We start from the raw sequence: 114,318 nt of genomic DNA on the forward strand, positions 1-114,318 counted from the left end.
GAGGTGAAAAACCTGAACTGGTAAGAGAACAGAGGTCCCTAAAAGTGTACGAGAGGAGCCTGGGAGAGATGTAAACTGAACTTTTCCACGCTCCCTTTGAGACACTCGGCTACAACATATACTGTATACTGTATATATTTGGATATTAAATATTAATTTAAATACATTATTTAGCTTATTATAAAATGATAATATGTTTTAATTATTATTTGGCTTGTTCTCTAGAAGTTCACAGAACTGGGATTTGATACAAGGACACAGCTGTGTGAAATACTTTGCTTGGAGAAACATCAATACACCCAGACACTCCCTATAAAGAACACATATTATATTCATCCAGTTTGCTGAAGTCATCATTTTTTCATGTTTGTTACTTTCTCTAATACAATGCCCTGAAACAAATGAACATTTTCTCAACCATAAAATAATTTAAAATATTTATGATTAATTGAATACTATCCTATGGTGAAAGTATATATACTGTGTACATGTGTGTATATGTGTTGGCAGAATTTATGATTTTTGGGCAATTTTTCAGAGAATATGAAAGATAACACAAAAACCTTTCTTTCACTCATGGCTAGTGTTTGGCTGATATTATCAATCAACTGTGTTTACTCTTTTTAAATCATATACACAAAAGAAACTACTCAAATGACCCTGATCAAAAGTTTACATACCCCAGTTCTTAATACCGTGTATCTCCCCCTTTAACATCAATGGCAGCTTGAAGTCTTTTGTCGTATTGGTTGATGAGACTCTTTATCTTCTCAGATTGTAAAGATGCCCATTCCTCTTGGCAAAAAGCCTCCAGTTCCTGTAAATTCTTGGGCTGTCTTGCATGAACTGAACATCTGAGATCTCCCCAGAGTGGCTAAATGATATGGAGGTCAGGAGACTGAGATGGCCACTCCAGAACCTTCACTTTATTCTGCTGTAGCCAATGACAGGTCAACTTGGCTTTGTTTTTCGCATCATTATCATGTTGGAATGTCCAAGTAGGTCCCATGTGCAGCTTCCTGGCTACTGAATGAAAATGTTCCTCCAGTAGTTTTTGATAACATATTGCATTCATCTTGACCACATTTCCTGTGCCTTTGTAGTTTACACATCCCCAAAACATCCGCGATCCACCTCCGTGTTTGACAGTAGGAATGGTGTACCTTTCATCATGGGCCTTGTTGACTCAAATGTAGCGTTTATGGTTGTGGCCAAAAAGCTAAATTTTGGTCTCATCACTCCAAATGACTTTGTGCCAGAAGGCTTGTCTCTGTGCTGTTTAGCATATTGTAAGCGGGATACATTGTGACATTTGCATAGTAATGTTTTTTTTCTGGTGAGAGTCCCGTATTTCAACTAAAGTTAATTGGGGGTTTTCTTTGCATCCCAGACAATTTTCTTGAAATTTTAGTGGGTCTACCTGAAAAACCCCTAATTATCGACTTGATTAGAGTTTGAACACTGCTGATTGGCATTCTTAATTCCTTGGATATCGTTTTATATCCCTTTCCTGTTTTATACAGTTCAACTACCCTTTCCCGCAGATCCTTTGACAATTCTTTTGCTTTCCCCATGACTCAGAATCCAGAAACATCAGTGCAGCACTGGATGAAAGATGAAAGGGTCTGTCAGGAGTCCAGAAACTCATTGACCTTTTATACACACACACTAATTACAAGCAAACAGATCACAGGTGAGGATGGTTACCTTTAATAGGCGTTCAAACTTCTTTGTGTCAACTTGTGTGCATGTTATCAGGCTAAAATCACCAGGGTATGTAAACTTTTGATCAGGTTTATTTGGTTAGTTTCTGTTGTCATTGTGATTTAAAAAGAGTAAACACAATTGATTGATAATAAATGGCTTCAACCAAACCCTAACCATGAGTGAAAGAAATTTTTTGTTTTATCATTAATTTTCTCTGAAAAATTAGCAAGAAATCATAAATTCTGCCAGGGTATGTAAACTTATGAGCATAACTGTATATGTGTGTGTGTATATATATATATATATATATATATATATATATATATATATATATAAAATGGTAAATACATTTTAAAGTTATTTCATTTGCAAAACTCTCTCAAATGATCTCCAAACTGATTATGTAACATACACAGTGCATACTGTACTTTACCTTTCATACAGGTCAATGAATTATAGAAGTGAAGAGTTAATTTGTCCACTGGCAAAATATCACTTTTGGAGTTTATTGACAATTAACTGTGTAAGTTCTTAATTTTTGTAACTCCCCTGCTCCCCTCCTAGACTTATACCCACCTGTTTCGTCAGGGTTGCACAGCCTACTATAGCACTCTTCTCTGCCAGGCCCGTGAATGCATACTGCAACCTCCTTTTAACCCTTTCATGCATGAATTATGAAAGCTACAGTCAGAATTTTATTTTTACTCCGTGTTTTTATTACTTTTTGGGTGTTAAAACACAAAATTTTACTTAATTTTCTTTGAACATTAATTTTCCAAGGAGTTTTTTTACATATCCACTTGAGTAGATTGCATGTGTTTGAGTTTTTAACTGAAGACTTGACTTGGTGTTTGCGGTACTATCCTATAGCCTTTCTATCATGCGCTGCATTAGAGCCAGGGGCGGACTGACCATTGAGTCACTCGGGCACTGCCCGAGGACCCCATGCCACTAGGGGCCCCATCAGGGTTGCCAGGCTCAGTAAAACCAGGGACAGTATGTAAAAATCTGTGTTTTTTTTTTATCTGTCCCTGATATGTCCGAAACTGACATGCTTTTAATGTGAAGATCCCAAGATTTTAGCTGCCCTGCCTCTGCACTGCCTCCTGGCGTGGTGGCCATCTGTAAGCCAGAGGGGCCCCATAATCTTCTATTGCCCGGGGGCCCCATGAGTTGTCAGTCTGCCCCTGATTAGAGCTTTACAAATATAGAGACATTAAGGCTGGGTTCACACTAGTCCAGTGCAAAATTCAGCTCTGGTTTCCCATTGAAGATAAAAATTATTCGTTCAGCGGTTCCTCTCCGTTGTTTTTGCGGGTCAGCTGACCAGGGAGAGGGGGGAGGTAGAGGGATAGAATTCCTGTTCAGAACGGAACACATCTGCGAATCAGATGCGTTCCGATTGAAGATTATGTGCCTGCAATTTGCAAAGCACTGCCTAGAAAACGCAAATGAATTGTGTGCAATGCAGAGTGCGCATGCAACACACCTACAGTATGTGAACAACATGTTTTCAAATGTTCTGCGAAATGAATGCAGTGTAAGCTGCATCCACTTTGCAATAGTGTGAACACAGCCTAAAGTTGTAGTAAAGTCTCCTGGAAAAAAATAAAAAAAGTTCCCTCTGCAGATAATGTACTAGTATGGTGATAGAGTGAAACTTTGGTTTGAGAGTTTTTTTTATAAATTTTGACTTGATATACAAGCCATGTCTTGATATACAAGTGTAGCGCCCCCCTTACTTTCAGTGCGGGCGCTACGCTAAAGTTAGTGGGGAATGGGAGGGTTAGTTTTACTCCCATTCGTGATTTATGGAAATTCAGGTTGCTGCCAACTTCAGAATCGGTCCTGTAGGTCAGTTTGCGCTCCAGGAGTGCGTTATCACCCCAGTTGGCGCTAGAGTGGTTCTGACAGACCCATCTTCTCTCAGCAGCCAATCAAAGAAGTTCTTCCCTCGTTGGGCATGCTGGGAGGGGGATATATCTGGGGCAGCCGCTTTTGGCAGGTTGTTCTATGCGGGGCCCGAGTTCCAGGTGCGGTACCCACCTTCAGGGTACGCGCATCCATGGGCCCCGCCACCATGGCCTGCTTCGCTGAGGTTGTGCACCATGCAGAGCCTCATCCTGACATTGAGAGGGGCCTCAGCGACTTGCTGGGTCCCAACCTTATGTTGAGAGGATCCTAAGCCGGGAGCTGTGCGATGGGGGATCGGCTCGGGGGAACCTAGAACTAGAGGTTGTCCAGGAGGCCTAGACGAACCATCAGGGATCCGGTCACCACACCATATGACAGGTATGCTCAAACTGTCAGTGGGTGACACTGATTGAACTGACTGGGAGGATTTGCTCAAATTGATCTCACAAATCCCAAGTTGTCCAGCCTGTGGCAGAGGCACCGAGTCAGGCCTGTGGCAGAGGTCTGTTCCTCCCAGTGATGCGCAAGTGACGCTCCGGCTGCCAGGCCAGAGATAACCACCTGTCCGGGGGCACTTTTACCCATCCTGATTGGGGCGGCGACGAATTGAGCTATATCATTGCTGAGAGCAGGCTTGCTCTCTCTTCATATCCAAGGCCTGATACTAAAGTTTCTCGAAGCTCATCAGCCTTTCTCTGTCGTGTGCTGTGTTGATTTTGGCCGTGTTGGGCCTTGGAATAAAGCATTAAAAACTGAATTGATGTCTGGACACTTGCTCTTTATTCACACTCACAGAAGTCACCCCTAGACCAAGTCAAGAAGGTAACTCAGTAAGCCAATCCCAAACTAATCAGCGGCTCCTTCGGGGGTAGCGCTACACAAGTAGCGTCATGTCACAACTGAGTAAAAAGGAGGAGAGAGGTGCCTCTAAGTGTAGTAATATGGTTACATTTAATGAAGGTACATCACTTAGCAACATACTGTATTGCTACACTTAGAGCAGGGGTGGCAAACACAAGACCCGCGGGCCGAATGCGGCCCGCCAAGCCTTGTCATGTGGCCCGCCAGCCTCCACCTCTTGTTCTCACAGCAGCGCAGTGTAAGGCCGATTTTCTCCTGTCCATAAACTTCTATGGGACAGGAGAAGCTGTGTGTAAATGTAGGGGTGTCTGGCTGCATCTGTGTTGGCTCACTGTGGTTATTATACTGTCCCAGTGCACAGTTCCCCCCTACACATATGGGAGAGTCTGCTCTGCCTTCCCCCTCCCCTCTTCCTATGTGAAGTCCGTGCAGACTGCAGTGAATGAAGGAGCCGTGGGGCTGGGAAATTATGAACAGAGAAGCCGGCAGATAGAAGGTACACAGGACATCTCTGAGTGATAAGCCTCCAGGGACCATCCAAGTGTGAGCTCAGTGACTCTTATCTCCCTTCCCCTCGTTTTTAAACTTTTTTCTCCAGCAGCAGTAGTTGTTATAACTGCAGCCAAAGAGTTCAGAATTGTGTCATCAGCCTGTGGTAGTGCTCTGTCCCTTGTGCTTTTAGGTGGGTTCACACTGGTTTGCTGTGTTTTGGCCCATTGCTGGTGTATCTGCAGTTTTCCTGCATTTTACCCACAGTCCTATTGATTTTTATTAGGCTGTGTGTTTTTTCTGCATTTTCTGAAAGCGCACTAAAATTCCTACATGCTTCATCTTTGGCGCACTATCAGAAAATGCAACAAAAACCTGCAACCTGATATATATCAATCTCTGAATCCCTGCCCTCTGTACATAGCGCACTCCTGAATTCCTGCACTGTGTACATAGCGCACCTCTGAATCCCTGCACTGTGTACATAGCACACCCCTGACTCCCTGCACTGTGTACATAGCGCACCCCTGAATCCCTGCACTGTGTACCTAGCACACCCCTGAATATCTACACTGTGTACGTAGTGCACCCCTGAATCCCTGCACTGTGTACATAGCGCACCCCTGAATCCCTGCGCTGTGTACATAGCGCACCCCTGAATCCCTGCACTGTGTACATAGCACACCCCTGAATCCCTGCACTGTGTACATAGCGCACCCCTGAATCCCTGCACTGTGTACGTAGCGCACCCCTGAATCCATGCACTGTGTATGTTGCGCACCCCTGAATCTCTGCACTGTGTAAGTAGCGCACCCCTGAATCCCTACACTGTGTACATACCGCACCCCTGAATTCCTGCACTGTGTACGTAGCACGCCCCTGAATTCCTGCACTCTGTATATAGCATAATCCTGACATAATCCTGAACTCTGCACTGTGTATGTAGTGCGACCCATATACAAATGGCCCTTTGAGGGCAACCACACTGCTGATGCGGCCCTTGACGAAATTTAGTTTGACACCCTTGACTGAGGAACCTCTCTTCTCTTTTATACTCTGTAGCTCCTGTTGGATTTTTCTTCTAATCCCCTTGTGGAGGCTGCCATTTATAAATGGACATTTTATGGTTACACAACCTGGTCACATTGCTATAATCTTTTTATATGGACTATAAACTGAAGAACCTATGAATAAATAGACGTGGAACAAATCATTTGAGTTTCCATTATTTCCTATCGGGAAATTTGCTTTGATATACAAGTGCTTTGGATTACAAGTATGTTTCTGGAACTAATTATGCTCGCAATCCAAGGTTTTACTGTAGTATGAACTGTAGCTGAAAGATAACCAGGGATGCTCAGCCTTTCTGACCTTCCAACAGACATCTTGTTTTTGAGATTTTTTTTGCACTTACAATGGCTGACCAGTGGGTGGCAGAATATGGGATGACTCACTAGTGTCCCCAAAAAGGGTAATATGAAACCATACAATCAGAACACATGCACATACAATAAACAACAGATTTTTAACTATTGTAGCTGTCCACTGACCACAATGCATTAATCTATATACAGTACATTATACCATACCGAAACATAACCAGAAATAAGTGTGTTTGATTAAAATAGGAAAACGTATGGACAGCACTAGACTTTATCTGTAAGCCTAAAGCAGTAACTAAATTGCTGAATAATTGGAAGCTCTGAAAGTTTGGACATTTTCAGACATGTCTTTAGTGACACATCACCTGTACTTGAAAATGATGACAGATGTTTCCTTTTAGTTTGAAGATGTGATGTCTCAGTATACTAAAGCATTCATAGATACAGTATGTAAGAGGATCATGTGTGTCATTCATACATACCCAGTTGACATACCATAGCAACAGTGTTGTTCCTGAAAAACTCTTGATGAATCATTTACTTACAACATAGATCAAAATTGCCATTTATTTATATAAAAATTAAGACGTGTAAAATTTATGAATTGCCCAATTTTGTCTAAACCTCTAGTTATAGCTTCAAAGTATTGTTATTTATGTAAAGAGTAAAGCGTGTGCTTGGTGTAAAGCTGGAGACAGGAAGGGCTAAACTGTTAATTAATATATATTTAGTAAAATGGGAATAGGTTGCTAACGTTTCTCTGACCTTTGAGAAACTAGGTGCTTGCAATGACAACTATGGATGGCACCATGTACATTATCCCACAAAAGTGAGTACACCCCTTAAATTTTTGTAAATATTTTAATATATATTTTCATGTGACAACACTGAAGAAATTACACTTTGCTACAATGTAAAGTAGTTATTGTACAGCTTGTATAACAGTGTAAATTTGCTGTCACCTCAACATAACTCAATACACAGCCATTAATGTCTAAACCTCTGGCAACAAAAGTGAGTACACCCCTAAGTGAAAATGTCCAAATTGGACCCAAAGTGTCAATATTTTGTGTGGCTACCATTATTTCCCAGCACTGCCTTAACCCTCTTGGGCATCGAGTTCACCAGAGCTTCATGGGTTGCCACTGGAGTCCTCTTCCACTCCTCCATGGTAACATCACGGAGCTGGTGGATGTTAGAGACCTTGCACTCTTCCACCTTCCATTTGAGGATGCCACACAGATGATCAATAGGGTTTAGATCTGGAGACATGCTTGGCAAGTCCATCACCTTTACCCTAAGCTTCTTTAGCAAGGCAGGGGTCATCTTGGTGGTGTGTTTGGGTCATTATCATGTTGGAATTCTGCCCTGCGGCCAAGTCTACAAAGTGAGGGAATAATGCTCTGCTTCAGTATGTCACAGTACATGTTGGCATTCATGGTCCCCTCAATGAATTGTAGCTCCCCAGCACCGGCAGCACTCATGAAGCCCCAGACCATGACACTCCCACCACCATGCTTGACTGTAGGCAAGACCCACTTATCTGTACTCACCTGGTTGCCATGACACACGCTTGACACCATCTGAACAAAATAAGTTCATCTTGGTCTCATCAGACCACAGGACATGGTTCCAGTAACCCATGTCCTTAGTCTGCTTGTCTTCAGCAAACTGTTTGCGGGCTTTCTTGTGCATCATCTTTAGAAGAGGCTTCCTTCTGGGACGACAGTCATGCAGACCAATTTAATGCAGTGTGCGGTGTAGGTCTGAGAACTGACAGGCTGACCCCCACCCCTTCAACCTCTTCAGCAATGCTGGCAGCACTCATGCGTTTTTTTCCAAAAGACAACCTCTGGATATGATGCTGAGCACCAGCATCTTTGGTCAACCATGGCGAGGCCTGTTCTGAGCGGAACCTGTCCTGTTAAACCACTAAATGCACAAATCACCAGCACTCTAGTAGTGTTCTTTTCAACACTTTTTTTGTGCAAAAAATAGTCACTTACTGTATATTGTATATATATTGTATATATTGTAACAATATAATAGATATTCTTTTAATGCTTCAGGGCCTCCCATTATCCTTTCCTCAAGGCGATAGAGTAATATATTATGTAACTCTATTACTAGTGGGAAGGGAACCTTTAAGATTTTAATGTATTAGCATAATGTCTTGTGTGATCATTTTTTTTTTAAAGTTCATAGGATTTAGCTATTGTTCAATATATTCAAAATGAAAAAAAGTTTTGGTGGCATTGAGTGGGCAGCTGTGTGGTCTGGAATTGTAATTTCCACATTGACAGATGAGGTATTTCTACCCGATAATGCAAATTTCTAGAAATGTCAGATCCCATCTCACATTAGGTGATCAGTAGATAGCTCCCTTTTTTATTAGAAGAAATTGAACATCAAAGACTTAGTTGCTTCACCATGCAATTATAATTACATACTGTTTTCTCTTAACAGCTAAATGTTTAAATCAAAATGTTTAGTCAAATTTGGAAACTGTGAATTATCCTAATTAACCTGTTTACTGAAAGAACCCTCAGCTCGTATATGACATATGAAACAGTATCACACTAACTAAGCCATCCTTCCTACTTATTGTCATCATCAATTAAGTTCCCAAATCAAGATCTGCTACTGTAGAATATGCCAACCCAGTCCTCTTCTAAATTCATCATACTGTTATGCTTGTATGTCTACTATTTACATTAGATGTTTTAGTTCAGCTCCAGTGCTTTCAAAAAGGTTTTATACCCCTTGAAATTTTCCACATTTTGTCACATTGCAACCAAATCATGTGATAGACCAACAGAAAGTGGCACATAATTGTAATGTGTAAAGAAAATGATAAATGGTTTTCAGCATTTTTTACTAACAAAATCAGAAATGTGTGGTGTGCATTTGTATTCAGTCCCCTTTACTCTGATACCCCTAACTAAAATCTAGTGGAACCAATTGCCTTTAAAAGTCACCTAATTAGTAAATAGAGTCCACCTGTGTGTAATTAAATCTTAGTAAAATGCAGCTGTTCTGTGAAGCCCTCAGAGGTTTGTTAGAGAACCTTAGTGAACAAACAGCACCATGAAGGCCAAGGAACACACCAGACAGGTCGGGGATAAAGATGTGGAGAAGTTTAAAGCAAGGTTAGGTAATACAAAATATCCCAAGCTTTGAACATCTCATGGAGCACTGTTCAATCCATAATCTGAAACTGGAAAGAGTATGGCACAACTGCAAACCTACCAAGACATGGCTGTCCACCTAAACAGACAGGCCGGGCAAGGAGAGCATTAATCAGAGAAGCAGCCAAAAGGTCCATGGTAAGTCTGGAGGTAATCCACAGCTCAGGTGGGAGAATCTGTCCACAGGACAACTATTAGTTGTGCACTCCACAAATATGGCCCTGGAAGAGTGGTAAGAAGAAAGCCATTGTTGAAAGAAAGTCACAAGAAGCCCCATTTGCAGTTTGCGAGAAGCCATGTGGGGCACACAGCAAACATGTGTAAGAAGGTACTCTGGTCAGATGAGACAAAAATTTAACTTTTTGTCCGAAAAGAAAAACACTATGTGTGGCTGAAAACTAACACTGCACATCACTATGAACACACCATCTGCACCGTGAAACATGGTGGTGGCAGCATTATGTTGTGGGAATGCTTTTCTTCAGCAGGGACAGGGAAGCTGGTCAGAGTTGATGGGAAGATGGATAGAGCCAAACACATGGCAACCTTAGAAGAAAACCTGTAAGAATCTGCAAAAGACTTGAGACTGGGGCAGATGTTCACTTTCCAGCAGGACAACGACCCTAGACATACAGCCAGAGCTACAATGGAATGGTTTAGATCAAAGCATATTCGTGTGTTAGAATGGCCCAGTCAAAGGGCAGACCTAAATCCAAATAAGAATCTGTGGCAAGACTTGAATATTGCTGTTCACAGAAGCTCTCCATCCAATCTGACAGAGCTTGAACTATTTTGCAACGAAGAACGGGCTAAGATTTCACTCTCTAGATGTGCAACTCTGGTAGAGACATACCCAAAAAGACTTGCAGCTGTAGTTACAGAGAAAGGTGGTTTAAATGCATGCCACACTTTCAGATATTTATTTGTAAAAAAATTGAAAACCATTTATCATTTTCCTTCCACTTCACAATTATGTGCCACTCTGTGTTGGTCTATCACATTAAATCTTAATAAAATACATTTACGTTTTTGGTTGTAACATGACAAAATATCAAGGGGTATGAATACTTTTTCAAGGCATTGTATTTATACTTTCATCATTGGGGTACCATTTGTCATCCAGTGCCTGGAAATTATTGTCCTAGCAGCCAGGAGGAAAAATTGGAGTAGTAATTTTTGCTGAAACAGTACCTGGTATAATCGATAAAACTTTAATCTTAGATAAGATCTGCATTATATTGCACATTATGTGATTATAGTATGCATTAAAGAAGATCAGTTTCCAGAATCTTAGCAAACCAAACATGCAACATAGTGCCTATTCCTTTCTTAAATATGCCGCACTGGTTGGAGACTGATGGGTATATTTTGTGTATTTATATAGGAGTATATGTACTACCTAAATATTACCCTAAAATCCCTCCTCCTTTTGCTCCCTCCATAGAATGCATTAAGGTGAAAAACATTAAGGCCCCATACACACGATAGAATTTATCCGCGGATACGGTCCAGCGGACCGTTTCCGCGGATAAATCCTCTCGAGGATTTCAGCAGATTTCTCTGCGATGGAGTGTACTCACCATCGCATTGAAATCCGCGCCAAAATCCTCTGGCGATGACGTGTCGCGCCGTCGCCGCGATTATGACGCGGCGACGTGCGCGACGCTGTCATATAAGGAATTCCACGCATGCGTCGAATCATTATCATCCCTTCAGACGGATGGATCCGGTGAGTCTGTACAGACCAGCGGATCCATCCGTTGGGATGGACTCCAGCAGATGGATATGTTGTGCATGTCAGCAAATATTCGATCTGCTGGAATTCCTCCCAGGGGAGATATATCCGCGGAAAAAGATCCGCTGGCGTGTACACACCATAGGATCTATCCGCTGAAACCCATTTGCTGGGATTTATCTGCGGATGGATTCTATGGTGTGTACGGGGCCTAAGGCTTTAGAAACCATTTTAATAGGTGTATAGGCAAACTGGTAGGCTAAGATCAGGCAAAGCAGGCTTTTTTCAATTTGACAAAATATCTGTAGGTTGTTTACTAATCTGCAATTTCCATATCCAACATCCATATAAGGAAGGCAGAGTAATTATTTCCCCCTGATATCCATGAGGCTTTCAACAGCATTGAATGGCCTTACCTTCTGACAGTCCTTCATAAATTTAGCTTTGACCCAAACATTTTTAATTGGGTAGAGATTTTAGTGCCCCACAAGCAAGAATTACAGTTAAAACTTCCATCTCAGATTTCCATCTCAGGCAATTTTTCATGGCACCAGACAGGGTTTTCCCTTCTCGCCCTTTTTCGCTCTTGCTTTGGAACTGCTGGATATTATACTGGGATCTTCCTCTATAATTAATAGCTTCCAGATAAATTAATTACAAGAACATGTTTTTTTTGTAATGCTGATGATTTATCTGGAGGACCCTAATTAATCTCTAATATATTTCATTTATTGGCTCTTCTGAGAGAGTCTGGGGGATTCTTAGGTTTTAAGAGCAATTGGGATAAGTCTTTATTGTTCCCATTGGACCATTGGAATTGCTGCCAAATGTTTACGCTTCCTCTCAACTTAAATTGATGCACAAATTTAAATAGTGTGGCATAGCGGTATATATAATTCAATTCAGCAAAACATACCTAACAATTTTATCCTGCATTTGGACACTGTTCTCACCAAGACCAAACAATGGATGACTCTCCCACTGGACCTTATGGGTCAGGTGAATCTGTTAAAAATACATTTCCTCCCTAAATTCTTATATATTCCAGCCAGCTAAGCCTGCGCCATTCCCCAGAAGTATTTTCAACAAAAACACTCTAATGCCACGTACACACAATCGGAATTTCCGACAACAAATGTTCGATATGAGCTTTTGGTCGGATATTCCGACCGTGTGTAGGCTCCATCATGGAATTTCTGACAACAAATGTTTGAGAGCTTGTTCTCAATTTTTCCGACAACAAAAGTTCTGGTTGGAAATTCCGATCGTGTGTATCCAATTCTGATGCACAAAAATCCTATGCATGCTCGGAATTAATTTGACGCATGCTCAGAATCATTGAACTTCATTTTTCTCGGCATGTTGTAGTGTTCTTGGCGATAGGAATTTCCGACAACATTTGTGTGACCGTGTGTATGCAAGAGAAGTTTGAGCGGACATCTGTCGGAAAAAAATCCATGGATTTGTTGTCGGAATGTCCGATCTTGTGTACGCTGCATTATTGATAAGAAAAAAACTGCGCCAACAAAATTTAATAGCAACCAAAGGCTAGATAAAAAATACAAACGTAAATATGCAGATGTAAATATGCAGTTGTAAATATAGATTTAAACCACATAAATAAATTAAAATGAATGTATTGCATAATGTCCCAAAAAGTGCTGAATACATTTCCTTGGTATTCGTAATCAAAACAAACAACACCCCAGTGAGCTTGACATCCGTGAAGACCACCACCACATGGAAAGCCGCTTACTGCATTAACAGGTAAAACCAGCAGTGAAAAATGTAGTTTCCGTCCACGGGTAAACACTGGGTTAACTGGAGCCTCTACAGTGTATCCTCCAATCGTGAGAACGCTACACCAGCTTACTGAGGAGGAACAGGAAGTGAGAAATTCAGACAAAGAAAAAAAATACTTAGAAGGGAAATCGAAGGAAAAGGTAAGTGAACCAACATTGCACTAGCTTAACGGAACCTATTTAGAAAATAAAAAACAAACCTTTACAACCCCTTTAACTAGTAAATATGATTTCTTTCAGTCAAATGAGCTATGAAATATACATATACGTGCAATCAGGTTATTAAAATTAGGATTGAATTGTACATTGTTTGGCCTTGTTTACTTTGTAAATAATTGTCTTTACTTGGTACAGACCAGGGAATATCACAAATAAACTAACCTATTTTTAATACAATGCATGATTAAATCAAACAATGGATGAGCACTGATGGGAACTGTGGGTGTGTGAATATTTTATAGATGTGACTAAGTGCTACTGTGTTTCATTTAGTATGATACTTTTTTGAAAAAAGGACAATAAAGCATGTTTTATATGGACAATAATGCGACTTTGGGGGCCCATTTTAAATTTGTATAAACTAAATAGATTAAAGGAGTCAATGAGAAGTGGATCGGATCCTGTATTTCACAAGACTAACAAGAGGCAGTAGGTTTCATGCATGAGCATGTTCCAGCGCTACAGCTTAATCAAGCCACTACCCTGCTACGCTCTGCAAATGCTGCCAATACTTATCATTTTTCTTGGGTAGGAATAGGTCTGACTCATACCTGCCTTCATACATGTTAGAGGGTGTGTTTCCTATGCTCAGGCACAATTACAGCTTATTTCAGCACTTAAGGGCAGCTGAATTCTAACAAAGCGTGTTCTGTTCTGCATCTCGGGACTACTAAACTATCAGGTAAGCAATGCAAATATTCAAAAGTTTAAACATGTATTTTTAAAATGTCCTTTAAAATTAAGAGCTAATATGTATTTACCATAAAGAATAGTAGAGCGTGTTGTCTTTTGCAGCCAGTCTCATATTGACATTGATATAGCCCTGAGTCTTAGATTAAATTTCTGTGTCCAGGTTCTCTTCTCTATCATTTTTCAAATTGCCAAGAACGCCTAACAATAATGTGAGCATGTTTTGCCTTATATGGAGTAAAGTATGAATATATGAATACTTGGATGTGTAAATGCATTTCCAGTATGTGAGATTCAGTACCTTTTCTGAAAATTACATATGAATGGAAGAATAAATGAATGCAAGTCATTCATTGGATGTGTAAATGCATTTCCAGTATGTGAGGTTCAGTACCTTTTCTGAAAATTACATATAGAAGAATAAATGAATGCAAGTCACAACAGGGTTATATTTATGTATATTTATAACTGATACCATGGGGGGACGTTTAATGTTTCTTTATCCTGTTATGATCATGTAAGTGTATTTATATCATATTTATATATATTTATAACTGATACCATGGGGGGACGTTTAATGTTTCTTCATCCTGTTATGATCCTCTAAGTGTACAGATGTTCAGTAAACCTTTTTTGTCTATACACTGAGGGCCAGATCCACAAGCGAATTACGCCGGCGTATCTATGGATGCGCCGCGTAATTTCAAAGTTCCCCCGTCGTATCTTTGTTTTGTATGCATAAAACAATATACGACTGAATGAGGGATCGATCCGACAGGCGTACGTCTTAGTACGCCGTCGGATCGTAGGTGCATGTTTACGCTGGCCGATAGGTGGCGTTCCCGTCTAATTCCGCGTTGAGTATGCAAATTAGCTAGATACGGCGATCCACGAACGTACGTCCGGCCGGCACATTTTTTACGTCTTTTCCGTAAGGCTTTTTTCGACGTATAGTTACCCCTGCTATATGAGGCGTATCCTATGTTAAGTATGGCCATCGTTCCCGCGTCGAATTTTGAAAATGTTACGTCGTTTGCGCAAGTCGTTCGCGAATAGGGCTTTGCGTAGAATGACGTCACCGTCGTAAGCATTGGCTTGTTCCCGTTTAATTTCGAGCATGCGCACTGGGATACCCCCACGGACGGCGTATGCGCAGTTGAAAAAAAACGTCATTTACGTCGGGTCAAGATGTATTTACATAAAACACGCCCCCATCACATACATTTGAATTGCACGCCCTTACGCCTGCCTAAGTTACGCTACGCTGCCGTAACGTACGGCGGAAATTCTTTCAGGATACAAAAAAACCTGTAAGTTATGGCGGCGTAGCGTATCAGAGATACGCTACGCCGGACGGAGGAATGCGCCGCGCTACGTGGATCTGCCCCTTAATTTTGTTCTAAAATGTGGCATCGTAAAATATTATACTGTATATACCTTAATAAACCTACTTATACATGTGCAATACAGGTTTAAAGTGATATTAATCCCAAAATCCAAAGTGTATTCTAATGCAGTTGACCAATCATTAGATGTGGTGGCTGTATTCATTTTCTTTTTCCAGGCTTTTTCCCCCTTTATTTTCATCTGATGATCTTGCCAGTAACACACCTGTGGGCGGTGCCTACTAGCCCTATGCGTGGGTGGTATCTTTCCTGCGCGTGTGTGCTCATCAATGCCCCGGACCAGGCGTGAAAAGTCAACATTATCTAGGTAGCCAGGCTTATTGGCAAATTGGCAAATTTTTCGAGAGTTTTTCGAGAGTTCCTCTGTAAAATGTGTTGTCCCATGTTACTACAAACCTTTCCTGATGTATGTTGCATTTAGGAGGGACATCGCTGAGCCTATGCCCTCTCCACCAGTCCAGCATTCTCTGCCACCTCACTCCCAGTGACAGAATGGGGTTCCATCAAGCACAAGCGTGGACCACATGGGTTCTCTAATTAACTCCTTCCCCTCTCCCATACCATGCGGCTAGATTTAAAAGGTCTCTGTACCACAGGTTTGGTCCCAGATACTTTGGGGGAACTGACTGCTAAGGAGGGAGCCAGAGCATTGACTTCCTTGCTATTGGAGGACCTATCACCCTCGCTGGGTACCATGCTTCATGATCCACTGCTATACATTTCCCACCAGTCCTTGGCTACCCATGGCAACTGCTCTCCAACTAAAACCTTTCATAGAGGCCTTGCTTTATACCCCATATGTGCTTTACAGGCCCTATTCTTCTGATTTGCCAAGTACCATCATGCACCCCTTCAGAGTAACTTCAGACCAAGCGCAAGATTCCGGTTCATGAACTTTACTTAAAACGTTTAGATACATTACAGCGGTTAATTGCAACTCAATCTATTTCCTAACTAACTATTTTGTGGCTGCCCAAGCACACCAGAAAAAGCGAGAGTCCAAAACTGTCCAATGCTGGTAAATCCCATAAGGTGGCAGATGAAGGTTAAGTTCCTCTCAATGAAATGGACCTTCCGGCCCAATGAAGTCCTGTTTTCCAAAATGCCCTGAGCCCAGCCTTATCCCTATATATATATATATATATATATATATATATATATATATATATATCAACCAGGAAAGAAGGCAGGACCCAAAAAGCCTGGAAGACTGTTAACAAACACTTAACTCTTCCCTGGCCTGAGCAGCCTAAGCTTACTTGCTGTAACAGTATATTCCTTTTGTAGGTACCTGCCTACACATCTCATGAATTAGAGTTCACCCACTCTGGATGAAGGAGAACAGGGACACCAACATTGTCCATCTCGGGGAATGGCAGTGTTGTTGCACTAAGCAGATTTAAATACACTAGCAAACTGAAGCTGAACTCCAGCAACACTTTATAAGCAGTTACAGCAGCAATTTTGTTCCTTTTGGGATAAAGGTTTTACATAAATGAATAAAAGATGACCATTGTAAGCATCCTTGTCAGTGTTAAATAGTTTGTTTCTGGAACCCTGGTATGTTATGTCCTCTTATCTTGTGCCCTACTCTATTATTTTCATTAGCCCTATAAGATATTTAGAGGACTAGCAGAAAATTAAACCCTATCCAGACTCCCTTAACTCCTAATAATTTCAAATTCATTCCAGACCTAACTCAATGGTAATTTAACTGGTAGGAAAATAAAGGCTTGTTGCAAATAGGGGATCTCCTAAATGAATGGTAGTGACCTTTACACCTTGGAACACTATTGATCCGAATTGCACCTTCTTCCAACTGACTTTTTCCGATACTACCAGATCACATCCTCTCTTAAGACTAAACTCAAACGTACTGCCTAACCCATAACTCTTATGCCTTGTAAACACAATCTGAATTTCCGATGGAAAATGTCAGACAGACTTTTTCCATCGGATATTCCGATCGTGTGTAGCCCCATCTGAGTTTTTTCATCGGATATTCCGAGGAGTTCTGTCGGATTTTAGATATAGAACATGTTCTATTTTTCTCCAATGGAATTCTGATGTGATTTGGCCAAGCAAAAGCCTGATCGTGTGAACGCGGCATAACAGTGTTGGAACTTTCATGCAAAATAGGAATTTCAGCAAAATGCCTTATTACATAAGCTACCATACATGCAGCATTGAAAGCGTGAAAATAATATAATACTAGATTTATTGGACTGGCAGGACATAGCAAAGAACCTACCTAAAAATTCTATCAACACAACCTCAGTAGAATCTAACTACAAACACTTACTTAGGTGGTAATTTCTTCTGGGACCTGTGTGTCTCCCAGAAGACAGTGTGGGGGACGGAGATGGGGCAAATCTTTTGCCGGAAGTGGGAGCAAATACCTGTATTATACAGGTACATGCTCCCCCTAAAAGGCACCAAATGTGACCCCGAAGGGGGGAGGAATCCAGACAGTGGAAGTTCCATTTTTGGGTGGAACTCCGCTTTAACAAATATATCCGAAGGAAAATAGATGTTTTACCATGATCATCTTACAAAATGAAAGGTGTCTAACATTTGTAGGAGGTGGTTAGTAATTGTATCATGTATATTTCTTTCAGTGCAGGTTGTTTTTAAAGTGTACCGTAACCACTTGTCGACCACGTACTGTACACATACATGATTCTGCTCTTCCGGGTAGGCCGATGACATGACACTTGTGCTGTGATTAGTCACAGCACAAGCTGATCAGCGGTAGCCGGCCAATGGCTGTCTGCTGGCAGCCACTATTCGACAATGAGAAAAACAGAACAGAGCTCTGCCTATATACAAATAAGGCAGAGCTCTGTCCTGTCAGCAGAAATGTGCTGGATTTTCTTTCCCTGCAAAACAGGGAAAGAAAATCCAGCACATCCCTTAGTAAAGGCACCACATAGCTAACACAAAAACTCTGGTGGTTAGGCACACATTGAACCCTTTGTTCGCCCTAGATGTTTATCTCCTTCCCAGCCAATGTCATTAGTACAGTTACAGTGCATATTTTAGTGTCAGTTAATGTCAGATTTTCCGCCACAATAACGCAGTTCTGCTATAAGCCGCTGATCTCCGCCATTACTAGTATGAAAAAAAATAAAGAATATGCCATAGTTTGTAGACGCTATAACTTTTGAGAAAACCAATCAATATACTTATTGGGATTTTTTTTTTTACCAAAAATATGTAGCGGAATACATATTGGCCTAAATTTATGAAGAAATTAGATTTTTTTAAATTTTCTATGGGATATGTTCTATAGCAGAACGTACAAATATATATATACCACCAAAAGAAAGCTGTATTTGTGGGGAAAAAAATACATACATTTAATTTAGGTACAGTGTTGTATGACTGCAGAATTGTCTGTTAAAATAACGCAGTGCCGTATTTTTTTTTTTTTCCGTTTTGGATGGAGTGATGAGGGGTTAGACCCTTTTTCAGGTTAAGGGTTTAACTATCAAGATTCCTCCATTTTTATAAGAATCCAGTAGGGCACTGGCTTGTTTTGATATGTGAATCTTTAAATGTTCTGCCTTGGCAGTTTCCTCCTAGCACACTCAGGGCCAGATTCAGGTAGGGGTGCGCATTGTTACGGCGGCGCAGTGTATCATATTTAAGCGCCACCTATCGGCCAGCGGAAAAATTGCACCCTAAGATACGACGGCGCAGGCCGTCGTATCTTAGCTAGGTTTAAGTGTATCTCAGTTTGAGCATACACTTAAACTTACGACGGGCTTAGATTCCGAGTTACGTTGGCGTATCTACTGATACGCCGGCGTAAATCTTTGCGAATCCGGCCCTCAGTTTTCTTTGTTGCTCCTGGGGAAGGTCACTATCACCAGGACTAAAATGCAGGGAAAATCCAATTTTTTTTTAGGTCATTTAATTTGTGTTTCCTATTATAACTACAGGCCACAAGGTAAAGGGAAATCTATCCAATTGGACATACATTGCAATAATAAAACCTGCCCCTACTCCATTCCTAATAAAAATAAGTGTTGGCCTTAGATAAACTTAAAAAACAAACCTCTACTTGCAATAATGGAACAGATAGGTCTCAGCAACTTGCTGTTATGCCCAGTATACACGATTGGAATTTCCATCGGGATAAACTCTGACTGATCTTTCTGACGGAATTCCGTTCAAGCTGTGTTGCATACACACGGTCATACCAAATTCCGACCGTCCAAAAACGCGTTGACGTACAACACTACGACGAGCTGAGAAAAATTAAGTTCAATGCTTCCAAGCATGCGTCGACTTGATTCTGAGCATGCATGTTTTTTTTTCATCAGAAAAAAAGAGAACATGTTCTATTTCTAAGTCCGTTGGAATTTCCGATGGAAAAAATCCAATGGAGCCCACACACGGTCAGAATATCCGATGAAAAAATTCCTTCTGACTTTTTTCATCGGAAATTCCGATCGTGTGTACAAGACATTAGTGTTCATTGCTGGCTGCTGATTTTGCCAGCAACTCAATGCCTCAAAAGTCCTATATGTAGCTAAAAAAAAAAAATCTGCCCAGGGCTAAAGGGGCAAAGAGAGACTCTGTTCAGTCTTTCATATTTCTATACTTGTCATTGTCTGGAGCTATCTCCAATGTCTGCTCTGTGCACCAAATTCTGCTGCTCTCTTTCTTGCCTAAGGCAAGCAAGATAATGAGGCGTCAACTAAAAATGGGTGGAGGACTAATGATGCTTAGATTACAGTTTATTGAGTCAGCATGGCAGATGGATAAAGCTTTTGGCAGTTAGCACAGCATAGCTTAGCATTCAAGTGGAAGTCAAGTCACTTGACTTTACGTGGGAAGATCTGGGGGGTAAACATATCCAATTGACCCTCGTACAGTAAATCCAACCTATATGAGGGCTTTTTACAGTAATTGCCAAAGCAATTTGAAAGCTGTAATGACCATTTTGCAGTTTCAAAACTGTTATGCCGCGTGCACACGACTGTTATTCATGTCATGGAAAAAAACAAAGTTTTTCTCAACGTGATTCCTCTCAAGCCTGCCTTGCATACACACGATTGTGATAAAAAATGCTCGAGCAAAGCGCGGTGAAGTACAACACGTACAACGGCACTATAAAGGGAAGGTTCCATTCGAATGGCGCCACCCTTTGGGCTGATTATGCAAATTTCCCTTCTCATAACTTGCTTCTGAGCATGCATGTTTTTTTCCCCGTCGTTAAAGCCTACACACAACCGTTTTTCACGATGAGAAAAACGACGACGTGAAAAACGACAAGAAATAATTCAGGTTCTAAATTTGTAATGCCCATTTTTCTCGTCGAGAAAAATGCTCTGGAGCCTACACACACGCGTTTTTAACCACTTCCAGCCCAAGGACGTCATATGACGTCCTGGACTTTCAGTGGGGATATCTGAAAGATGCCTGCAGCCACAGGCATCATTCAGATATCCATCTCTTCAGCCGGCGAATCCCTGCAACATAAGAATGATCATAGCGGCAGTTCCACCGCTTGATCGTTCTTATAGGCGGTGGGAGGGGACGCCCCCCCTCCCGCCGCCATCCGGTGCTTCTCCGGGCTCTCCTTTGCCATCGGAACCAGTCATCTCTATGATCGTCGGAGGCCCGGGCGCGATGTTATGACGTCACGCCTGGGTCCTGGAATGTAAACACAGCCGCAATTGTGGCTGAAAGCATTAGATCAGTGAATTTTTTTCAAGATCTAATGCTTTCCAGCCTGAAGGAGAGATGTGGGGTCTTATTGACCCTGCATCTCTCCATAAAGAGTACCTGTCACGAACGATTCCTATTACAAGGGATGTTTACATTACTTGCAATAGGAATTAAAAGTGATCAAAAAAAAAAATGTCAAAAAAAGTGTAAAAATAAAAGAAATTGAGTAAAATAAAAAATAAAATAATAAAACATTTTTTTTAAACGCCCCTATCCCCGGTAGCTCGCGCTCAGAAGCGAACACACATGTAAGTCCCATCCACATATGTAAACGCCGCTCAAACCACACATGTGAGGTATCGCCGCGTGCGTTAGAGCGCCAGCAACAATTCTAGCACTAGACCTCCTCTGTAACTCTAAATTTGGAACTTGTAAAAAAAAAATAAGCGACACCTATGGAGATTTTTAAGTACTGACGTTTGGCACTATTCCATGAGTGTGCGCAATTTTAAAGCATGACATGTTAGGTATCTATTTACTCGGCGTAACTTCATCTTTCACATTATACAAAAAAATTGGGCTAACTTTACTGTTTTGTTATTTTTTAATTCACAAAACCGTATTTTTCCCCCAAAAAAAGGCATTTGAAAAATTATTGCGCAAATACTGTGCGAGATAAAAAGTTGCAATGGCCGGCTTTTTATTCCCTAGGGTGTCTGCTAAAAAAACATATATAGTGTTGGGGGTTCTGAGTAATTTTCTAACAAAAAAAATATGATTTATGCATGTAGGAGAGAAGTACCAAAATAGGCCCGGTATGGAAGTGGTTAATGACCGATTAAAAAAAATGCCATTTTTCTCATCATGAAAAACGGTCGTGTGTACGCGGCATTAGTTCTGCAAATACCTTATTAACATAGTGAATATACCAGTTATGATCAAAAATTTAGTTATGTAACGGGCAGTTTATTTTCCAGAGCTTTTGCACATCGTTAACAATGACTGCAGAACAGTAAACTTTTAACCGATGCTTTCGAAAACAGTGATTTGAACGAGGTCAAAAAGTTCCGCTCCACAAATATTATTATATTGGCTGTCAAATTCTTCTACATTCATAGTGTGCTTTGAACAAGTGTTTTTTCCCCCTTCATTTAGGAGGGCTCTTTCACACGGAGCGGACCGTTTCTGGGTCCGCTCCGTGTGTCCGCCAAAGCTCAGCGGGGATCCTCCTTCATCCCCGCTGAGCTGTCGGCGGATAGGGCGGTCCTCGCACACAGTGCAGAGACTGCCCTGTCTCTGCTCCGCTCTCCCCTATGGGGGATCGGATGCAGACGGACCGTCTGTCTGTCTGCATCCGATCCGTTCCGCCGGACGGAAGAAAAGTAGAGTTTTCTTCCGTCCGCAAAACCGGATCCCGACGGACGCGGATGGTCGCGGACGTTAGCGGATGCTCCATCCGCTAACGGACGCGATCCCATAGGGATGTATTACAAGTCCGTGAACGGACTTTTAATACACGGACGAGCGGAGCGGACGTGTGAAAGAGCCCTAACTGACATAAAAACATTCCAGCCTTTAAACCAGTGTATGAAAGCAGTTAAAAAAAAACAGTGCTGGAATACAGAGGTGCTGGGATTGTTCTTGCCCAGAAAAATGCTGCCATATATGAAAGATAAGCCAAAAAGTGGGCCAAACCCTAAAGGGCATGGCTTTCCCTTGGTCATGTAACAGCAGACTGAATCATTACTGTTACATTACCGATGGCGGCCTCTTGTTGTTCTTTCAAAATCTGCAGTAAGGATTCATTATAATGTTACAGGAGAATGTGAATCACTTCTATGTAGTGCTACCCCCTCAGGAGCCGCTGGTTAGATTTGGGATGGCATAATTCTGTTACCGCTGTGATGTGTCTAGGGATGATGATGAAGGAGAGGATGGTGATGAGAGCGAATGACGGAATGTCCAGACAGCAGGGTGACGTTTTCTGTGCTTTATTACTGGTCCAACATGACCAACAGTCAACTCAAGGTAGATAGAATAGATTGGTGAAAGGAGAGAACTCACAGATTCAGGCCTTTAGATAATCGAAGCAGTCCTGCTTCAGGATAATAGCTTTTGCTTCGTCGTTACTCCAGCTGGAGTGGGTGTAGTGCCCCTGGACAGGTCCCTCTCACAGGCCTAACAGCCAGGATGTCACTTAGAAGCTCTGGGAAGGAACAAGTCTCTGCCACCGACTTGGCTCTAGTAAGATTTAGATTAGTAGTGAGACCTCTGCCACAGGCCCAATACTCATGAACATGGACGATAGAGCGAATCCTCCAAGTAAACACAATTTTGCCTGAATCTTCCTCAGGTAGACTTGTTAGCTTGGGGTCACCGACTGACAGTTTGCAGGATACAACCTGTCAGTGTCCGGTCACCCAGATCCCAGATGGATCGTCTGAGTCCTATTGGATCACCTGCCTCCGGGTTCACCTCAGACCGACTCCCCACCGAACAGCACAACTCGCTTGAGATCTTCTTAATAAGAGGTGGGGGACCCAGTAAGTCACTGGGGCCCCTTGGCAGCATTAGTTGCTCCGGGCCATGAGGGCCCAGAGTCAGGAACTCTGCGTGCCACATGCGCCCTGGCCGGGGCCAGTAATTTGCGCACACCCTAAAGGTGTCTGCTGCACCTGGAACCAGGAATGGGCGAAAAAACCCGCACTTTGGCGTCTGTCACAGAAAAACCCTTCCCCAGCATGCCCCGCAAGGGAAACACTCCTCTCATTGGCTGCTGGAGAAAGGCGCTCCGCCTGGACCCCTCTGGCACCACCTGCTATCCAAAGATGAGAAGGTCTCCTTGGAACACAGTCTGACACCACAGGACAGCCCAGGGCTGACAGAAACCCAATTTAACAGATCAACACGGATGAGAGCAAGGTAACTCTCTCATCCCCCAAATAAATTTGACATAGCACATGTACTGAAAAGTACACAGGCGCTACATCTATGTTACAGGAAAGTAAGTGGCCGGTACTATGATATAGGAGACTGTAAAGGGTTGACGTCATGTCACCATGTTACAGAGCACTGAGTGACCACAGCTCTGTTACAAGAGAATGAGTGACCATTAACAGGAGACACAGGAGACTGGATTATCATGCTATGCAAAAGAAAATTGAATGACCATCGACTGGGGGCATTGCTAGGGTTATAAAAGCCCTGTGACACCCTTGATCTTCCTTAGGAGAGCGGCAATAGTGGATGTGGTCAAATGGGGAGAGGTTCTTAAAGGCATAGAGAGAGAGAGAGAGTACAGAGAGCAGTGGTCAGGAATACAGAATGGACATAGCACAGTGGTAAGGCTTATTTAACACACTGAATGCATGGGTAAAGAATGCATAACACAAGGGTCAGGAGTAAGTACCTATTAGGATGTAGAGACAGGAGTACATAACAAACAAAGCCCAGGGGTCAGGAGTATTTAATGTACACAGAAAAAAGTCAAGAGAGCATAATGTACAAGGCACAAGGGTCAGTAATGTGCAACATGAAGGGGTTCGGAGTGCAAAACGTATATGGGTCAGGTGGGCATACGGTAATTGTTGTAAATTATCAAGAGTGCCTAATGCTAGAGTTCTTGGGCAGGAATGCATAATAAACAAAGCAAAAAGTGAAGAGTGTATAATGTCGATCAGGAATGTGTAAGGTTCAGGGGTCAGGAGTGCATAATGTAAAGAACAAAATAGTCAGGCGTGCATAAGTACAGAGCGCAAGGATCGGAAGTGATCGGGAGTCATTAATAAAGCCCCTCTTCAGTGCTCCTGGCCCCTCCCCTCTTGTCAAGTGCGCCAACAGCAAGAAGCTTGCTATGGGGGCCGAGTCGAGTCACAGCTCTTTTTGTCCATTCAGACACGGAGCCCTGGTTTCGGCCCCACCACCTCTCTCTCCTGATTGGCTAACTGACTTTGATTGACAGCAGCAGGAGCTGCTGCTGCTGTGTTGTATCCAAATGGAACAGTATGTTTGATAAAGAAGTTGGCAGTGCCTTCACCCCAGACAGGGCCTCTGTGAGCAGAGTGGATTTCCTTCCTGGGAAATTAACCAGTAATCTAATTAAAGTAATTGGGAGAAGAGGAATTACTGCAGCCAGCATATACCTTTAACCATAAGTATAAGCTGTAGATCAGGGCTCAGAAGTCCTAAGCTACTAGCCAGGCCTTAAGGGTTACACACCACCAGTTCCCCCCCCCCCTCCACCCCAACCATGCCTGTCCCGCCCATAAACACGCCTTAATAAATTATCTCATGAAATGACATGTTTTATGCAGAATTAAGTTACAAAAATAAATATTAACAACAACTTTATCAGTGCCCCTCAGCACAGCCTCACCAGTGGCCATGAATACAGCCTGACCAGTGCCCGTCAATACAGCGTGACTAGTGCCCATCAATACAGTCTCACCTGTGCCTGTCAGTACAGTCTAACCTTTGCCTGTCAGTACAGTCTCACCTCTGCTTGTCAAACTCCAAACTTTCTGCAGTAATCGATGACTAACACAGAGTGGCACATAATTGTGAAGTGGAGGGGAAAATGCTAAATGGTTTTCATTTTTCTTGTTACAAATAAATATCTGAAAAGTGTGGCATGCATTTGTATTCAGTCCCCTTTACTCTGATACCCCTAACTGAAATCTAGTGGAACCAATTACCTTCAGAAGTCACCTAATTAGTAAATAGAGTCCTCCTGTGTGCAATTTAATCTCAGTATAAATACATCTGTTCTGTGAGGCCCTCATGGGTTTGTTAGAGAACCTTAGTGAACAAACAGCATCACAAAGGCCAAGGAACACACCAGACAGGTCAGGAATAAAGTTGTGGAGAAGTTTAAAACAGGGTTAGGTTATGAAAAAAATATTCCAAGCTTTGAACATCTCACGGAGCACTATTTAATCCATCATCTGAAAACAGAAAGAGTATGGCACAACTGCAAAACTACCAAGAAATGGCCATCCACCTAAACTGACAGGCCGGGCAAGGAGAGCATTAATCAGAGAAGAAGACAAGAGGCCCATTGTAACTCTGGAGGAGCTGCAGAGATCCACAGCTCAGGAAGGAGAATCTGTCCACAGGACAACTATTAGTCGTGCACTCTAAGGCCCCGTACACACGAGAGGATATCCGCTGGAAACGGTCCGCCGGACCGTTTCCAGCGGATAAATCCTCTGGCGGATTTGGATCTGATGGCTGTACACACCATCAGATCGAAATCCGCGCGGAATACATCCGCGGTGACGTGTCGCGCAGTCGCCGCGACGATGACGCCGCGACGTGCGCGACGCTGGAAGGTAAATACTTCCACGCATGCGTCGAATCATTACGACGCATGCGAGGGAGGGGAGCGGACAGACTGATCCGGTGAGTCTGTACAGACGACCGGATCAGTCCGCTGGACTGGATTCCAGCGGATAGATTTTGTAGCATGCTACAAAATGTTTATCCGCTGGGAAATGTCCGCTCGGACATACAGACGATCGGATCTATCTGCTGGAACTGATCCGCGGATCAATCCCAGCAGATAGATCCGGTCGTCTGTACGAGGCCTAACATCTGGACTTTATGGAAGAGTGGGAAGAAGAAATCCATTATTGAAAGTAAGCCATAAGAGGTCCCATTTGCAGTTTGCGAGAAGCCATGTTGGGCACACAGCAAACACGTGGAAGAAGGTGCTCTGGTCAGATGAGACCAAAATTTTACTTTTTGGCCTAAAAGCAAAAAGCTATGTGTGGTGGAAAACTAACAATGCACATCACCGTGAACACATGATCCCCACCGTGAAACATGTTGATGGCAGCATCATGTTGTGGGGATGCTTTTCTTTAGCAAGGATGGGGAAGCTGGTCAGAGTTGATGGGAAGATGGATTGAGCCAAATACAGGGCAACCTTAGAAGGAAACCTGTTAGAGTCTGCAAAAGACTTGAGACTTGGGCGAAGGTTCATCTTCCAGTAGAACAACGACCCAAACATACAGCCAGAGCTACAATGGAATGGTTTAGATCAAAGCATATTCATGTGTTAGAATGGCCCAGTCAAATTCCAAACCTAAATCCAATTGAGAATCTATGGCAAGACTTGAAAATTGCTGTTCACAGACGTTGGTTTCCAATCTGGCAGAGCTTGAGCTATTTTGCAAAGAACAATTTCGCTCTCTACATGTGCTGGTAGAAACATCCCCCAAAAAGACTTGCAGCTGTAATTGCAGTGAAAGGGGGTTCTACAAAGTATTGACTCAGGGGGGCTGAATACAAATGCATGTCACACTTTTCACATATTAATTTGTAAAGAAAAAAATAAAACCATTTATCATTTTCCTTTCACCTCACAAATATGTTCTACTTTGTGTTGGTCTATCACATAAAATCCCAATAAAATACATTTAACCACCTAAGGGCCAAGCCTCTTTCTGAAATTTTTTACATGTTAGTTGGTGCTGCAAAACAGACAGACGGTTTGTTTTTATTGTGTCTGCAGGGACAATTTTGTTACTCACTTGGGTGTGTCAGAGTCACAGACACAGAAAAATGTGTGAATAGTTCTTGTATATATGTAGGAGGATAGATAGATCATTCCTCCCAACTTTGAAAATTTACAAAGGGAGACAACCTGAAAAGATAAAAAGATGCTGCGAGTGGAGCATAGGGTGATTTGCTCAAATAGTTTCAAATCTGGTCGTTTGGCCCAACTGGCTGGGTTGAGTAAGTTGGGCAGTGCACAGAGGTCAGCAGTTTGTGGCACAGTACACAGGGGTCAGTAATTTATAGGCAGTGTACAGAGGTCTTTTATTTGTAGGGCATAGTACAAGGGGTCAGCAGGGCAAAGTACATGGGGTTATTATGTCAGAGTACAGGGGTCAGCAGGTCAGAGTACAAGGGATCAGCACAACAAGTTACAGGGGATCAGCTTGGCAGAGTACAGGAGTTAGCAGAGAAATGTCCTGTAGGTCAGCAGAGCAAAGTACAGGGGTCAGTAGGGCAGAGTACAGGGGTCAGCAGAACAGAGTAAAGGGGTCAGCAGAACAGAGTACAAAGGTCAGCAGCGCAGAGTACAGAGGTCAGCAGAACAGAGTACAAGGATCAGCAGAACAGAGTACAAGGATCAGCAGGGCAAAGTACAAGAGGTCAGCAGGGCAGAGTACAGGTGGTCAGAAGGTCAGAGTACATGGGGTCAGCAGGGCACAGTACAGGGAGTCAGCAGAACTGAGTACAGGGGTCAGTAGAGCAGAGTACAGGGGAAAGCAGGGCAGAGTACAGGGGTCCGCAGACAGGAGGTCAGCAGGGCAGAGTATAGGGAGTCACAAGGGCAGGGTACAGGGAGCCAGCACAGGAGTCATTAGTCAATAGTGGAGTGAGTGCTGGTGAGACATTGCTATCTGTTTTGGCATCCTCTTTCACCCATCCCATGTGATGTCACATACAAGTGCCTTGGATAGGTGAGAGAGGAGTTGCTTCTCTACACCGCTATACCTATCACCTGCCTGCAATTAACATGTACATTTTGATTGAGGGCGGGTTCACACTGGTACGACACGACAGTCGTACTACTTTGGATCCGACTTTGTCCTGCAACTTGAAGTCTGACATGCGTCCGACTTCAATGAACAGGGATCCGACTTCGATCCCCGACAATACCAGGCACTGTGTCTGGTATGAATCTTTAGGAAGAACTCCACGCCAAATTTAGAAAAAAAACGCATGGGTTCCCCCTCTAAGAGCATAACAGGCCCTTCGGTCTGGTATGGACTTTAGGGGAACCTCCTACACAGAAGAAACTGCGTGAGGTTCCCCCCAAAGCCCATACCAGACCCTTATCTGAGCACAAAGCCATGGGGGGTGGGCACCTTGTCCCCATGTTGATGAGGACAAGGGCTTCTTTCTGACAACCCTGGTCATTGGTTGTCGGCGTCTGCGGGCGGGGGGCTTATTGGAATCTGGCAGCCCCTTTTAATAAGGGGGCCCCCCAGATCCTGGCCCCCCACCCTATGTGAATGGGTATGGGGTACACAGGTTTTTCAAGTAATTTACTAAGCAGCTCTGGAAGTCTCTTTCGACTTTTTCTGCCCTCTCCAACTCTTCTCCGCTCTCTCTCTGGTTCTTCTCCCTCTGCCTTCTGCTGGGTCTCCTTCGCTATCTTCTGCTCTTTTGCTCACTCTTGTCCGGTCTTCTCCATTGTCTTCTTCCCTCTTCTCTTCTTTCGATGTTGACACAACGCTCTGCCCCGCTGACATCATAATGTGGTGACGTCATAAGTGGCGGGCATGCCTATAAAATTTGGCATGGAGTTCTCCTTCAAGATCATCAGAGCACAAGTCGCATGCCAGAGTCGGGTCAGGTAAGACGGCTCCCATAGGGAACCATTGATTTTCACACATCATGCGACATGAGCTCCCAATGTCGGAGCATTTGTTGTACCAATGTGAACCCGGCCTGAGGGGGTACCGACCCCTGCTCTAGAGAGAGAGAGCAGGGAGATGGCATCAGCAGTGTTCTGGCTGCAGAGCACAGCTTGGATCCATGGGACACTGGGATTCTGTTAACATTTTAGGACAGTCTGAAGGCATCCAGGCATATTACGAGGCATGATAGATATTGTAGATAGACAGAATAATTACTGTATTGTAGTTATTTTTTATAGTGCATATGTACAAATTTGTGATAATACTATATTTTTAATTGCCAGTTGACATATTGTTTAACTTGCTTTGCAAAATGTGGCCCTAATGTCCAGCTTGTTTAGAACTAGCTACCTACAGACAAGAGATATGTGGACCTTTCTCTCCTCCACTCCTCTCCTCTCCATTTATAGGAACAGGAATGTTTAGCTACGCCAAATGACTTGACGGGACTCAGCCTTTGTGATGTGTTAACATACACAAGGTGTTATGCTATGGTTAAGGGTCCATTCACACTGATGCATTGTAAAATGCGATATGCTTGTTTTGAAAATGCATATTGCATTTGTGGTGCGTTTTTAACGTGTTGCATTAAATTTTAATGTAAAATTTTAATGTAAAAAAAATTGACATGTGACTGACAAATGCACATTGAAAAACAGTATGGTGCATCTTTGGTGCCTTTCTATTTATGGTAATTGAAGGTGTGCTTTTGGTGCATTTTTTAAACAGGGCTCCAAAGATGCAGCAAGCAGGACTTTAAATTGCAGCACATAGTGCAGAGATGTGAACATAGGCCTGGATTCACGTAACACTTACGTGGCGTATCTCGAGATACGCTGCGTAAGTGTAAATGTGCGCCGAGGTAACTGTGCGCTGTGCCCATAGAACTAGATACGCCTGAAAATAGGCTTCTTACGACCGACGTAAATTGCCTACGCCGGCGTATCTTGGGCGCATATTTACGCTGGAGGCATATGGGAAATTCGATTCTCATATGCAAATGAGTGAGATACGCCGATTCACAAACGTACTTGCGCCCGGCGCATTAATATACGCTGTTTACGTAAGTCGTACGTCCAGCGTAATGTTAAGCCTCATAAAGCAGGGGTAAGTCATGTTAAGGTATGGACCAGGGAACAGCCGTCGTATTTTACGTTGTTTACGTAGTAGTACGTGAATAGGGCTGGGCGTAGGTTACGTCACGTCGTAGGTAGTGATTCGACGTATCTTATGGAGTATTCACGACGTGATTCTGACACATACGTACTGGGATGCGTCCCATCGTTCGGCCCATCATTTGCATGGGGTCACGCTTCATTTAAATGGATCACGCCCACCTTCCACCTACTTTGAATTAGGCGGGCTTAAGCCGAGGAATTTACGTTACGCAGGCGCAACGTTGGGAGCGAGTGCTTTGTGAATACTGTGCTCGCCGCTCTGCTATACGTCAGTGTAGCGTATATTCGATACGCTACGCCGGCATAACTATGCGCCGATCTACCTGAATCCGGCCCTTAGAATTTAAAAAAGAAATATTTTCTTGCGCTTTTGTCATGCTGGAAAGTTGCATTTTAGCACATCAAAGGCACACCAGTGTGAACAGGGCCTAATAGATACAGCTGGTGTGTTCCCCTGGTCTCATCATTTACCTGCCCCAGAGAACATCCCTGCTCAATAAATGCACCCAAATATGTGTCTATGTGTGTTACATGGGCTGCTGCAGTAGATTTTTTTAACACATCTGCACTTTTTTATTTCCAGCACACCATAATGCACATATGTTTTATAACTGTGTGCTGTGGTGCTCTAAAATGCAGGATTGTTTTGGTGTGTTAGGGTGTGCCAAGAGTTGTGCTTTGCCATGGAACATGGCAAGCCAGGTTACCTTAATGCAAAAATATCAGTCTGATCAAATAGTCTGTAGCCAACCCAATGCTATCCATAAGCCTTATACACACGATCGGATTTTTTGCGAACAAAGCGTAGGATTTTTTAGCGCCACCCTTTGGGCAACTTCTGTTAATGTTGTGTTATGGTTAGCATTGCTTCTGAGCATGCGTGTTTGTACTTTGGATTTTTTTCCGAAGGACTTCTGAACACACGATTGGATAATCCGACAGCATACATTTGTTGTCGGAAAATTTTAAAGCATGCTATCCAACATTTGTTGTCGGAAAATCCGACAACAATTGTCCGATGGAGTGTACAAACGCTCAGATTTTCCGACAACAGCCTGCCATCACGCATAGAGGTTGGGAAATCGAAAGCCATCAAAAGGATCATTCTGTTGACTGTGGTATAAACATACATGATCTTTTTAAATATGCATGAAGCAGATACCCTTAAAGTATTGTTAGACAAAATTAAAATGTGGTACCACCTTTTATTTTTGTCTAACACTTTTGTTGACTTGTTCACGTCCAAGGGGCAGCTTTAATTGTATAGCCCCTATTCACAGGGCAACTATTCTAGGAATATAGGGCCAGATTCACAAAAGAGATATGCCGGCGTATCTCCTGATACGCCGTCGTATCTCTGTGATCCGCCCGTCCTAACTATGCAGCTGATTCATAGAATCAGTTACGCATAGATAGCCCTAGGATCCAACAGGTGTAATTGACTTACACCGTCGGATTTTAGGATGCAATTCTAGGCCGGCCGCTAGGTGGCGATTCCATTGCGGTCGGCGTAGAATATGCAAATGACTAGTTACGGCGATCCACGAAGATACGCGCGTTCGTCGCAATCTCTTACGTTGTCGCTAGTCGGTTTTTCCCGTCGCAAACTTCGGCCTGCTTTTTCATGGCTTCTCTTTAGAACAGCCATGTTAAAGTATGGCCGTCGTTCCCGCGTCGAATTTCAATTTTTTTTTTTGCGTAAGACGTCCGGGAATACGAAACCACGTAACTCACGTCGCCGTTCAAAAAAAACGTCGGGGCGCCGCAATTTCGCGCAAAGCACGTCGGGAAATTTCCTAACGGAGCATGCGCAGAACATTCGGCGCGGGAACGCGCCTAATTTAAATGGTGCCCGCCCCATTTGAATTAGGCGGACTTGCGGATTTACGTTACACAGCAGCAAGTTTACAGGTAAGAGCTTTGTGAATCAGGCACTTACGCTGTAAACCTGCGGCGGTGTAACGTAAATGGGATACGTTACGCCGCCGCGTAATTCTACCTGAATCTGGCCCATATTTACTTACCCATAAAGTATTGCATATTTCAAGAGAATACTACAAATGATCTGCAGAAATCTATTTCCAATAGGTTTTCTAGTCTGACTATTTATTATCCAGACTAGTAGTCTAACATTTCTTGAAAAGTATTCAAGCAGGAAACCCCATGGGGTTTCCTGCCACATATTGCTAAGTCTTATCAAATATAGGAGTCTTTGAAATAAGATTACAGACGCTGGGTCAATATGATGACAGAATTGTCAAAGAATAAATAAATAGCTTAGCAAACACAGACAGAATGCAAACTAGTTTTGCTTGCTGTTCATAAAGTGACCCAGGAAATAAATAGCTTAAAGAGGGAGTAAGCTTGGAAAGGTAACAAATATTTTCCTTTTATATCTATTGTGTTTGTATACTTTGCAATGTATTTTTTTACTTTTTATTTTGTTTTTACTTTTTCAGTTACATCCATTTTGTTCTACATTATTCTAACATATTTTATATAACGATTAAAAAAAATATATTAAAAAAGAAAATAAAGTATATATATATAGATTTTTTTAATATCTTTGTATATATACAGTGCAAAAATATATGTGTGTGTGTAGTGTATACCACTCCATTTCATGCCCTGTTTTATGTTGTAGATAATGGAGGCTTTCCGACTGGCAAACACATCTTTGGCCGTTGACTTTCTAAAAATGTTCTGTGAAAAAAGCAAGACCGATAATTTCATCTTTTCTCCATACTGTGTTTCTTCTACTTTGGCTTTAGCTTTTAAAGGAGCCAAGGGAGACACAGCAACTGAAATAGAAAAGGTAGGTGATAGTTTAATGTTTATTCCTTTTTTATTTCTTCCTGTTTATTTATAAATAGGCAACTACAATACATTGCTGTAAAGACTTGAATAGCTAGACTACAAAGCAGGGCCGGATCTAGACTGTCTGATGTGGGGCTGCAGTAAAATAATTCAGGGAGTCAGAGGATACGAAGTCAGCAAGGCAGTGTATAGGAGTCAGTAGGACAGTGTACATAGTTGAGATTGGATTCCCTTACAGAAACAGCCTCCATCTGCACAGTGTGTAGCAGGATACTGCAGCTGACATTCCAGTCTGGGAACACAGCAGCCAGCTACACACTGAGCAGATTAACGATGTGCCTGTAAGGGAATCTGAGCTGAGCTGTGCTGTGTGGGGAAGAGGAGTGCCCCGTGTGCAGTGGAGGGACAAGGTCATCTAGCACCCAAGGTGAAGACAACAAACAGCGCTCCCACCCCTCCAATGTGTAAGCATCATGTCTCAGCAGAACAAAACAGCAATAATCAGCATGCTTACCCCCTAATCATAAATAACCTCTGTGAGCCAGAATTCTCCCCAAACAAAAATGCCAAAACTCCCCCTTCTCCCAGTCCAAATCCACCTCCCAGCACAAATCTTTTCCCCCAAATCCCACTTCCTAGCTCAAATCCTGTTTCAATTCCCCCCACCTAGCACAAATCTCCTCCACCACAAAAAACTCAACCCTCCTAGCGCACATATTCTTTTCTCTCAAATTTCCCATCCTAGCACAACCCCCCCCCCCCCAAATCCCCCCACTCAGCGCAAATCCTCACCCCCAAATCCCCCCTCCTAGTATATTTCCACCCTCCTAACACAAACCCCCAAATCCCTCCTCCTAGAACAGCCCCCTCTAAATTACCCTTCCCAGCACAAATACTCCCCTCCACCCATATCCTCCCTCCTAACACAAATAACCCCCCCCCCAGTACAAATTCTCTCTCCCCAAATACCTCTTCTAGCACAAATCCTTCAAATCCCCCCTCTTGGCCCATAACCCTCCATACCCTCCAACACAAATCCCCCCATTCCCCCTACTAGCACAAATATTCTTCCCCCAAATCTCCCTCCTAGTACATATTATCTCCTCCTGGCAAAAATCCTCGGCCTCTCAAATCCCCCTTCAATATGCCCCCTCTGTTAGATTTTGAAATTATTACTATTTTATGTGATAAAAAGTTTCTGAGAATTAATATTTAAACATGGCCATTTTGAGGACAGACAAAGGTCAGTTGCTGTGTAGGTTACATGTATTTTTGGAGATCTACGTCAAGACAGTGGGTGGAGATATGTTGCTTAAATATACTGAAGTGGGTGTTACGTTTGTGACAGAAGCTCGCCACCTTTCTTGGAGCTAGTCTAAATGTAAATATGCTTAGCTTGGCTTTTAAAACCGTATAAGAATCCATGTGGTGAGAGTAGCTAGTTAGGAAATTCTGGGGTCACCGACCCTACAGGGAGATGGGGGTAGGAAGCCCCACCCAGCAGGAAGCTTTCTCTATGGAAGCCGAGCAGAAAGACGTACCATCATACCATGATAACATCTATTTCCTCTGTCTGTAACCTTCTGAATTTCCATCTTGCCATGTTGTGTTACCAGCTGTCATTATGTAAGCATTGACTGTTTGCTTGTCAATCTTTGAAGAATAAACTTCGTACTATTTGGAAGAAAACCTGAGTTTTGAATATTGGGAATGAAGCGCCTTGGAAGGAGACACTATTGACATTACACATGACACGTGTTAAAAATGTCCCCTCTCTTTCCACATTCAACACCCTCTCAGCGCAAATCCCCCCACCCCCTCCTCGCACAAACCCCCCCAAATCCCCCCTCCTAACACAAATACCTCTCCCTTCCCCCATCTCCACAAACCTCCCATCCCAAGCACAAAAAATTGTTACCATCACCCCATTGGGCCTGATTTACTATGCTCTGTGCGCTGCGCTGGTTCATGCGTTAATTAGTACTCCGGGTGGAGGCTTAATTCGGCGCATGAACCAGCGTAGCAGCCGGCGCATTGAAACTAATATGTAAAGCCGCGCCGAACTCCCTATAGAAGTCTATGGGAGAAATCAAAAGTGTTCATTTTAAAGGCTAATCTGCAAGTTTTGTCCTAAAAAAGTGTTTGGGTACCTCAGTCCTGCCCCAGGGAACATGTATCAATGCTTTTTTTATTTTTTAAAACGGCCGTTTTTTCGGGAGCAGTGAAATTAATAATTCTTAAAGTGAAACAATAAAAGTGAAATATTCCTTTAAATTTCGTACCTAGGGGGGGTGTAATGTCAGCATGTGAAATAGCGCATTTTTCCCGCACTTAGAACTCCCCCTGCACAAAATGACATTCAGAAGGAAAAAAGTCATTTAAAAATTCACACGCGGCTATAATGAATTGTCGGCTCTGACAATTCTAAAGGGATTCATTCATAAAACAAACAAAAAAATGTGTAGGGGTTCCCCCAAATTAAATTACCAGGCCCTTCAGGTCTGGAATGGATATTAAGGGGAACCCCGCCGTAAAAACCAAAAAAAAAAAAGACGTGCGGTTCCCGGCAAATATCCATTCCAGACCCTTCAGGTCTGGTGTGGATTTTAAGGGGAACTCCACCCCAAATTGAAAAAAAAAATGGCGTGGAGTCCCCCTAAAAATCCACACCAGACCCTTATCCGAGCACGTTGACCTGGCCGGCCGCAGAAAAGAGGGGGGGACAGAGTGCGGCCCCCCCTCTCTCCTGAACCGCACCAGGCCACATGCCCTCAACATGGGGAGGATGTCCCCATGTTGATGGGGACAAGGGTCTCATCCCCACAACCCTTGCCCGGTGGTTGTGGAGGTATGCGGGCGGGAGGTTTATCAGAATCTGGAAGACCCCTTTAACAAAGGGGACCCCCAGATCCTGACCCCCCCCCTGTGTGAAATGGTAATGGGGTACATTGTACCTCTACCATTTCACCCCAAAAAAAATGTCAAAGTGTTAAAAATGACAGTAGCCGGTTTTTGACAAATCTTTTAATAAAATCTTCTTTTCTTCTTTCCTTCGGGTTTCTTCCGCTGCTTCTTTCTTCTCGTCCACATCTTGCCCGACGTGTTCTTCTATCTTCTCCGTCCGTCCTTCAGCCTTCTGGTCCCGCATCTTGCCCGTTGTCTTGTCCTGTCTTCTTCTCCGTCCGCCTCCTCGTCCGCATCTTGGGTCTTCTGCGGTGTTCTTCTTGTCCCCGGACCCAGCGTTTGAATTTGATTTGGCCTCCGTTTTCCCGCTCCTGGGACCCGCCCCCCTCTGACGCCACAAGTAAACTCCTTAGAAGGTCATGTGCGTCAGAGGGGGGCGGGGTCGCAGAGCGTCACACAGCGGGGGAATTCAATTTCAATCGCGCCGCCCGGAGAAGAAGTTCCCGCCGTGTCACACTCATGTGACCCCGCCCCCCTCTGACGCCACAAGTAAACTCCTTAGAAGGTCATGTGCGTCAGAGGGGGGCGGGGTCGCAGAGCGTCACACAGCGGGGGAATTCAATTTCAATCGCGCCGCCCGGAGAAGAAGTTCCCGCCGTGTCACACTCATGTGACCCCGCCCCCCTCTGACGCACATGACCTTCTAAGGAGTTTACTTGTGGCGTCAGAGGGGGGCGGGTCCCAGGAGCGGGAAAACGGCGGCCAAATCAAATTCAAACGCTGGGTCCGGGGACGAGAAGAACACCGCAGAAGACCCAAGATGCGGACGAGGAGGCGGACGGAGAAGAAGACAGGACAAGACAACGGGCAAGATGCGGGACCAGAAGGCTGAAGGACGGACGGAGAAGATAGAAGAACACGTAGGGCAAGATGTGGACGAGAAGAAAGAAGCAGCGGAAGAAACCCGAAGGAAAGAAGAAAAGAAGATTTTATTAAAAGATTTGTCAAAAACCGGCTACTGTCATTTTTAACACTTTGACATTTTTTTTGGGGTGAAATGGTAGAGGTACAATGTACCCCATTACCATTTCACATAGGGGGGGGGCCAGGATCTGGGGGTCCCCTTTGTTAAAGGGGTCTTCCAGATTCTGATAAGCCCCCCGCCCGCATACCCCCACAACCACCGGGCAAGGGTTGTGGGGATGAGACCCTTGTCCCCATCAACATGGGGACATCCTCCCCATGTTGAGGGCATGTGGCCTGGTGCGGTTCAGGAGAGGGGGGGGCCGCACTCTGTCCCCCCCTCTTTTCTGCGGCCGGCCAGGTCAACGTGCTCGGATAAGGGTCTGGTGTGGATTTTTAGGGGGACTCCACGCCATTTTTTTTTTCAATTTGGGGTGGAGTTCCCCTTAAAATCCACACCAGACCTGAAGGGTCTGGTATGGATATTTGGGGGGACCCCACGCCATTTTTTGGGGTTTTTTTTACGGCGGGGTTCCCCTTAATATCCATTCCAGACCTGAAGGGCCTGGTAATTTAATTTGGAGGGACCCCCTTTTTTTTTTTTTTTTTTAATGAGCAATGACTCTATTCTTTATAGCCATGAGTACTTTAACCACTTGCCCACCGGGTTAATTCTGGCACTTCTCTCCTTCATGTGAAAATCACAATTTTTTGGCTAGAAAATTAATCAGAACCCCCAAACATTATATATTTTTTTTTAGCAGACATCCTAGGGAATAAAATGGCAGTCATTGCAGTACTTTTTGTCACACCGTATTTGCGCAGCGGTCTTACAAGCGCACTTTTTTTGGATAAAAATCACTTTTTTGAATTAAAAAATAAGACAACAATACATTTTGCCCAATTTTTTTATATATTGTGAAAGATAATGTTACGCCGAGTAAAATGATACCCAACATGTCACACTTAAAAATTGCGCCCGCTCGTGGCATGGCATCAAACTTTTACCCTTTAAAAATCTCGATAGGCGACGTTTAAAAAATTCTACAGGTTGCATTTTTTGAGTTGCAGAGTAGGTCTAGGGCTAGAATTATTGCTCTCACTCTAACGATCGCGGCGATACCTCACTTGTGTGGTTTGAATACCGTTTTCATATGCGGGCGCTACTCGCGTATGCGTTTGCTTCTGTGCGCGAGCTCGTCGGGACGGGGCGCTTTAAAAAAAATTTTGGGGGTTTTCTTATTTATTTTTATTTAGTTTTATAATGTTTTACACTGAAATAAAAAAATAAAAAAAAATGATCAGTTTTCTTCCTATTACAAGGAATGTAAACATCCCTTGTAATAGGACTAGTGTGTGACAGGTCCTCTTTATGGAGAGAGGCGGGGTCAATAAGGCTGGAAAGCATGGTATTGAAAAAAAAAATAAAAGTTCTCATGCTTTCAGCTGCAATCATGTTCGTTCACCACAGTGGTGTAGTGTATAGCACTTTGACCTAGCAGCAAAAGAGTCGTTGGTTCGAATCCCGCCCGTGACAGCATCTGCATGGAGTTTGCATGTTCTCCCTGTGCCTGCATGGGTTTCCTCCCACAATATAAAAACACGCTGTAAATCGGTTCCGGTCTAAATAAGCCCTAATATGCAGTAGTATATTTAGGTTTGGTTCTGCCCTAGGCCTGACTACATATCTGCACCTCCTAATAGAAAAATGACCCACCCCTTCCTGTCAAGGTCACACCCTGTTTTTGTATAACCCCGCCCAGTAATTTTCAGGGGACCCACACACTAGTTCTGGGGGGGCACTGGATTCCCTTAACCACTTCCATACCAGGCACTTACGCACCTTCCCGCCAAGCCAATTTTCAGCTTTCAACACTGTCGCACTTTGAATGGCAATTGCGCGGTCATACAACACTGTACCCAAACAAAATTGGCGTCCTTTTTTCCCCACAAATAGAGCTTTCTTTTGTTGTTATTTGATCACCTCTGCGTTTTTTTTTTTTTGCGCAACAACTAAAAAAAGACTGCAAATTTTGAAACAAAAAAAAGTTTTTATTTTTTTAGGTTAATTTTTTTGTAAATAAGTTTTTCTCTTTCAATTACGGGCACTGATATGGCGGCACTGATGGGCACCGATGAGATGGCACTGATGGACATCGATGAGGTAGTACTGACGGCACAGATGAGGTGGCATTGATTGGCGGCGCTGCTATGCGGCACTGATGGGCACTCATAGGCGGCACTGATGGGCACTCATGGGCGGCACAGATGGGCGGCACTTATGGGTGGCACTGATGGATACTTATGGGTGGCACAGGTGGGCACTGATAGGTGGGCACTGTGCATGGATGGGCACTGTGGGGTGGCACTGATGGACACTGTGGGGTGGCACTGATTTTCCCAGTCAGTGCCCATTTGTGGGCACTGATTGGCATCTTTTTTCTTATTTTTTATTGCTTTTTGTTTTTTTGTTCTATATTTTTTTTGTTTTTGCACACCCTGGTGGTCCAGGGTGGGCATCCCTGGTGGTCCAGTGTGGTAATCCGAGGGGGGGCTGCGCTGATAAACAATCAGCGCGAACGCCCCCTGTCAGGAGAGCCGCCGATCGGCTCTCCTATACTCGCGTCTGTCAGACGCGAGTGAGGAAGAGCCATCGATGGCTCTTCCTGTTTACATCGTGATCAGCCGTGATTGGACACGGCTGATCACGTGGTAAAGAGTCTCCGTCTCCGTGAGAGACTCTTTACTGAGATCAGACTGACACCCCGCATCACCGATCGCCGCACTGCGTGCCCCCACAGGCGCGTGCGGCATGAAATCCTGCAGGACGTCCTGTCAGGATTGTGTAACCACTTCCCGGACGTAAATCGGCCATAGGCTGGGCGGGAAGTGGTTAATTTGCATAGTTTTTCTCTCACTTCCTGTTTGGCTATGGGGCAGGAAGTGAAGGCAAATCTCCCCAATTGGACACAGATAATACAAAATAAACTGACAGGGCCTATAACCCTCCCTCACTCTATCCAAAATTAAAGAAAATAAAACTTGTTGATTATAGTTCTTGTCAGGGGCGGACTGACCATTGAGTCACTCGGGCACTGCCCAAGGGCCCCATGCCACTAGGGGGCCCCATCCGGGTTGCCAGGCTCAGTAAAACCAGGGACAGTATGTAAAAATCTGTGTTTTTTTTAGATCTGTCCCTGATATGTCCGAAAATGACATGCTTTTAATGTGAATATCCCAAGATTTTAGCTGCCCGCCTCTGCACTACCTCCTGGCGTGGTGGTCATCTGTAAGCCAGAGGGGCCCCATAATCTTCTATTGCCCAGGGGCCACATGAGTTGTCAGTCCGCCCCTGGTTCTAGTTTAAGCACAAATTTCATAGAGTTTTATTGAGAGCCCCAAAAAATATAACCATGCCAATAGGCCAGGATAGAGCGTTGCTAATATGTTGGAATGTGTGCGTTAGAGCACCCCACCCAATGTTAACTAAAAAATTATTAATTTGCAAATAAGTATTATCTGCTCATTTTTTGGGGATGTCTGCACCCCTGATAGTGACAACATTTGTGAGGTGTCTTCACCCTTTCTAATTCATTCACTTCCTGTCACATAGCCAAACAGGAAGTGAGGGTAAAACCTTACTAATATCTTTTCTTGGGGACACAGAGATCAAGCTAAATAGTTTCCCATTATGTAAATTGCACTCTAGCATTTTGCTGTGTACACCCCAAATTATTAGGGATCTTGGACTTTGGGGTCCATTGACTAAAGGCAAATCCACTTTGCACTACAAGTGCAAAGCAAGGAAGAAAGAAAACAAAACAACTTTGCTTCTACAGGATTGGATGTTAAAACCATCAGTGCTTCCTCTCTGATTTTCAGCAACTATGCTTGTACTGCAGAGTGGCTTTGCCTTTACTAAACCCCAAACTAAATAATCATTTGGGGCAGGGATCCTCAAACTACAGCCCTCCAGCTGTTTTAGAACTACACATCCCATGAGGCCTTGTAATGCACTGATATTCACAGACATGACTAGGCATGATGGGAATTGTAGTTCCTGAACAACTGGAGGGCCGTAGTTTGAAGACCCATGATTTGGGGTGTACACAGCAGTGCTGGAGTGCAATTTGCTTAATGGGGACACTAGTTAGATTGACCTGTGTCCCCAAGAAATGACACTGGTAGGGTTTTAACCTCACTTCCTGTTCAGCTGTGTGACAGGAAGTGAAGCCAATTTTAAGAAAAGGGACACAAAGCTCAACACAAAAATAAAAAAACACAAAGCAGGGGTTCTAACACTCACTTGGCTTCCCTCAAACACCCACAATTTGAATAGGATTGCCTTGCGCTAGATTTAAGCACAGTGCTGTAAATCAGCACGTCAAGCCTGTCCACCAATAGCAAACCCCCCCCCACAGGCCATGTTTGCAGGTTTTCCTTCATCTTGCACATGTGCTTTAAAATACAGTCTGGACAGCAATTCTTGATAAGAGAAATCCCCAAAACATGTCCTGTCGGGGGTACTTGAGGGCTGAGGACCACTGCAGAATAAATAAAATACTTACCAGTTTTTGTCTTTAAAGTCAGGGAGAATAAACATGGCAAACATTTCATGATTACACACCAGGAAAGAAGCTTAGACAAAAATCACACATAATTTGTTAGGCCCAAACCTAGTTCAGCTGCAGCTGTCAACATATGTAGCATGAAAAAGTAACAAAAGACAAACTTAACAATTTTAAAGTAATTTTTATTGGTCAACAAAACAAGGAAAGCAAAAAAAGACAAACAAACAAAAATACATTTCAAAATTCTAAATAACCATAGCTTTACACATTTTTCATAAAATAAGGCCACATAGACAAATACATCAAAGTGAACATCATTTAAAAATAAACCAAAACCATTGGCAAAATAAAACAAAACCCATGCAACAAACCACATTTGTGTTTAGCAACAGCATTTCTGCCAGCCTGCCCCTTCTGAGGGCAGCTGAGGACTGATCGATCCAAGCTTTTTATAACAGTGCTAGTAATGAAGCAATTGAAATCACATGAACAAATTGCAGTCTCTAGTTTGGGTGAGCTTGTAATTGGGCACACCTGCAATTAATCCAAACCACGCTCTATGAGCATCCAATGAGTGTTTTTCACCTTTTAAAAAGAAAGGATATTTTTTTTCTAAGTGTTTGAGCATGCTCAGTTCATCACACATGTAGGAACCAAGCTGCAATGGAATGAGAGCTTTTTTTTTTGGTTTCCCCTGATCTGATGCTTTCCAGCCTGAAGGGGAGGTGTTAAAGACAGAAGTAAACACGCACATTTAATAATCTATTTGTGTGAAAAAAAAGGTTGCCAATTTTGTTTGGGAGCCACGTCGCACGACTGCGCAATTGTCAGTTAAAGCGACGCCGTGCCGAATCACAAAAACTTGCCCGGTCATTGACCAGAAATATGGTCCGGGCTCAAGTGGTTAAAAATTAACAAAACACAAAAGTGAGCCCAATTTTTGGGGATAATGTGAAAGATGATGTTACACTGAGTAAATAGATACCTTACATGTCACGCTTTACTATTGGAAACACTCCTGCAATGGGGCCAAAATGAATTCCGTGAATATCCCCATAGGCAACCTTTTTCTTTTTTTTCCAGGTTACCAGTTTATAGTTACAAAGAAGGTCTAGTGGTAAAAGTATTGCTCTCGCTCTAACGCACGCGTCAATACCTCACATGTGTGGTTTGAACGATGTTTATATATGTGGGCGGGACTTGCGTAAGTCCCGCCCACATATGTAAAAATTAGTTTTACTTTTTGCTATAATAAATATCCCCAAAAATATATATTCCAAAAACTAAAAAACCCCTCAGTTTAGGCCGATACGTATTCTACATCTTTTTGGTTCCAAAAAATCGCAAATAGCGTTTAGTGTTTGGTTTTTGCAAAAGTTATAGCGTCTACAAATTTTTTTTTTTTGTTGTTTTAACTAGTTATTGGGGCGATCAGCGATTTTTATCGGTACTGCGACATTATGGCGGACACATCGAACACTTTTTTGGAACCATTGGCATTTTTCTAGCGATCAGTGCTGTAAAAAATGCATTGCTTACTCAAAAAATGCCACTGGCAGGGAAGGGGTTAACACTAGGTGCGAGGGAGGGGTTAAATATGTTCCCTGGGTGTGTTCTAACTGTAGGGGGGGGGACTGACATGTGTAAATGACAGATCGCTGTTCATGAAGGGGAACTTCAGACCCCCCCAAAAAAAAATAAGGTGGGTTCCCTCCAGGTGCATACCAGGCTCTTAGGCTTGGTCTGGAACATAAGGGGTTAAACCCGCGCAAAAAAAAATAGCGTGGGGGTCACCCCCAAGATCCAAACCAAGCACTTATCCCAGGCACGCAGTCTGGTCAGACAGGAATGGGGGTGGGGACGAGCGAGCGCCCCCCTCCCTCCTGAGACATACCAGACCACATGCCCTCAACATGGGGGAGTGTGTGCTGTGGGGGAGGGGGGCACTGCCCCCCCACCCCAAAGCACTCTTGCCCCCATGTCGATAGGGACAAGAGCCTCTTCCCGACAACCCTGGCCGTTGGTTGTCGGGGTATGCGGGCGGCGAGCTTATCAGAATCTGAGAGACCCCTTTAATAAAGGGGTCCCCAGATTCCGGCCCCCCACCCTATGTGAATGAGTATGGGGTACATCGTACCTCTACCCATTCACATGGGGGAAATGTAAAGTAAAATAAAACACCACACAGAATAAAATATTTTATTAATCTGCTCCGGAGCCCCCCCTTTCTTCTTTAGCTCTCTTAGAAGGGGGGGTTTCTTCTCTCCCGATCTTCCGCCGGGACCCTGGGCTTCGGTGATTTCTGCCGGGGGAGGGCGCCATCCCTCGGTCCTCTCCGGAGCCTTCCGCCGGATGCCCCCACCCCATTTAAGCTCTTTTACATTAGGGAGGGGCATCCGGACTTCGGGGTCTTCTGCCGGGGGATGGCGCCTATCCCCCGGTCTTTCCGGTGCCTTCCGCCAGGGTTCCGGTCTTCCTGGTCTTCTGCCGGGGGTGCGCCAACTCCCCGGTCTTTTCTCTTCTGTCTTCTCTGCTCCCTCTTCTGCCTGGCTCCCCCGCGGAGCCAGGGCTTTCTTCCGTCTTCTTTCTTCTCTCTTCCTTCTTCTGCCTGTCTCCTCCGGGAGCCCAGGGCTTGTCTCCGCTGTCTTCTTCCTTCTCTTCCATTCGATGTTGACACGACGAGGTTCCGCGCTGACATGCCGTGTCAGCGGCGGGCATGGACTTATATAGGGTAATGCCACCATGTGACCTCAACCCATGTGACATCACATTCCCTGGGCATGATGGGAATGTGATGTCACATGGGTTGAGGTCACATGGTGGCATTGCCCTATATAAGTCCATGCCCACTGCTCAGACGGCATTCCAGCGCCGGACCTCGTCGTGTCAACATCCAATGGAAGAGAAGCAAGAAGACAGCGGAGACAAGCCCTGGGCTCCCGGAGGAGACAGGCAGAAGAAGGAAGAGAGAAGAAAGAAGACGGAAGAAAGCCCTGGCTCCGCGGGGGAGCCAGGCAGAAGAGGGAGCAGAGAAGACAGAAGAGAAAAGACCGGGGAGTTGGCGCACCCCCGGCAGAAGACCAGGAAGACCGGAACCCTGGCGGAAGGCACCGGAAAGACCGGGGGATAGGCGCCATCCCCCGGCAGAAGACCCCGAAGTCCGGATGCCCCTCCCTAATGTAAAAGAGCTTAAATGGGGTGGGGGCATCCGGCGGAAGGCTCCGGAGAGGACCGAGGGATGGCGCCCTCCCCCGGCAGAAATCACCGAAGCCCAGGGTCCCGGCGGAAGATCGGGAGAGAAGAAACCCCCCCTTCTAAGAGAGCTAAAGAAGAAAGGGGGGGCTCCGGAGCAGATTAATAAAATATTTTATTCTGTGTGGTGTTTTATTTTACTTTACATTTCCCCCATGTGAATGGGTAGAGGTACGATGTACCCCATACTCATTCACATAGGGTGGGGGGCCGGAATCTGGGGGCCCCCTTATTAAAGGGAGCTCGCAGATTCCGATTAGCCCCGCCCGCATACCCCGACAACCAATGGCAAGGGTTGTCGGGAAGAGGCTCTTGTCCCTATAGACATGGGGGCAAGAGTGCTGTGGGGTGGGGGGGCACTGCCCCCCTCCCCCACAGCACACACTCCCCCATGTTGAGGGCATGCGGTCTGGTACGGCTCAGGAGGGGGGGGGCCGCTCGCTCGTCCCCTCCCCCATTCCTGTCCGGGCCAGACTGCATGCTTGGGATGAGGGCTTGGTTTGGATCGGGGGGGGACCCCCGCGCCGAATCGGCGCGGGTTTAACCCCTCACGTTCCGGACCAAGCCTAAGAGCCTAATGTAGCCCTGAAGGGGGACCCGCGCCGATTTCAAGTTTGAAATTTGGCGCGGAGTTCCCCTTCAGGGCTGAAAACAGCTCGGAGATTCCCGTGCGCCGCGTCACGCAGCGCAATCACGGGTACGCCGCTTGGTATTTACCAAGATTTTCACGGCGTACTGACAAGGCGCACGGGAATCCCTGACTTTTCTCTCTGCGCATGCCCAGTATGCAAATGAACCTCCCGAGGTTCAGGCGCACTGTGCAAGCGTACGGGGATCTGTTTTCAAAAAACACTTTCCCTTTCAATTCGGCCCGCCAAACACTTTCAAACACATGTCACTTCACTTCCCCTGCATCCCCCCACCTCCCCCCTAATAAACTCCCGCCCAAACCCCCGCAATTTACAGTTTAATGTGCCGTGCGCCAGGTCTGTACTGGTGCACAATGCACCCTCTCCTGGGCGCACGGAGCACATTAGTAACTAGGGAAATACACTGCACTAGCAGCGTATTTCTTTAGTAAATGGCCAAACGGCTGCTACTCCTGCTTTTACTCCATGAGTCATGGAGTAAAGGCTTGGTAAATCAGGCCCACTGTGTTCCCTGTACAATTCCCCCTCCCTCACTCCCTCCCAAACTTACAGGCAGGAATTCTACAGGAGTGGTGACAGTGGGACAGTGTATTTTTACATAGTTACATTAGTCTAACTGGTAACTATGTATACACAATATCTGTCTTATGCCCCTGCAAGCTGCAAATCACTGAAGTGGACATAGTTACTCTAGTGATCTCCACTTGCTTCTGGGTCCCATGCTGAGTGGCTGGTCTGATGCATTGTAAACACAGGTCAGCTGTTTTGCATGGGCACCATTCAGAAATGCTTTGTATCTGAATGAATGCAAAGCAATCTTGGATTGAACAAGGTGGAGATTATGGCGTCACCATCTTGCCTCTCCACCTTGTCTAATCAGAGAACACTTTGCATAGAAAATGCAAAGCATTCTCTGAATGGCACACACGCTGAGTGGCCGACCTCCTATGTTCACAATGCATCAGGCCGGCCACTCAGCCCGGAACCGGGAATCAAGTGGAGATCACCAGAGTAGCAGTGTCCACTTCCAGGAGCATTGCCAGGTATGGTAAATTTTTCCAGTCCCGGCTGGAAAAATATGTAAATATATGCCATGCCTGGAATGTATTAATTTTTAGGGAATAAACCAAATATTTTCAAATATTAAAACACATAACAAGCTCACCTTCACCAATGCCACATTTGTATGGTAACAAGGAGAACAAATTAGGATAGCCTCTAGCTTCCTCCATAGTTGTGTGAAATTGGGAAAACAACTGCGCTATGTCGGTTATATTAAAACACACGTAGCCTGAAACTAGAATGATAAGCAGCAACTAATCTGTGAACTAACAGTGTACAAATTTGGAAAAATAAATAGTGGCGCTAAATCAAAAACCTTTTTGTGACAAATATATATACTACCACTGAAGGAGTATATCATGTGCATATATTAAAAAAGCTGTGGGGCAATAAAAAAATATATGCCTAATAGTGAATAGAAACTTGAAATCAATAAACACAAAAAAACATGTGGTGACACAAAAATATGATCCATGTGCAAAATATACTACCACTGAAGGAACATATCGGGCCAGATTCAAATAGAGATACGACGGTGTATCTCCTGATACACCGTCGTATCTCTGAGTTTTTGTCGGTCGTATCTATGCGACTGATTCATAGAATCAGTTACGCATAGATATGCCTAAGATCCGACAGGTGTAACTGCGTTACACCGTCAGATCTTAGGATGCAATTCCAGGCCGGCCGCTAGGTGGCATTTCGGTTTATTTACGCAACGAATATGCAAATGAGGAGATACGCCGATTCAGAAACGAACGACCGCCCAGGGGTATTTTTTTAACGTCGTTTGCGTTTGGCTTTTTCCGGCGGATAGTTACCCCTGGGTCTATGAGGCGCAGCCAATGTTAAGTATGGCCGTCGTTCCCGCGTCGCGATTTAAAAATTTTACCTCTTTTGCGTAACTCGTCCGTGAATGGGGCTGGACGCCATTTACGTTCACGTCGAAACCAATGACATCCTTGCGACGTCATTTAGCGCAATGCACGCTGGGTAAATTTGTGGACGGCGCATGCGCTATTCGATTGGCGCGGGAACGCGCCTGATTTGAATAGTACACTCCCCCTAGCCGCGGAATTTGAATTCCGCCGGGGGATTTACGATACGCTGCCGCAAGTTTTGAGGTAAGTGCTTTGTGAATTACCCACTTGCCTCAAAAACTTGCGGCGGCGAATCTTAAATCACATAGGTTACGCGGATCTAAAGATCCGCTAAGCTATGTGAATCTGGCCCATCATGTGCATGTATCATAAAAGGGTTAAAAGACGTGAAGCAATTAAACGTGAGTGCTCAATCGTGAATAGACAACTTAGAATCAATAGACACAAGTATATATGAAACAGTTGAATAAATTGAGCAGTGACACAAAAGTAAAGTCCATCAAATTAGATAGATGAAAAAGTCCATAAGATTGTGTGGTATATTAAACACTGGTGCACACTCTAAATAACTGCACTCTCGTGATGCCGTTTGGAACCCAGTGTGAATCCACCACCATTAGCCAAGTAGTCTTCTTACCAACCTCACATAGCGTAAAACCAAGGTGATTTATTTTGAATGGTAAAAACAGTAAAAAACTCACATTTCAGTAAACAAAGACTAGCCTTGAGCCTGTTGCGCCGGCCGGATGCAAACAGGCAAACCCGTCCGTGTAGAGATCAAGCGAATGAGGGTGATGACGTCAGCACGCCGCTCGTTCCGCCCTGATGACGTCAGCATGCCGCTCGTTCCGCCCTGATGACGTCAGCATGCCGTTCGTTCGGCGGAACGAGCGGCGTGCTGACATCATCACCCTCATTCGCTTGATGACTGGGTATTCTATGCAAAGTGAAATTTCAGCATACACACTAACCTCTAATGCAAAGTACTTCCCTTGCAAAGTGACCAGCCTCATAATGCAAAGTTCTTCCCTCACATAGTGAATCAGCCTCAATATGTAATAAGTATTTTTCATTGTAATACAATTTCTTCTTTTATACTAGGTTCTTCGCTTTGAAAAAGTCAATGATTATGATTTTGGATTTCAAACACTGACGTCAGATATTTCCAAAATGTGTTCCCCCCTCAAAGTTGTAAAAAGGGTTTACGTTGACAGTAGTCACAAATGCACTAAGGTGAGCATCTGTTTATGTTCTGTGTACACACTGAAAGTCTTCTCAGGCTTATAGAAAAGGAAAAACAGAACTGTTATGTGACTAAGCTTAGTTTCTGCAGCTCACAACTTTGCTGGTATCCTTAAAGTGTTACTAAACTCAGGACTAGGGATGAGCTCGATGTTCCAGTTGAACGTAAGTTCGACTCGAACAAGCGGGTGTTCGCCTGTTCGCCGAATAGCGGACAATTTGTTGTGTTCGCGGCAAATTCGAAAGCCGCAGAACACCCTTTAAAAGTCTATGGGAGAAATCAAAAGTGCTAAATTTAAAGACTTATATGCAAGTTATTATCCTAAAAAGTGTTTGGGGACCTGGGTCCTGCTTAAGGGGACATGTATCAATGCAAAAAAAATGTTTTGAAAACTGTATTTTTTTCGGGAGCAGTGATTTTAATAATGCTTAAAGTGAAACAATAAAAGTGAAATATTCCTTTAAATTCCATACCTGGGGGGTGTCTATAGTATGCCTGTAAATTAGCACATTTTTCTTGTGTTTAGAAAAGTCCCTGCAGCAAAATTAAATTTCTAAAGGAAAAAAGTCATTTAAAACTGCTTGCAGCTATAATGAATTGTCGGGTCCCGCAATACAGATAAAAGTAATTGGAAAAAGCGGCAAGGGCCCCCCCCCCAGTCCCTTACCAGGCCCTTTGGGTCTTGTATGAATATTAAGGGGAACCCCGAACCAAAATTAAAAAAAAAATGTGTGGGGGGCCCTACAGGTCTGGTATGGATATTAAACTACCAAAAAGGCTTGCATTGATCTCTCCGTTGATCCCCGCTAAGCCGGTGGATGACTAGTCCGTCTCTGCACACTGTGCTGAAACGGGTCAGATCTCCGCTCTCCTCTTTGGGCCGATCGGATGAAAACAAACCATCTGTCCGTTTTTATCCGATCCGCCAGACGGATGCAAAATAGGGTTTGCAAAATAGGGTTTGCATCCGTCACACTTTAGCGGAGAGGATCGAATCAGGGCTGATCGGGTGTCAGCGGACATGTCACCGTTGACATCAAATGCTCGTTCTGGTCCTCCTGATAAAACTGACAGGCGGATCTGAACGGTCTGCACGTGTGAAAGGGGCTAAAGAATCTGAACTATCAAGTCAGCTAAACTGACTGTAGCTTACCACCATTAAATTTAGAGAGACACACGCTAAAGGGCAGGGTGGGTACATGCCAAAAATTATGGTAGAGTTTCCTTCATTTTATTTGTGCTGTGATTTGCAAGAGTCTAGCTTAGAGTAGGCATATTTTATGCAGGATAAGGCCTCATTCACACAGGTGGACTCCGTTGCTACGTTGCTACTGCTCCCGTCAGCTCAGCGGGAGATCAGTCCGCAGATCTCCGCTGAGCCGACGGATGACAAGCTCCTCTCTGCTCACTGAGCGGGGAGGGGCTTGTTAGGCACCGCTGTCCTCCTATGGAGCGATCTGATGAAAACGGACAGCATGTCCGTTTTCATCAGATCTTACCCGATCCGCATGGACGGATGGGGACGTGGCCCCCATACGTCTGTTTTTAGCGGATCGGATCGGGTCGGATGTCAGCGGACATGTCTCCGCTGACATCCGACGCTCCATAGCGATGCATGGAGCGGCCATTCAGTTCCGTGACAGACGGACGAACGGCCCGTAGTGTGAATGAGGCTTAAATGGGGTTTAGCTGGTATAGAAGATTATTAGGATATAAGAAAAACATCGGATGTGTAAACACTTCCATCGACAAGACAAAACAATTTAATCCTGTGAGGTTTACTATAAGGAGAGTGGAAAATCTGGTGCAGCTGTGAATGGTAGCCAATCAGTTTCTAATGCCACTTACACACGAACGGATTTTCCTTTGGAAAAAAAATCAGATTTTTTTTCCCGATGGAATTCTGCTCAAGCTTGGCTTGCATACACATGGTCACACAAAAGTTCTCTGAACTTTCAAGCGTTAAGAATGCAGTGATGTACAACACTACGACGAAGCGAGAAAAATAAGTTGAATGCTTCCCATCATGTGTTGAATTGTTTGAGCATGCATGTTTTTTTTCCCGTCGGAATTGCATACAGACACACAAATTTTTTCGATAGGAATTTTATCTGTCTGAAAAATTAAGAACCTGCTCTCTATCTAAGTCCGTTGGAAATTCCGACAGAAAAAGTCAGATGGGGCATACACACGGTCGGAATATCCGCCAAAAAGCTCCAATCGGAAATTCCGACCGCGTGAATGCGGCATAACTTCAGTTTGTTCAATTAAGTTTTGACATAAACCTGGAAGCTGATTGGTTTCTGTTCAGGACTGCGCCAGATTTTGCACTCTCCAGTTTCAGTAAATTAACCCCTTTGTGTTGGGATAGTGTAAGTGTCTTAGATCCAACAAATCTCTTAAAAGTTTACTGAACATATTTTATGCTGTGTATTGGTTCATTCCTATAGTGTTGTGTCTTTTTAATCCAGGACTTACAAATATCATTATGCAATATTCTCATTCAAAATTTTTTGTAGGAGTTCATAAATTTAACCAAGAAGCCCTATCCATCAGAACTGGAATCAGTTGACATTAAAAGTCGAGTAGAAGAGGCTCGGAACCAGATAAACACATCCGTAAAAGACCTCACTGATGGTAAGTAGCTGAACTTACAAATGTTAACAGGGATAGGTGCCCTATAGGAGTCCTAGAACCTACAAATGTTAGTTTTAAGGATTTGATCCATTTTCTCTGGGTGTACCTGTTTCTTCTTCTGATTCTATTTTGGTTGTGTGCTGTCAATCAGTGAGGAGAGAGCAGGGGCATGGCTTAATGGCCCTGTGTGTGTCTATGGATGTACACAGTCTGGCTTGGGAGCATGAACACACAAGTGCCTCTTTAGCACCTGGTTTGCCAAGGGGGCACACAGGGTAGGGGACAGCCAAAATTGGGGGTAAGGGACCTTTTTGAACTATATTATTGGGCTAGGTAAGTATAACCTCTTTTTTATTTTAAACAGCCTTTAGTATCACTTTAACCACTTCAGCTCTCACACCTGTACACCCCTTATTGACCAGAGAAATCATAATATATCTGCTATTGGTCTGTTTATTCAGTAATAACTTTACTTTAACCCCTTCAGCACCGGAAGAATTTACCCCCTTCCTGACCAGAGCACTTATTGCGATTTGGCACTGCGTTGATTTAACTGACAATTGCGCGGTTGTGCGACGTGGAACTAGAACAACATTGACGTCCTTTTTTTTCCCACAAATAGAGCTTTCTTTTGGTGGTATTCGATCACCTCTGCGGTTTTAATTTTTTGCGCTATAAACAAAAAAGTGCGACAATTTTGAAAAAAAAAAGCTAAACGCCAATAACGGCGGTCACATGATCAGAAACCCTGCCCCGGCATCAGGGATGCGTGGGCATTAAGTCTTTAAGCAACTACACAGCATAATAACAATCTATTTGTTTCATTTTGCAGGTAACATGGAGACGGTATTGGATGAGGGTTCACTGAATGAGAATACCAATATGGTTTTGCTTGGAGCTGCATACTTGAAAGGATGCTGGTTATATAAATTCAATGAATCTGAAACCAAAGAGGCCGAATTTCATATTAACAAGGTATGAGATTATTTTGCACAGAATGGAGAGTGTTGGGAAATAGGCAATAATAAGAATAAAGTGTAACTAAAGGCAATTAAAAAAATAAATAAAATTATGGATAGAGTAATGCCCTGTATACACGATAAGAATTTCCAATGGGATAAAATCCGATGAAATTTTCCGGCGGAATTCCTCTCAAGCTGTCTTGCATACACACTGTCAGACCAAATTCCTACCGTCCAAAACGCGGTGACGTAAAACACTACGACAAGACGAGAAAAATTAAGTGCAATGCTTCCGAGCATGCGTCGACTTGATTCTGAGCATGCGTGTTTTTTTCTCTGTCAGAGTTCTACACAGACGATTGGAATTTCCGATAGGATTTTTTCCCATTGGAAAAAAAGAAAACATGTTCTATTTCTAAACTCCGACGGAAAAAAGGCCGATGGGACCCACACACGGTCGGAATATCCGATGAAAAAATTCTGTTTGACTTATTTCATCGGAAATTCTGATTGTGTGTACAAGGCATAAGGGAGGGTTATAACCCCTCTCACACTTTTTTTTTCATCTGTGTTCCATTGGAGAGATTTCCCTTTACTTACTGCCCTATAGCCAAAACAGGAAGTGAGAGAAAATCTCTCCAAAGCGAGGGAATCGCTGTGTGCCACCAAGGTCACCAGAACTAGTGTCCCCATTGGAATATTTCCCCTCTATTACTGGCATCAACCCAAAATGTGGGACTTTTTTTTACAAACTTTCACTTTCAATGATAACGGTTAACAGGAAAAATAGAGAGTGAATCTCCCTAATGGGGCACAGACAGCAATAAATATTGACAGGGGTTCTCATCCCTCTCCACTCTATCCAAAACCAAAATGTTGGGCCAGATTCACGTAGCTCAGCGGATCTATAGATCCGCTCGATCTACGTGAATTAAGATCCGCTCCCGCAAGTTTAGGAGGCAAGTGGCTAATTCACAAACCACTTACCTCCAAACTTGCGACGGCGGATCCTAAATCCCCCAGCGGAATTCAAATTCCGCGGCTAGGGGAGTGTCATATTTAAATCAGGCGCGCTCCCGCGCCGATTTAAATACGCATGCGTCGTCCGGGGAATTTCCCGGCGTGCATTGCTCCCACTGACGTCAATAGGACGTCAGTGGTTGCGACGGGAGCTAGACTTGCGACGCGCGTGTTCGTGAATCGGCGTACGCAAACGACGTAGGAAATTTCAAACTCGACGCGGGAACGACGGCCATACTTAACAATACTTACCCCTGCTTTTAGCAGGGGTAAGTATACGACGGGTACCGCGATACGGAAACGACGTAAGAACACCGCGTCGGGTCCGCGTACGGTCGTGAATTTCGCGTATCTCGCTGATTTACATATTATTCAGTGTAAATCAGCGGGAACGCCCCCGGCGCCATTTTTAATTCAAAAAAAAGATCCGACAGTGTAACACAGTGTGACACTGTCGGATCTCAGCCCTATCTATGCGTATCTGATTCTATGAATCAGGCGCATAGATAGGACCAGAAAAAATCCGAGATACGATGGTGTATCTGAGATACACCGTCGTATCTGCTTCGTGAATCTGGGCCGTTGTCTTTATTACATTTTACTGTGTCAATATAGGTGCAAATAATGTAGCTGGTAATTTAACCACTTCCCACCCACCCAACGACTTTTTACGGCCGCAATGTGGCTCTTAATTGCCAGGAGGCCGTCTATATATGGCCTCCAGTCACTGGGGGGCACGCGAGCACTGCCAGCCCGCCACGTCACTCAGGTGCCGATGCGCGTGCCTAGCGGCCGCGATGTCCGCCAGGCACCCGCGATCGGCAGTCACAGAGACAGGCAGGGACATGGATCTCTGTGTGTAAACTTGTATATAGGGATAACCATCGGTCACCTCCCCCAGTCAGTCCCCTTCCCCTTACAGTAAGAATCACCTAGCAGGGCACACATTAACCCCTTCCTCACCCCCTAGTGTTAACCCCTTCCCTGCCAGTCACATTGTATGTAATATATATGATATGTAATCAGTGCATATTTATAGCACTGTTCGCTATATAAATGTGAATGGTCCCAAAAATGTGTCAAAAGTTTCCGATGTGTCCGCCGTAATATCGCAGTCCTGAGAAAAATCACAGATCGCCGCCATTACTAGTAAAAAATAATAATAATAAAAAAAAAAAAAACATAATTCTATCCCCTATTTTGTAGGCGCTATAATGTATGCGCAAACCAATCACTATACGCTTATTGCGATTTTTATTTTTACCAAAAATATGTAGAAGAATACGTATCGGCCTAAACTGAGAATTTTTTTTTTTAAATATTTATTATAGCAAAAAGTTAAAAAATTTTGTTTTTCAAAATTGTCGCTCTATTTTTGTAAATATCGCAAAAAATAAAAACCGCAGAGATGATCAAATACCACCAAAAGAAAGCTCTATTTGTGGGTGTGACGGTATTAGAATGATATCCCCGTCAACGTTCCCTTCTTCCCATAACGAAAATCACCCCAATATTCCACGAGGAGGGATATTCCTGGAATCGCCCAGAAAGCCACACATGAGACAAGCTTACTGCTGGAACAACACAGCTTTAATGGCAGCATTCAGCTAGATATATATACAGTTTACAAGCTAATCACCAATCAAAGAACAATGAAATCTCCACCCCCTTTTCACACAGTGGGGGCTCTTCATACAGAGGACAGGCAGACATCTCGGTGCCGATTCCTGAAGACACATTTCTTTGGACAATGACATCAGTGACGCTAATTACTAGTTGTACTGAATACATTAACTAGACAGCTCGACCCCGCATATAGAGAGATAATTACCACAATGGAGCAATCAGAATAATTAACACAAGCCACTTAAACACAGATCTCCTTCACACAACACAATAGATCAATTAACCTTTAGAAATAGTGAGGGGACATTAGCACTTCAATAACCTGTTAGCCGAGGACTGAATCACACATGGCAAGCAGGGAGAATTAAACTGAGACATATATGCAAATGCATCACAATGGCCCCCCTTTTCTCCCTGCTCCGGCAAACCCGGTTGGACCTTCCCTGGTCCAGTAGGGTTGATGGGTTCAGAGCTTTTAGTCCGAGGTTAACTCCGTTTGGCGTGACTGACCTCCCTTGGCAACTGCTTCAGACTCAGGTATGCCACTAGGTCGTCAGATCACACGCCGTTCAGTCCCCAAGTCTTTGTGCGATCTGCAGAGTCACCAGAAGTCAGTGTGAAGACGGCGAATGGGTCTGTGTGCCGCCATCTAGGTGTCCCGCTATGGGAGGGGCAGGTTATGGCTCTGAAGTGACAATCACAGGTGATTCTTAAAAAATAAAAAGTTATATTTGTTGAAATGCTGTAGCACCGGTGCTCAGAGTTCGGGGGGGGATCAGTGCCCCATAGGGTCAGCCACCCTCTGCTCCCTCCGCAGCCGCCAGTTCTCCTCTTTGAGCTTCTCCAGCTCCATCTCCAGTTCATGGAGCCTGGGGGGGTCAGCCTGCTGTGACCTCAGGTGGTTGTTCTCCTCCTCCATGCAGCTTATGCACTCCTCCAGCTCTATGTACTCACGGATCAGCTCCTGCTTGCTCATGTCCTGCAGGCTCTCCACGTGGTCCTTCATCATCAGGAACTGGGTGGTGGTGTAAGGGGCCACCGGTGGGCCCTTGGCGAACATCTCGGCCCGCATCTGGGACGCCCGCTGCGACTCCCTCTCCTCCAGTCGCTTCTTATCCTCCCAGGTCAGCTTGTTATACGGCTTCCAGGACCTCTTCTTCTTGGGGGGTGGCCGGCGGTGCCTCTTTCTGCCCAGCTCCCTCCAAGACCCCTCCGGCTCATGGCTGTCGCCCATGACCAGCTGACAATGGTGTTCCCTGTTGTCCGTGATAACAGATTGTACCGTGAGGACTTCGTAAAGGGTGTCCAATGGTTCTTCCTGACCCAGCTCCTGGAGATCCCAAGCCGAGTCTACACAATGGGCTGCTGCTGGTGGGCGGTACCCAGGTTGAGACCAATTTGACCTGGTGTTGTCATTCATGGGGCAATTCTGCTTGAAGTGACCCAGCTGTTTGCACCGGAAGCAGCGTTGTTCGTTGTCCTCCTGGCGTGGATAGCGAGGGCTAGATGTCATCGGTCTGTTAGGAGGTTGGTATCTAGCGGCTGGTGGGTGTGAGGGTGCCGTTGGTCGTGGAGGTTGTACCCGTGGTGTGACCTGGTTTGTCTTGCGAGTATCCGCATATTCATCCGCCAACTTCGCGGCCTCTGGTAGAGTCATGGGCCTGCGATCTCTCACCCAGTCTTTGACATCCGTCTGGATGTGATTGTAAAATTGCTCCAGGAGCATTAGTTGCAAAATGTCCTCTGCGGTGGTGGCCTGGCTGCTGTTAACCCAGTTGGACGCCGACAGGGACAACTGGCATGCCCATTCCGCGTAAGAGTCTTTAGTGGTTTTGCGTGAGTCCCTGAACTTCTGTCGGTGGGACTCTGGGGTTACTGCATAACGAGCCAGGAGCACTTCTTTAACCCGGGCGTAGCTATGGATATCCTGATCTGGCACGGTCCGGAAAGCATCAGAAGCTTTGCCTGACAGTTTGCCTGACAATATTGCAACCCACTCTCTTCTAGCTATTCGGTGCAGGTTACATTGTCGCTCAAAATCTGCCAGGTAGTTATCAATCTCACAGTCCTTTTCATCAAAAGCTTTAAAAGCGCTAAACGGAATCTTCCTTGCGTTTGCTGTGCTGTACTCACTGTTTGGAGAATGTGCGGCTGCTTGTTGGACTGCTGCCAGTTTTAACTGTAGTTCTGCGTCTCTTATTTCTTTAGCCTCCTGTAGCTCCATCACTCTCAGCACTACATCCGCCGTTGGGTTCGGACCGAACCATGCTAGCTTCTCTCTCATTAGCTTGTTGGCTGGCGATTCCTCTTCCTGAATCACTGGTGTCTCCATCTCTTGTACTGCTGGCGTTGCTGCAATCCCGTCCTCCTGGTCTATCTCCATTAATTCTGCTATGATGACCCGCTTGGTTTTGTTGCTAGCAATCCTTCCACGAACTTCCAGTAGTTCTTCCAGTGTCTGCTTGGAATCCGGGTGTAAAGGAGAGTAGAAGGGAAAATCCCGCTGCTGCCAACCATTTGTGACGGTATTAGAATGATATCCCCGTCAACGTTCCCTTCTTCCCATAACGAAAATCACCCCAATATTCCACGAGGAGGGATATTCCTGGAATCGCCCAGAAAGCCACACATGAGACAAGCTTACTGCCAGGGCCGATCCTAGGGTCACATGCGCCTGGGTGCAGAAATATTTCTGGCGCCCCTACAAGGGCGTGGCCACCTTACTAACTCCTGCCCCTTTACAAATGTTTCAATGGCAACGATTCAAACACAGAGATGCTCCCCTAAGGAGTTATCGTTACACTGGGATCCTCCCATGATCTCTTAACAATAAACAAAATACAGAAAGAGAAGCAGAGTACTCTAATTGGACCTAGAGGGGGGGGGTCTCTCTAATGGACACAGAGAGGGCCTCTGTTAGAGAGTCTGTTTAGAAAGAGCCCCCAGACATAATACAGGATATGGTCAGAGACTGCTGACATGGTACAGGAGATGGTCAGAGACTGCAGACATGGTACAGGAGATGGTCAGAGACTGCATACATGGTACAGGAGATGGTCAGAGACTGCAGAGATGGTACAAGAGATGGTCGGAGACTGCAGACATGGTACAGGAGATGGTCAGAGACTGCAGACATGGTACAGGAGATGAATGCAGCCTCACCAGTGCCCATCAAATGCAGCCTTATCAGTGCCCATAAAAATGCAGTCTACCATTGCTCACCAATTGTAGCCTACCAGTGTCCACCAAATGCAGCCTTATTAGTGCCCACCAAATGCAGCCTTATTAGTGCCCACCAAATGCAGCCTAGCCAGTGCCCACCAAATGCAGCCTAGCTAGTGCCCACCAAATGCAGCCTAGCCAGTGCCCACCAAATGCAGCCTTATTAGTGCCCACCAAATGCAGCCTAGCCAGTGCCCATCAAATGCAGCCTAGCCAGTGTCCATCAAATGCAGCCCGATCAGTGTGCAGCAATGCAGCCTGATCTGTGTCTGAATCTGGGATTTGAATATCCCAGCGCGACCCTGTCCTCCCCTCCCTCAGTCCGCCTCCTTCTCAAAAAGCAAACCCACCCCCTTTTCTTAACCTCCCCACTAAAAAAAAAGTCATGGGCCTGCGATCTCTCACCCAGTCTTTGACATCCGTCTGGATGTGATTGTAAAATTGCTCCAGGAGCATTAGTTGCAAAATGTCCTCTGCGGTGGTGGCCTGGCTGCTGTTAACCCAGTTAGAGGCCGACAGGGACAACTGGCATGCCCATTCCGCGTAAGAGTCTTTAGTGGTTTTGCGTGAGTCCCTGAACTTCTGTCGGTGGGACTCTGGGGTTACTGCATAACGAACCAGGAGCACTTCTTTAACCCGGGCGTAGCTATGGATATCCTGATCTGGCACGGTCCGGAAAGCATCAGAAGCTTTGCCTGACAGTTTGCCTGACAATATTGCAACCCACTCTCTTCTAGCTATTCGGTGCAGGTTACATTGTCGCTCAAAATCTGCCAGGTAGTTATCAATCTCACAGTCCTTTTCATCAAAAGCTTTAAAAGCACTAAACGGAATCTTCCTTACGTTTGCTGTGCTGTACTCACTGTTTGGAGAATGTGCGGCTGCTTGTTGGACTGCTGCCAGTTTTAACTGTAGTTCTGCGTCTCTTATTTCTTTAGCCTCCTGTAGCTCCATCACTCTCAGCACTACATCCGCCGTTGGGTTCGGACCGAACCATGCTAGCTTCTCTCTCATTAGCTTGTTGGCTGGCGATTCCTCTTCCTGAATCACTGGTGTCTCCATCTCTTGTACTGCTGGCGTTGCTGCAATCCCGTCCTCCTGGTCTATCTCTATTAATTCTGCTATGATGACCCGCTTGGTTTTGTTGCTAGCAATCCTTCCACGAACTTCCAGTAGTTCTTCCAGTGTCTGCTTGGAATCCGGGTGTAAAGGAGAGTAGAAGGGAAAATCCCGCTGCTGCCAACCATTTGTGACGGTATTAGAATGATATCCCCGTCAACGTTCCCTTCTTCCCATAACGAAAATCACCCCAATATTCCACGAGGAGGGATATTCCTGGAATCGCCCAGAAAGCCACACATGAGGCAAACTTACTGCCAGGGCCGATCCTAGGGTCACATGCGCCTGGGTGCAGAAATATTTCTGGCGCCCCTACAAGGGCGTGGCCACCTTACTAACTCCTGCCCCTTTACAAATGTTTCAATGGCAACGATTCAAACACAGAGATGCTCCCCTAAGGAGTTATCGTTACACTGGGATCCTCCCATGATCTCTTAACAATAAACAAAATACAGAAAGAGAAGCAGAGTACTCTAATTGGACCTAGAGGGGGGAGGGTCTCTCTAATGGACACAGAGAGGGCCTCTGTTAGAGAGTCTGTTTAGAAAGAGCCCCCAGACATAATACAGGATATGGTCAGAGACTGCTGACATGGTACAGGAGATGGTCAGAGACTGCAGACATGGTACAGGAGATGGTCAGAGACTGCATACATGGTACAGGAGATGGTCAGAGACTGCAGAGATGGTACAAGAGAGATGGTCAGAGACTGCAGACATGGTACAGGAGATGGTCAAAGACTGCAGACATGGTACAGGAGATGAATGCAGCCTCACCAGTGCCCATCAAATGCAGCCTTATCAGTGCCCATAAAAATGCAGTCTACCATTGCTCACCAATTGTAGCCTACCATTGTCCACCAAATGCAGCCTTATTAGTGCCCACCAAATGCAGCCTTATTAGTGCCCACCAAATGCAGCCTAGCCAGTGCCCACCAAATGCAGCCTAGCTAGTGCCCACCAAATGCAGCCTAGCCAGTGCCCACCAAATGCAGCCTAGCCAGTGCCCACCAAATGCAGCCTAGCCAGTGCCCATCAAATGCAGCCTAGCCAGTGTCCATCAAATGCAGCCCGATCAGTGTGCAGCAATGCAGCCTGATCTGTGTCTGAATCTGGGATTTGAATATCCCAGCGCGACCCTGTCCTCCCCTCCCTCAGTCCGCCTCCTTCTCAAAAAGCAAACCCACCCCCTTTTCTTAACCTCCCCACTAAAAAAAAACTCCCCCAGGCAGGAATTCTCACCCCCTCCTTCCTCCACATAGAAAGTCCTACCTGACATGGTACAGGAGATGGTCAGAGACTGCAGACATGGTACAGGAGATGGTCAGAGACTGCAGACATGGTACAGGAGATGAATGCAGCCTCACCAGTGCCCATCAAATGCAGCCTTATCAGTGCCCATAAAAATGCAGTCTACCATTGCTCACCAATTGTGGCCTACCAGTGTCCACCAAATGCAGCCTAGCCAGTGCCCACCAAATGCAGCCTAGCCAGTGCCCACCAAATGCAGCCTAGCCAGTGCCCACCAAATGCAGCCTAGCCAGTGCCCACCAAATGCAGCCTAGCCAGTGCCCATCAAATGCAGCCTAGCCAGTGCCCATCAAATGCAGCCTGATCTGTGTCAGGCAATGAAGCCTGGCATGTGTCTGAATCTGGGATTTGAATATCCCAGCGCGACCCTGTCCTCCCCTCCCTCAGGCCGCCTCCTCCTCCAGTTGCTGCTGTAACAAAGTCCCGGCTCCTATAATTTACATCACACTGATTCAATTTGCCATTGGATCAGTGTTCCCCCTATCACTAGAGCCGGGACTTTGTTACAGTGGCCGCTGGAGGAGGAGGAATGGGCGGACCGAGGTAGGGGAGGACAGGTGCACCTTGATGACAATGAGAACGGCGTTCCTGCTGTGGAAAAAGTAAAGGAACGTTGTTCCCATGCGTTCCTGCAGGACTCGAGCCCTGGGTGTTCACACCCATGCGATCCAATTCCTGTCCGAATTTGCAGATCGCACTGCGATATGCAAACTGATTTGGGGGTGCCATTAAGTTTTAATTGGCACTCCCAGCAGTTCACATAGGGCAGTGTGAACTGCCAGCAGGAGACATGTGATGTGGGAACCCCCAGTGGATTTGCAGGGTTCCGGCATTGCAGCAGTATGAACTGGCCCTTAAAGCGGAGCTCCACCCTCCACCTCCACTCCCACCCGTTGGAACCCTCCCCCCCTCCGGTGTCACATTTGACACCTTTCAGGGGGAGGGGGGTGCAGATACCTGTCTAAAGACAAGTATTTGCACCCACTTCCGGCCACACAGTCTGCGGGTAGACTGCGGGCAGGATGTCAGATCCCGGCCCCCCCTAGTTGTGTTCTGGGAAACACTTGGCTCCCAAAACACAGTGGGAGTCAGTCAGCACGGCGCATCGCGACTTGCGCATGCGCCGTAGGGAACCGGGCAGTGAAGCCGGAGCGCTTCACTTCCTGGTTCCCTCACCGAGGATGGCGAGGGGGGGCAGCAGAGTGACGATCGATCGCTCGTCCTCTGCTGCGGACGGCGCTGGACTCCAGGACAGGTAAGTGCCCTAATATTAAAAGTCAGCAGCTGCAGTATTTGTAGCTGCTGGCTTTTAAACATTTTTGTTTCAGCGGACATCTGCTTTAATCCTAATGGCATGCTGCACTAGGAATCGCACCCACACTGGAAACTGCTCTGCATTTGCGATTCCTGTGCGGGCTGCGACTCCAGAAATGATGGAGGGTCCTTTTGACCTTTTCTTTGTATTCAAGGAGGCACAGCAGCCCATACAGTATAAATGGGCTGCCATGCCCACACAAAATGCACCTTGCAGAGTCACATCAATGAGAATTAAAGGAAAAAATCCACCCCCCCCCTCTACCGCTTAAGAACCCCCCACCCCCAACTAAAACTCCCCACTGCAAAACACCACCCTCCCTCATATATCCCCACAATATTAACCCCCCTGTCTCCGATCACACCTCAAGGCGAAAATATCTCCCTCATATCTAATGCTAAAGAATATCTCCCTTCATTCAACAAACTTCCCACTCAGGAGCAAATCCCTACCAATAACCACCCCCTGTAAACTTCTCTACAAGAAACTTACAGGGGGTCCTTCTCAAAAAGCAAACCCACCCCCTTTCCTTAACCTCCCCACTAAAATAAACTCCCCCAGGCAGGAATTCTCACCCCCTCCTTCCTCCACATAGAAAGTCCTACCTGACCTTATCTTCAGAAATCGGCACGGCAGAGAGGCAAGAAATCTTCTGCATCCCCGGTCTCCCTTCAGCTGTGTCAGCGCTGAGGCGGTGTCTAGGAGTTCCCTAAGCAGTGCGCCCTCATTGACAGATCTCTGACGATCCAGGAGGAGAGGGAGGGAGGGGAAAACGTGGCAAGCCCAGGCAGGGTTACATGCAGCCAGGGCTGGCTCCCAGTTCCATCTCACCCGCCCCAGCCGACTCCATGTTAATGCAGCACTTCCGGGCTGCTCCTTGTGCAGGCTCTCTCCCCTGCTCTGATTGCCGACCAACGGTGCTCCTGACACTTTGGCGCCCCCTCCCCTCTGGCGCCTGGGTGCAGTGCACCCTCTGCACCCCGTCTGGGATCGGCCCTGCTTACTGCTGGAACAACACAGCTTTAATGGCAGCGTTCAGCTAGATATATATACAGTTTACAAGCTAATCACCAATCAAAGAACTGAGAGAGTGGGTAACCGCTCAAAGAGAACCAGGTAATCTGATTCCTGTGGTCCGAGCCAAGGGTGCAGGCAGTGCAATCAAAATGCAGGTTAGGATGAAGGAAAAAAGCTGGGACAGCCGCACTCCAAAAAAACTCCTCCTTTAATTAAAAATCACAAAATACATGCCACAGCAAAAAACAGCACAACAAAAGAAAAGCTTTTCTTTTGTTGTGCTGTTTTTTGCTGTGGCATGTATTTTGTGATTTTTAATTAAAGGAGGAGTTTTTTTGGAGTGCGGCTGTCCCAGCTTTTTTCCTTCATCCTAACCAATCAAAGAACAATGAAATCTCCACCCCCTTGTCACACAGTGGGGGCTCTTCATACAGAGGACAGGCAGACATCTCGGTGCCGATTCTTGAAGACACATTTCTTTAGACAATGACATCAGTTCTAATTCTAATTACTAGTTGTACTGAATACATTAACTAGACAGCTCGACCTATAGAGAGATAATTACCACAATGGAGCAATCAGAATAATTAACACAAGCCACTTAAACACAGATCTCCTTCACACAACACAATAGATCAATTAACCTTTAGAAATAGTGAGGGGACATTAGCACTTCAATAACCTGTTAGCCGAGGACTGAATCACACATGGCAAGCAGGGAGAATTAAACTGAGACATATATGCAAATGCATCACAGTGGGGGAAAAAGGACGTCAATTTTGTTTGGGAGCCACGTCGCACAACCATGCAATTGTCATTCAAAGCGTGACAGTGCTGAAAGCTGAAATTTCGCCTGGGCAGGAAGGGGGTATGTGCTCAGTAAGCAAGTGGTTAAAGCCGTATGAAACCTAAAAGTAAATATGTATTATATTGACAAACAACAAAATAAGTTTGGCGCCAATAACAGGAAAGGTAATATGCAAAAATGGAAAAATGGGAGATGAAAAATTAGTCAGTTTTGGGCTACAATTCATAGAAGATTCTGCCAGGCATTGATGAGCAGCTATATGATATAGCACATCAGGAGTGATGTGACAAATAGTGAGCCGAACAGGAAAACCATATCTAAAGCGCTAGAACAAAAAAACATATTGTGTCCAAGCAATGATGAATGAAAGATTTTGGGCTAGATTCAGCAACGATTTACGCCGGCGTATCCTTAGATACGCCGCGTAAATTCAAAGCTGCGCCGGCGTATCTTCTTTCTGTATTCAGAAAGCAAGATACGCCGACATTAGCCTAAGATACGACTGACATAAGTCTCTTACGCCGTCGTATTTTAGGGTGCATTCTCACACTGGCCGCTAGGTGGCGCTTCCGTTGTTTTCGGTGTAGAGTATGCAAATTACCTAGTTACGCCCATTCACAAATGTACGTGCGCCCGGCGGTAGTTTTTTACATCGTTTGCGTAAGGCTTTTTCGGCGTAACGTTGCTCCTGCTATTAGGTGGCGCAGCCAATGTTAAGTATGGACGTCGTTCCCGCTTTGAAATTTGAATTTTTTGCGTCGTTTGCGTAAGTCGTTCGCGAATAGGGCTGGACGTAATTTACGTTCACGTCGAAACCAATGACGTCCTTGCGACGTCATTTGAAGCAATGCACACTGGGATATGTACACGGACATGCGCCGTTCGTAAAACACGTCAATCACGTCAGGTCACATTTGAATTACGCGGGCTTACGCCGGCCCCATTTACGCTACACCGCCGCAACTTACGGAGCAAGTGCTTGGTGAATACTGCACTTGCTCCTGTAAGTTGCGGCGGCGTAGCGTAAATACGATACGCTGCGCCACCGTAAGAAGGGGAGCAGCTACCTGAATCTAGCCCAATGTTTATTGCACTGAAACACTTTAAGATACATTTATTATATTGAAGTTCATCAATTGTTAGATGTGATGGCTGCATTCCGTTTCCTTTTTTAGGCTTTCCTTTTATTTTCATCTGGTGATCCAGGCAGCAAATCTATTGTTTTTCAAAAGCATAAGCTCACCAGCAGAATGTAACAGTTTACATGGATAAGACAAACCACCTAACACTGACAGGGGTGATTACAATCATCTGCTTTTATTGATTTATGCAAAACCTCTATCCCACAAGGAAAACATAACTGTTTGTTGTAACTGCTTATAACGTATGAGCTGGAGTTTGGCTTCAATCTATTAGTGTATCTAAATCTTCTAATACATTTAACACTCCCCTCCCCCTCAGACTGACAATGCTGCTACCGGCTGTGCCTCCTGTTATCATTCCTCCAGAGCTGTGTCTCACTAATACTGGAGGTGTGTTACTGGCCAGATCACCAGGTGAAAACAGAGGCAAAAAGCAAAAGAGAAGAAAACTTATGCAGCTACCGCATCTAATGATTGGTAAGCTGCAATATAATCCATTTTTGGTTTAGGGTTTATTACCGCTTTAAGATGGATAGTGTATGCAGGACAAAACATAGAAAACATTTATTTTTCATGTTCAGGTTTTACAATACTTTTACATTCATCATTTGCTAAAGTTAAATGAGGTGTTGTTCACTTCAACCATCCTGACATGTGTAGGGAATAAAACAAAATAACTTTTTCTGCACCTGTATGGAGGATTGAAGAAAGTGTAGGTTCACTCCGCTCTGCTTTAGTAATTTTTTTTTTTATCAGTAATAATTAAATAAGCAGACAAATATGGCTTTTAAAGAAAACTTGTTTAATCAACATAATAATGCACATAATACTATTCAATTGATCGGTTTTATTTAAATCTTTCTAAATATTTTCTACTGGGTAAATGATATCAGTAAAACAAGGCTGCCCTCTGTTGGATTTGCTGTAAAAATCACTTGGGGCTAGCTAGAAACAGCTATAATAATATTTTTCATATGAACAAAGTTTTCACGTAACATTTCACTTGGTTTCTTTATTACTATAAAAAGTGCCAACTTCCTTTAGAAACTAAATCATGTAAAAAAGCATATAGCTGAAGATATAATACCTTCAATAGACTACATCACCTATTTAGAACAATGGTGGTCAACTTTTGTGATACAATTGGCCTTAAGTGCAGCTTGTCACTAAAGGCCAAACATAATATTCATTGAATATATGCTACAGAAAGCTGTCAGATACTGCAGACATGCAACCGAAAATGGTCAAAGATTAAGGGCATGTTACATCAGGTGGTAAGAGACTGTGAACATCCTATAGGAGTTGTTGGAGAATAGAGACATACTTAATACGTTGGTCACATTACATGAGACTGCTAGAGATCACGGGGGTAGATTCAGGTAGCAATTACGCCTGCGTATCCATTGATACGCAGCGTATTTGCTAAGTAGCGCCGGCGTATCGACTTTCTGTATTCAGAAAGCTTGATACGCCGACTGTAGCCTAAGATATGACTGGCATAAGGCTCTTATGCCGTCGTATCTTAGGCTGCATTCTTACGATGGCCGCTAGGTGGCGTTCCCGTAGTGGTCAGCGTAGAGTATGCAAATTGCATACTCACGCCGATTCACAAACGTACGCGCGCCCGGCGTTCGAGTTTTACGTCATTTGCGTTCGTCGATTTCTGCGTAAGGCTGCTCCTGCTATTATGAGGCGCAGCCAATGGTAAGTATACACGTCGTTCCCGCGTCGCGATTTTCGAAATTTACGTTGTTTGCGTAAGTGAATCGTGAATGGCGCTGGACGCCATTTACGTTCACGTCGAAGCAAATGACGTCCTTGCAACGTCATTTACCGCAATGCACATCAGGAAATTTTCCCAACGGAGCATGCGCAGTACGTTCGGCGCGGCAACGCGTCTAATTTAAATGATACACGCCCCCTACGGGATTATTTAAATTACGCGCGCTTACGCCGGCCACTTTTACGAAACACCCCCGCAAATTACGGAGCAAATGCTTCGTGAATGAAGCGTAGCTCAAGTAATTTACGGAGGCCTAGCGTAAAAACGGTACGCTGCGCATCCCTAGTAGTGTGCGCCCCTACCTGAATCTACCCCACTGCTATTACAGTCCCCTTAGAAACCAATGGTCCATCATTTGTAGTCCCTACGGCGCCCTTAAAAATGACCTGAAATTTCCCGCAGTAAAATCCTTAAAACATTTTTTTTTCTAAAAAATATAAAAAAGGGGAGGTGGTCAAAGAAAAAAGTCAAATAGTGTAAAAGAAAAGAACAATTAGAATGCAGTTTAGCATCTCAACCAAGTTATGTTCCTGTTTGCAGAACTCTTTTTCTTCCACAAGATGGCAGTAGCAAGTATGCGTTAGTTAGCGTGTGACTGACCTTAGGCTGTCACAAAGTAGTATTGATGGGCCAAATCCTCAGCCAGGCGGCGTAACTTAACTTTCAGCAGTTAAGTTACACTGACTTAAAGTTTTTACCTAAGTGCCTGATCCTCAAAGCACTTACGTAAAAATTTCAAGCAGTGTAAGTTAAGTGCCGCCGTCGTAAGGCGTTCCTCCTCTCCGGGGGGCGTTTACAATTTAAATGAGGCGCGCTCCCGCGCCGGCCGTACTGCGCATGCGTGTGACGTCATTTTCCCGACGTGCATCGTGCGAACGTAATTGACGCCGGGCGGCTTTGTGGATTGCGACGGGACACTAAAGTTGCGACGGGTGAAAAAAAGACGCGCCGGGAAAACAAATAATTATAAAAAAAATGACAGCGTCGCTCGGCATGCATTCCTGAGGGAGAACTCCATGCCAATTTTCAATGAAAAAAACGGCATGGGTTCCCCCCCCAGGAGCATACCAGGCCCTTAGGTCTGTTATGGGTTGTAAGGAGACCCCCCCTCCGCCGAAAAATTGACGTAGGGGGTCCCCCTACAATCCATACCAGACCCGTATCCAAAGCACGCTACCCGGCCAGCCAGGAAGGGAGTGGGGACGAGCGAGCGCCCCCCCCCCCTCCTGAGCCGTGCCAGGCCGCATGCCCTCAACATGGGGGGGTTGGGTGCTCTGGGGCAGGGGGGCGCACTGCGGGCCCCCCCACCCCAGAGCACCCTGTCCCCATGTTGATGAGGACAGGACCTCTTCCCGACAACCCTTGCCATTGGTTGTCGGGGTCTGCGGGCGGAGGCTTATCGGAATCTGGGAGTCCCCTTTAATAAGGGGGCCCCCAGATACCGGCCCCCCACCCTAAGTGAATGGATATGGGGTACATCGTACCCCTATCCATTCACCTGTAGGCAAAAAGTAAAAGTTAATAAACACACAACACAAGGCTTTTTAAAATAGTTTATTATTCTGCTCCGGAGGCCCCCCCTGTCTTCGTTATTAGCTCAATTAGCAGGGGGGGCTTCTTCTTCCACTCTCCGGGGGTCTTCTCCGCTCTCCGGGGGGGGTTTCTTCTTCCGCTCTCCGGGGGGGGCTTCTCCGGACTCCGGGGGGCTTCTTCCATCTTCTCCCCTCTTCCGCTCTTGACTCGGCGAACCCCGGTTCTTCTGCAGCTCTCCGGTGCCTTCTTCTTCAGCGCTGGCTGCCTGCTATGTTTGTGTGTTAGCTCAATTACGAGCAGGCAGCCGGCGCGGTCTTCTGTGGCGTCATCTTCTCTTCTGGTCTTCTGTTCTTCCGATGTTGCCTCGTCGCCTGTTGTCGCTGTAATGATGGAAGCGCGCCTTGCATCACATTTATATAGGCATCACCGTCCCATCATGCTCCGGCAGGTACCCACGTGGTGGGTGCCTACCCACGTGCACCCACCACGTGGGTACCTACCGGAGCATGATGGGACGGTGATGCCTATATAAATGTGATGCAAGGCGCGCTTCCATCATTACAGCGACAACAGGCGACGAGGCAACATCGGAAGAACAGAAGACCAGAAGAGAAGATGACGCCACAGAAGACCGCGCCGGCTGCCTGCTCGTAATTGAGCTAACACACAAACATAGCAGGCAGCCAGCGCTGAAGAAGAAGGCACCGGAGAGCTGCAGAAGAACCGGGGTTCGCCGAGTCAAGAGCGGAAGAGGGGAGAAGATGGAAGAAGCCCCCCGGAGTCCGGAGAAGCCCCCCCCCGGAGAGCGGAAGAAGAAACCCCCCCCGGAGAGCGGAGAAGACCCCCGGAGAGTGGAAGAAGAAGCCCCCCCTGCTAATTGAGCTAATAACGAAGACAGGGGGGGCCTCCGGAGCAGAATAATAAACTATTTTAAAAAGCCTTGTGTTGTGTGTTTATTAACTTTTACTTTTTGCCTACAGGTGAATGGATAGGGGTACGATGTACCCCATATCCATTCACTTAGGGTGGGGGGCCGGTATCTGGGGGCCCCCTTATTAAAGGGGACTCCCAGATTCCGATAAGCCTCCGCCCGCAGACCCCGACAACCAATGGCAAGGGTTGTCGGGAAGAGGTCCTGTCCTCATCAACATGGGGACAGGGTGCTCTGGGGTGGGGGGGCCCGCAGTGCGCCCCCCTGCACCAGAGCACCCAACCCCCCCATGTTGAGGGCATGCGGCCTGGCACGGCTCAGGAGGGGGGGGGGGCGCTCGCTCGTCCCCACTCCCTTCCTGGCTGGCCGGGTAGCGTGCTTTGGATACGGGTCTGGTATGGATTGTAGGGGGACCCCCTACGTCAATTTTTCGGCGGAGGGGGGGTCTCCTTACAACCCATAACAGACCTACGGGCCTGGTATGCTCCTGGGGGGGAACCCATGCCGGTTTGGAATTTACAAATTGCCGTGGAGTTCTCCCTCGGGAATGCATACCAAATGCCGTCGCTTGAATGGGCCTTTACAAGGTGTGACTAACTTTACACTTTGTAAAAGCAGCCCTAGTTTTACACCAGGCAAACTAACACTTACGGCGAAAAAACTAGGCACAAAAGCTTTGAGGATCGCCCTAAGTGCTAATTTGCATACTAACAGAGGCATTTCGACTCGAAATGCCCCCAGTGGCGGATGCGGTACTGCATCCTAAGATCCGGCAGTGTAAGTCCCTTACAGATGTCGGATCTTCTGCCTAACTTAGGAAAACTGCTTCTGAGGATCAGTTCCAAAGTTAGAACCAGAGATACGACGGCTTACGCCGGAGTATCTCTTTTGTGGATTTGCCCCGATATTCCCATACGACACTTTCCTGGATAAGGTTTAAAGTTAAGGAGTAAAGTCCTGTACACAAAATCAGGCTTTTGCCTGGCCAAACTCACATTGGAATGCCTACGGAATTCTATCGGAGTAAAAGAGAACATGTTCTCTATCTAAACTCAGACGGAATTCATTGGAAAAAAAGTCCGATGGGGCATACACACGGTCGGAATTTCAGGTGCTGCAGCAACAATCAGCTTGGACTGGAGACCTCACAGGCTCACAGATTAAATGCACATATTCGCCAGCGCACCATAGATTGTCAAATACATCCAAAGGGGCAGATCCACAAAGAGAGTATGCCAGCGTATCTACTGATACGCCGGCGTCCTTTTAAATTTCCTCAAACCAAGATACGACGGCATCTGGGTTAGATCCGACAGGCGTACGGCTTCATACGCCTTCGGATCTTAGATGCAATACTTCAGCGTCCACTGGGTGGAGTTCTCGTCGTTTTCCGCGTCGAGTATGCAAATTAGCTATTTCCGACGATCCACGAATGTACGCGCGGCCGTCGCATTCTCTTACGTCGTCTCTAGTCGGCTTTTTCCGGCGTATAGTTAAAGCTGCTGTTTTGCGGCGTATAGTTAGATTTGCCTTGTTAACTACTTGCCGACCGCCCACCGCCGTTATACGTCATCACTTTAGAGATGAATATCTCGGTAACGGTAGCAGCTGCTGCCACAATCGAGATATTCATCTCTTCTGTGGGCGGCCGTGTTAACGATAATGGCGGTCTCCGCGGCGAATCCGCCGCGAGATCGCCGTTATCGGTGGCGGGAGAGGGGGCCCCCCCCCTCCCGCCGCTGTTCCGCGCCCTCCGCCGCTTACCGGAGCCGTCGGTAGCGGCGGAGGGGATCGGATGTGTCCGGCAGCTGAGCGGGGACGAGACTGAAGGAAAAATCTCCTTCGCCCGTCCCCATAGCTCCGCTGGGCGGAAGTGACGTCAAAACGTCAGTCCCGCCCAGCGTCTTAAAGAAACATTTTTTTTTTTGTCATTTGAAAAAATGACATTTCCAAATTTTTTTATTTTTTTTTTGCATTTAAGCCTAAATATGAGATCTGAGGTCTTTTTGACCCCAGATCCCATATTTAAGAGGACCTGTCATGCTTTTTTCTATTACAAGGGATGTTTACATTCCTTGTAATAGGAATAAAAGTGATAATTTTTTATTTTATTTTTTTCAGTGTTAAAAATTGTAAAATAAATAAAAATAAATGCGAAAAGCAAAAAAAAATTTTTTTAAAGCGCCCCGTCCCGACGAGCTCGCGCGTAGAAGCGAACGTATACGCGAGTAGCGCCGACATATGAAAACGGTATTCAAACCACACAAGTGAGGTATCGCCGCGATCGTTAGAGCGAGAGCATTAATTTTAGCCCTAGGCCTACTCTGTAACTCAAAAAATGCAACCTGTAGAATTTTTTAAACGTCGCCTATCAAGATTTTTAAGGGTAAAAGTTTGACGCCATGCCACGAGCGGGCGCAATTTTTAAGCGTGACATGTTGGGTATCATTTTACTCGGCGTAACATTATCTTTCACAATATATAAAAAAATTGGGCCAAATTTATTGTTGTCTTATTTTTTCATTTAAAAAAGTGAATTTTTTCCAAAAAAAGTGCGCTTGTAAGACCGCTGCGCAAATACGGTGTGACAAAAAGTATTGCAATGACTTCCATTTTATTCTCTAGGGTGTTAGAAAAAAAAAAAATATAATGTTTGGGGATTTTAAGTAATTTTCTAGCAAAAAAAAATGGTTTTGTCTCGTAAACACCGACTCTGAAAAACAGGCCCGGGGCTAAAGTGGTTAAGTATGGCCGTCGTTCCCGCGTCGAAATTTGAATTTTTTTTTTGCGTAAGTCGTCCGTGAATCGGGATGGACGTAATTCACGTCTATGTTAAAAAAATGACGTCCTTGCGATGTCATTTTGCGCAATGCACGGCGGGAAATTTAGGGACGGCGCATGCGCAGTTCATTCGGCGCGGGGACGCGCTTCATTTAAATGAAACACGCCCCCTAATCGCCGATTTGAATTACGCCGCCAGAGATAGACTACGCCGCCGTAACTTACGGCGCAAATTCTTCCAGGATTCTAACTAAAGCCAGGTAAGGTCCGCGGCGTAGCGTATCTCTGATACGCTGCGCGGGTGCAGATCTCTGTGGATCTGCCCCAATGTCTTTTATTCTTTTATAGAGTTGAGAGTCTTATTTGTGTGTGCCTGCGATATTTACAGAAAGGTATACTGGTGGTGTCAATGAGGTTGAGGCCTCACACAGGGCTGGACAAGAACAAAATCTACCAGCGGCTCCTGCGGGGGTAGAACTATTTATCCGACACTTCAAATGGGTGAGATCCTGGGAACTCTGAGAATCCCAAATCTCCTGAGAAGACAGGACAGTGCCTGAGTATCTTTTCATCAGATTTGTGTTCTTTATCACTGCCAAATCTACCTGAAAGACCAATGATGTGCGTGTATATTTAAAGTAAATAGTTTGTAATGCTAAGTATTTAGAAGGTAAGGTGGGTGGAGATAGCTCTAAAAAATAATCAGACCTTGCATTTTGCTGCTAGGACCCCTTTAAAGGGGTTGTAAAGGATTGTTTTCCTCTAATTAGCTTCCTTTACCTTAGTGCGTCCTCCTTCACTTACCTCATCCTTCCATTTTGCTTTTAAATGTCCTTATTTCTTCTGAGAAATCCTCACTTCCTGTTCTTCTGTCTGTAACTACACGCAGTAATGCAAGACTTTCTCCCTGGTGTGGAGAAAGCCTCTTGAGGGGGGGCGGGGGCGAGCAGGAGTGTCAGTACGCCCACTAACGCACAGCTCCTTTCTCTATCTGCAAAGTAGAGAGTGTCCTGACTTGCCTGCTCGCTCCCTCCCCCCTCAAGAGTCTTTCTCCACCTAGGAGAAAGCCTCGCATTACGGTGTGTAGTTACAGACAGAAGAACAGGAAGTGAGCATTTCTCAGAGGAAATAAGGAAATTTAAAAGCAAAATCGAAGGATGAGGTAAGTGAAGGAGGACTGCACTAAGGTAAAGGAAGCTATTTAGGGAATTTTTTCCTTTACAACCCCTTTAAATGCTAAGTACTTTATGCACATCGTTTACAGTCATCGTGTAGTGCTCAACCCCGTAGGGGCTGCTGGAAATACACAGGTCTCCCTTACCTGTTCAGAGGCTGCTAGCCCTGGTGCCACCTCCAGAAGCACTCCAAAAAAATTCTGCTGAAGTTCAAACCGAGTATCAGAATAGGGAGGAAAGGGGATTTAAGTGACTTGGTTGTTGGTGCCAGACGGGCTGATCTGAGTATTTGAAAAATTGCTGATCTACTGGAATTTTCACGCACAACCTTATCTAGGGTTTATAGAAATTAATCAGAAAATATGAAAATATCCAGTGAGCGGTATTTGTGTGGATGAAAATGCCTTGTTGATGTCAGAGGTCAAAGGAGAATTTGCAGACTGGTTTGAGATGATAGAAAGGCAACAGTAACTCAAATAACCACTTGTTACAACCAAGGTATGCAGAATACCATCTCTGAATGCACAACACATCGAGCTTTGAAGGAGATGGGCTACGGCAGCAGAAGACCACACAAGGTGCCACTCCTGTCAGATAAGAACAAGAAACTAAGGCTACAATTTGCACAGGCTCACTAAAATTGTACAATAGAAGATTGGAAAAACATTGACTAGTCTGATGAGTTTCGATTTCAGCTGCGACATTCAGATGGTAGGGTCATAATTTGGCATAAACCACATGAAAGCATGGATCCATCCTGCCTTGTATCAGCGGTTCAGGCTGGTGATGGTGGTGTAATGGTGTCAGGATGTTTTCCTGGCACACTTTGGCACACTTTGGGCCCTTTAGTACAAATTGGGCATTGTTTAAATGTCACGGCCTACCTGAGTATTGTTGCTGACCATGTCCATCCCTTTATGACTACAGTGTACCCATCTTCTGATGGCTACTTCCAGCATTATAATGCACCATGTCACAAAGCTCAAATCCTCTCAAACTGGTTTCTTGAACATGACAATGAGTTCACTACTCCAATGGCCTCTACAGTCACCCGATCTCAATCCAATAGAGTACCTTTGGGATGTGGTGGAACAAGAGATTCACATCATGGATGTGCAGCCGACAAATCTGCTGCAACTGCGTGATGCTATCATGTCAATATGGACAAAAATTTCTGAAGAAGGTTTCCAACACCTTATTGAATCTATGCCACTAAGAATTATGACAGTACTGAAGGCAAAAGGGAGTCCAACCCGGTACTAGCAAGGTGTAGCTGATAAAGTGGCCGGTGATTGTATAGTTAATGCTTAATACTACCAAGTCTATATGACCCCAAAAAATGTAAAAAGAAAAAAAAACTACGTCAGAACTCACTCTGTAGTACCTCTGTCTCAAAAAAAGTGGAGAAAAAGTACAGGTAGGTTTGTGGCCAGTGACCAGTGAAACCTAAAAGGATTCTAAATTGGCTGAAAGTCAAGAATTTCAGCACTTTAACTGGATTGAAGTTGTATTGAATGAAGCAACCATTCAAAAACATGCTTTATTTTTACAGCCCATCCCATAGACTATAATTATACTTTGGGATAGCAGCATATGGAATGAATTACCCCTTAGCGCCGGCCGTACACACATATGTGACCTTGGCTTGAAGAGGTTATACCGGTTGATGCCTGCGGCTCCAGGCATTATCCTGGTACCATTTTTGACAGCTGGCGGTCGGCTTTTTAGTAATAACAACCGATGCGGCTAAGGCCGCATACACACCATCGGTCCAAACCGATGAAAACGGACCGAAGTTCAATTTCATCGGTCCAAACCGTCCATGTGTACGCCCCATCGGTCTTTTGTCCTTCGGACAAAAATTAGAGAACTTGCTTTAAAATCGAACCGATGGAGCGCTGACCGATAGGTCCAAACCGATGGTTAGTACACAAAAGCATCGGTTCAAAACCCGCGCATGCTCAGAATCAAGTCGACACATGCTTGAAAGCATTGAACTTCGTTTTTTTCGTCGGACCATTCTCACCGGATGGATCGACCGTGTGTACGCAGCCTTAAAGCTGCTTGGCTGTTATTCCACCCTTCCACCACATTCCACCGATCCAAAGACCCGATCTGAGATCCGACACTTCTGCCAGCTATGCTGGGACTTGAACGAAGCTGGAAAGGGCTTCAATCTAATCTCCTACGTAAAAAAATTGAAGCAACGTCACAACGTCACTTCCGGTTTACCCGGCTGCCAATGTTGCCAATTTAAAATAAATAAATACATTTAAAGCTCCCCCATCCCCGCGAGCTTGAGCAGTAAAGAAAACAAATGTGTAAATCGCGCCCACATATGTAAATGTGTTCAAATCACACATATGCGATTGTCAGAGTGAGAGCAACAATTCCAGCAAAAGACTTCCTCTGTACCTCTAACCTGGTAACCGTTAAATGTTGTTAAAACGTTGCCTATGGAGATTTTTAGGTACCATATTTTGCCGCTATTGCGCAAGTGTGTGCCATTTCAAATTATACAAAAAAAGTGGGCTAACGTTACTGTTCATTTTTTTTCTTAATTCATGAAAGTGTATTTTTTCCTAAAAAATTGCGTTTGAAAAAACGCTGTGCAAATATCGTGTGACATAAATGATTAAAACAATCGCCATTTTATTCTCTAGGGTCTCTGCTAAAAATATATATATATATATATATATATATATATATATATATATATATATATATATATATATATATATATATACATATATATATATATATATATATAATATATATATATATATATATATATAAAATATTTGGGGGTTCTAAGTAATATATATATATATATATATATATATATATATATATATATATATATATATATATATATAATATTTGGGGGTTCTAAGTAATTTTCAAGCAAAAAATACGGGTTTTAACTTGTAAGCAGCAAATGTCAGAAATAGGCTTAGTCATGAAAGGGATATTCTAATGCTGACCATACACTATACGAAAAATCGTCCGAAATTCGATCGTTCTGACAGTTCGTTCGTTTTTTGAATAGTTAATGGGCACAAAATCGATAATCGTTGGGACGTTTTTGAGCCGAAAAAACTAAGGACAAGTTTGGAAATTTTCTGCCGAACGAACGATAAATCGGAAGGTTTCCCGTCCGAACTTTCTGCACTAGGTATATGTAAAAAAAGATTTATCGGTCATTACATGATGACACTGCCATTTGTGCTCACGGCCGAACGTTCGTTTTTCGTAGAGTGTATGGCCAGCATTAGTCATGAAAGGGATATTCTAATGTTGGCCATACACTATACGAAAAATCAGCCGAAATTCGGTCATTCAGACAGTTCGTTCGTTTTTCGAACAGTTATTGGGCACAAAATCGATAATCGTTTGGACTTTTTTGAGCTGAAAAAAGAAGAAACATTTTCTGCCGAACGAACGATAAATCGGAAGGTTAATGAGTTTCCCGTCCGAACTTTCTGCAATGTATGTAAAAAATGTAAAAAAACGATTTACATTACATGATGGCACTGTTGTTTGCGCGGCCGAACGTTCGTTTTTCGAACAGTTATTGGGCACAAAATCGATAATCGTTTGGACTTTTTTGAGCTGAAAAAAGAAGAAACATTTTCTGCCGAACGAACGATAAATCGGAAGGTTAATGAGTTTCCCGTCCGAACTTTCTGCAATGTATGTAAAAAATGTAAAAAAACGATTTACATTACATGATGGCACTGTTGTTTGCGCGGCCGAACGTTCGTTTTTCGAAAGTTCGTTCGAACGATTTTTTCGTAGAGTGTATGGCCAGCACTATAGACAGTACTGTATATAACAATTTTATATACAGTACTGTCTAGTAATATATACATGTTGTGTATTGGGTACATGACATCTAAAGTAATTATTTGACTTTGGCTTCACTTTAACTTGCTAATGAAGATTTTTAAGGTCAGTACCTATTTTGCTACCTAATATACTTGTTTGGTAGAATACCAGTCATATGTTATAAGAAAAAGCAGAATTAACAGTATAAAATTACATATATTCTAACATAGGTCAAACTCTTTTTTTAGACTGAGACTAAGCCCGTACCAATGATGCAGCAGGAAGCACGACTTGGTGTTCGATCCTTGAAGGAGATAGATTTGACAATCCTGGAAATTCCTTTTGCAGGGAAGCAAATGACTATGCTTATATTACTGCCAAAAACAACTGAAGATGAAAATTCTGGACTAGAAAAGGTATTAGTATTATCACTGGCTAATTCATTTTGATTGATTTCGTTATCTGCCCAGATTACCCAGAGGTTGCATACATGTGCACAACAGACTGCTTACTGTACAATTGAAGGGGGGCATAGATAACAAATGTGTTTGCATTTTTCTCTATATCCTGCTATAAGCCTAGATATTGCATATGTACATTAAATAGTTCATACATGTGTTTAACATTCCTACACTCAGAATCTGTGGTCATGCTATGGACATTTAAAATTATACAAAACACACACTGTTTAATTTACATTGTTCCTTCTATTTCTGTATATGGACGATGGCACTGTAATTATTTTCATTGAAAAAAAAACATCTAAGTAACTTTTTGCTATCGATATACAGCTGTCACATGACCCAGATCTTTCCCAGCCTGTCTGCAGGAAAACATAAGCAGGAGAAGCATCTTATCTTCTGCTACTGGTCACATCTTAAAAAAAACAGCTTTTGAAATACAGAGTAAAAATAAATAAATAAACAATATCAATAAACTGTTTTATATTGGCATACAAATATATATTTGAAATCATATAGTTATTATTTTGTGGAAATAACAGGGTGTGAGTAGATTTCTGCCAGTCACAGGCTGTGTTTTACAATAAGAGGGAGGTGAAGGCTCCATTAATCTACATGTAATATCCCACCCCCACAGTGTTTAGATGGTTAGTGTGCAAGGGGGGAGGGAGTTGGCTGTCATTTATCATGGTGTATATGCCTACATGTGTTACTCTATAGTCACAAGGGCTGCTCAGATGTGATAGAGAGGAAATTCTCAGCAAAGAAACTCACGGAAAACTGAGCATATGCAGAGTTGCCACTAGAGCTGCATAATCCCTAGCTGAATTGGGCACGTGAACAGAAGGTGCAGATAGAGCAGCAGGATCAACCAGTTTTTTTGCAGAATACAAAAAACAAATCTCATTGTCACAGAGTGAGTATGAACAGCATGTAATACAGCATGTATTGATCATTTTTCATGATGTGGGTCTAGTGACACTTTAAAGCGAAGTTCCACCCAAAAGTGGATTTCTCGCTTATATGCTTCCTCCCCCCTCTGGTGCCACATCTGGCCCCTTTCAGGAGGGGGGATGAGATGGGGAACCTGTTTTTGACAGGTCCCTTTCCCCACTTCCGGAGACGGACTGCCTCCTGATCTCACTCAAGTTCGGCCTCCCTCCTCCTTCCCCTGTCGCCGGGCCAATTAGAAAGCACAGCACGCTTCATGCATGTGCAGTAGGGAACCAGGAGTGAAGTTGAAAAGGCTTCACTGCTTGGTTCTCTTGCCAGGAATGGCGACAGCAGCACCCAGGAGTCGATCCGAAGATTGGCTGGGCTGCCGACATTGTGGGCTCCCTGGTCAGGTAAGTGCACTAATATTAAAAGTCAGCAGCTACAGCATCTGGTAGCAGGCAGCATGGCAAGTGATATTCTGCATCTGGTGGCAGGCAGAGTGGCAAGTGACATTCTGCATCTGGTGGCAGGCAGCGTGGCAAGTGACAATCCACATCTGGTGGCAGGCAGCATGGCAAGTGACATTCTGCATCTGGTGGCAGGCAGCAAGGCAAGTGATATTGCACATCTGTTGGCAGGCAGTGTGGCAAGTGACATTCCGCATCTGGTTGCTGGCAGCGTGGCAAGTGACATTTCGCATCTGGTGGCAGGCAGTGTGGCAAGTGACATTCTGCATCTGGTGGCAGTCAGCGTGGCAAGTGACATTCCGCATTTGGTGGCAGGTGACGTGGCAAGTGACATTTAGCATCTGGTAGCAGGCAGCATGGCAAATGATATTCTGCATCTGGTGGCAGGCAGCATGGCAAGTGACATTCTGCATCTGATGGCAGGCAGCGTGGCAAGTGACAATCCACATCTGGTGGCAGATGACATGGCAAGTGACATTCTGCCTCTGCTGGTAGACAGCATGGCAAGTGACATTCCATAGCTCATGGTAGGTGATGTGGCAAGTGACATTCAGCATCTGGTGGCAGGCAGCGTGGCAAGTGACATTCTGCATTTGGTGGCAGGCAGAGTGGCAAGTGACATTCTGCATCTGGTGGCAGGCAGCATGGCAAGTGACATTCCACAGCTCGTGGCAGGTGATGTGGCAAGTTACATTCAGGCAAGTAACATTCCGCATCTGGTGGCAGGCAGCGTGGCAAGTCACAAGCTGCATCTGGTGCCAGGTGACGTGGCAAGTGACATTTCACAGCTGGTGGCAGGTGATGTGGCAAGTGACATTCTGCATCTGGTGGCAGGCAACAGTGGTAAGTGACATGCTCAGGACCCCCACTGATTCTGCATTATGGTTGAATTATTTCATTTATTACTGCAATAATAATCGAAAAATTGCTTACTCCCCCGCATGCCTTGGCACAATTTTCTTCCACACAGCCGGTCCCCAGTGCCAAAAAAAGTTGGGGACCGCTGATTTAGTAGATGCACTGGAAAGAAGGGGCATAGTAAACTAAGCTAGAAAGAAAACAAAAAAAAATTTAATTATTTCAGTGATTCTCCTATCAACTTGAGGCTTTGCTTCTCTACAGTAGGGATGGGCCAAACACCCCCTGGTTCGGTTCGTATCAGAACATCTCGAACAGGCAAAAAGTTCTAGCGAAAAAGGCGAACTCTATTAAAGTCTATGAAAAAAAAAAAGAACGAATTTTAAAGGCTTATATGCAAGTTATTGCCAAAAAAGTGTATGGGGACCCGGGTACTGCCCTAGGGGACATGTATCAATGCAAAAATAACGTTTTTTAAAGCGGATTTCCGCCGGAAAAAAAATATTAAAAGCCAGCAGCTACAAATACTGCAGCTGCTGACTTTTAATATTAAGGCACTTACCTGTCCTGGAGTCCAGCGACGTCGACAGCAGAGGACGAGCGATCGCTCGGTGAGGGAATCAGGAAGTGAAACACTCCGGCTTCACTGCCCGATTCCCTACGGCGCATGCGCGAGTCGTGCAGCGACGTCCTGACTGGTCCCTGTTGTGTTCTGGGAGCCGAGTGTTTCCCAGAACACAGCAGGTGGGGGCGAGAAGTGATGTACTTCCTGCAGAGTCCCCGCAGACAGGTCTTTGACAGGTATCTGCACCCCCCTCCCCCTGAAAGGTGTCAAATGTGACGCAGAGGGGGGGAGGGTTCCAATGAGCGGAAGTTCCACTATAGGGTGTAGCTCCGCTTTAAAATTATTGTTTTTAAATGAGTAGTCACTTTCATGATGCTTAAAGTAAAACAATAAAAATGAAATATCCCTTTAAATATCATGCCTGGGGGTCCCCTTAGTCTGTAAAGTAGCGCATCTGTGCAATGTGTAGAACATATCAGTTCGTGGCAATACAGATTAGAAAATATTTAAAAACACCACATCTAATATAGATTTCAAGGGAAACCCCAAAAGTTTAAAAAAAAATGTTGTGGGGTTGATGTAATCCACCATCTATCATGTCACCCACTGGACCCAAAAAATAGAAGAAAAAAAAGCCCTCCACCGCCTCCCGGCCATCTGCTTTGATAAAGGAAAATATTTTAGGACTATATGAGGCATGAGGTAAATATTAAGTAAAAATAGTAATAACACTTTTTTTTAACATAAACATATATCATGTCACATTGCAATATTATGCATATGTGGAACTATTTCATACAGGGCTTTTTTTCAGCAGGAACGCGGGGGAACGCAGTTCTGGCACCTCCCGAACTGAATGTATGTAATGGAAAGAGGTTATGGGGTGTGCTGGAGAGTCTATTAATGCTGGGGGATCAATTATTGCTGGAGGGGATCTATTTTGCAAAGGAAGGAAGTCTATTGTTGCTGGGGAGTTCTTCGGTTGCTCGTGGGGGATCTATTGTTGCAAGGGGGGTCAAGCTTTGCTAGGAGGGATGTACTGTTGAGGGAGGGGTCTTTGTTGCTGGCTGCTGGAGGGTCTATTGATGCTGGCTAGTGGGGAATCTATTGTTGCTGGGGGGATCTATTTTTGCAGGGGGTCTATTGTTGCTGGTGGGGGATCTATTGTTGATGGGGTTGCGATGGGGTTGATGGGAAGTGATCTGCTGGCTGCTGGAGGGTCTATTGATGCTGGCCGTTGGAAGTCTGTTGTTTCTGGGGTGGATCTATTGTCGTAGGGGTGTCCATTGTTGCTAGATCTATTTTACAGCCTTTCTTGTTATCATTAACAAATTCCATACAAATTCCACCACAAAATGATACTTGTTTCTGTATTCTCTAAAAGGGGTGGCACGGGGAGGTGGGTAAGGGGTGGAACCAAGGAACGGTGCTCGGAGGTGGGTAGGGGGTGGAGTGAAGGGTTACTTGGAAGGGAGGAGTTCCTGCACCTATTCTCTGAAAAAAAAAAGCCCTGATTTCATATATGTGGAGGATGCACCATGCCTGCGACCACCACTTTTCACTGTAGATAAACAGACTGCTTGCCCTCTTTTAGTGGCCTGTGAGCGTCTGCCTCGCCTTGTTGACCTTTTGGACATGATGGGGATTTTTCAGTCGAATTTTTAAAACTTTTTATTATAGAGCAAGAGGTGGAAATATGGTGATTGGGTGCAATACTTTTGTGCTTGGTGCACTATAAACCGTTTTATTATATATTTTTTTTAACAAAAAAAATAAGGGGGCAGCAATAATAATAATACAGCAACAAACCAGATACTGCAAAAAAAGAAAAAAATTATTAACCACTTCAGCCCCAGAAGGTTTTACCCCCTTTTTACAATTTGGCCCTGCGTCGCTTTAACTGACAATTACGCGGTCATGCGACGCTGTACCCAAGCATAATTTGCATCCTTTTTTCCCCACAAATAAATAGAGCTTTCTTTTGGTGGTATTTGATCACCTCTGCGGTTTTTATTTTTTGTGCTATAAGCAGAAAAAAAAACTATGGGCTAGATTCATAAAAACTTACGACGGCGTATCAGTAGATACGCCGTCGTAAGTTTGAATCCGCGCCGTCGTATCTGTAAGCGGTATGCTCAAATTGAGATACGCTTCTCTGTTGCTAAGATACGACCATCGTAAGTCTCCTACGCCGTCGTATCTTAGCTGCATATTTACGCTGGCCGCTAGTGGCGTGTACGTCGATTTACGCAGAGAATATGCAAATGATCAAGATACGCCTATTCACGAACGTACGCATAGCAGTCGCATATAAGATACGCCGTTTACGTAAGGCGTTTTCAGGCGTAAAGATAAACCACCAAAAAGATGGCGCAGCCAATGTTAAGTATGGACGTCGGACAGCCGTCGAATTTCACATCGTCTACGTCGTTTGCGTAAGCCGATTCACAATGGGGCTGGGCGTAGGTTTTTTTTTTTTTTTGGTTCCTTGGCAAAACTTTTATTTCAAAAGTTTAAAATGGCCAACAGCTTAGCGTAGGGAATGCCTTTGGAACAGACTGAAACATACTATACATGTCTCCACAGATTAGTTACATAACAGCAGAGAAGTGAAGTTTCATGTGCGGCGTCATGGTAGAACACATTTCAAGCAGGTTGAGATCTGGTTTTTTTTTTTGTAAGGGTGTTGGGATAATTCTTTTTAATTTACTTATTCTTTATTAATTGTCATCATCTTTTAAAAACAACAGGTGGTTACAATCGTATGTCTTTTTACCATTTCTGTTTCACATATTTCATACATGTCTTCAATATTCCCCCTTTTATTTTACCCTTTGACCCTCCCTCCCCTCCCCCCCTCCCTACTCTAACCATCCGCTTTATTGGGTTTTCTTTCACACGGGGTATCTCATTTCTTCCAACCAAGGGTTCCACATTTTACCAAACTCCCTGATATTCCCTCTCCTGGTATAGACCACCTTCTCCTTCCAGATTGTCTCTGTGACTACGTTAGTCCATTCCTTTACTGATGGAGGGTTCACTTCTTGCCACCTCTGAGCTATTAGCTTTCTTGCCTGAAAACAACATCTCAACACTGCTTTTGATGTGCTGGTCATTCTACTTATTTCTTCCCCTAGGCCCAGGATACATAATCTGGGGTTCATCTCCAGCTTTATTTTATATATCTTATTAATGGTGTCCAGTATCCCCCTCCAATACCTGAACAGTTTCGGGCACTTCCATATCATATGCAATAAATCTCCTGTATCATGGCACCTGGGGCATCCTGCATCCACTCTCAATCCGATGTTAAATAATCTCTTAGGTGTGTAATATGTCCTATGTATCAGCATCAGGAAGGAAAATCTCTGTGCTGGCGAGACTGTAACCGAATGTCCTCTTTCCAATACCTTCCTCCATTGATCTTCTGTTATAATCCCTAGGTCTTCCTCCCATTTTACTCTGCTTTTAAGTTTTTCTGGGCCTTCAATGCTCTCCTTACATATGTATGAGTAGACCTCGGAGATAAATCCCTTCGTCTTACTCCAGTTACTCAGTTTCTGAAGGATAAAGATCTTAACCCATATTGGCCCTACTCTATTAAACTGAACATCTAGTGCATGTCTGATTTGGAGGTATCTATAGAATGTATGTTTAGGTACATCATGGGCCAGATCCACAAAAACCTGGCGTAACTTAAAAAATCCCATTTAAGTTACACTGCCTTAAAGTTTCTACCTAAGTGCCCGATCCACAAAGCACTTATCTAGAAATTTCAGGCTGTGAAACTAAAATTCCGCCGGCGCAAGGCGTTCCTATTCAAATGGGGCGAGTCCCATTTAAATGAGGCGCGCTCCCGCGCCGGCCGTACTGCGCATGCGCGAAGTTACGTTACGCCGAGTTTTGAGGATCGCGACGGCTTAAAAAAGTTGCGTCGGAAAAAAAAAAAAAATGACAGCGGCATGCATTCCTGAGGGAGAACTCCATGCCAATTTTCAAAGAAAAAACCGGCATGGGTTCCCCCCCCAGGAGCATACCAGGCCCTTAGGTCTGGTATGGGTTGTAAGGGGACCCCCCTACGCCGAAAAATTGACGTAGGGGGTCCCCCTACAATCCATACCAGACCCGTATCCAAAGCACGCTACCCGGCCGGTCAGGAAGGGAGTGGGGACGAGCGAGCGCCCCCCCCCCTCCTGAGCCGTGCCAGGCCGCATGCCCTCAACATGGGGGGGTTGGGTGCTCTAGGCCACCTCAGAGCACCCTGTCCCCATGTTGATGAGGACAGGGCCCCTTCCCGACAACCCTTGCCATTGGTTGTCGGGGTCTGCGGGAGGGGGCGACAATTCAATTACACATGCCTGATCTTCTGCCTAACTTTGGAAAAAGCCTTTTGAGGATCGTTTCCAAAGTTAGACACAGACTGAACAGCAGTTAAGTCTGCGTATCTCTTTTGAGGATCTGGCCCCATATTCCTTTCTAATTGCAGCAAATGTTTTTATAGTTCTTCCTTCATATAACTGTGCCAATCTAATGATCCCCTTAGCTGCCCATTCATTGATTTTCCCAACTGACTCCAGTTCCTGAAGATTCCTATTATCCCAAAGTGGTGCATATTCTGTCATTCCTTCCTGTCCTCCTAGTATCTTTACTGCTTTCCACACTTTAAGGGCCATCTTAACCGTTGGGATTCTATTAGTAAAGGAATTGGCCTAGGTTACGTTCATGTCGAAAGCAAGGAGTATTTGCGACGTGATACTGAGCATGCACGCGCATGCACCGTACGATCTGCGCTTCATTTACATGTATGTTAATGAATCAACATATAACACGCACCCTACCTACGCCCCCTATGCCTATTTTGAATTAGGCGGGGTTACGCCGGGCCATTTGTGCTACGCCGACGTAACTTAGGAGGCAAGTGCTTTGTGAATACAGTACATGCCTCACTATGTTAAGTCGGCGTAGTGCAAATGGGATGCGCTACGCCGACCTAAAGATAGGCGGCTGTACGTGAATCTAGCTGTATATTTTCTACTTTTTGCTATAATAAATAATCCCCAATTTAACCACTTGCTTACTGGGCACATATACCCCCTTCCTGAACAGAGGACTTTTTGCGATTCGGCACTGCGTCGCTTTAACTGACAATTGCGCGGTCGTGCGACGTGGCTCCCAAACAAAATTGACGTCCTATTTTCCCCACAAATTCTTTTGGTGGTATTTGATCACCTCTGCGGTTTTTATTTTTTGCGCTATAAACAAAAATAGAGCGACAATTTTGAAAAAAATATATATTTTTTACTTGTTGCTATAATAAATAGCTAAATTTTTATTTTATTTTATTTTTTTCTCAGTCTAGGCCGATACGTATTCTACATATTTTTGGTAAAAAAAAAAATCGCAATAAGCGCCTACAAAATAGGGGACAGAATTATTATTTTTTATTATTTATTTTTTTTACTAGTAATGGCGGCGATTTGCGATTTTTATTGGGACTGCGACATTATGGCGGACACATCGGACACTTTTGACACATTTTTGGCACCATTCACATTTATACTGCGATCAGTGCTATAAATATGCACTAATTACTGTATAAATGTGACTGGCATTGAAGGGGTTAACACTAGGGGGTGAGGGAGGGGTTAAATGTGTACCCTGCCTAGTGTTACTAACTGTGGGGCAAGGGGACTGACTGGGGGAGGTGACCGATCTGTGTCCCTATGTACAAGAGACACAGATCGGTCTCCTCTCTCCCTGACAGGACGTGGATCTGTGTGTTTAGAGAATTAGAGCCACCCTGCAGCTGTATAAAGTCGTACGGCCGTTGGGAAGTGGTTAAAAACAAAAACCATATCTTTATCAATTTCGGCCGATATGTATTCTTCTACATATTTTTGGTATTTATGGCATTTTTATGTTAATAGCAAATTGACATCTGGGAAGTGGTTCTCCCTGTCAGGGGGGGGGGGGCTGTGCTGATAATCAGCACAATTGCCAATCACTGCCCACCACAGTGCCAATCACTGCCCACCACATTGCCAATCACTGCCCACCACAATGCCAACCACTGCCCAGTAACACCTGTCAGTACCTCATCATCAGTGCTGCCCATCAGTGCCACTACTTGTCAGTGCCACCTGTCAGTACCAATCAGTACCACCTATCAGTGCCAATCAGTGCCACCTGTCAGTGCCCATCACAGCCGCCTGTCAGTGCCCATCAGTGCCGCCTGTCAGTGCCTATCAGTGCCACCAATCAATGCCACCTATCAGTGCCCATCAGTGCTGCATATCAGTGCCGCCTATTGGTGCCCATCAGTGCTGCATTACAGTAGAGAAGAGTACCGCTCCAAGCCCTGCGACCTATGCTGTCCTCCCGCACTGTAGTACTGACAGGTGCAGACTCTATGCTAATTCGTGGAAAAAAAGAAATGTTCCTGGACTGCCACACTCTGATTTATTGAAACAAAATAAACAAAGGATAAAATCCAAAGCTGTATGACATCCAAAAAATCATGCAACACTGCAGTCAATGGTAAAGAGTGGACATAGGGGACAAAAAAGCTAACATGTTTCACATCATATATACAGTGGGGATCGAAAGTTTGGGCACCCCAGGTAAAAATTTGTATTAATGTGTATAACGAAGCCAAGGAAAGATGGAAAAATCTCCAAAAGGCATCAAATTACAGATTAGATATTCTTATAATATGTCATAAAAAGTTAGATTTTTATTTCCATCATTTACACTTTCAAAATGACAGAAAACAAAAAAATGGCGTCTGCAAAAGTTTGGGCGCCCTTCAGAGTTAATATCTTGTACTGCCCCCTTTGGCAAGTATCACTGCCAATAGTTTTTCAATTCTTGTTTGAACATATCCCATATGTACGAACATCAAGCCCATCTCTACTCTATTGTGTCTGCAGCTACTAAAATCAATAAAAACTTGTTTGGAATATCTAAATGTATAAATATGTACATATATATATATATATATATATATATATATATACTGCATACACACACATATAAAGTATTTAAATGTCCATAGTCTGGTCACATATTCACATTAATCTATAAGGGCTCTTGCACAAGGCTGTATCTGGCGATATAGTGTGGTATATTTGCCTAGCAGGGAGCTCACTGGGGCTGCTTACCAGCAACTATAGTCCATGGCTGTACACAACTTTATGCGTGTATACGCAAATATCTGCGTTAATGCATATATAAGGGCATACAGCCCTGTATTAAAGAAGGGTTCTGAGCCTTTTGTGTTATATGCAAACTGTAACTGCATGTAGCTACAGTGTATGCCATGTGGAAGCAGTCACTGGCTTCTGAGCCTGCTTGGCATAGTGATATGACATGTGTAATGGCACATTGAATGTCATGTGCATTCGAAGGCTATTAAAGCATGCTGTTAAATTATTCGGTTGGAAGTTGTGGCACACAAATATAATACTTTGTATCCGCTTTAAAATAGAATCTACATATATTGTTATTATAATTACTATTCCATCACACCCATATTTGCCCTCCATCACACCCATGTACTGCAGCTCTCTAGCACACACCCAACTCCCATTGTATGCACGTGCTCCAGCATTGGCTCCACACCATTGCTCTGGAACAGCTTACTCACAACAGTTTTCCATGCTTGTTGGCACTGTTTACCGGGGCACATGTGAAATTGGGGTTGATTTACTAAAATTGGAGCGTGCAAAATCTGGTGCAGCTGTGCATAGAAACCAATCAGTTTCTAACTTCAGCTTGTTCAATTAAGCTTTGACAAAAAAGCTGATTGTTTTCTATGCAGAGCTGCACAAGATTTTGCACTCTCCAGTTTTAGTAAATCAACCCTATAGTGACAATGCATGAGCAGGACAGTTGTCACCACATAACAGGAATTGTCTCAACAAGAACTTTCATAGCAGGATTTTAAGGGAACATTTACACTTTACTTGAAAAATGTGGAGAAATAATTTATTTGAATAATGATTTAATACTGTAACATATTTTTTTACGTGTTATAGCTGGAAAAGGAACTCACATATGAGAACTATGCCAATTGGACCAATCCCAGTATGATGGCCAACAGCAAAGTAAAGTTGTCTTTGCCTAAATTCAAGATTGAAAGTTGTTATAACCTGAACGACAAACTGAATAGCCTGGGGATGAAGAATGCTTTCAACGATGAGGAGGCTGATTTTTCTGGCATGTCAGAGAGTAAAGGATTATCAGTATCTCAGGCAATATACAAATCAGCAATTGAAATAGATGAGGATGGCATTGAAACCCCAGATGTGACAAAAGAGAGATACCTGATGCCCAAAACAGAATGCATCGTCAACAGTCCTTTCATTTTTATTGTAAAACACAACAAAACTCAAAGCATCCTTCTTTGTGGCAGGTATTGTGGCCCTAGCTAGGGTTGCACATCCCCTTAAGTTCATTCTACCCAATGTTTTTTTTTAAAGCAGACACCTACCAAATGTATTTTCCCATTATAAATGGAGTGGGGCTTAGGCCCCGTACACACGGCCGAGGAACTCGACGTGCCAAACACATCGAGTTCCTCGGCCAGTTCAGCCCTGAAGCCGCCAAGGAGCTCGGCGGGCCGAGAGCTCCCATAGAACAACGAGGAAATAGAGAACATGTTCTCTATTTCCTCGTCGAGCTCCTCGTCGGCTTCCTCGGCGAAATTGTACACACGGCCGGGTTTCTCGGCAGAATTCAGCCAGAAACTCGGTCGGAAGCTGAATTCTGCCGAGGAAACTGGTCGTGTGTACGGGGCCTCTGTGTGATAATCCACTGTGTCTTTCAAACTCTGGTAGGCCATACTTGGCTTTTCAGCTGAGGATGCAGTGCTGTTTGCTAGGATGAAAGGGGTGGAGACATGGCAATCCATTTTGTGTGGTGTTCTGCTTTAATGTATTACCTTCCAATTACTAACCTGTGGTTTTACTTAAAGGGGTGGTTGCCCTAAAAATCAACTTTTAGCATTGCATTTCCCACATTAATGACAATTAGAAACGGCTGGTTTTATTAAAAAAAAAATGTCCGTAAGTACCGTTTGCTATATGCGTTTTTACCACCACTTCCGGGTACGATGGTGGGGATGGGCGTTCCTAATTGATGGACAGGCATCCGACCGACGCATACATCGCGTCACGAGATGCCGAAAGAAGCCGAACGTCGGTGCGCATGCGCCGTATAGAGGTGTCGGTCGGATGCCTGTCCATCAATTAGGAACGCCCATCCCCACCATCGTACCCAGAAGTGGCGGTGAGAACGCATATAGCAAACGGTACTTACGGACGTTTTTTTTTTATAAAAACAGCCGATTCTAATTGTCATTAATGTGGGAAATGCAATGTTAAAAGTTTATTTTTAGGAGAACCACCCCTTTAAGCCGCAAAAAGCTATTTTCTATACAATATTAAAATTGTAAATTAGTGAAGAACTAATTCTTCTATAAACATTAAACCCGAAGAAACTTACATGCCTAGGTTTGTTTATATGATAAAAATCATTGTAATTTAACTTGGTGTTTTTAAATAAATTGGCATATATAACCATTTGTGTCCATTTAATGGTAGTTAAAGATGATAAATGCTGTTTAAAATGAATACAATGCAATGGAAGAAAAATGTACCTTCTGAGAGATCCTACTATAAACATGCATCCTGCGATGCCTATGCATTTTTATGGCTACTGAATAAAGTGAAGAAGAACATGAAGTCACCAGCTTTATGGTAAAACAGTGACAACTTGTTAAAATAAATCCAGAGTGGCTATCACTAATTCCTCCAAGTTTGTTTAATGCTTAAAGCCATCTTCTTATCGGAATCATCATCTAATCTGGTAGATCAGCTTAATCAGAAGATGCTCACCTTTTGTCTGTGGTTGTCAACCTTGGAGTGACTTGCTTTGCTATGCATTTTGATGTGTTGGGCAGCAATTTTTAAGGAGCCAAACACTTAAATGGATGGACTTTCCAACTAAATATAAAAAAATACAGCAGAAACTGAAGAATTCAGCCATAGGCTGTGCAGAGAGGGGCCATCTGCTTAGTAAGTATCTCTGACAACACTGTTGTAAATAAGCATGTGTAACCCTCTTTTGGCCTCCCCTAAATAGGACTACACCTGTAGGTAAATAAGAGAATGAGAACCTTCAATAAATGGGAGAAAATATATAATAATAAAGTTAGCAGTGCCGTCACCCCAGACAGGGCCTCTGTAAACAGTAATTGACAGAAGAGGAACTACTGCACTCGGGTATTATCAGCAAAGGGACCAACAAGAGTCTTGGTGGAAATGTGCACATATATTCCAGTATATATAGTCAGGGCTTTTTTTCAGATGCGGCAGAATGATCATGGTGTAGCTTCTGTTTTGGTGTCAGAAACCTGAAGACAAGATCGGCGATAAAGAGGAGATCCCCCAGCCATTGTCCAACTAGCCTGGAATGCAGCTTTTCACAGGGAGAAACTGTAATGTGGCACTAGAACTCGCAGTCCATATACCCACTCTCCATTTTATTTGCTAGTAGCTTCTTATCTGTCATGCAAATGGATGTCTACCAAGTGGCCGTAGGGTGCCTAACCTGGCTCTAGCCTATGCTGGTTATTAACCCCTGAGTTAAAACTAATAATATAATCCCTACCAGAAAGGACAGAGTTAACTAAAATAACAAGAGTAACATATAAACTCTATTGCAATAAACATGTTTGCCTACTAACATGCAACAAAGCAACCACCACAGATGAGTATAGACTTAGTTATAGTACATGTAAAATAACAACAAGGGGGCAGACATACTTCTGTCACTAGGTGTTAGATAGTTATAGGTACCCCTAGAAGTTATGAGCAAACATAGTAAAGTATTAAACATAGGAGCACTTACTTAATAACTTCTGCTTCTGGTCTATAGATAGCACAGATAGCAGAGATAGAGGGGTAGATATCCAGATACAGAGATTGACTTGTAATGTAGAGGTTCCAACAATCAGCAGTGGGAAAGCAAAGTATTAAAGAGAACAAATATGATGAGAAATATTGACGCCTGTAAGTAAAGATTGTACTGTACAACAAATATCGCACTTTAACCTTGATTAAAATGATTATGTTGTATATACCTTGTAATGGTGATGATTTTAGTAAAACACCCTTAGATCTCCATGGCATGAACGTTCATAATATACCATGTTGTTTTCAAACAATACATTTTGTGATATACAGTATATACTATAAGCTTAATTAACTTCTTGTAAGACCTAAGCTTGGTTAAACACCAAGTAGCCGTTTGTTATTGTGATTTGCATTGTTGGGACCTTGACCAATTCTGTCTTTCTGACCTTCTCCCTCACAACTGTTAGGTGATCGATGGCCACATTATAATGAAAGAAGAGCATAAACTGCCTTTTTACCACGATTTAGAAAAAATGTAAACATATGGGAAGGTTCTTTATGGTAATTTTTTTATTTTTTTGGGAAACCTAAAGCTTGGTACACGCTGCAATTTTTTTTCCTTCAGCCCAACAGGGCTATGGAAAAAAAACTGACAGCTCAGGAGGAGCCGCTGTACTAACTATGCAATATTAGTACAGCAATCTTCCCTGCAATTGTGTTCTGACAGGGGGGTGCCCCCTGCCAGTACACTTCGGTTAGCCCTCTCAGCCATTGAGGGCTGAATGGCAGTACATACAGCCAAACATGTGTACTAGGCTTTACTCTTGTAGAAAAGTTCATCCCCTAAAAAATATTTTTTTCTAAATAATGTGACCATGTATTTTACAGCTTTGTAAACAAGAAGCTATAATAATGATAAAGAAAACAAATTGAACAGCTGGATAGAGAGAAATCAAGGGTATAATATAATTTTAGAAAAAAAGTCAGTCTAACAGAGTGAACATGTTTGCAGGATAATAGAGCAAAGGGATGACCTCACCACTGTGCTGCTGATCTTTCATTGTCCTGTCACAGGTTGTGAGTACAAGACTTGGATACATTAACTAAACTAGAAAATTCTCGCTTGCAGTAGGTTGCATCTTCACTGCAAGGATTAAAATGATTCTAAAGGCTGCATTTTTTTTACCTTAATGTATTCTCTGCATTAATGTAAACAACCTTCTGAGTGCAGTCCCCCCCAGCCCTACTTGAGCCCCAATCTTGAACCAGGAATGTGCACCGCCTTCTCCCTCCTCATTGGCTCAGACACAGCAGTGGGAGCCAATGGACCATTGGCTGCTGCTGTCAATCTCAGTCAGTGCGAAGGGAGCCAGAGGCAGGGCCAAGCTGAGCCTGTTCTCTGTGTCTATGGGCACACAGAACCAGCTTGAGAGCAAGCCTGCATAAGTGGCCCCATAGGAAGTGGCTTGCCATTGTGGACACTCAGTGTGGGCGGAGCCAGGGGCGCTGGCGGGGGACCCGAGAAGAGAAGGATTGGGACACAGAGCAGGTATACTATATTTATATACTATACTATATAAAATACTATATTTGTTAAAAGGTTTACAATCAGTTTCTAGGGGCATAGAAAAGAAGATTTATGTTCTGGATCCTCTATGCTGGTAGACCATTCCCCGCAGTGCCTTCTCCCCTATGCTCTGGCAGTCTGCAATCTAAGGTCCTAATGTCATCAAGGTCCACAGCCCTGCATTGGATGTGAAGATGTCAACGAACAGTACACTCCTGGAGCGTAAGGGGGTGCCATCTGCCAGGGGAGTGGAGAATTGTGTAGGTATAATTGCTTTTATTCTCCCCTAAAATAACCAAGCGGTTAACCCTTGCAGTATGGGCACAACTCCAATGAAAGAGAAAATTTTCAGATTTCCCAGAGTTGGACTTTAATTATACTGTAGTCTGCAGAGAGGTCCAGGATTTTCAACGTACTCTGTAAAAGTTTAGCAAAAAGTACGATGGTTAAGTCTTGCATCAGCTTGCTGTGCACGATCTGTATATAAAAAAAAGATGACTAATTCTATTGTCTAGTACTCATTCATCTTAAATCCACCGTAACATCTATAATTACAAATTTAGGGACAATATGTTCTATTATGACTAATCATGGCTCACCCAACAAAATGGTGTTGTTATATAACATTAACAAAACTCTGTGCACTAAATAAAGAACGGATGAACTATGCATGTTTGCAGGTTCTTTAGTTTTCTTTGCACTCAGGGGCCAGCATTATTTTTACTATATTTTACATATTCTGGTTCATTTATAGCAGATCACAAGGGTGACCTTTACCCTGCATATAGTGACAAGTGCTTTTGCGCTAAAATGGATCCTAAATGAGTGAATCCACCAAAAATATATAGTGCAGCAAAACCTAATTATGTTTACATGACATAAAACAGGAATATAAATAAATGGTGATTCTGCGCAACATATCACACTAATGGAATAGTGATATCACATAAGCAAGATAAATGTAAGAGCTGACAGCTGATTTGTGTTTACTATTGGGATTGAACTTCCATTCCGTTTTTTTTGCACAATATTCTTTATATATTTTTGCACATTCGCCTTATGAGTATTATATATTTTGGACTCACTATTCACTATTTGAGTATATATATATTTATATTTGGACTCACTATTCTCCTTGCATTTAATACTATATGCTGATTATTTGTCAGCTCTTACATTTATCTTGCTTATGTGATATCACTATTCCATTAGTGTGATATGTTGCGCAGAATCACCATTTATTTATATTTATTTACCCTGCATATGTTCTCAATTAAAAACGAACTCCATGTATATTACGACTTTAAATAGTTTGTTTGAACCAAGCTGGCCCAAAAAAATCTATTTTCTTTACTGATTAAAGGGGTTGTAAAGGTTTGTTTTTTATTTTCTAAATAGGTTCCTTTAAGCTAGTGCATTGTTGGTTCACTAACCTTTTCTTTTGATTTCCTATCTAAATGTTTTTTTTTCTTTGTTTTCTTTGTCTCACTTCCTGTTCCTCCTCAGTAAGCTGTTCTGGCTGACTAACCCCCAGCCAGAACAGCTCGGATGACTGGGGCAAGCTTACTGGAGAAACAGGAAGTGAGAAATTCAGACAAAGAAAAAAAAAATTAGAAGGGAAATTGAAGGAAAAGGTTAGTGAACCAACAATGGACTAGCTTAAAGGAACCTATTTAGAAATTAAAAAAATGAACCTTTACAACCCCTTTAATGCTGTGACTGTCAGACTGTAAAAACTGAATGTAGCATCAGCTACATACAGTATGCAGTGCTGCATTGGTAGTACAGAGAATTTCTGTCCTGTTCCCAGAACAAAATTGTGTCAAGGTGCTACCCAGCCATTCATAAGAATGCTTTATTTTTTTATCAATGAATACAAAGCTTCTTCTGACTGGCTGAGATGGGGAGATGGGCAGATGACATCATATAGCCGGATTCAAAAAGACTTACGACGGCGTATCAGTAGATACGCCGTCGTAAGTCCGAATGCGCGCCGTTGTATCTTTGCGCGCATTCTTAAAATTAGATACGCCTCACTGTTGCTAAGATACGACCGACGTAAGTCTCCTACGCCGTTGTATCTTATGTGCATATTTACGCTGGCCGCGAGGGGCGTGTATGTGGATTTACGCATCGAATATGTAAATGAGCAAGATACGCCGATTCACGAACGTACGTACGCCCGTCGCAGTAAGCTACACCGTTTACGTAAGACATACGCCGGCGTAAAAATAAACCACCAAAAAGATGGCGCAGCCCATGCAAGGTATGGACGACGGAACAGCCATCATATTTTACGTTGTTTGCGCAAGCGTACGTGAATGGGGCTGGGCGTAGGTCACGTTCACGTCGAAAGCATTGAGCCGACGCTGTTTCGTAGGGAGTATTTGCGACGTGATTCTGAGCATGCACCGTATGAACGGCCCTCATTTACATGGGGTCACGGTTAATTTTAATGTAGCCCGCCCACTACATGCCTACTTTGAATTAGGAGGGGTTACGCCGGCCCATTTGCGCTATGCCGACGTAACTTACGGAGCAAGTGCTTTGTGAATAATGTACTTGCCTCACTATGTTACGTTGGCGTAGTGCAAATTGGATGCGCTACGCCGGCCAAAAGATACGCCATTGTATCTAAATCTGGCCCATAGTCTCTACCTGAGCCAATCAAAGGAATCCTTGTATTCATTCATAAAAATATAAGGCTTTCAATGCAAGGCTGAGCAGCACTCATTCCAATTTGAAAGAAAATTAAAGGGATCTACAATACCCTTCCTTCTGCGCACCCTGGAAAATTACTAAACAATATAATACAATACAATGTGTAAGTGAAGCAGCAGGTAATAATGCTCAAAGGCTTCAAATATATAAAGAAAACAACTGTGATTCTATACCGCGCTAAACAATAAAAATGTGTGACAAAAATAATGTATTTCAAAAATAATAACCTACACAAACATGTAAGTAAATGGTAAAAAAAAAAAAGTCCAATAATCCACCGCCATGCTTGTAACTGTCAGCCCTGCAATGCCTCATGGGACTAGTAGTTTCGCAACACCTGGAGGGCCACCAGTTTGAGACCCCTGCTTTAAAGTAACCAGTGCTCAGAAAACGCACAGGACTCTTTTCAAATTCGCAGTGAATTCACATTGCCGATGCACCGCATATACAGTATATAATAGAGAGTGTAGCACCACCTGTTATTTTTTCTTATAACATCACATCAGGTGTACTTTTAAAGGGGCAGTTTCACATGGTTAACTTATTATTCACATATTGGGTAATTTATTATTTCAAGAGATGTATACATACCTCCCAACTTTTGAACTTCAGAATGAGGGACACTTGGGAGAAAGCGACCGATTACGCGCGACATGCACTGTGGAAAAAAGAAAGAGTCTCACTGACGCATACAAACCCCAGCACAGTCATTGAAAGCACTACCTCTGAAAGGAGCTGCTGGTTTGTTTTGGGTGGCATGTTACCTCGTGGCTCCTCCACCATCTAAGGGTGTATGGTGAAAGCAGCAGTAACGGAATGTCCACGACAGGTGTCTTTTTCACACATACATATACACACACTGAAAGAGATTAGATTACTGGACATTCGACCACCTGGTAAATTTACCATCCTGGTAAATTCCCCGCGACCACACACAGGAACAAGTTAAGAAGTATTCTTTATTGACTCGTACGAGGAGACAAGTTCCAACAAAAGGACAGATATTTGCCTACTGGTTTTGACCGCCTGCTACCGTGCGATATGGCTGCATGGACAAACAGTCAGCCTGATAGACGCCTATCTGAACAGATAATTGCCCATTGGTTCTCACCCCATAACCCGTGCAATAGGGCAGCATACATGGAGGTCAGCCTTATGAGCTCCTATCTGACTTGTCTGACTAACAATTGTAAAACTGGCATTTATATACCCTCACAAGCCTTATATCAGCCATCTCTCCTAGATGTGATTGGTTGCTAAGATCTACGTCAATGTAACACCTGTCCTACAACCAGACAAACGTATTTATTCCTAAAATTCCTATATGTTCATTAAAAATGATTTATAACTGGTTTTGTCCAATTAAAGACATCTGTGTAGAGACAGTCTGGCACCCAGCTGTGTTAGCCACAACTTCAAGGATGACAGATTTATTACTTTCGGAAAAATGAACTTTCAACAACCCCACCTTATCTGTTATGTCTCACTAATTCAATATGTATGTATTTATATAAATTGGTTCCATAAAAGGTACTGTATTACTCATGTGTGTATATATATATATATATTTTTATATATATATATATATATATATATATATATATATATATATATATATATATATATATATTGTGACAGGAAGTCAGGTAAATCTGTGGGTGTTGTCCCAGTCGGGACATACATTTCTGCCCTGTTTAGACAATACACCAATTGTTATTAGGCGTCGGCTGCAAAAGTAGCCAGAAAAGGTCTAAGGGCATTGGAAAACTTCAGCTGTTCAGACTGAGGCAATTAAGGCCTCTATAAGTAATCCAGAGGATTACCACTGATTCGCTGCATCCTGAGGCTTTGTGAGTAAGGAGAGCAGTAGCTGAAAGTCTTTTGAGGAGGTAAGGAGGTGATTTATTTTTCTGTGTGATAAAAATCAAAAAGAGACTATTGTTTTTCTACTGTATTGGTGAAAAAATATGCAGCGCTAAAAATTCTTTTACAAAAATGCAAATTATGCGTCAATGTGATGAGAACACAGTGACCTGTGAATAAGTGTCCATTTGAAACAATAAACACAAAAGAAAACACAGAGACAAAAAGTCCATCAATAGGGGGTGTATGACCACATCCTCATCATTGGAAAAACTTTCTGCACGATAAAATCAGGAGTAGATGGAATACTCTTACCAGATGACGTGGATCTGCTTGTCAGCGACAACAGATCGTAAACGCATGGAAGGACTCCACTCGACTCTGCTCGGCTGGACGATGGCACAATAGTAGACTCACCTCGGGGTATCCTGATGGATGGCTGTGAGCCTGGACTGGAACCTCACAGTAGGTGTACTTGCTCCAACTCCAATTCGTGAACAGGAACAGAGGGTCAGCTTGTTTGAACGCCAACTGGTGATGTGAACAGTGGTGTCCACTGATGCAAGGTGCACACAGACATGGAGTTTGAAAAAACTTTGTATCCAAGCAAGTCATGCAGGGAAAAAAAAAGAAAACAATGCTCCGGATGGTGCAGGTAAAAGAGGATAGGTTTTATTGTAGTAAAACCAAAAACATAAACGTGATCACTTCAGTATAAAAAAAGAGTAAAAGCAATATGGGGTGCAGGTATAGCAAGCCCGACGCGTTTCGTCCAAGTGGACTTCAACTGGGGCATCTACCTTCACCCCCATATTGCCACATATATATAATAAAAGTGCTTGGTCAAACTGAGTGGGCGGACCAATCAGGCAAGCTCAGTGATTAGCCAATCGGATCGGGCAGTACTCCTGACCCAAATGGTTACCAATCATCAATCAATTTTTAAAGACAGGAAATGGATCAACAAAACCTTATCACAAAACGTAGCAATAAAAGAAAAGAAACAGATATTCCACCATTCCTAGTATATAACCTATATTGTACTCATATTAATAGATTGCTTTAAACATAAACCGGAAGGAAGGGGGGTGGAGAGTGGGAAGGGGTGTTGACCACCTGCATCAAGACTGTCCTCAGTACTCGCCACCTTTTTGTTAAATACACCTATAGTGGATCTCCATTAAAAGCCAGGCTGGCCTCCAGCAGGAAGCATCTAAAAGTGTACTGTCTGGGGACACAAGCCAGAGCGCCGCTCAATCCTCCATGCAGCGCAAGCCTGGCGTCCCCAGACGTCCAGGGATCACCCTGGAACGCAACGCCCTTGTGCAAGTCACGCCGCGCATGACGTCATCGCGCGACGCGAAAGCACATGACGCTTAATGGCCAATGGGAGCGCGGCATGTCCGGCGTACGGATCTGACTCTAAGACGCCGCACGTCCGCGCTCATCGAGGCCAAGTCATGTCTCAATGTACTGGCAATACTGCCAGGCAATCTGCAGACAGGACGGAGGGATAGAATTAAAAAAGGAAGTTTGATTTATATGTATGGCCAGTAGAATAGCCACCCCTGTGTGCTCCTGACATGAAGCACACAAGGGGAGTCAAAAGGGGAATGTCGCCCTCAAGGGGGGAAAAGGGGCAACACAACACCAAGACACATTAAACATAAATGAAAGGTATCTTTAAATACAAAAAATGTACATAAATCTATGGGCTGAAAATGTATAGCCCAAAAAACACTAAAAGCAGAACATGGTTCCTGGATTCATTTAGGGTCCCAGTTGGGTTGGAAATAGTATATCTGTAGTTTACATAACGGGGGAAAAATAAAATCAAAAATATCCCAAACAATAATTACATTAGGCCTTGTTGATAAATGAATTTATATCCCATTCTACGTTCATACCAAATGGTTGGTATGTGCGTAGTTCATGTATCCAGTATGTTTCCAACTGTGATACACCCCGTATACGGGATTCGCCTCTCCAATGGGGTACAAAACGATCAATCACCAAAAACTGGGTCCCATGGGGGTTTTTATTGTGATATTGTAAATAGTGTCGTGGAACGCTATGATTAGTTTTGCCCAACAGGATGTTAGCTATGTGCTCGTTCACTCGAACTGTAAAGGTTCTGATGGTCCTTCCGATATATTGTTTCTTGCAAGGGCAAGTTAGAAGGTAAACAACATATCGGGTGGCACATGTGGTGAAATGTTTCATCTGATATATTTTTGAGGTGGTCATAGACTGGAAAGTTTCACTTTTACGTCTGCCGCTCGTGTTATGCAAACACACATTACACCTGCGGCAGGGGAAGAAAGCTTTACAGTCCTGAAAAAAGGTGACCTGTTTCGGGGGATCGATAACATTCGGGGCTATTTGTCCTTGAATGGATCTAGCACCCCTAAAAATGACACCCGCCTTGTCTGGTAGGGCTGGACCCAAAACTTTATCGTTTCTTAGAACACCCCAATGTTTGGCTAGAATCTCTTTGATTTGCCTAGACTGAACAGAATATGTAGTAAAGAAAGACCACCGGAACTTATCGTCCGTGGCCTTCTTTGGGCGAACCTCCAGAAGCGAACTGCGATCCAAATGTAAAGTTCGCTCAATTTCAGCTTCTAGTTCACCCACCTCATATCCCTTCTCTACGAATCTGTCTTTCAGGACCATGGATTGGGCAATAAAGTCCTCAGTTTTAGTACAATTCCGTCTCAGTCGCAAAAACTGGCTCCGAGGAACGGATTTTAACCACTGCGGATGGTGGCAGCTGTCCAGCGGGATATAACCGTTACGGTCGGTCAGTTTGAAATATGTACTAAATTCAAGATGTTGTTCAACTACTTTAATCTCCAAGTCTAGAAAATGCACAGAGGTGGAACTAGCCTCGTGGCTCAGTCGGATACCTCTGTCGTTGTTGTTCAATATCGACATGAAATCGTTAAGGGATTCTTGGTCGCCTTTCCATAGGAGGAGGATGTCGTCTATATATCGAGCCCAGAGAACCAATTCTGGTCTCTTCAGGGCATAGACGACATCCTCCTCCCATTTAGCCATATAGAGATTGGCCAAACTGGGGGCAAATTTGGCCCCCATGGCCACACCCCTGGTTTGCAAATAAAAAGTGTTTTGAAACCAGAAATAATTATGTTGAGCTGCAAAAATGAGGAGCTGCATAATAAAATTACGTTGTATCACCGATAGGGTAGTGCTTAGGGACAGGTAGTACTCCACTGCATCAAAACCCAATTGATGGGGAATACACGTATATAGTGCAGTCACATCTGCGGTGGCCAGAATCATATCATCACTAAAGGAAACTGATTCCAATAACCTAATAGTGTCACCCATATCCTTAAGGTAGGACGGCATGAGTCTGTCCAATGGTTGCAGATGGAAGTCCACATATTTGCCTATCCTGGATGTGACCGAATCAATCCCGCTGACTATCGGGCGGCCAGGGGGATTGATTGGGTCTTTGTGGACTTTGGGGAGGTAATATATAGCTGGAATCCTGGGTACAACTGGTATCAGGAAATCGCGCTCTTTTTTGTTCAAAATCCCCAGGGAGAAACCCTCATTGACCAACTCAATGAGGCACTTCTTATATTGGGAAGTAGGATTGGTATGGATCCGAGAATATGTCTCGGAATCCCCCAATATTTTGTCCATTTCTTTGACATAATCAGCCTTGTCCAGCACGACTAAGGCTCCCCCCTTGTCAGCTGGACGGATGATTAAGTCTTTTTGTTCACAGAGCTTTTTTAGGCCTCTCTTAATTTTTGGATCAGTGTGTATTTTTTTATTTTGAAGTTTGTCCAGGTCTTCCAACACCAAACTCCGGAAGACATTAATTGCTGGAGCAATGTTTCCCGGGGGGTTGAATAGGGAAGGGTTAGCTAACCCCGTATGAATATGGACATCCGGGGGCTTGGGACACAGTAGGAGCAGTGATAAACGGAGGGGATAGAAAATGTCTCTGAATGCTCAGCTTGCGGGTAAATTTTTGTACGTCTATGAATGTGGAGAATTTATTGAGTGTCCGTGGAGGGACATACTTTAAACCTTTGTCTAGAATAAATTTCTCTTCATCTGTTAGAACCACTGAGCTGAGATTAAAGACACCCGCCCCACTCACACCTTTCTTTTTTTTGCTCTGGACCCTGTGACCCCCTCGGGTGCCTCTTCTCCCCCTGGGCTTCCTGGGTAATCTTGCATCACCCTGTGAAAACCCTCATTATAGGAGGGCCCTGAATGGCCCTGATTGTAATTATATGGAGACCGGGATGTCCAATCGTCATCTCTGTTATGGTGATGACTATAGTATTCCCCGTTTCCATAGTCCTCTCTTATAGGGAGGAATCTGTTATGAACCTGAGTAGGTGTTCTATATTGGTATTCACGATTGTCTCGATTATCTCGATGATAATCCCCACGACCATCCCGGTAATCAGAAGATCTCCTGGGACTTTCGTAATATTGAATGTCACCTGACTGTCCCCAAAAAGAACCTCCATCCCTTCCTCTGAAGCTCCCACCCCTGGTGGGGGGAGGGCGTACAGGGTAGGGTTTGGGTTTAAAGGGTTTATTCTGTTGTCCAGAGGGCTTGGGGGGTCTATTTTTGGGTAAAAGAGAGCCATTAGATGCCCGATTGGGGCCATCCTTGGCCAAAGGGGCAAAGGTGAGGGTTCTCTCTATGTTCTGACTTGCAGATGCAGTGACTTCCATTCCTGATATTTCAGCATCAGAAATCAGGGATTGAGAAATCTTTTTCTGCCAAGTAAAAACTGAGCTAGATCTATAGTCGGTCACATCCCTGTTATATTTTTTCAGTTTTTTTAGTCTTTGGTCTTTCTCCTCTTTCTCCAAGTGACTTTTAAGGCTTGTAGAAAGGGAGATATATTCCGCAGAATGTTTATATGGAGTCAATTTTTCTTTTAAGTCTTTGATCTCTTTGTCAATGAGTGTCAGTCTGGTACGTTTCTTGTCAGTTAGAAAGCCTAGTAATTTGATACCCACTTCATTAAAATATTGATACCATGACTCAATGTCGGAATCACCTTGTTGGGGGGACACATCCCAACGTAGGCCCCTTGGAACCATGTGTTCATTCACACATTGTTCCAAAAAGGCCATATCCCACTGTAGGTGGACCTCTGTAGTCATCAGATTTTTTAACCTGATGAAAAGACCACTGATCTCAGTGTCTGGTCCAATGGTGACAAATACACCATCTACACTAAAAGTTTTTGAGAGTCTGTACTCAAACACATCCATATTAATGAAAAAATTGGATAATAAAGATAGCAGCAATAAAAAATGTGTCAAAATGTGAAAATGTGAAAAAGGGAAAAATACTGCGCTAATCTAGAAATATAAAGTAAGCAGCTACACAAGCAATATGACAAAAATTGAAATAGAAACAGTGAAAAAATATGCAGCGCTAAAAATTCTTTCACAAAAATGCAAATTATGCGTCAATGTGATGAGAACACAGTGACCTGTGAATAAGTGTCCATTTGAAACAACAAACACAAAAGAAAACACAGAGACAAAAAGTCCATCAATAGGGGGTGTATGACCACATCCTCATCATTGGAAAAACTTTCTGCACGATAAAATCAGGAGTAGATGGAATACTCTTACCAGATGACGTGGATCTGCTTGTCAGCGACAACAGATCGTAAACGCATGGAAGGACTCCACTCGACTCTGCTCGGCTGGACGATGGCACAATAGTAGACTCACCACGGGGTATCCTGATGGATGGCTGTGAGCCTGGACTGGAACCTCACCGTAGGTGTACTTGCTCCAACTCCAATTCGTGAACAGGAACAGAGGGTCAGCTTGTTTGAACGCCAACTGGTGATGTGAACAGTGGTGTCCACTGATGCAAGGTGCACACAGACATGGAGTTTGAAAAAACTTTGTATCCAAGCAAGTCATGCAGGGGAAAAAAAAGAAAACAATGCTCCGGATGGTGCAGGTAAAAGAGGATAGGTTTTATTGTAGTAAAACCAAAAACATAAACGTGATCACTTCAGTATAAAAAAAGAGTAAAAGCAATATGGGGTGCAGGTATAGCAAGCCCGACGCGTTTCGTCCAAGTGGACTTCAACTGGGGCATCTACCTTCACCCCCATATTGCCACATATATATAATAAAAGTGCTTGGTCAAACTGAGTGGGCGGACCAATCAGGCAAGCTCAGTGATTAGCCAATCGGATCGGGCAGTACTCCTGACCCAAATGGTTACCAATCATCAATCAATTTTTAAAGACAGGAAATGGATCAACAAAACCTTATCACAAAACGTAGCAATAAAAGAAAAGAAACAGATATTCCACCATTCCTAGTATATAACCTATATTGTACTCATATTAATAGATTGCTTTAAACATAAACCGGAAGGAAGGGGGGTGGAGAGTGGGAAGGGGTGTTGACCACCTGCATCAGCGGCGCTCTGGCTTGTGTCCCCAGACAGTACACTTTTAGATGCTTCCTGCATCGCTGGAGGCCAGCCTGGCTTTTAATGGAGATCCACTATAGGTGTATTTAACAAAAAGGTGGCGAGTACTGAGGACAGTCTTGATGCAGGTGGTCAACACCCCTTCCCACTCTCCACCCCCCTTCCTTCCGGTTTATGTTTAAAGCAATCTATTAATATGAGTACAATATAGGTTATATACTAGGAATGGTGGAATATCTGTTTCTTTTCTTTTATTGCTACGTTTTGTGATAAGGTTTTGTTGATCCATTTCCTGTCTTTAAAAATTGATTGATGATTGGTAACCATTTGGGTCAGGAGTACTGCCCGATCCGATTGGCTAATCACTGAGCTTGCCTGATTGGTCCGCCCACTCAGTTTGACCAAGCACTTTTATTATATATATGTGGCAATATGGGGGTGAAGGTAGATGCCCCAGTTGAAGTCCACTTGGACGAAACGCGTCGGGCTTGCTATACCTGCACCCCATATTGCTTTTACTCTTTTTTTATACTGAAGTGATCACGTTTATGTTTTTGGTTTTACTACAATAAAACCTATCCTCTTTTACCTGCACCATCCGGAGCATTGTTTTCTTTTTTTTTCCCTGCATGACTTGCTTGGATACAAAGTTTTTTCAAACTCCATGTCTGTGTGCACCTTGCATCAGTGGACACCACTGTTCACATCACCAGTTGGCGTTCAAACAAGCTGACCCTCTGTTCCTGTTCACGAATTGGAGTTGGAGCAAGTACACCTACGGTGAGGTTCCAGTCCAGGCTCACAGCCATCCATCAGGATACCCCGTGGTGAGTCTACTATTGTGCCATCGTCCAGCCGAGCAGAGTCGAGTGGAGTCCTTCCATGCGTTTACGATCTGTTGTCGCTGACAAGCAGATCCACGTCATCTGGTAAGAGTTTATCGTGCAGAAAGTTTTTCCAATGATGAGGATGTGGTCATACACCCCCTATTGATGGACTTTTTGTCTCTGTGTTTTCTTTTGTGTTTGTTGTTTCAAATGGACACTTATTCACAGGTCACTGTGTTCTCATCACATTGACGCATAATTTGCATTTTTGTAAAAGAATTTTTAGCGCTGCATATTTTTTCACTGTTTCTATTTCAATTTTTGTCATATTGCTTGTGTAGCTGCTTACTTTATATTTCTAGATTAGCGCAGTATTTTTCCCTTTTTCATATTTCTACTGTATTACCAGCAGTGTCTGCCCAGCACTAGGCTGTGCCAGACTCCCTAGATAGGTTCCTGTGTGGTGAAGGTAGCCGCCCCAAGTGGCCAGGGTTTATTTTATGTTTGATTTTGTTTATACTGTTTGGATGCTTGCACTTGTTTCCAGCAAGATGGAAGAATAAACCAAAATCTTTGTTTTCAACCGTCTTCGACTGCCTGTTTGTATAAATTCAGTGTGTAGTGAACCCATCCAGGGGGTCACACACCCCGATACAAAGCTAACCACTTACACATGGTGGAGTGCCACGGGCAGTTAAAGTAAACCCAAAATGGAGGAGATACTGAAACAGCTGGCTATAGCAAATGGAAATCAACAGCAGACGAATGCAGGTTTGCAGCGGAGCCTTGCAGCTCAACAACAGGCTCACGCAGCTCAACAACAGGCTCACCAAGAGAGCATGGCAGCTCAACAACAGGTTCACCAAGAGAGCCTTGCAGCTCACCGAGAGAGCATTGCAGGCTTGGATCGTGAAACAGCTTCAGAGACAGCAGACCGAGGCTGGGAGTCAGGCCAGTAACATACCGACTTTTCGGGTAAGACACTTATTGCCGAAGATGACTGCAGATGAGGACCCTGAGATGTTTCTGACCACGTTTGAGAGAGCAGCGGAAAGAGAGAGTTGGCCTAAAGAACAGTGGGCTGGACTAGTGGCCCCCCTATTATCTGGAGAAGCCCAAAAGGCATATTTTGATTTTCAGCTTGCAGACGCAAAAAACTATGATTGATTAAAAGAGGAAATATTGGCACGTTTCGGTGTAACCCTGGATGTCCGTGCTCAGCGGGTCCACAAATGGAGTTATCAGCAGAGGAAGCCACCTCGGTCGCAGATGTATGACCTCATCCATTTGGCTAGGAAATGGCTGCAGTCAGAAACTCTGTCCGGACCAAATATTTTGGAGCGAGTAGTCATGGACAAATTTCTTAGGTCTCTTCCTAACACCCTGCAGAAATGGATGAACCATGGTGGTCCGGAAACCGCAGACAAACTTGTAGACCTGGTCGAAACGTACCTAACAACAGAGAATTTGTCCTCTTCCACCAGAGACGCACAGACTTTTCACCCCAAGACCAGACCCTCCCCACCTATAGGTAAGACTGCATCAAGGGATGGGGGTGGAGAGAGGGACCAAGGAGCAACTAGAGGAATTATCGGGACTACTGCTAATGTTTGGCGAGAACGGCCTGGAAGACCCATCCCACAGGAGAGGACCAGAAGGTTGATTTGTTACCGTTGCCGGGAAGAGCGGTTTGCCCAGGGGTTGATGAACCCATGCAGTGTGACTTTCTGACAGAGAGACGACAGTCCCTTTTTGAAACCACATGCACTCCAGTAAAGGGAAATGAGAAACCTTTATATAGAATGTGCTTAGATGGTAAAAATGTTGTGGTATTGTTGGATTCAGGTAGCCTGGTCACCTTAGTGAAAAGTGATCTAGTGGTGGGAAAAACCTTACATCCGAGGAAAATGGCTGTAGTTTGTGTACATGGGGACACTCGAGAATATCCGGTGACTAAGGTTTCCTTTGAAACCTCCCTCGGTAACTTGTATCACCAGGTGGGTTTAGTTCCCAAACTGCCACATGACGCCATTGTGGAAAGGGATTTCCCCAAATTCTGGGAACTCTGGGACTGCCCAGATTCCCCAGTAGGTGGTTCTTCTGAGTCTGAACCATCTACTCCAGAAACCTATAACTGTGAGGATTCTCCTGAGTTTCCATTCTCAGTATTAGCAGGGGAAACACCAGTCCCTAGGGAGAAGCCTGCTACCTCAGAAGAGGAACAGCGGCCGATAGGGTTTGATGACCTCGAGGTGCACAGAGAAAATTTTGTCACTGAGCAATTGAGGGACCCCACATTGCTAAGAGCCCGGGAGAATGTAGTGAAGATAGATGGGGAGTTAGTTAACCCTGACGAGAGGGTTGCCCTCCCTTACTTCATTATTGAAAGGGACCTGTTATATCGAGTGTCACAGAGGATAGAGGACACCATTGAGGTAGTGCCTAAACCATAATCAAGCCCCAAATAAACAAAGTTGAGGCTATTCAGGAATGGCCCCGTCCCACCAACAAGAAACAGGTTTGTGCATTTTTGGGGATCGCGGGCTATTATCGCTGCTTTATCCCCCATTTTGCCTCACAGGCTGCTCCCCTGACCAATTTGACCAAAGGGAAGGAGTCTGTAATGACCAAATGGACTCCCGAAGCAGAAACAGCTTTTTAGGATTTAAAACGGGCCTTATGTAGTAAGCCAGTTTTAAATTCGCCTGATTTTTCACGGGACTTTGTGGTTCAGACAGATGCGTCAAATTTGGGCTTAGGAGCTGTACTGTCTCAGATTATCAAGGGGGAGGAACACCCTGTTATGTACCTCAGCCAAAAGTTGAAGGCCCATGAGGAGAATTATGCCACCAAAAAAGATGATGCACATGAAAGCCTGCAAACTGTTTGTTGAAGAAAAGCAGGCTAAAGACATGGATTACTCTAACTATGATGAGACCAAGATAAACTTATTTGGTTCAGATGGTGTCAAGCTTGTGTGGCATCAACCAGGTGAGGAGTGCAAAGATAAGTGTGTCTTGCCTACCTTTAAGCATGGTGGTGGGAATGTCATGGTCTGTGGCTGCAGGAGTGCTACCAGCACTGGGAGGCTACAGTTCATTGAGGGAACCATGAAAGCATAATCCCCTCCCTTTGAAGACTGGGCCCCAGAGCAGTATTCCAACATGATAACAACCCCAAAGACACCTCCAAGACGACCACTGCCTTGCTAAAGAAGCTGAGGGTAAAGGTGATGGACTGGCCAAGCATGTCTCCAGAACTAAACCCTATTGAGCATCTGTGGGGCATACTCAAACAGAAGGTGGAGGAGCGCAAGGTCTCTAACTTCCACCAGCTCTGTGATGTCGTCCTGGAGGACTGGAAGAGTACTCCAGTGGCAACCTTTGAAGGTCTGGTGAACTCCATGCCCAAGAGGGTTAAGGCAGTGCTGGAAAATAATGGTGGCCGCACAAAATATTGTCACTTTGGGCCCAATTTGGTGATTTTCACTTAGGGGTGTACTCACTTTTTTTGCCAGCAGTTTAGACATTAATGGCTGTGTCTTGAGTTATTTTGAGGTGACAGCAAATTTACACTGTTATACAAATTGTACACTCACTACTTTATATTGTAGCAAAGTATTATTTCTTCAGAGTTTTCACATGAAAAGATATAATAAAATATTTACAAAAAAGTGAGGGGCGTACTCACTTTTGTAAAATACTGCATCTATAACAGTGTACCTTAAATTAAATTGTAACCATTTTCTCTTGTTTTTTGGCCCATGTTCAAATTTGGCACATCGCAGGCTTGTTACAAACAAGTGGATGTTTGAAGTATTTTTGGTCTCCAAGCCAAGACTGCTTACAATCATTAAAATTCAATTGTATACTGAAGTTTAAAAAAAAAAAGAATACATAGAATGAAAACTGTATGAAAGGAAACCTAAAATACAAAGCAGGGTGCACTCACCAAAGAGGTGACCCAGATACCCACAGGCCATTGTCAAAGAGTTATTATCAAAAACTGTCAATGAAATATGTAGGATAAGAAAACAGTAATGCCGTGTACACGCGATTGGAAATTCCGTCAAGAAAAGTCTGTTATGGGTTATGACGAAAATAATAATAATAATTTAATATTTACTGGCGGAATAATGAAGGTCCAGCAGGCCTCAGAATTAATGTGAATGATTGTATATGGAAATCTTTCAGTCATTAAAGAGAAAACAAACTTGGCTCATGTCTGCCAAGTTCCCAATACATTAGCCATCTTCTTTTTTTTTTTGCAACTCCTGTTCTCAAACAGAGAGTTCAGAAACAATGGTAACTTTCGTCACAGAACAAAGAAATGTTGTCCCAGCTTTGGTGAACTAATAAGAAAATGTTTACTAATTGTTGGATATAAATCCTGCCATAGGAATATTTCTACAGATAACTAAACTAACCATCTTTTCATGCACCCATGGTGGAAACGAAAGAACAGGCCTGATGTGTACTCATAAAGTTTAGAACAATGATAACAGCTTTTTCACCAAACAAGATGTTTGAACTGGTTTCAAGTGAGGAGATATACCCATTGTGGGGTAGTTGTGGTGGACACTAGTGTTGGCTTTAGCCGTCCTAAAACAATGGACAATGTTGACCAACGAGGGTCCCTGAGAAGAAACTGTTTACACAGCTGAGCTATCATCCTGCCTTCATTAAGAGACAGTTTAAAGTCCGATCCTCACAAACCAATGTACAAATTTGACTCGCATTATAAATACACATGATATTAAAAGAATCTATATTGACATGAAATAAATGAAAAATAATGTTTAGATTATCAATGACATCTTAGGACAGAGGAAAATATGATCATCGCATATGTTAATTTAGAAACCTTGATAGAAAATATATATATATATATATATATATATATGAAGTAATTTTAAAATAGAAGTGTGATAGAAGCTAACCAACATTATGAAAGATATCAAATTGTGATTATAAAAATGTGAATTAACCTGTAACACATATTCATCAAACACATATCAAAATGATTCATGTATCCACATTAATAATTATTTTGCATTGATTGAGAGGTATAAACCTATGCATGGTTGGAAAGAATGTTTTTGGGAAGTATACGTTTATAAAGGAATATAGAAACATGTTATGTAGGAATCAAAAATATACTAATTGTTTCATATTATAGACTATGTCATATAGATTGACTTGTATTTAAAAATATATTCGTTATAAAAGAATTCAAAATAAATTACTGTGCGGGTAAAAATTACCTTAAAAAAGCACAACAAGTCCGATGTGAGCTTTTGGTCAGAAATTCAGACCGTGTGTATGCTCCATCGGACTTTTGCTGTCGGAATTTCTGCCAACAAAATATTGAGAGCAGGTTTTCTACTTTTCCGATGGAAAAAGTTCCTATTGGAAAATCTGCTTGTCTGTATGCAATTCTGACGCGCAAAAAAAACATGCATGCTCAGAATCAAGCAGAAGAGCCGGACTGCAAGTTTGAGCCAACATTCCGTCAGAAAAAATCCACGGTTTTCTTGTCGGAATTTCTGATCGTGTGTACGCGGCATAACAGTTCAAAATGTCTTAAACAATTCACACAGACCCTTCAGCTTTGCAAATAGTACACAAGGGAAGTTTTAGATGTAACAGTCTAAAATCCAAACACTGTTACCAATATGTGATGCACCACTGGCATCAGAATGTGCCAATTGCACTCTCAGCTTCACCCTGCACGGAGATTTACCAGCACACAGGACAACAATCTAAATATCAACTGGCAGGTAAGTCTGCAATTACCATTTACACTGGAAAAACAATAGCTGCCACCATGTTTTAATGGATACACACAGCATTCACAATATTTACTGTAGCAAGTAGTGTCTGTGATACTCCATGCCACGCAGACAGAAATGTAACAGAGTTAAAATACGATAATGCTCTTTAAAGAAGCAGAAGTTCTTTACTTTCTGATTATAGCAATTAGAGAATCAGCTAAAATATTTAAAAATATTGTTCTGATGAAAAGAAAATAAGAATATTAACTAAAAAAACAACATACTACAGAATAGACAACAAGTAACAGCAAAATAAATAGGGCTAAAAAAGCACTTCACAATGTTCATCTGATCTCTGTGCAATCCACAAATTGAGTCCAATCCGATTTTGACAAAGTCACTAGTCTTCCGGACTGAATTAGATTATTTATATTTGTGTATAAGTTAGTTATGATTGTAATTTTATCATATCAGGATTTATGGAATATTAATAGATCTAGTAAAGTAATTACACCATGCATTAGGAACCTCTGCTCTTGGACATGTACGATAGCTATTAACTATCTGCAAAAACACCAAACCAAGAAATGTTTTAACATGTATTTTACAATAGGGTTTCATAAAATGTCTCTGGCTCTTAAGGCTTACAACCCCAGTTATGATTTGTCACAGACTTGCAGTTTTTTTCAGAAATAAGGATGGCACTGTGCGCAACGCAAGTCGGTGTAAAATCAACCTCTGGATAACAACAAGTGACAAGTTTAAGTTATAACAAATATTTCATGTTAATCAGAATGTTTCAAACTGTGGTATATTTAAATGACAGGCATTTATATAGTGCTGTCAATTCATACAATGCGTTACATATTATAGACCTCAGTCCCTGCCTTCAAGGAGCTTACAGTCTAAAATCCATATCTCATGTGCATACATACGTTACATATACTGTACTACAGCCAATTTAGATAGGAACCAGTTAACCTACAAGCATGTCTTTGGAGTGTGGAAGGAAACTGGAGTAACAGGAAGAGATCCACACAGGCAAAGAGGGAACATGCAAACTCCTTGCAGGTAATGTCTTGGCTGGGCACTTGTAAATCAATCTCTGGATAACAAGTTTAAATTTTTGCAAATATTGTATCATAAACAATTCAAGGATATAACAAAGCAAAAAAAACAAACAAACTGAACATATTAGTAGATCTCTGCAATGTGTGCAAATTTTTCTATGATTTATCTCTTCAAACACAATGCAGGTACATAAAAATAACTGTTGATGTATCGAAAATGTAGAGAGCTGCTGATGTCCTATTAAAGTGGTTGTTAACCCACTGTGTAAAATTGACACATCCTGTGTCTATGCCTTCTAAAAAAAAAATGCAGCTATATACCTGTTTTTAGAGCGCCTGTCAGTGCTCACGTGACCCACCACCTCTCTCCTCTCTTGGCCTGCAGCTGCAGTGGAAGGGGCCGAGGATCCCCCACTGACATAAGTCAGGAGGGGAGGAGGAGGGGGTGGCGGGTGACATGAGCGCAGATCGGCGCTTTGAAAACAGGTATATAGCTGCATTTTATTTTTATAAGGCACAGACAAAGGAGCAGATTACATTAATAAACAGAGAGGATACTGTAAATTCAGCAGCAGGAGGGGAGGAGGCAGGCATGGACACGGAGCTGACAGGCAGGGAGGGGGGAGAGAATGGAGGAGAGCACAGAGGAGGACAGGAGAGCTACGGATGACAGAGGCATGTAAACTGACCACTGTGTCAGGGCTCAGCAGCCATGATTAACCGTGGTCAGTTTACAAAGGGGAGGGCAGAACCAGGCAGGATCAGCCATGTATTTCAGGTGTTTTAGGGGGCCAAATGACACAAAACAAGCACTGTGCTGTATAACATGCTTTAAAGCAGGGGTGGCAAACTCAATTTCATTGTGGGCTGTACCAGCATTATGATTGCCCTCAAAAGGGCCGGTTGTATCTGTAAGATTAGATGTCCAGCGCACCCCCTCCCCATATATTAGATGTCAAGAGCCACTCCACCATTAGAAGTTAAGTCCCCCACTCTCCCTTACATCACAGTGCGCCCCCTTTGCTTATGCTGCTTCTGAAAAGAAGCTGGATGCATTTCTTGAAAGCAGAAGGTAAGGGTCTGCAGGAGGACCAGAGGAGGGCTGGAGCTGTCCTGCTGCAGGAGAGGTGCGAGGGCCACATGAAATGGCCTGGAGGGCCGTATTCGGCCCGCGGGCCTTGTGTTTGACACTTGTGCTTTAAAGGGACAGGATATTTTTATTTTTTATGGTTAATAAACACTGCTTTCACACTGGGGCGGGTGGGCGTTGATGGTAAAACGCTGCCACTTTTTTCTGTTGTTTTAGCGACGCTATCCGGCCGCTAGCGGGGTGCTTTTAACCCCCGCTAGCGGCCAAATAAAGTGTTAAATGCCCCCCGTGTAGTGCCACTGCCGAAGCGTTTTGCAGGCACTTCGGCAACAGTGTCCATTCATTTCAATGGGCAGGAGCGGTGGAGGAGTGGTGTATACACCGTTCCCCTACCACCCCAAAAATACTGCTTGCAGGAATTTTTTTAACGTCTTGCCAGTGCAATGCCCCAGTGTGAAAACACTCAGGCTTTTAAACTGGAAATGCAGGGGAGGCATTTTTCAGGCACTTTACAGGCACTATTTTTAGCCCAATAGTGCCTGAAAAACTCCTCAGCATGAAAGGGGTCTAAGGCTGACAATACGGGATGATTTACTAAACTGGTGCACACATTATCTGGTGCAGCTGTGCATATTAACCAATCAGCTTCTAGGGTTTATTCTGATTGGATACCATGCACAGCTACATCAGATTCTGTGTGCACCAGTTTTAGTAAATCTCTGGAGTTTTGGGATCATGGGCAGAATGACTGCAATTCTGCCCGCGATTCCAAATCACACTGCATTAGTAGCAAAATGCCCCACACATGTTTGGGTGGCATTCATTTGTAATTGCAGCTCTAACGCGTTACAGAAGCTCCTGCTCCTTTTTGGGCGACAAGCTTCATGCGATGCGGCTTGCTGAAAGTGCTGCAAGATTTATTCTGCGTTTGAGGTTCCATTGAAAATGAATGGCATCCAAACACACATGGTGCGCTTTGCCACTAATGCAGTGTGATTTGGAATCGCAAGCAGAATCATTGCGATTCTACCTGTGTGAACAAATCGGCAGATGTGAACAGGACCTAACTTGTATAACAATACATGTTTAATGGTATATTTACCAGACCAAAAGGGAGCTAATAGGACAAGCTCATTGTTAATACATGTTCAGTATGATGTAGATTTATTTTCATATTTCAAAAATATTTTGGGCCTTTTGAAAATGTATCTATACATTAAGTGGGCATTGAACCTCCCAATTAGAGAGCCTTTTAAACTTAATGATGTGCATGTACAGATACTTGTAATAAATAAGGATACATGACCTAATAATGAGAAATTACAAAGTGTGGATGATCCATTTCCATGTAGGTCTGGGATTCAGGCTGACTCATTTGTAATAACCTTTATGTAATACCTTTTGTATTCAAATGTGTCCTGGATTCTATTGATGCATCCACTTGTACTGGCAATGGCATAAGGGAAAATAATTAGGGAACAGCTGCGCTGATGTG

At 43.9% G+C, this 114,318-nt stretch overlaps 1 protein-coding gene across 1 annotated transcript; it reads left to right on the forward strand.

Moving 5' to 3' along the window:
- Window positions 1-13,835: 13,835 nt before the first annotated feature.
- Window positions 13,836-89,052, forward strand: SERPINB5 (serpin family B member 5). Its single transcript, XM_040353612.1, has 7 exons — window positions 13,836-13,979; window positions 33,330-33,500; window positions 48,887-49,018; window positions 51,548-51,665; window positions 52,498-52,640; window positions 77,486-77,653; window positions 88,561-89,052. The coding sequence occupies exons 2-7, from the start codon at window positions 33,333-33,335 to the stop codon at window positions 88,954-88,956; spliced, it is 1,125 nt and encodes a 374-aa protein (XP_040209546.1). The 5' UTR covers window positions 13,836-13,979; window positions 33,330-33,332; the 3' UTR covers window positions 88,957-89,052.
- The last annotated feature ends 25,266 nt before the right edge of the window (window positions 89,053-114,318 follow it).

The sequence above is a fragment of the Rana temporaria genome, chromosome 5 (assembly GCF_905171775.1).
Source record: "Rana temporaria chromosome 5, aRanTem1.1, whole genome shotgun sequence".
Taxonomy (NCBI): domain Eukaryota; kingdom Metazoa; phylum Chordata; class Amphibia; order Anura; family Ranidae; genus Rana; species Rana temporaria.

Bases quoted from the DNA above. Each gene is read 5' to 3' on its own strand.
- SERPINB5 (XM_040353612.1), top strand. From the start codon at position 33,333: ATGGAGGCTTTCCGACTGGCAAACACATCTTTGGCCGTTGACTTTCTA. The intron at 33,501-48,886 runs GTAGGTGATAGT...CTTTTATACTAG, and splicing joins CAGCAACTGAAATAGAAAAG to GTTCTTCGCTTTGAAAAAGT. The intron at 49,019-51,547 runs GTGAGCATCTGT...AATTTTTTGTAG, and splicing joins GTAGTCACAAATGCACTAAG to GAGTTCATAAATTTAACCAA.